This window comes from Ranitomeya variabilis, chromosome 5 (assembly GCF_051348905.1).
Source record: "Ranitomeya variabilis isolate aRanVar5 chromosome 5, aRanVar5.hap1, whole genome shotgun sequence".
NCBI classification, from domain to species: domain Eukaryota; kingdom Metazoa; phylum Chordata; class Amphibia; order Anura; family Dendrobatidae; genus Ranitomeya; species Ranitomeya variabilis.
The window spans coordinates 193,293,294-193,437,472 of NC_135236.1; the positions used below are offsets into that span (position 1 = coordinate 193,293,294).

General features: G+C 44.8%; 1 protein-coding gene across 7 annotated transcripts; it reads right to left on the minus strand.

Annotated features, from left to right (window-relative positions):
• Positions 1-26,960: 26,960 nt before the first annotated feature.
• LOC143775494 (CDC42 small effector protein 2-B) lies at positions 26,961-107,616 on the minus strand. Of its 7 annotated transcripts, none has more exons than XM_077263690.1 (6): positions 107,462-107,563; positions 83,419-83,502; positions 65,482-65,630; positions 65,006-65,104; positions 47,048-47,128; positions 26,961-27,342 (listed from the first exon to the last, which is right to left on the minus strand). In XM_077263690.1, exons 3-5 carry the CDS (start codon positions 65,533-65,535, stop codon positions 47,057-47,059), a joined length of 225 nt encoding a protein of 74 aa, XP_077119805.1. In that variant the 5' UTR covers positions 65,536-65,630; positions 83,419-83,502; positions 107,462-107,563; the 3' UTR covers positions 26,961-27,342; positions 47,048-47,056. The 7 variants fall into 7 exon arrangements, with proteins under 7 accessions (XP_077119805.1, XP_077119800.1, XP_077119799.1 ...); XM_077263685.1 differs by having other exon boundaries at positions 65,482-65,614; positions 107,462-107,525; XM_077263684.1 differs by having other exon boundaries at positions 47,052-47,128; positions 65,482-65,614; positions 107,462-107,523.
• Between the last annotated feature and the right edge of the window lie 36,563 nt (positions 107,617-144,179).

A 144,179-nucleotide genomic window follows, 5' to 3' on the forward strand; every position in this document is an offset into this window, starting at 1 on the left:
CAAATGGGGTCCCCCCCATGCCAAAATATATAGGTGAATTAGAAATGGTGACACACGCAAACGACATCTGCGTTAGTAATACCTGCACCATTATGGAATTAGTTGTAGGCTGGATTCACAAGAGTGAAGTACACGGTCTATATACAGACCACAACCTCCAGCCTTGTGGAGGGTATCCCAATCCGAACTCACACCCTCATGTGTCTATGGTAATACGCTCCTGTAAACCCAGCCTAACAGGGATGACCCCTTATAAATGGAAGTGTGCCCCTCTAAACCCTGGTGGGGAAAGTCACATCCTGACAAGTAATATTGCCAATTCTCCAACCATAAATTGTGCATTTCCAGAGCTGGCAAATGGGAGTTCAATACTAGAACACGTCAACTATGATTCCCATCCCGCCTCAAGGAAGTATGGCAGACAGGTGTGATAAGCCTATTAAAAGAACTACTGCCACACACATGGATGTGTAGTGCCCGTGTATGGACATGTCAGAGGTTTAGAAAGAAGAAAGCTTGATCCCTCTCAGCTTCTGGCAATGTTTTACCTCAGCTCACATTTGGGCCATAACATTGTAAAACAGGTAGACACATTTACCCACTGACCCTACTATTCATAAGGAACTGCTGTCTACACCTTAGTTGCCCACTGTATATAGTCAGTGTGGGGATGTGGGCTACAGAACAACACAGGGTGATGATACTGCTACCTGAACCCTTCAGCTGCCCCACAATATGCAGGGAGTAAAACCAGTACAAAGTATGGCAGCCTCCCTGCAGAGCTGTCCAGGGCCAGACTGGGACTAAAAAGCAGCCCTGAAACACAAACCCCACAAACTATAAAACTCCCCCCACACCCGATCAGTGGATTTTGCTTTATTGTGTTGTGCCCTTCAACAGTCCTCTTAAAGGCGTTAGTTGAAGAGCCACGTGTAAATGCCGCAGCAGTGCGCATGATCGACCACCTCTATAGAGCGCCTGTTCTCGAGATCATGGGGGTCCCAGCGGTCAGACTCCAGCGACTACAAAGCTCTCGGGAATGGGGATTACTTGGCATAATCCATTTAAATGGGTTTTCCAATATAAACCAATATTAACCCTCCCAAAGACCAATGTCGCCTCTCCAAGAACAGGACAGGAGCAGTGGTACTGTACAGTGTATATACACAGGACAGGAGAAGTGGTACTGTACAGTGTATATATACAGGACAGGAGAAGTGGTACTGTACAGTGTATATATACAGGACAGGAGCAGTGGTACTGTACAGTGTATATACACAGGACAGGAGAAGTGGTACTGTACAGTGTATATATACAGGACAGGAGGAGTGGTACTGTACAGTGTATATATACAGGACAGGAGAAGTGGTACTGTACAGTGTATATATACAGGACAGGAGCAGTGGTACTGTACAGTGTATATATACAGGACAGGAGGAGTGGTACTGTACAGTGTATATATACAGGACAGGAGAAGTGGTACTGTACAGTGTATATATACAGGACAGGAGAAGTGGTACTGTACAGTGTATATATACAGGACAGGAGAAGTGGTACTGTACAGTGTATATATACAGGACAGGAGGAGTGGTACTGTACAGTGTATATATACAGGACAGGAGAAGTGGTACTGTACAGTGTATATATACAGGACAGGAGCAGTGGTACTGTACAGTGTATATATACAGGACAGGAGGAGTGGTACTGTACAGTGTATATATACAGGACAGGAGAAGTGGTACTGTACAGTGTATATATACAGGACAGGAGAAGTGGTACTGTACAGTGTATATATACAGGACAGGAGAAGTGGTACTGTACAGTGTATATATACAGGACAGGAGCAGTGGTACTGTACAGTGTATATATACAGGACAGGAGAAGTGGTACTGTACAGTGTATATATACAGGACAGGAGCAGTGGTACTGTACAGTGTATATACACAGGACAGGAGAAGTGGTACTGTACAGTGTATATATACACGACAGGAGGAGTGGTACTGTACAGTGTATATATACAGGACAGGAGAAGTGGTACTGTACAGTGTATATATACAGGACAGGAGCAGTGGTACTATACAGTATATACACAGGACAGGAGCAGTGGTACTGTACAGTATATACACAGGACAGGAGGAGTGGTACTGTACAGTGTATATATACAGGACAGGAGAAGTGGTACTGTGATATATATATATATATATATATATATATATATATATATATATATATATATATATATATATATATATATATATACACACACACACCGTATATACACTCGAGTATAAGCCGAGATTTTCAGCCCAAATTTTTGGGCTGAAAGTGCCCTCTCGGCTTATACTCGAGTCATGATCGGTGGTGGGGTCGGCGGGTGAGCACTGTCATATACTTACCTGCTTCCGGGGCTCCTGGCGCTCTCCCTGCCCGTCCCATGGTCTCCGGGTGCCGCAGCCTCTTCCCCTGAGTGGTCACGTGGGACCGCTCATTAGAGAAATGAATAGGCTGCTCCACCTCCCATAGGGGTGGAGCCGCCTATTCATTTCTCTAATGAAGCGGTGCCGGTGACCGCTGATAGAGGAAGAGGCTGCGGCACCGAAGACAGGCAGGGGGAAGGAGCGGGACGCCGGGAGCAGGTAAGTATCGCATATTCACCTGTCCTCGTTCCACACGCCGGGAGTCGCGCCATCTTTCCGGCATCTCTCTGCACTGACTGTGCAGGTCAGAGGGCGCGATGACGCATATAGTGTGCGCGCCGCCCTCTGCCTGATCAGTCAGTGCGGAGAGACGCCAGGAAGATGGCGCCGAGGAGCTGCAAGCAAGACAGGTGAGTATGTGTTTTTTTTTTTTTATTGCAGCAGCAGCAGCACAGATTTATGTGGAGCATCTATGGGGCAATGGTGCAGAGCACTATATGGCAGAGCTATGGGGCAACGGTGCAGAGTACTATATGGCACAGCTATGGGGCAATGGTGCAGAGCATTATATATGGCACAGCTATGGGGCAACGGTGCAGAGCATTATATATGGCACAGCTTTATGTGGAGCATCTATGGGGCCATAATGAATGGTATGGAGTATCTATTTCTAATTTTGAAATTCACCGGTACCTGCTGCATTTTCCACCCTAGGCTTATACTCGAGTCAATAAGTTTTCCCAGTTTTTCGTGGCAAAATTAGGGGGGTCGGCTTATACTCGGGTCGGCTTATACTCGAGTATATACGGTAATTGTCTAAGGGTTTTTCCGTCTGTCTGTCTTTCTGTCTGTCTGTCCTGGAAATCCCGCGTCTGATTGGTCGAGGCCGCCAGGCCTCGACCAATCAGCGACGGGTACAGCATGGCGACGATGATGTCATAATGGAAATCCCGTGTCTCTGATTGGTCGAGGCCTCCACCAATCAGCGACGGGCACAGTATCGACGATGATGTCATAATGGTTGCCATGGCGACGATGATGTTATAAAGGTTGCCTCGACCAATCAGCGACGGACACAGTCTGCCGCTAATTCTGGAATCATCATTGTCCATATACTACGGGGATATGCATATTCTATTCTAGAATACCCGATGCATTAGAATCGGGCCACAGACCAATATATATATATATATATATATATATATATATATATATATATATATATATATATATATATATATATATATATATATATATATATATATATATATATATATATATATATATATATTGCACTTTAATAAAGCATTTTTACTTAAAGACATTAGGTTATCTTTTTTGGATTTATTTCTATATATATATATATACATATATACACACACACACACACATACACAGGACAGGAGGAGTGGTACTGTGCAGTGTATATATACACAGGACAGGAGGAGTGGTACTGTGCAGTGTATATATACACATGACAGGAGGAGTGGTACTGTGCAGTGTATATATACAGGACAGGAGGAGTGGTACTGTGCAGTGTATATATACACAGGACAGGAGTGTATATATACAGTGTATATATACAGATACTTAGATTTACAGATTTACACCACGCAGGCAATATATATATATCATAACTGAGCAGCACCAAATCTTTAAGGGGTTGTCTGCTACTAGGACAACCCCTAAATGTTTGGCCCTGATAAAATTATAAAGCCTACACTTGCCTCCCGTGCCAGCGTCCAGGATCAAGCAGCTCATCCTGGACTTCCTCTTCATGTTCAGTTTGTCTGAAGGCAGAGACAGTGACACCAGCGCTGATTGGCGCCGGGCATCACGTGTCACAACACATCACAGCCACTGTGGGAACGGCGCTGGCAAAGGAGGTGAGTATAGGCTTTAGTTTAAGAAGAGGTTGTCCTAGTGGGAGACAATCCCTTAAAGCAGTGTACGCTTTATTGGCCCATGTGGCAACATTTCAGTTCCATATCAGAGAAATGCTCTGTTATTGATCCGAAACATTGCCATATGGGCCAATAAAGAGTCCGCACTTTTTTCACGATTAATCAGAGTGGTGTGTGTCTGTGTATGTATGGGTATAATATACACACACACACATACATAGACACACACTCATACACTCACACACACATTACATAGGTGAAACTGCGACTATGGTATGTACATTATATAGGTTATACCACTGTAATATACTGCGTCCGCTGTGTATAGCCCATATAGGGCAGCTACAGAGAGTGTGTGTGTGTGTGTGTCTGTGTGTATATATGCATACACACACACTGCGGCTGGCCTATATGGGCTATACACAGCGGTCGCAGTATATTACAGTGGTATAACCTATATAACGTACATACCGTAGTCGCAGTTTCACCTATGTAATGTATATAGACTGCTGTACATACATTATATAGGTGATACTGCTACTGCGGTATATAATGGCAGTATCACTTTAATGTATATTGACTGTTGTATATACAGTATGACAGGTCAAACTGCAAATGCTGCATATACAATATATAGGTGATACTATGATTGCAGTGTATAGTTCCAGTATATATATACAGCAGTATCACTTATATAACGTATATACACATCAGCTGCAGTATCACCTATATAATGGATCGGATGCCGGCCGGGGATTGGTGAGGAGAGCGCTGTTCTCTTACACTGGTTCTGGCCAGCGTCAGACACAGTGAGGCTCGGGCGTCTGTGCACGCAGTGGCGGCCTTTTCAATCTTCTGCACAGGTCCAGGTGCGTGCGCTTTCCTGTTTTCCCTCACTGACAAAGGCCGCAGCTACATACGCAAGCACGAATGAGGGCTGCCATGGCCTTGGTCAGCGTGGGCACCGAGAGAGTGCGCACAAAGGCCTGTGCAGAGGATTTGAGGGGCGGGCGACCCATTTTGTAGCTCAGAGTGCTCCAGGCCCCAGGCCCTTGATAGTTGAATACTATGGGCACAGATACACAACATTATATACACTGGATGGATCAATCCTGCACCTGGCCCTGGACATACATGCACTGTATATATACAGGGCCATGTATACAGCATGTGATGTCCAGTCACCAGGTTCAGGCGTGATCACTCCAGTGCTGGATTCTGTAGACAGTCTCTGGTCACTATCAGTATAGGGAGATTTATTGCAGGAGACTGAACTTTCCTGGAGCCGATGACCTGGCACTGACAGGGTGACCCTGAAAGTTCAGACTCCTGCAATAAATCTGTGAGCATCAGCAGAGCGCCCGCTAATACTATAGAGGGACCGGCCCTGGACTTATCGGGAGGTGAGCAGCAGCGTCCATCTCCTCACCGCGCACAGAGCTGAAGCTCCCCCTGATGTCAGTCTGAGTCATCCACCAGATCCTCTCCTGCAGGTAGATGCAGCCATGTTCCCTCTTCAGGAGGCCGCACACAGGGAGCAGGAGGGGGCGTGTCAGCTCCACTGTGAGTGTGATGATGCAGCTGGCCGGACATAGAGAACAGCGCCGGCCACCAGCAGCCCGAATCGCTGCTAAGTGACCGGCCCGGGGGGCACACGCCCCTTTGCCACCCGGCCCAGCCCGCGCCTGAGGAAGGTATATACTAAACTCCCATGTAGGGAGGAGTGTAGTAGACTACGCCATTACAGATCTGAACCTGGCAGATGTCAGCGCCCTCATAGTCACCCCACAAACGCACCTGTCAGACCACAGCCAACTTCTTCTGTACATGAAATCTACAGAGAAACCATCCACTCAGAAGCCACAGCAGAGCGGCCTCTTCACCCGGCCTCCATCCTATAAATGGTCCAAAATGTCGGCACTAAAGTATAAAGAAGCTTCCAGCAGACCTGAAATATAGCGGATGCTGCACCACTTCTACAACCTCAAGTACAAGCCAAACCCAGAGGGAGTGAGCCAAGCCGCAAAGGACCTCAACAATATATTCTACGCAATGGCCAGACTGTCCGACCTTAAAAAAGTCGACTACAAGAGACCAAAAGAAACACAGGTCAATGGCTGGTTTGACAAAGAATGTAAAGCTGTACGGAAGACACTGAGAACAGCCTCCAACAAGAAACACAGAGACCCCAACCACCTGGGTCTGAGGGAAGCCTATGACTCCACACAAAGGCAGTACAAAACCCTCCTCAGGAGGAAGAAGCAGAGTTACATCTCTACCAAGCTTAACCAACTCCGAGACGCCCTCCAAGACAACTCCTTCTGGGAACTATGGAACCACATGGGCACCAAAGACAAGAAAAACAACACCCATATCCAAAATGGCAACCTCTGGCTCCAATACTTCAGAGACCTCTATAAAGACATTCCAAAGGAAGAGCTAAGCCAAGAACAGGAAAACATAATGGCGAAACTAAAAGCAATGGAGGAAAAAATCAAAAACCTCCAAAACCCGGTGGATACACCTATAACGCTACAGGAAGTAGCCGAGAGACTCTCCTCCATAAGATGTAGAAAAGCCAGTGGCCTGGATGGAATCCTACCAGAAATGCTGAAGTACAGCCCACCAGAAATACAGGCTGCAATGGTTAAACTCTTCAACATTGTGCTGAGTGCTGGCTACTTCCCTCGTACCTGGAACCAAGGCCTCATCACACCCATCCACAAGAGTGGGGACAGGTATGACCCAGCCAACTACAGAGGCATATGTGTCAGCAGCAACCTGGGAAAACTGTTCAACGGTATCCTGAACAAGAGGATCCTCACCTTCCTCACCGAGCACAACGTCCTCAGCAAGAGCCAAGCAGGGTTCATGCCGAACCACTGACCACATCTACACTTTGCACAGCCTCATTCAGAGACACGTCTACAATACAAAGAATGGGAAGATATACGCCTGCTTTGTGGACTTTAAAAAGGCCTTTGATTCAGTGTGGCACCCGGGCTTATTCCTGTAACTGCTGGAGAGCGGAATAGGAGGAAAGACCTATGATGCCATCAAAAGCTCCTACACCGAGAACCGCTGCAGCGTGAGTGTGAACGGCAGAAGAACGGCTTATTTCCAGCAGAACCGCGGGGTCAGACAAGGCTGCAGCCTAAGTCCAACACTCTTCAACATTTACATCAACGAGCTGGCTACCGTCCTGGAATCCTCCTCAGCACCAGGTCTCACCCTCCACGACACGCAGGTGAAATTCCTGCTGTATGCAGATGACCTGCTGCTGCTGTCACCAACCGAGAAAGGCCTCCAGGACAACCTGAAAATCCTAGAGAAATTCAGCTCCACCTGGGCTCTACCGGTCAACCTAAAGAAAACCAACACCATGGTGTTCCAGAGGAGAAAGAGAAAATCAGACCAGCACCCATCATTTGTCCTCAACAACTGCGACCTCACAGGAACGGACAAATATACCTACCTGGGCCTAGAGATTCACCGGTCAGGGAGCTTCAAACAAGCCATAGAGACCCTAAAAGACAAGGCCTGCAAAACCTTCTATGCCATCCAAAGGAAACTCTACCATCTGAAGCCAGCAGTGAGGGTCTGGCTAAAAATTTTCGACTCCATCATCGCCCCAATCCTCCTGTATGGCAGCGAAGTCTGGGGTCCTCACACCTACCCAGACTGGTCAAGGTGGGATACCAGTCCAACAGAAATATTCCACCTGGAATTCTGCAGGCACCTTCTCCAGGTCCACCGGAGCACCTCCAACAGTGCTTGTCGGGCCGAGCTGGGCAGATTCCCTCTACACCTAACAGTTCTAAAGAGGGCGCTGTCATTCCGGGCTCACCTGCATAGGAGCAATCCAAGCTCCCATCACCATAAAGCCCTGATACATGTAGGTGAAACAGAAAAACCAGAACCCTCGGAACAGCCCAGCCAAACCCAACCGGACCAGAACACCAATCACAACAACCTGACAAAAGCCGGAATCAGGAAGATGGCAGAAGAAGGCCAGGAGAGGTATGTCAGTGACTGGAAGAATGATATCAACAACTCACAGAAACTGATCATGTACCGGAGTCTACAGAGAGACTACAGACTGGCCCCATATCTGGAGAAACTCCCGGACCCCAGAGATCGCAAGATCCTGAGCCGATATAGACTCAGTGCCCACAGTCTGGCCATCGAATGTGGCCGACACAGGCAGAACTACAAGCCCAGGGAGGAAAGACTGTGCCAACACTGATCAGGAGGCCATAGAGGACGAAACCCACTTCCTGCTACACTGCTCCAAATACTCAGCAGTGAGGGACACTCACTTCAGGAGACTCTCACATCTCTTCCCGGACTTCACCACCATGAAGGAGGAAGAGAAGACATATATCCTGCTGGGAGAAGAAGAGATAGCAGTGGAGATAGCAGCGCAGTATGTGAGCGAATGTCATAGACTGCGAGAAAGAGAACTATGATGCCATGGACGATAGCCCCCACAATGGATCTGCCCCCATCCACCTTCCCTATGCCATGGACTATAGCCCCCACCCTGGATCTGCCCCCATCCTCCTCCCCTACAGCTCCTACCCAACATCCCCACAGTCCCTATCCCTATTGCCTTTATACACTTGCTTTGGCAAAACTGATGTGTATTTGGTCCTGCCAATAAAGCTTCTTTGAATTTTTATATATATGTGTGTGTGTGTGTGTGTGTGTGTGTGTGTGTGTGTGTGTGTGTGTGTGTGTGTATATATATATATATATCTCTATTATATATATATATATATATATATATATATATATATACATACACACACACACACATATATATATATGTATATACACATACAGTCATGGCCAAAAGTATTCACACCCCTGCAATTCTGTCAGATAATACTCAGTTTCTTTCTGAAAATGATTGCAAACACAAATTCCTTACTATTATCTTCATTTAATTTGTCTTAAATGAAAAAAACTATTAATGTGATGCCACCAATCAAAATAAATGTATTATTAGCAAGGTAGGGCTGTAGTTAGATAAAATAAAATATAACTTTTAATAAATACTTCTTTAAAAAGAGCCTATCAGACTCATAAAACCACATAAATGACAACGTACATATATATACTAGCTGATACCATCAGTGAGCTATACAAAAAGCTCCAACACAGCACGGTGATTGACACCAACACCTTATTCAAATAAAGACTAGCAAAATCCAAGAGGTATCTTCTCTTATATGCCCTCTATATAGTAAGCTTAGTCACCCAAACAAATCCAATCAAAGGGAATAAACATTGACTGCTATTAATAATAGGAACAGTCTCACCCAAGATGGAAGTTGCTTCACAGGATATTGTGGTCCGAAAATCCATGCATATAAGGTGGCACTCTGCGTACCCGTTCCAAACCTCACTCATATGGATTTCATCCCGCCAAATATTATTCCTCCCTCATTCCAAATTTCTCCCAACGCGTTTCTTGTGGCAATATCATCAGGGGAGAGGCCACTTCAAAAAGATCATAAAGTGTGTGTCGTCCGTCCGGCACACATAAGAGGGTCGGTTTCCCGGCGCACAGCTCATACCTTTATACCGCGCCACTAACATTGAATATGTGACGCACTTAGAGCTGCGTCCGGGTTCCAGTTTGCAAGCGATCACATGATCCTAAGTTAGAGGATCATGTCCGCGTGAAGCGCACAGTGACACGCAAGCGTCACTTCCGGTCACAAGGGGAGGAGAAAACTCCACCCCCAGGAGGCGTACCTAGCGTTGTATACATGGATATGGACACACAAAGTGTCTTTGAAAGAATAGGGAGAATTTTAACCCTTAAGGTACCTTAATCGCAGGTTTACAAACCTTACTCCCATGGGGGAAGAGAAAAATCAATATTTTGGATAAATATGTCCTACAACCTCCACATTATGGAAGGAGAACATTATGAGAAGCATTAGTGGTCACTAGTACTTAGGGTACCAGAAAATCTACCTGAGAGCGTTTATGTCCAAAGGAAAGAAACTATAAAAATCCTAGCAAAATCTTCTACCTTTTGTTATATGCTAAATGTACCATGTAGTACGGGCGCAGAGAAATCAAACCTAGGCACAGACTATTATTTTTATTTTTAATATCAAATATATCACCGGAATAAAAGGATGGATTAATTACATAATCACTCCTAGTTGTTGAATGACCATTGGAGACCCAGTGGAGCACAGGGGCCTATTTATCCCTAAAGGGGCCCTTGACCTCATTCCTACCTAACCTGTGGGGGTTGGCACCCTAAAAACGAGAGATGGCGCCCCCACTCCACGGCGGCTATCCCTATAAAGCCCTCATAATCCCTGGCTTTAAGATGAACTAACTAAGTGCCCGAAAAGGAACTACATAAACAGTATAGAAAAGACCAAAAGGGGGAGGTTATTGGGAAAGGACACAGAAGGACTACTGTCAATGCTTAAAGGGGAAATTATTATTTGAGAATATGCATTTATAGAAAACAAGCAAAGGTTAGGATCTCATTGAGGCCCCATGGTTGTTGTGTTTTAAGACGAAATATCCACTTCGTCTCGCATTGCAGTATCCTCCTGTCCCAATTTCCACCCCTCGCCGGTGCCACTACCTTATCAATCCCCATGAACCTCAGGCCCGATGCATCCCCGTTGTGTGCAATAGTGATGTGTCTAGCCAAAGGTGTATCTCTCTTTAGAGCAATGTCTCTCAGATGTTCACCCACTCGTCTTCTGAATTCTCGTATGGTCTTTCCAACATACTCCATGCCACAAGAGCAAGTTGCCTTATATACTATCCCTTTAGACCGACAATTAATGAAGTGGCGAATATTATATTCTCGTTTGGTGACATTGCTTTTAAAGGTCTGGCCTGTCTCCATCACGGGGCAACCCACACAACCACTACAACGGTAGCAGCCTTTAGACTTGTTAGTCAGCCATACTTCATTTTTTGGAGGGGAAAAATGGCTATGTACAATTCTGTCTCCTATTGATCTACCTTTTTGAAAGGTGATCAGGGGATGAGGTCCCACCAGGTCTCCAATGTCATCATCCATCCTTAAAGGGGAGACCAATAGTGTCTGGAATTGAAGGTATTGGTCATCATGTTGGGGTATATTTAGATAAGGTCTTGAAACCCTTTGTTCTAGCTCTCGACTCTTACACGAGGGATTCAACGGATCTCCTGCGTAAATTGGAGGATTTGACCCTTGACCCCCAATCCATACTATGTAGTATTGATGTGGAGGCCTTATATTCTTCCATTAATCATATGGATGGAATAGAAGCAGTGAAATACTACCTAAAAGGCAGGGGTCAACAATGCCTGGGTCACAATATGTTTGTTCTGGAATTACTCGAGTTTTGCCTGACCAAAAACATTTTTACATTCAATGGCAAGATCTTCCACCAGCTCAGGGGCACTGCGATGGGCAATTCTTGTGCGCCATCGTACGCTAATTTGCTCCTGGGCTGGTGGGAGGAGACAATTGTCTTCGGGGATCTATATGACGTTGAGTGCTCAAAAATAATGTTTTGGGCACGTTATATAGACGATGTCCTGTTAGTTTGGAATGGCGAAATTTCGGAGTTGAGAGATTTTGTAACCAAACTGAATATAAATCCCCTGGGTCTGAAATTCACCTTTGATTACCATAGGGAAAAACTTCCCTTTTTGGACATTTTGATCCAAAAGACCCCTGATGGTCATGTGGACACAAAGACATATTGTAAACCCACTTCCACAAATGCCCTCTTAAGGTGGGAGAGTCACCATCCCCATCCTTTGAAAAAAGGTATCCCCAAAGGGCAGTACATGAGGATCCGTCGCAACTGCTCTTCAGAGGTTGACTACCAGGAACAGATAACTGATCTTCGTCAGCGCTTTCAAAATAGGGGTTATCCTGATGGGGTTCTTCGGAAAGCTTATAGAGAAACGAGGGGTTTGAGTAGAACTGCCTTGTTAAATCCACCCCAACGAGAAGGGGAATCCGCTATGAGTCGGTTTATCACTACCTTCAATTCAGGAGCAGACCAAGTGAGATCAATCCTTGACAAACAATGGTCGATATTAAGGATGGATGATGACATTGGAGACCTGGTGGGACCTCATCCCCTGATCACCTTTCAAAAAGGTAGATCAATAGGAGACAGAATTGTACATAGCCATTTTTCCCCTCCAAAAAATGAAGTATGGCTGACTAACAAGTCTAAAGGCTGCTACCGTTGTAGTGGTTGTGTGGGTTGCCCCGTGATGGAGACAGGCCAGACCTTTAAAAGCAATGTCACCAAACGAGAATATAATATTCGCCACTTCATTAATTGTCGGTCTAAAGGGATAGTATATAAGGCAACTTGCTCTTGTGGCATGGAGTATGTTGGAAAGACCATACGAGAATTCAGAAGACGAGTGGGTGAACATCTGAGAGACATTGCTCTAAAGAGAGATACACCTTTGGCTAGACACATCACTATTGCACACAACGGGGATGCATCGGGCCTGAGGTTCATGGGGATTGATAAGGTAGTGGCACCGGCGAGGGGTGGAAATTGGGACAGGAGGATACTGCAATGCGAGACGAAGTGGATATTTCGTCTTAAAACACAACAACCATGGGGCCTCAATGAGATCCTAACCTTTGCTTGTTTTCTATAAATGCATATTCTCAAATAATAATTTCCCCTTTAAGCATTGACAGTAGTCCTTCTGTGTCCTTTCCCAATAACCTCCCCCTTTTGGTCTTTTCTATACTGTTTATGTAGTTCCTTTTCGGGCACTTAGTTAGTTCATCTTAAAGCCAGGGATTATGAGGGCTTTATAGGGATAGCCGCCGTGGAGTGGGGGCGCCATCTCTCGTTTTTAGGGTGCCAACCCCCACAGGTTAGGTAGGAATGAGGTCAAGGGCCCCTTTAGGGATAAATAGGCCCCTGTGCTCCACTGGGTCTCCAATGGTCATTCAACAACTAGGAGTGATTATGTAATTAATCCATCCTTTTATTCCGGTGATATATTTGATATTAAAAATAAAAATAATAGTCTGTGCCTAGGTTTGATTTCTCTGCGCCCGTACTACATGGTACATTTAGCATATAACAAAAGGTAGAAGATTTTGCTAGGATTTTTATAGTTTCTTTCCTTTGGACATAAACGCTCTCAGGTAGATTTTCTGGTACCCTAAGTACTAGTGACCACTAATGCTTCTCATAATGTTCTCCTTCCATAATGTGGAGGATGTAGGACATATTTATCCAAAATATTGATTTTTCTCTTCCCCCATGGGAGTAAGGTTTGTAAACCTGCGATTAAGGTACCTTAAGGGTTAAAATTCTCCCTATTCTTTCAAAGACACTTCGTGTGTCTATATCTATGTATACAACGCTAGGTACGCCTCCTGGGGGTGGAGTTTTCTCCTCCCCTTGTGACCGGAAGTGACGCTTGCGTGTCACTGTGCGCTTCACGCGGACATGATCCTCTAACTTACGATCATGTGATCGCTTGCAAACCGGAACCCGGACGCAGCTCTAAGTGCGTCACATATTCAATGTTAGTGGCGCGGTATAAAGGTATGAGCTGTGCGCCGGGAAACCGACCCTCTTATGTGTGCCGGACGGACGACACACACTTTATGATCTTTTTGAAGTGGCCTCTCCCCTGATGATATTGCCACAAGAAACGCGTTGGGAGAAATTTGGAATGAGGGAGGAATAATATTTGGCGGGATGAAATCCATATGAGTGAGGTTTGGAACGGGTACGCAGAGTGCCACCTTATATGCATGGATTTTCGGACCACAATATCCTGTGAAGCAACTTCCATCTTGGGTGAGACTGTTCCTATTATTAATAGCAGTCAATGTTTATTCCCTTTGATTGGATTTGTTTGGGTGACTAAGCTTACTATATAGAGGGCATATAAGAGAAGATACCTCTTGGATTTTGCTAGTCTTTATTTGAATAAGGTGTTGGTGTCAATCACCGTGCTGTGTTGGAGCTTTTTGTATAGCTCACTGATGGTATCAGCTAGTATATATATGTACGTTGTCATTTATGTGGTTTTATGAGTCTGATAGGCTCTTTTTAAAGAAGTATTTATTAAAAGTTATATTTTATTTTATCTAACTACAGCCCTACCTTGCTAATAATACATTTAAATGAAAAAAACACAAACAGAATTGTTCTAAAGCCAAATTGGATATAATTCCACACCAAACATAAAAAAGGGGGTGGACAAAAGTATTGGCACTGTTCGAAAAATCATGTGATGCTTCTCTAATTTGTGTAATTAACAGCACCTGTAACTTACCTGTGGCACCTAACAGGTGTTGGCAATAACTAAATCACACTTGCCGCCAGTTGACATGGATTAAAGTTGACTCAACCTCTGTCCTGTGTCCTTGTGTGTACCACATTGAGAATGGAGAAAAGAACTGTCTGAGGACTTGAGAAACCAAATTGTGAGGAAGCATGAGCAATCTCAAGGCTACAAGTCCATCTCCAAAGACCTGAATGTTCCTGTGTCTACCGTGTGCAGTGTCATCAAGAAGTTTAAAGCCCATGGCACTGTGGCTAACCTCCTTAGATGTGGACGGAAAAGAAAAATTGACAGATTTCAACACAAGATTGTGCGGATGTTGGATAAAGAACCTCGACTAACATCCAAACAAGTTCAAGCTGCCCTGTAGTCCGAGGGTATAACAGTGTCAACCCTTACTATCTGTCGGCGTCTGAATGAAAAGGGACTGCATGGTAGGAGACCCAGGAAGACCCCACTTCTCACCCCGAGACATAAAAAAGCCAGGCTGGAGTTTGCCAAAATTTACCTGAAAAAGCCTAAAATGTTTTGGAAGAATGTTCTCTGGTCAGATGGGACAAAAGTAGAGCTTTTTGGGCAAAGGCATCAACATAGAGTTTACAGGAGAAAAAAAGGAATTCAAAGAAAAGAACACGGTCCCTACAGTTAAACATGGCGGAGGTTCCCTGATGTTTTGGGTTGGCTTTGCTGCCTCTGGCACTGGACTGCTTGACCGTGTGCATAGCATTATGAAGTCTGAAGACTACCAACAAATTTTGCAGCATAATGTAGGGCCCAGTGTGAGAAAGCTTGGTCTCCCTCAGAGGTCATGGGTCTTCCAGCAGGACAATGACCCAAAACACACTTCAAAAAGCACTAGCACTAGAAAATGGTTTAAGAGAAAGCACTGGAGACTTCTAAGGTGGCCAGCAATGAGTCCAGACCTGAATCCCATAGAACACCTGTGGAGTGATCTAAAAATGGCAGTTTGGAGAAGGCACCCTTCAAATATCAGGGAGCTGGAGCAGTTTGCCAAAGAAGAATGGTCTAAAATTCCAGCAGAGCATTGTAAGAAACTCATTGATGGTTACCGGAAGCGGTTGGTCGCAGTTATTTTGGCTAAAGGTTGTGCAACAAATTATTAGGCTGAGGGTGCCAATACTTTTGTCATGCCCATTTTTGGAGTTTTGTGTGAAATGATCAATGTTTTGCTTTTTGCTTCATTCTCTTTTGTGTTTTTTAATTTAAGACAAATTAAATGATGATAATAACAAAGAATTTGTGTTTGCAATCTTTTTCAGGAGGAAACTGAGTACTATCTGACAGAATTGCAGGGGTGTGAATACTTTTGGCCATGAATATATATATATATATATATATATATATATATACACACACAGAGACATGTGGGTTCATTAAATCCTGCATACTTTAAGAAATGGAGTGCTGCCTGCTTTTTTGAATATATTGACTGGAGACGACCGGTGGACGGGTGGTCTGTGGGCATTGCACCCGAAGCTAAGTATAGGAGTTGTGCTGTTCCAATTTTTTGTATATATATATATATATATATATATACACACGCGCACAAAAAAAAAAAACTGGAACAGCACAATGCTCACCGGTGGGTGTCTGGCCTCCTGGATAGAATGGTCCACTCATATACCCAAAATGTATACCAAAATAGAAAAAAGAAGGCAGCACTCCAAATCCTTTTCAGGGTAAAAAAGTGTGTAGTTTATTCAAACCCACATCTCTGTGCGACGTTTCGGCTCACACTGAGCCTGGCTTGAGAAAGGCTCAGTGTGAGCCGAAACGTCGCACAGAGATGTTGGTTTGAATAAACTACACACTTTTTCACCCTGAAAAGGATTTGGAGTGCTGCCTTCTTTTGCTATATATATATTTTCTCTACTATATAGTTGTCTAAGGGTCACTTCCGTCTGTCTGTCTGTAACAACGGATATTCATTGGTCGCGGCCTCTGTCTGTCATGGAAATCCATGTCGCTGATTGGTCGTGGCAACATGCCCACGACCATTGCCACGACCTATCAGCGACGGGCGCAGTCCGACGGCAACATGGCCGCTCCTTCCTCCCCTCCACTCAGCGCTCACACAGGGTTAATGGCAGTGCTAATGGATCTCCATTAACGCTATCAACCCTGTGTGACCAACTTTTTACTATTGAGGCTGCCTATGCAGCTTCAATAGTAAAAAAAATCTAATGTTAAAAATGATAAAAAAAATAAGTCATCTTATACTCACCTTCCGGCACCTTTCCCGCTCCTCGCAACGCTCCGGTAACCGCTCTATGCATTGCAATCTCGCGAGACCGCTACGTCATCATCTCGCGAGACCGCAATGCACTCTTCAGACCGGAGCGCACGAGGAGCGTCGGTAACCACTTCCTGGATCCAGGGGCCAACGAAAGGTGAGTATATAACTATTTTTTATTTGAATTCTTTTTTTTTTTTTTTTTTACAGGGATATCATGCCCACATTGCTATGTGGGCTACGTGGGCTGCGCAATGTACAGCGTGGGCTGCGCAATGTACAGCGTGGGCTGCGCAATGTACAGCGTGGGCTGCGCAATATACTGCGTGGGCTGTGCTATACACTACGCATACATATTCTAGAATACCCGATGCGTTAGAATCGGGCCACCATCTAGTATAATATATATTATATATACACACACAGTGCTCAAAAAATTAAAGTGAGTTAATAGGGTTTGAGGTTGAGGTCAGCTTTGGATTGTTAGCTATAGGGTATGTGCACACGTCAGGATTTCTTGCAGAAATTTGCTGAAGAAAACCGGAAATTTTCTGCAAGAAATCCGCATTTTTTTTTTTGTGTGTTTTTTTTCCCGGTTTTTTTTTGCGTTTTTTTTAGCATTTTGCAAGCGAAATTAGCTTGCAGAATGCTAAAGTTTTCCAAGCGATCTGTAGCATCGCTTGGAAAACTGACAGGTTGGTCACACTTGTCAAACATAGTGTTTGACAAGTGTGACCAACTTTTTACTATAGATGCTGCCTATGCAGCATCTATAGTAAAAGATAGAATGTTTAAAAATAATAAAAAAAAAAAAAAAAATGGTTATACTCACCTGCAGACAGCTGATCTCCTCAGCGGCGTCCGTTCCTATAGATGGTGCGTGCAGGACCTTCGGTGACGTCACAGTCACATGAGCGGTCTCGCGACCAATCACAAGACCGCGACGTAATCGCAGGTCCTTCACACAGAACATCTATAGGAACGGAAGAGAGCATGCAGCGCTTAGAGGCGGCAACACTTCGGGGGCCATCAGAGGGTGAGTATATGACTATTTTTTATTTTAATTCTTTTTTTTACCAATTATATGGTGCCCAGTCCGTGGAGGAGAGTCTCCTCTCCTCCACCCTGGGTACCAACCGCACATAATCTGCTTACTTCCCGCATGGTGTGCACAGCCCCGTGCGGGAAGTAAGCAGATCAATGCACTCCTAGGTGTGCGGAATCCCCGCAATTCCGCATTTTTAATGAACATGTTGCTTTTTTTCCCGCGATGCGATTTTTTCACACAACAACAAACAACAACAAATCATGATATACTCACCTTCCGCCGCCTTTCCGACGCTCCGGTGACCGGTCCATGCAAGCGGCAGGTTCCGGTGCTAAGTTTGGTGTGCGACAAGGACCTGCCATGACGTCACGGTCATGTGACCGCGACGTCATCACAGGCCCTGCGCGCCTGCCATAAACAACTGCATGGAGCATTATATGGGGCATCTATGGGGCCATAACTGCATGGAGCATTATATGGGGCCATAACTGCATGGAGCATTATATGGGGCATCTATGGGGCCATAAACAACTGCTGTTTTGAACAGCTGACATGTGCCCGCAATAGCGGCGGTTGAAATCGCAATTCACCCGCCGCTATTAACCAGTTAAATGCCACTGTCAAAAGCTGACTGCGGCATTTAACCGGCGCTTCCGGCCGTGCGGGTGGAAATAATCGCATCGCCGACCCCGGTCACATGATCGGGGGTCGGCGATGCGTCAGGATGGTAACCATAGAGGTCCTTGAGACCTCTATGGATATTGATTCCGGCCTGCTGTGAGGACCCCCCTGTGGTCAGCGCTCATAGCAAGCCTGCATTTCAGCTGCATAGCAGCGATCTGATAATCGCTGCTATGTAGCAGAGCCGATTGAGTGGTGCCAGCTTCTAGCCTCCCATGGAGGCTATTGAAGCATGGCAAAAGTAAAAAAAAATGTTTAAAAAAAATAAAAAAAAAACAAAAAGTTTAAATCACCCCCCTTTCCAAAATAAAATAAAAAAATTAAAAAAATCAAACCTACACATATTTGGTATCGCCGCTTTCAGAATTGCTTGATCAAAAAAAAAAAAGCATTAACCTGATCGCTAAATGGCATAGCGAGAAAAAAATTTGAAACGCCAGAATTACGATTTTTTGGTTGCCACGACATTGCATTAAAATGTAATAACGGGTGATCAAAAGAACGTATCTGCACCAAAATGGTATCATTAAAAATGCCAGCTCGGCACGCAAAAAAAAAGCCCTCACCTGACCCCAGATCACGAAAAATGGAGACGCTACGGGTAACGGAAAATTGCACAATTTTGGAATTTTTTTTAACCACTTAAATAAAACGTAACCTAGTCATGTTTGGTGTCTATGAACTCGTAATGACCTGGAGAATCATAATATCAGGTCAGTTTTCGTAAACCTAGCAAAAAAGCCAAACAAAAAACAAGTGTGGGATTGCATTTTTTTTGCAATTTCACTGCACTTGGGAATTTTTTTCCCCATTTTCTAGTACACGACATGCTAAAACCAATGAGGTCGTTGAAAAGTGCAACTTGTCCCGCAAAAAACAAGCCCTCACATGGCCATATTGACGGAAAAATAAAGTTATGGCTCTGGGATGGAGGGGAGCGAAAAACGAGAACGCAAAAACGAAAAAGGGCAAGGTCGTGAAGGGGTTAATGCAATGTTTGCAAACATTTCTATATGAAAAATATGTATTTTCTTACAAATATATATTTACCACTAGGGGGAGCATTTTCCGTTTTAGACCTCAAGCAGCTATAGTAAGACTTAACAGGTTTAATGTTAGCAGCAAAATTGGGGCAGTAACTGCGGACATCACCATTTCCCACCCTTTTGGGTGGTCTAGTATCCCTGGGGCAGAATGAAGAGTAGCATCATAGGGCAGTGACAGTTCTATTACAGTAGATAGGAGATGAGATGGATCCTATGACCATGGGGTGCCGTATTATGACACAAAGTGTCGTGCTGCTACTGTGAAACCAAGATGTCAGCCCCAGTGCCTTCTTTAACCCCTTAGTGACGGAGCGAAATTTTTGAAATCTGACCAGTGTTACTTTATGTGGTAATAACTCTGGAACGCTTCAACAAATCCCAATGATTATGAGATTGTTTTTTCGTGACACATTATACTTTATGATAATGGTAAATTTAGGTCGGTATGTTTTGGGTTTATTTATAAAAAATAAGAAATTTGAGAAAAATGTTAAAAAATTAGCAATTTTCAAACTTTGAAAGATTATCCCTTTAATCCAGATAGTCATACCATAGAAAAACATTAATAAATAACATTTCCCACATGTCTGCTTTACATCAGCATCATTTATAAAATCTTCTTTTATATTGTTAGCATTTTAGGAGGTTTAAAAATGTAGCAGTAATTTATAATTTTTTCAAGGAAATTTACAAAATTTATTTTTTTTTAGGGACCTATCCATGTTTGAAGTGCCTTTAAGGGTCCCATATATTGGGAAACCCCCAAAAGTTATACTATTTTAAAAACAGCACCCCCTGACATATTGGAAACTGCTGTTAGGTAGTTTATTAACCCTTCAGGTGATTTTCAAGAATTAATGCAAAGTGGCATGACAGAAATGAAAATGTGTATTTTTACCACCTAAATGCCTCTAACTTCTGAACAGATTACTACAGCTGTCAGACTGTAAGGCCGCTATTTGGTCGTGAATTACCATGGCAAACATCAGGACCACCAAATCATGATCTGAGGGCACCAGTTTGGATAAAGAGGAAGCCCCCACACTCTGTTAACCATTTATAATGATGTAGTCACTATTGACAGCAGCATCTAAGGGGTTAAACAGAGTTGGACGGTGCAAACACTGATCGTGGCTGATGCAGAAAGTTGTCAGCTATAGTGTACAGCCGACAGCTGCTGGATTGTCACCTGTATAGGGATGCTATTCTCTTATATCGCATGTCAGATAAAAGACGTATCAGCGGTCATTAAGGGGTTAAAACCCTATAAAACAAAATGTTTCAAGTGCATTGAAAACTTGGTTATAACAGCATGTTATGCTACATTACATTAATAAATCAATGATCTACAAACACGGTACCTTCCCTTTAATATTGAGGGGTGCAGGTTGACCGTCATGATGTATATTTGTTTTAATTGTTTTTATGGTTTGTGGATTTGTGTGTCCTAACGTCCAAACAAAGCTATATATTTTATTATTGTTATCTTGATCTGAGTATTGAAACAGGTATGCACGCCCATTTGTGTATTGTCTTTTTTGCTTGTATTGTCAGCTGACATCAAGTCAGGTTAGTAATGGAGAGGAGTATATAAGACGCCCCATTACTAAACTCATAGTTATATTGTAAAAAAATACACAGCCAGAATAAAATCCTTTAATTGAAAGGACACAGACTCTTATTTTAACCACTTAATGATCAGAGGTATTTTTGTCTTTGCATTTATTTTTCGCTCCATTTCATCCCAGAGCCATAACGGTTTTATTAAATGGCTATACGAGGGTTTGTTTTTTGCAGGACGAGTTGTTCTTTTGAACACCACCATTGGTTTTAAAATACCGTCTACTGGAAAACGGGAACAAAATTCCAAGTGTGGTGAAATTGCAAAACAAGTGCAATCCCACAATTGTTGTTTGTTTGTTTTTTACCATGTTCACTAAATGATAAACTGAACGGCCATTATGATTCTCCAGGTTATTACAAGTTCATAGACACCAAACATGTCTAGGTTCTTTTTTATCTAAAGGTACCGTCACACTCAGCAACTTTGCAAAGAGAACGACAACAATCCGTGACGTTGCAGCGTCCTGGTTAGCGATCTCGTTGTGTCTGACACGCAGCAGCGATCTGGATCCCGCTGTGATATCGCTGGTCGGAGCTAGAAGTCCAGAACTTTATTTCGTCGCCAGGTTGGCGTGTATCGTCATGTTTGAGATCAAAAGCAACAACGCCAGCAACGAGCATAGGGGGCGTCGCAGCGTCTCCTTCTAGCCAGTCGGTACACTCCGGCTGTTTGACATGGAGCTAACAACCAGCGAGAACGAGAATTGAGTCGACGTTACGTCACTGGATCGCTCCTGCATCGTTCTGGAGTTGCTGTGTTTGATGTCTCTACAGCGACCTAAACAGCGACGCTCCAGCGATCTAGTTTAGGTCGGCTCGTTGTCTATATCGCCGCAGCGTCGCTGAGTGTGACGGTACCTTAAGTGGTGAAAAAACAAAAAATCCAAACTTTGTAAAAAAAAAAAAAAGAAAAAAGATTTTTTGCTATTTTTAGATACCCAAAGTGTCTCAATTTTTCGTGATCTCAGGTTGGATGAGGGCTTATTTTTTGCATGCCAAGTTGACGTTTTTAATGATACCATTTTGGTGCATTTACGATCTTTTGATCGCCCGTTATTGCATTTTAATGCAAAGTTGCAACGACCAAAAAAAAAAACAAAATGTAATTTTGGAGTTTTGACTTTCTAACCCCCCTATCCCGTTTAGCAATCAGGTTAATCCTTTTTTAATAGATCGGGCGATTCTGAACACGCCGATACCAAATATGTGTATGGTTGATTTTATTTTAATTTTATTTTTAATGGGGCGAAAGGGAGGTGATTTTAACTTTTTTTTAAAAACTTTTGTAATGCTTCAATAGTCTCCATAGGAGACTAGAAGCTACCACAACCCGATCGGCTCTGCGACAGAGGCGATGTTCAGATCGCCTCTATATAGCAGAATTGCTCACTTGCTATGAGCACCGACCACTGGGTGACACTTACAGCAATCCAGCACTGACAACCATAGAGGTCTCCAGGAGACCTCAGGTTGTCATGCCAACACACCGGTGACCCGCGACGACGTGACTCATGGCCGGAAGCACAATTTAAAGGGAACCTATCACCCCGTTTTTTAAAAATTAGATAAAAATAGTGTGAAATAGGGGCAGAGCTGGGCTTTACATTAGTGCCTTTTTGGTGCCTTTACACCCCCGTTAGGCTGCCGAAATACCTTTGTGAAGTGGCCGTTTTGTCCTGTCACTCAAGTTGGTCAGGTCGGATGGGCGTGGTCACAGTGCTGTTTCTTCCCCAGATCAGGCTCATCATTACATTGGTGGCGTAGTGGTGTGCGCATGTCCAAAGAGAAGATCCACTGCCCAGGAGATTCAAAACAGCGCGGTCTTCGCTATTCGCCGTTTACCGGTGGGCGCGGCCATCTTTCCTGTGGCCGCGCGTGCGCAGATGGAGCGCTCTGCTGCCCAGGGCTTCAGGAAAATGGCCACCGCGATCTCCATCTGCGCACGCGCGGAATCCCGCGGCCATTTTCCTGAAGCCCCGGGCAGCAGAGCGCTCCATCTGCGCACGCGCGGCCACAGGAAAGATGGCCGCGCCCACCGGTAAACGGCGAATAGCGAAGACCGCGCTGTTTCGAATCTCCTGGGCAGTGGATCTTCTCTTTGGACATGCGCACACCACTACGCCACCAACGTAATGATGAGCCTGATCTGGGGGAGAAACAGCGCTGTGACCACGCCCATCCGACCTGACCAACTTGAGTGACAGGACAAAACGGCCACTTCACAAAGGTATTTCGGCAGCCTAACGGGGGTGTAAATGCACCAAAAAGGCACTAATGTAAAGCCCAGCTCTGCCCCTATTTCACACTATTTTTATCTAATCTTTAAAAAACGGGGTGATAGGTTCCCTTTAAATGCTGCTGTTAGAGCTTGACAGCCGCATTTAACTGGTTTACAGCCACAGGTGGAAAGCAATTCCACAAGCGGGTATTGCAGGTACTTATCTGTTCAAAACAGCTGACGTCCCCGGAGAGATGTGGGCTCACCACCAGAGCCCACATCAAAGGGAAGGAGAACAACATTGGCTTATTATTACGCCCGATGTCGGTAAGGGGTTAAACAGTAAAATACGGATAACATATGCATGACATTCAGAGTACTATTCATTTTTTCAAGAGGCCACTGACCTGCATTGGCCAGTTTAACCCCCGGAGCTTTTTTTGTTTTTGTTTTTCGCTCCCCTTCTTTCTAGAGCCATAACTGTTTTATTTTTCCGTCAAAATGGCCATGTGAGGGCTTATTTTTTGCGGGACGAGTGGGACTTTTGAACGGCACCATTGGTTTTACCATGTTGTATAACAGAAAACAGGAAAAAAAAATTCCAAATGCAATGAAATTGCAAAAAAGTGCAATCCCACACTTGTTTGTTTGGCTTTTTTGCTAGGTTCACTAAATGCTAAAACTGACCTGATATTATGATTCTCCAGGTCATTACGAGTTCATAGACACCAAACATGTCTAGATTCTCTTTTATAAGTGGTAAAAAAAAACAAACAAAGTTTTCTTTAAAAGAATTGCGCAATATTCCGATACCCGTAGCGTCTCCATATTTTGTGATCTCTGGTTGGCTGAGGGCTTATTTTTTGCATGCCGAGCTGACGTTTTTAATTATACCCCTTTTGTGCAGATATGTTCTTTTGATCGCCCGTTATTGCATTTTAATGCAATGTCGCGGCGACCAAAAAAGCAATTTTGGGGTTTTGATTTTTTCTCGCTATGCCGTGTAGCAATCAGGTTAATCCTTTTTTTTTTTTTTAATTAATTTTATTGATAGATTGGGCAATTCTGAACGCGGCGATACCAAATATGTGTAGGTTTGATTTTGGTATTGTTTTATTTTGATTGGGGCGAAAGGGGGGTGATTTGAACTTAAATTTTATCTATATTTTTTATATTTTTAAACACTTAAAATTTTGGCATGCTTCAATAGACTCCATGGGAGGCTAGAAGCATCCACTACTCGATCGCCTCTGCTACATAGAGGTGATGTACAGATTACCTCTATGCAGCAGAATTACAGGCTTGCTATGAGCGCCGACCACAGGGTGGCGGGTCATAGCAATCTGCCTTTAACAACCATAGAGGTCTCGAGGAGACCTCTGGTTGAGATGGCAACGCACCAATGACTCCCGATCACGTGTACTTCCGGCCGCGTGGCCGGCAGCGCTTGTTAAATGCTGCTGTCAGCGTTTGACAGTGGCATTTAACTAGTTAATGGGCACGGGCAGATCGCAATTCTGCTCGCGCCCATTGCAGGTACATGTCAGCTGTTGAAAACAGCTGACGTAGCGTCTTTTAGGTGGGCTCACCGCCAGAGCCCACCTTGAAGCAGGGGGATATTGCCAGCTGAAGTACTATTCTGTCAGCTGGCAGAAAGCGGTTAATCCACAACATGGATCAGAGCAGGACAGTTTTTTTGTTTTTTTTTTTAAAGATAAATCGATCTGTGAAACCGGCATTAAGGTACCTTCACAGTAAGCGACGCTGCAGCGATATCGACAACGATGCCGATCGCTGCAGCGTCGCTTTTTCGTCGTTGTGTGGTCGCTGGAGAGCTGTCACACAGACAGCTCTCCAGCGACCAACTATGCCGAAGTCCCCCGGTAACCAGGGTAAACATCGGGTTACTAAGCGCAGGGCCGCGCTTAGTAACCCGATGTTTACCCTGTTTACCAGTGTAAAAGTAAAAAAAACAAACACTACATACTCACCTTCTGCTGTCTGTCACACGTCCCCTGGCGTCTGCTTCCTGCACTGACTGTGATTGCCGGCCGTAAGGCACAGCACAGCGGTGACGTCACCGCTGTGCTCTGCTTTTACTTTACGGCCGGCACTCACAGTCAGTGCAGGAAGCAGACGCCGGGGGACGTGTGACAGACAGCAGAAGGTGAGTGAGTATGTACTGTTTGTTTTTTTTACTTTTACACTGGTAACCAGGGTAAACATCGGGTTACTAAGCGCGGCCCTGCGCTTAGTAACCCGATGTTTACCCTGGTTACCAGTGTAAAACATTGCTGGCATCGTTGCTTTTGGTGTCAAACACGATGATACACGCCGATCTGAGGACCAAATAAAGTTCTGGACTTTCAGCAACGACCAGCGATATCACAGCGGGATCCAGATCGCTGCTGCGTGTCAAACACAACGATATCGCTATCCAGGACGCTGCAACGTCACGGATCACTATCGTTATCGTTGCAAAGTCGCTTAGTGTGAAGGTACCTTTAGACTGTACATCAACTGCACAAGTTCAAATTTCCTACAAATAGAACACCATGGACAATTAGAATAAAATACCTTTTATTTGCCAGTAATTGCATTAGCAGTCAATGTGAACTCTCAGTTAATGCACACACAGTGTACATATCAAAAATACAATTCAACTTTAGAGGGGTTAAACAAAGCCAAGTAAACACACACACATGCTACAGATAGTGGAAAAGGATAATGTTTGAAAAAAACAAAAAAAAAAATCACCCTTGCAAATGTGTCAACTTATTTCTGTTGAAAAATAGAATTCTGTGAAGAAAAAAAAAAAAGTGAATGTGGTTAGAGGAGTACTTAACCTAGTGCAAGTCACAGCTCCTGTTAAAGGGCTAGTTGCTGCATGATACAAATCGTTCAAATGGCAAAATACTAACAAAAATCAAGAAACTTTGCAATTTGCTTATTATACTCTACTCTCAATAACAGAGGGATTTATAATTTTACAGTTTACTGCTTGTTGCCTAAGATACCGGCCACCACTGAAGTTTACAAGCTTTTGTAAGTGCTGCTCTGAAGCTGGCTGGATCTCTGGATCACTATATTCCTCTGATGCAGCCAGGCAAAGCTGCCTCATTTAGCCGGGTCTGAAAATGCACAGTGCATCCCAGCAGCACAATAACTGTCAATCATCAGGATTGCACCCATTCCCGACAAGCAGGTAGTGGTGAATGATGTTGCAAAAACCTCTTTAAACAAGTCCTAAGGATTAGTTAGACCTGAAGACTTCTTTACAGTACCGTGCTATGGTCAAAAAAATTGAGGGTGCTGACCCATCAGAACTACCCGTACTGATCTTTCCAGTGCTATGTTTTGCTTCGAATAATAAATGACACATTTGGAGAAAAGGCAGTAGCGATACCATTTTGTGATAACAAAAACACTCCATCACGAGTAAAAAAAATATTTCAAAAGTATAGCTTTAATCACACACACACAAAAAAGTGTCCTTCTAGATTATATACCCAATATTATGACAAACATAAAACATCTACAACAGCAACACAGTATTACATAGGATTGGCAAGCCGTATAGAAGATAAAACATCATGGAGGAGCGATTACAAGCGACATTTATTTATAACCTCAGGTGCCAAAACAATTAAAAAGATCTAGAAATAAACTTGGTGGAACACTTCACATTTTCAGTACATTTCTCTACTAGAAGCCCAATGATTTCCATGATGACTTGATAAACAGTCTTCTCAGTCACTTATTTTTGAGATTAGTCTTCAGTGAAGATTTTTGTGCCACGTGCTGGACGCCCTTCTGATCAAGTCTGCCCTGAAATATATTAGACCACAAATTAGACACAGATCTCAGCAAGCTTCAGACTATGTAGGTCTGCTTTTTGATCAAGTTTCATTATTTGAGAAGTCCTGTAAGGCCGGGATCACACATGCGAGAAATACGGCCGAGTCTCACCTGGTAATACCTGGCACTCAGGAGCGGAGCGTGCGGCTCCATGTATTGCTATGCGGCCGCATGCTCCACTCCGGAGTGCAGGCGGCAGGGCCGGGTGTTAACATGCGAGACTCGGCCATATTTCTCGCATGTGTGATCCTGGTCTAAGGCAGTGATCCCTTATGGGAAGAAGAAGAAAAAAAAAATATTTTCATCCATAAAAGGTGTTCCACATGTCTGTTTTTCACATCCGTATGCCTGTTATTTACAGCCCCAATTTAAGACAAGCCTGTGAAGAACGAGACCTGGGGGGGTGGATACAGATATCACACTGCGCTCTCCAATCTGACACGGAGCTTACACAGTCACAGTTCTCTGGCGCCCCTTTACCATCAGGTGAGTCAGGGAACTGAACCTAGAGAGGCTTCCCTGTTATGTACAGGTTGTCGAGGCACTCTACAGTGAGGGAGGTATATATGTCACCAGTCCCAGGCTGGAAAATAATTATATATGTTAGATATAGGCCCAGTTAACAAGCTTATATCAGGTCAAAAACCAACCCCAGGTAGCGGATAAATGCTAGCTGGACTCACGAACGTGGGAAAAGTCGGGATTCAAGGTAAAAGCAGCCCCAAATTAATAGATATTTTAATTCCTGAAAGGCATACTAGATAATCCAAATATACAGAGTAATATACAGATATTACAGCCAGAGGTACATATAAAGGTAGGGTACAGGTATGGAATTGCAGTTAATGTATGTGTCCAGTTACCGCTCCTTATAGCATGTGGGCCCAGGGAAGCACAGTCTATACTCGAGTATAAGCCGAGAATTTCAGCCCATTTTTTTAGGCTGAAATTGCCCCTCTCGGCTTATACTCGAGTCATTCCCAGGGGGTTGGGAGGGGAGGGGGAGCAGCAGCTGTCTAATCATACTCCCCTGCTCCTGGCGCGGTCCCTGCACGTCCCTAGTTCTACGGGCGCTGACAGCTTCTTCCTGTATTGACCGGTCACATGGTACCGCTCATTACAGTAATGATTATGGACCCGACTCCACTCCCATAGGGGTGGAGCCGCATATTCATTACTGTAATGAGCGGTACCATGTGACTGCTCAATACAGGAAGAAGCTGTCAGCGCCCAGAGAACCAGGGACGTGCAGGGATCGCGCCAGGAGCAGGCGAGTATGACGGGACAGTGCGCAATATTCACCTGTCCCCCGTTCCACCATCGGCGCCGCTCCATCTTCCGTGTCCTCTGCAGTGACGCTCAGGTCAGAGGGCGCGATGACGCGATTAGTGTGCGTACCGCCCTCTGCCTGAACAGTCAGTGCAGAGAACTCGGCAGTGGAATGCGGACAAGTGACTATAGCAAGTGCCGGGGGCCTGAGCGACGAGCGGTGAGTATGTGATTTTTTAATCGCAGCAACAGCATATGGGGCATAATAGTCTATGGTGCATCTTATGGGGCCATAATCAGCATTTGTGGAGCATTATATGGGGCAAATTTCTCTATGGAGCATCTTATGGGGCCATGTGCAGTGTTGTATGGGGCAAATATTTCTATGGAGCATCTTATGGGGCCATGTGCAGCATTATATGGGGCAAATATCTCTATGGAGCATCTTATGGGGCCATAATCAGCATTTGTGCAGCATTATATGGGACAAATGTGTCTATGGAGCATCTTATGGGGCCATAATCAACATTTGTGCAGCATTATATGGGGCATATATTAATATGGAGCATCTTATGGGGCCCATCAAACTGTATGGGAGCATTATATGGGGCGTATTTTATATGTAGCATCTTATGGGGCCCATCATGAACTGTATGGAGCATTATATGGGGATCCGGATTCAATATGGATATTCAAAAACACTTAACCTTTTGATATCTCAATTAATTTTACTTTTATTGGTATCTTTTTATTTTTGACATTTACCGGTAGCTGCTGCATTTTCCACCCTAGGCTTATACTCGAGTCATTAAGTTTTCCCAGTTTTTTGTGGCAAAATTAGGGGTCTCGGCTTATACTCGAGTATATACGTTATATTTCTTTTGCAATTCAATTGGGCTTTCTTGGCAGGACTAAGTACATGTTAGCATTGCCAAAGTAAGTGACAAAAAACAGGTATGAGGATAGGGACACATCCAGGGTGGGGTACAGGGGTCCATGACATATCGGGCTCCTTAGCCTGTGGCAGGCACTGACATATTGCGCTGCTATGGCCGCTGCAGTTTCTTCTTCCACCAGTAGTATTAGCAGCTTCTGTTCTTCCTTCGTGGAATGTGAAGTCTGAAAATAGATCAGACCATCTCCTGAAGAGATAGTTCCTCACTGTGGAGTATTTGGGGTGCATCAGCAAAAAGTGGGCCTATCCCTCCAGAGTCTCTTGGGAGCACTGGCGGCAGTCTGCTCTCTCAGGGATTGCAGGATTCGATGAGTAGGCTGTGGGCGCTCAGTCAATACCGGCTCAGGATTTGTTGCTCTTTGAGGCTTGTTAGTTTATTTATATATGAGGCCAATTGGTAGTTCCTGTGTAGGTTCTTTTATACTGTCAGGATCTGTGATTTGTTCTTATCGTTCCTCCAGATGCCGAGATTTTCCTCTTTGCCTTTGTGTTCAGTCTTCCGTATTTCACTTTGTCAGGCAATACAGGTTGGTGGGCTTGGTCAGGCTGGTTATGGGCAATTTGTGCTGGTGGGCTTCGTTCTCCTGGAGCAGCAAGGCTTTGTGATGGTAGGAGCTTGGACCACTACTTTGTATGTGAACCTTGAATGATAGTGCCTTCTTTTAGATCACAAGGTGTAGTGGAAATATGCCCAGCCCTGCTTAGCAGGAGCTGTTTAAAGAGCTCTGATGGACTTGGAGGAGGTGTTTGCAGAACTCTAGCTGGAATATTTCTGTTGGTCCATCGTCCCTCTTTGACCAGTTTGGGTATGAGACTAGACCACAGATTTCGCTGCCGTACAGAAGAAAGATTGGGGCAATGATGACAATTTTTTTTTTTGCCAGACACTTACAGGTGCCTTGAGATGGTACAGATGTCTTATGATGGTATAGAAGGCTTTGCAAACCATGTCTTTCGGGAATTCTATGGCTTGCTTAAAGTTCCTCGATTGGCTGCGTTCTAGGCTCAGTTAGGTGTATTTGTTGGTTTCTATAAGTAGACAGTTGTCTATTATGAATGGGGGGGCAGCTGGTTTCTGCTGTCTTTTTTTGGAACACCATATCCATATTCGTTTTCTTCCACTTGATTGTCAGTGCCAATGTGGCGCTGACAATATGTAGGGTTTTCAGATGATCTTTGAGGCCTTTCTCAGTTGGAGAGTACAGCATGAGATCATCAGCATACAGCAGGAATTTCACCTCGGTCTCATGGAAGGCGAGTCTTGGTTCTGAAAAGGACTCTAGAGCTATCGCCAGCTCTGTCTCGCTCCTCGGCTCTGTTAGAAATAAGCCATCCTTTTATTTACCCTCACACTGTAGCTGTTCTCAGTGTAGGAGCCTCAGAAGACATGTGCTTTGCCTTCTCTTCTGCTCCACAACAGTTTTAGGAGTAGTCCTAGGTGCCACACAGAGTTGAAAGCGTTCTTGAAGTCCACAAAGCTGGCATAGATCTTCCCATGCTTTGTAATGCGCATGTGCTTCTTGATGAGGCTGTTCAGGGTGTAGATGTGATCTGTGACCTGCTTGACTTTTGCGGAGGATGTTGTGTTGGGTGAGGAAGGGGAGGATCCACTTACTCATAGCCAGCCTGCAGCACAATACTGAATAGTTTTGCCATCACAGATTGGATTTCTGGAGAGCTGTATTTTAGCATAGCTGGTAGGATCCCATCTGGACGTCTGGCCTTTTTACAATTTATCAGTGTGATCCTGTGATTTCTGGCAATGTAACTGGTGTATCCAGAGGGTTTTGGAAATCTTTGACTTTCCTCCATATCCTTCAGATTGCTCACAAGCTCTTTTTGTTGGGATGTTTTTGTAAAAGTGTAAGGGGGTGTCGCATTCCTACCCCCTTTAAATGTGTTAATTGGTTATGCTGCTATGTACATATTTACCATTTTGTGTATTGTAGTATAGAGTAAGTGTAGGACCTGTTATCAGACACTAGATTGGGCACTACATTGGACATAGTCATGTAGGAGGGGCTGTCTGTGTCAAGTAAGGTGTCTTCCCATTTTGTTGTCAGTAGGGGCCTAGTGCCCATGCTGGGCAGACAGCTCCGCAACATTCAAGCCAGAGTCCGGATGGACAGAGTACTGCTGAGGCAGCAACGTTTCCACAGTTCAGAACAAGAGTTCAAGAAGTCATCCTTAACTAGTACAGAGACACAGGTTGCTCACCATGTGGCAGATCATTGCTTGGGCTGATGCCTTTCGTACCAGTGCGAAACGGATGGAACACCACTCAGGTGTATTGAGCTCGCACAGGGAGGACGCTGCGTTATCGCAAGAGGCTGTATGTCCCCGTAATGTACTGCAGGACGTATTAAAAAGCGTAGGGAGATCAGAGAACATGTACTGCTTGAAACCTAATGCTGATTATGTAACTGAAAAAAATGTGCAGCGACAAACCAAGAGTAAAATTCATCGTTTTAAGTTTGAAAGGGACTGTCTTATTGTACTACGGAAGTAGCGGAACTTCAGCCAGTCTGATGGGACCCAGATGGTGCAGTAGCTGAAGCGAAATGTATGATGCAGAAGGGACATTGTTAGCATGTAATTGGAAGCCATGGCACGTGTAACCAGTTAACCACAGCCATGACTATGGCTCTGTGTCTGCATTTTACTAAAGGTCCTTGACGTACTGGAACAAGATGTTGCTGCTTTTACGGTTGGGTCCTATGTGCTTCCATAGTTCCCAAAAGCTGTTGTCTTCAAATGCATCTTGGAGTTGGAGGAGTTTGATGGAAATATGGTTTTGCTTTTTATCTCTGAGGATGGATTTTTTATTTCATTGTATGGTGTTGTAGGCTAATCTCAGAGTGAGGTTGTTTGGGGGTCTGTTTTTTTTAATTTGAGGTCATTCTTAGGGCCTTACTTATGGTTTTACATACCTTGTCAAACCAGTTGTTGGGATTTTGTTTATTCGGCCTCTTGTAGCTCCACCTTTCTGCCATGGCATAAAGTTATGTCGTTAAGGTCTTATACCTCTAGGTGCACTCCTTTGGGTTAAGTTCATACACGTTATTATGGAAGCGCTGGAGTTTCTCCTTGGTCTCTGGTCTTGTATATTTTGTGGCTGACACCTTGGACCATTTGATTGATGGAGGTAAGCAAAAGAGGTCAGTCTACTGCAGAGTTTTTGAGGGCAATTTGTTTGTGGATTTATGAGCAGTTGGTTGTGGTCTGACATGTGTTTGTGGGATGACTTTAGAAGGCATCAATGTTTGTAGGGTCCATATCTGTGATGGCATAGTCTATCATGCTGCTTCTCACGTGGGAGTTTAAGGTGTGTCTTTCCAATGAGTCTTCTTTCGTCCGACCTTTGAGAATGTGAAGTTCAAGGAGTCAGCATAGGTTCAACAGTGTTCTGTCACTTTTATAGACTATGCCGTCATGGCTGCTCCTCTGCGTGTAAACTTGGTTGTCACAATCGGTATCTGATTACATACATACATACATACATACAACGGAAAGTATTCAGACCCCTTTAAATTTTTTCACTCTGTTTCATCACAGCCATTTGGTAAATTAAAAAAAAAAAATTCTCATTAATGTACACGCTGCACCCCATCTTGACTGAAAAATACAGAAATGTAGACATTTTTGGAAATTTATTAAAGAGGAAAAACAAATATCACGTGATCATAAGTATTCAGACCCTTTGCTCAGACACTCATATTTAAGTCACATGCTGCCCATTTCCTTGTGACCCTCCTTGAGATGGTTCTTCTCCTTCATTGGGAGTTTTTAATTAAACTGATAGGTGTGCCTTTCCAAGCCAAGTCCTGTCTATATAAGACCTCACAGCTCACAGTGCATGTCATACCAAATGAGAATTATGAGGTCAAAAGGAATTGGCCAAGGACCTCAGAGAATTGTGGCAAGGCACAGATCTGGTCAAGGTTACATAAGAATTTCTACAGTACTCAAGATTCCTAAGAGCACAGTGGCCTCCCCATAATCCTTAAACAGAAGACGTTTGGGACCACCAGAAGTCTTCCTAGGCCTGGCTGTCCAGTCACACTGAGCAATCGTGGGAGAAGAGCCTTGGTAAGAGGTAAAGAAGAACCCCAAGATCACTGTGGCTGAGCTTCAGAGATGCATTAGGGAGATGGGAGAAAGTTCCACAAAGTCAACTATCACTGTACCCCTCCACCAGTTTTGTGCCTTTATGGCAGAGTGGCCCGACAGAAGCATCTCCTCAGTGCAAGACATGTGAAAGCCCGCTAGAGTTTGCTAAAAAAAAAAAACAAAAAAAACCACACACATGAAGGACTCCGGGACTATGAGACATAAGATTCTCTGGTCTGATGAAACCAAGATAGACCTTTATGGTGATAATTCTAGGCGGTATATATGGAGAAAATCAGACACTGCTCATCACCTGCCCAATGCAAACCCAACAGTGAAACATGGTGGTGGCAGCATCATGCTATGGGGGTGTTTTTCAACTGCAGGGACAGGACGACTGCAGTTGAAAAACACCCATGAATGTGGCCAAGTACAGAGATATCCTGGATGAAAACCTCTTCCAGAGTGCTCTGGACCTCAGACTTGGCCGAAGGTTCACCTTCCAACAAGACAATGACCCTAAGCACACAGCTAAAACAACAAAAGGTTTAGCTTCAGAACAACTCTGACCATTATTTACTGGCCCAGCCAGAGACCTAACCTAAACCTAATTGAGCGTCTCTGGAGAGACCTGAAGATGGCTGTCCATCAACATTCACCATCCAACCCGACGAAACTGAAGATGATATATAGAGGTTTCTGTCAGTTGTCAGATAGGAAGGGAAAGAGACTATTCCTGCATGGAGGTCTCTGTAGGAGGAGAACATTGTCCAGATTCACACTCTAGGGTTTCAAAGCGGTTTGGGTTTAAGTATGAAGACCCTGGAGGACATTTGTATGCTGCACAAAAGGTAGATGTTGGCCCAAGATGTGAGGATGGAGCGGCTTAGTCTTACACATATGTGGCAGTCTCCTCTCTTTCACTGCTCTGTTATGTTCATGAAGCTCCTCTTTGTACTGGACTAATATTCCGTCTGAGCTTCGATCCGTTTTGGCATATTTGTTCATCATGGCAGAGACAGAGTTCCTTGTATACGGTGGGGACAAGGAATTCATTATCAGCTTTAGTCCATGTTTCCAGGAGGATCTGAATATCAATGTTTTTCAGTCTTTGATTTAAGTCTGGGTCATTTGTCTTACATCTACAGGCTGAAGTGTTCAGGCCCTGAATTTTCCAGCTACTGATGATTAGAGGTGACATTGTGTGGCTATGTAGCTTGTAATGAGCTGCACTGCATAGGACAACTTGGATTGCAGACTGGTTAACAGGTTATAAGCAATTGGTTCAGGGGCATGATTTTTTTTTTGCTGAGAGCGCTAAGCTTGATTTTCATCTCCTCTATGCCACTGATCTGCTTTACTCTGTGTGTGGTGGGTGGTGTCTTTCACGATTGTCTCTCATGGCCTAAATTTGGGTACAGGTCGCAGTTTGCTGAGCATATTCAGTTTTAGGTCCATTTGTTGGTGGTGCTCTTTCTACAAGTTTTTGGTTCATGCGAGTTCTATTTCTTGGGACGCTGTTGAGAACTTTGTCTTTGAGTTCTTTGGCAAGAAGGCCAATTCGTTGGTTGCTGGGATGTTTATTATCATACAGGTGTTGGAGGTTTATGGCAGGATTTTGTACCAAAGTGATGTCTGGCATCAAGGGGATTTTGGCTGCTAGCTCTTTTGATGTCTTGGGTGATGTGTTTAGAGATATCTTTCCTTGGCAGCACGAATGAAAGGATGATCTTACAGCCGGGGGACATCTGTTGTATAAAACAATTGTTCTGCTACTTGCTGGTCCTGGAGGTTGTTGGTGCCTGTATGTCTAATTATGTTTTTTGGGTCGGTGAAATATGCATTATTGATTACGGCTGTTCCTTGTTCTATAGTTGAGCAGCAGATTTTTGAACTCCTTTTTCCTGGGAAGTGTCGCCTTGTGTTGAGGTATTCTCCTCTGGAGTCTATAATCAGGACGTGGCGATTGGCTGGTCCGATGTGGTCTTTTGCTTGCGTTCAGCTTGCTGCTCTGTCATGTTGTAATGTAATGTCGTTCTATTGATTAAAGCCCAGAAAGGGCTAAACGTTATGGATTTGCTTTGATTGCAATAAACAGTTACTATTTGTGAGTGCCGGGATCCTTTGCTTTCCATTTATACTTCCTCCATGAGCACCACACTGAAACACAGAGTTTTGACCACTTCTTGCATTTTCCCTTGCTGTCATTCTAGACTTTGTGTTTTTATGAGGTTTAGCTCTAGCCCTCCCTGTATTTCTGGGTTATTTTCTGCTTTGCTCTTGATATTTATGCGATTATTTAAGTTAGTGGTGTTCTGGCTGTTGGCTCTCATTTTGTCTGCACCTCTCTTCACCTCTCTTCTTCCCTGGGTCCTCCTCTTGGGTTAGGGGTGCTGTCTGGCTTTGGTCTGGTTGAGCCAGATGTAAACAAACAGTGCAGGAAATTAAATTCAGGAGGAACGAAAGGTAGAAACAAAATATACAGGGATGTTATATATTACAATACAGCACAGATTAGGTAAAAAAATAATTTTGAGTTTGGGGTCAGACAACCTCTTTAACCCTTTTCCAACATCGGGCTTAATAGTATGCCGGTGTCGGACTACCTCCCTTTGATGTGGGCTCCGGGGGTGAGCCCACAGCTTTCCCAGGACTTGTCAGTGTAAGGCTGCCGTCACACTAGTAGTATTTGGTCAGTATTTTACATCAGTATTTGTAAACCAAAACCATGAGTGGGTGATAAATACAGAAGTGGTGACGTGTCTCCATTATACTTTTCCTCTATTTGTTCCACTCCTGGTTTTGGCTACAAATACTGATGTAAAATACTGACCAAATACTGCTAGTGTGACGGCAGCCTAAGGTACTAGCAGGAACGCGGGATGCGGTGACAAGCAGGAGGCAGAGCAAGAGTTAACAATATGAGATATATAGATAGATCTATATATATATATATATATATATATATATATATATATATATATATATATATAGATCTATATATCTATATCGAGATCGAGAGTTAGATAGATATATCTATCTATATATATGGAGCGCCCCCATGGGGCCATGGGGTACTCTGTACTGGGTCCTTCGGTTCACAGGGGGATGTCACGGTGGCTGACCCGGTCCATGGCCCTGGCACGTCCGTGTTAAAGGGAAAGGTCTTTAAAGGGGAAATGTTCGTGACGCCACCTGTGGTATTCGGTCAGGGTGACCGACGCTGCTTTAAGGGGTCCGCTGCGGTGATATTTTGGCAGCTAGATGGTATACCTTCCCACAGGTGAAGTGTATCCCCAGGGCTTCCCTGTGTAGATGGTGGATGGTGAGAGGCACAGAGAAGAACGAGGACACAAGGTTGCAGTCTCTTTACCTTTACTGAGGGCTTCAGAATCCACAGTCCAAAGCACCAGATCACAGGGCAAACAGAGTCCGGCCAGTTTGGAGGCAAGTCCAAAGACCCTTTGTCCAGGCAGAAATCAGTAGCCTTCCTCTGGCGCCGTGGTGTTGTAGTCCCTTACTGCTAAGCTTCTCATAAGGTCCTCACAGATATTGTAAATGTTATGTCTCTCTCTCTGTCCCCCGGATAGGATAGGACAAACCCATATGACCGGTGGCTTGAGGCGGTTTATAGGGACTCTATCATGCCCCAGCCTTTAAGGGGTGCCACCTTGCCTCCTGGGTGTAGGGCAGACAGGTAATGTGAAATTAGCTGTCCTGCCGGTCTCTGGAGCAAGGCATAAAGGGTCGTTGCTCCCTCGGTGTTCCGGCTACCGGGATCCTGCGCCTCAGAAGGAGGCAACCTGTGTAGGGCTGATCCGCTTCTGGTATCCACTCCTTTGCTATGACTTCTTTCACCCTCTCTGCAATACAGTTCTCCTTCTGTGTCTCTTTGTAGGAGCTGCAGCTCTCAGGGCATGCACAGCTCTGTGTCCTTCTTCCTCCATCTCTGACAGGATCCCACCCCTGTCAGGGACCAACTACCTGAGCAGAGCTCAGCCAGCAACTAACTCCCTACAGGCAACCAGTTTTACCAATGTGGGGAGTGACCTAATAAATAGGAGCAGAGCTCCCCCTGGTGGCCTGGAGTGTGAAAGGTGTTGCATGTTTGTGATACCTGGATGCAGTTATCCTTCTTTGCCTCCAAACGCAATATCACTCTCCCCTAGAGGAAAATGACATTACTGCAACGACCAGGACTAAATTATATATATATATATATTTGGAACAGCATCCAAAGCTCTCCCGACCAGCAATCCAATGGTATCCAATTATATAATCAAAAAAAGGAAAGCAGCACATTATTATTACCTCAATAAAGTCCACTATTTTTTTTTTCAGGTTTTTTTGTGCTGCTTTCCTTTTTTTGATAGATGTGTATATATATATATATATATATATATATATACACACACACACACACATACATATACACACACACACACACACTTCCAAAAAAGCAGGCAGCACTCCATTTTCTTAAAGATAATATGTAGGATTTATATATATATATGCAAAAAATTGGAACAGCACAACTTCTTTACTTATCTTCGGGTGCATGTGGGTTCATTAAAATCCTACATATTATCTTTAAGAAAATGGAGTGCTGCCTGCTTTTTTGGAAGTGTGTGTGTGTGTATATGTATGTGTGTGTGTGTGTATATGTATGTGTGTGTGTGTGTATATGTATGTGTGTGTGTGTGTGTATATGTATGTGTGTGTATATATATATATATATATATATATATATATATATATATATATATATATATATATATATATATATATATATATATATATATATATATATATATATATATATATATATATACACTCCATGCAGGGAGTAAGGGTGTAAATAGACAGGCCCACAATTTGTATACGGCAATAAAGTGACTACAATAGGTCAAATAACGGGTTAAATTATCAGTCTCTGGTTCCTGGGCGATGGTGACTGGAAAATCCCATGATGGCACTATAGGTAGCGCGAGAAGTCTCTGAGCTAGTCCTGGAAAAAAGTGAAGCACTGTTTTTGTACGGTGACGAAGTATCCTGGTCTTACTACACGTGGTCTTGTGGTCCTGGAACGAGGTACTGAACGGGGAAAGATCTGCTGCACAGCTGAGGATGTACAAAGTCCCGGAGTGGAGCCCGCAGTCTCACTGCTGCGAACCGCATGCAACACCGGATCAGCGTTGCAAAGAGTCAGCAGATGTAAGATGCACCAAACGGTTAGTGCTGCAGGGGTCGGAGATTAACGGTGAGTTGGTCTCAGGAGATGCACAGTCTGTATGCGTGGAAATGGAATGCTGCAATGTGAGCCTATCAATTGGCGTCGGCCAGCGGAGAGGGAGTCAACCTTCCCCTGTAGCACACGCCTAAAGCTCCGTTCCTGCGCGCTCAGTCTCTTTTATATCGCACCCAGGTGCAAAGGTCTACTCTGATCAGAAAGTGCTTCCCGCGGCAACAATGGTGACAGTCCCGACAGTTCAGGCCTGGACACGCAAGAGAGACCACTATTCTGGTCCATCTTCCTACATCAGCTCAGCTGTTCTGAACACCTGACATATGCCCGCAATAGCCACAGGTGAAATCGCAATCCACCCGTGGCTATTAACCAGTTAAATGTCGCTGTCAAACGCTAACAGCAGCATTTAACAAGCGCTTCCGACAATCGGGCCGGATATACGCCCATAAGTGACCCGCGTCATGTGATCGCGGGTCACCGGTGTGTTGGCATGACGACCGGAGGTCTCCTGGAGATCTCTATGGTTGTCCGTGCCGGATTGCTGTGAGCGCCACCCAGTGATTGGCACTCATAACAAGTGAGCAATTCTGCTATATACAGGCAATCTGATCATCGCCTCTATGTAGCAGAGCCGATCGGGTTATGGCAGCTTCTAGTCTCCCATATAGACTATCGAAGCATGCCAAAAGTAAAAAAAAAAAAAGTATAGTAAGTGTATGTATGTATGTATGTATGTATGTATACACACACACACACACACACACACACACACACACACACACACAAACACACTGAAGAGCCCGGCGTTGCCTGGGCATAGTAAATATCTGTGGTTAGTTATAGCACCTCACTTCTCTTATTTTCCCATCACGCCTCATTTTCCCCATCACATCTTTCATTTTCCCCCTTACACCTCATTTTCTCCCTCACTCCTCTCATTCCCCCCTACCACTTGTCATTTCGACCACATCTGTCATTTTCCGATCACTCCACTATTTTCCCTCACTCCTCTCATTTTGCACTCACACCTTTTCATTTTCACCTCACGCCCCTCATTTTCACCTCACACCTCTCATTTTCCCCTCAGTATAAACATGTTTGTCATCTCCCTTATATATAGTATACACCTGTATGTCATCTCCTGTATATAGTATATACCTGTATGTCATCTCCCCTGTAAATAGTATATACCTGCTGTATGTCATCTCCTCCTGTATATAGTATATACCTGTATGTCATCTCTTCTGTATATACGATATACCTGTATGTCATCTCCTCCTATATATAGTATATACCTGCTGTATGTCATCTCCTCTATATATCTATGCGTCATCTCCTCTTTTATATAGTATATACCTGTGTGTCATCTCCCCTGTATATAGTATGTACCTGTAAGTCATCTCCTGTATATAGTATATACCTGTGTGTCATCTGCTCCTGTATATAGTATATACCTGTGTGTCATCTGCTCCTGTATATAGTATATACCTGTGTGTCATCTCCTCCTGTATATAGTATATACCTGTGTGTCATCTCCTCCTGTATATAGTATATACCTGTGTGTCATCTCCTCCTGTATATAGTATATACCTGTGTGTCATCTCCTCCTGTATTAGACCTCGTTCACACGTTATTTGCTCAGTATTTTTAAGCTAAATTGGCAGCCTTATAAATCCCCAGCCAACAGGAAGCCCTCCCCCTGGCAGTATATATTAGCTCACACATACACATAATAGACAGGTCATGTGACTGACAGCTGCCGTATTTCCAATATGGTACATTTGTTGCTCTTGTAGTTTGCTTATTAATCAGATTTTTTTTTTGAAGGATAATACCAGACTTGTGTGTGTTTTAGGGCGAGTTTCATGTGTCACGTTGTGTGTGTTGAGTTGCATGGGGCTACATGCATGTAGAGACTTATTGTGAGATGAGTTGTGTGGCGACATGCGTGTAGCAACTTTTTGTGTGTCGAGTTGCATGTGACAGGTTAGTGTAGCAAGTTGTGTGCAGCAAGTTTTGCGCGTGGCGAGTTTTGTGTGTTGTGCGTTTTGAGTATGTGCAAGTTTTGTGTGAGGCAACTTTTGCATGTGTTGCAACTTTTGTGCATGTGTCAATTTTTCTGCGTGTGCAAGTTTTGCATGTGGTGAGTTTTCCATGAGGTGAGTTTTGCACGTGTGACGAGTTTTGCGTGAGCCTAGTTTTGCATGTGGCGAGTTTTGAGCGGCGACTTTTGTGTTTCGACTTTTATGTGGTGAGGTTGGTGTATGTGTGGTGAAATGTGTGCTGAGGGTGATATACACTCACCGGCCACTTTATTAGGTACACCATGCTAGTAACGGGTTGGACCCCCTTTTGCCTTCAGAACTGCCTCAATTCTTCGTGGCATAGATTCAACAAGGTGCTGGAAGCATTCCTCAGAGATTTTGGTCCATATTGACATGATGGCATCACACAGTTGCCGCAGATTTGTCGGCTGCACATCCCAAAGATGCTCCATACAAGGCAGGATGGATCCATGCTTTCATGTTGTTTACGCCAAATTCTGACCCTACCATCCGAATGTCGCAGCAGAAATCGAGACTCATCAGACCAAGCAACGTTTTTCCAATCTTCTACTGTCCAATTTCGATGAGCTTGTACAAATTGTAGCCTCAGTTTCCTGTTCTTAGCTGAAAGGAGTGGTACCCGGTGTGGTCTTCTGCTGCTGTAGCCCATCTGCCTCAAAGTTCGACGCACTGTGCGTTCAGAGATGCTCTTAGGCCTACCTTGGTTGTAACGGGTGGCGATTTGAGTCACTGTTGCCTTTCTATCAGCTCGAACCAGTCTGCCCATTCTCCTCTGACCTCTGGCATCAACAAGGCATTTCCGCCCACAGAACTGCCGCTCACTGGATTTTTTTTCTTTTTCGGACCATTCTCTGTAAACCCTAGAGATGGTTGTGCGTGAAAATCCCAGTAGATCAGCAGTTTCTGAAATACTCAGACCAGCCCTTCTGGCACCAACAACCATGCCACGTTCAAAGGCACTCAAATCACCTTTCTTCCCCATACTGATGCTCGGTTTGAACTGCAGGAGATTGTCTTGACCATGTCTACATGCCTAAATGCACTGAGTTGCCGCCATGTGATTGGCTGATTAGAAATTAAGTGTTAACAAGAAGTTGGACAGGTGTACCTAATAAAGTGGCCGGTGAGTGTATGTGTTCAAGCATGTGGTAGTGTGTGGCGCATTGTGTGTGTGTGTGTTTTCATATCCCCGTGTGTAGTGAGTATCCCATGTCGGGGCCCCACCTTAGCAACTGTACGGTATATACTCTTTGGCGCCATCGCTCTCACTCTTTAAGTCCCCCTTATTCACATCTGGCAGCTGTCAATTTGCCTCCCAACACTTTTCCTTTCACTTTTTCCCCATTATGTAGATAGGGGCAAAATTGTTTGATGAATTGGAATGCGCGGGGTTAAAATTTCACCTCACAACATAGCCTATAACGCTCTCAGGATCCAGACATGTGACTGTGCAAAATTTTGTGGCTGTAGCTGCGACGGTGCAGATGCCAATCCCGGACATACACACACACATACAGCTTTATATATTAGACTAGCTGAAGAGCCCGGCGTTGCCTGGGCATAGTAAATATCTGTGGTTAGTTATAGCACCTCACTTCTCTTATTTTCCCATCACGCCTCTCATTTTCCCCATCACATCTTTCATTTTCCCCCTTACACCTCATTTTTCCCCTCACTCCTCTCATTCCCCCCTACCACTTGTCATTTCGACCACATCTGTCATTTTCCGATCACTCCACTATTTTCCCTCACTCCTCTCATTTTGCACTCACACCTTTTCATTTTCACCTCACGCCCCTCATTTTCACCTCACACCTCTCACTTTCCCCTCAGTATAAACATGTTTGTCATCTCCCTTATATATCGTATACACCTGTATGTCATCTCTTGTATATAGTATATACCTGTATGTCATCTCCCCTGTAAATAGTATATACCTGCTGTATGTCATCTCCTCCTGTATATTGTATATACCTATGTGTCATCTCCTCCTGTATATAGTATATACCTGCTATGTCATCTCTATATACCTATGTGTCATCTCTTTTATATAGTATATACCTGTATGTCATCTCCTGTATATAGTATATACCTGTGTGTCATCTCCTCCTGTATATAGTATATACCTGTGTGTCATCTCCTCCTGTAAATAGTATATACCTGTGTCATCTCCTCCTGTAAATAGTATATACCTGTGTCATCTCCCCTGTATATAGTATATACCTGTGTCATCTCCCCTGTATATAGTATATACCTGTGTGTCATCTCCTCCTGTATATAGTATATACCTGTGTGTCATCTCCTCCTGTATATAGTATATATCTGTGTGTCATCTCCCCTGTATATAGTATGTACCTGTATGTCATCTCCTCCTGTATATAGTATATATCTGTGTGTCATCTCCTCCTGTATTAGTCTGCGTTCACACGTTATTTGGTCAGTATTTTTACCTCAGTATTTGTAAGCTAAATTGGCAGCCTGATAAATCCCCAGCCAACAGGAAGCCCTCCCCCTGGCAGTATATATTAGCTCACACATACACATAATAGACAGGTCATGTGACTGACAGCTGCCATATTTCCTATATGGTACATTTGTTGCTCTTGTAGTTTGTCTGCTTATTAATCAGATTTTTATTTTTGAAGGATAATACCAGACTTGTGTGTGTTTAAGGGCGAGTTTCATGTGTCAAGTTGTGTGTGTTGAGTTGTGTGTGGCGACATGCACGTAGCGACTTTTGTGAGATGAGTTGTGTGGTGACATGCGTGTAGCAACTTTTTGTATGTCGAATTGCATGTGACAGGTTAGTGTAGCAAGTTGTGTGCAGCAAGTTTTACGCGTGGCGAGTTTTAGGTGTGGTGCGTTTTGAGTATGTGCAAGTTTTGTGTCAGGCAACTTTTGCATGTGTTGCAACTTTTGTGCATGTGGCAATTTTTCCGCGTGTGCAAGTTTTGCAGGTGTGGCGAGTTTTGCGTGAGCCTAGTTTTGCATGTGGCAAGTTTTGCTTGTGACGAGTTTTGCGCGTGGCGAGTTTTGAGCGGTGACTTTTGTGTTTCGACTTTTATGTGGCGAGGTTGGTGTGTGTGGTGAAATGTGTGCTGAGGGTGATATGTGTTCAAGCACGTGGTAGTGTGTGGCGCATTTTGTGTGTGTGTGTTCATATCCCCGTGTGTGGTGAATATCCCATGTCGGGGCCCCACCTTAGCAACTGTATGGTATATACTCTTTGGCGCCATCGCTGTCATTCTTTAAGTTTAAGTATGTTCACATCTGGCAGCTGTCAATTTGCCTTAACACTTTTCCTTTCACTTTTTCCCCCATTATGTAGATAGGGGCAAAATTGTTTTGTGAATTGGAACGCACGGGGTTAAAATTTCGCCTCACAACATAGCCTATGACGCTCTAGGGGGCCAGACGTGTTAAGGTGCAAAATTTTGTGGCTGTAACTGCGACGGTGCAGATGCCAATCCCGGAAATACACATTCAGATATAGATAATATAAGTTTGAATCACCCCACTTTCGCCCCTTTAAAAATAAAATAAACAAAAAAAAAAAAAAGCACACATTTGGTATCGCCGCGTTCAGAATCGACCAATCAATACAAAAAAAAAAAAAATGATTAACCGGATTGCTAAACAGCGTAGCGAGAAAAAAAAAGTAAAAACGCCAGAATTACATCTTTTAGGTTGCCGCAACATTGCATTAAAATGCAATAGCGGGCGATCAAAAGATCGTATCGGCACCAAAATGGTATCATTAAAAACGATAGCTTGGCACGCAACGATATGTTTGGTGTCTATGAACTCGTAATGACTTGGAGAATCATAATGGCAGGTCAGTTTTAGCATTTAGTGACCAGAGTAAAAAAAAAAAAAAGCCAAACAAAAAGCAAGTGTGGGATTGCACTTTTTTTGCAATTTCACGGCACTTGGAATTTTTTACCTGTTTTCTAGTACAGGACTTGGTGAAACCAATAGTGTTGTTCAAAAGTACAACTCATCCTGCTAAAAACAAGCCCTCACATGGCCGTATTGACGGAAAAAAAAAAAAAAAAAAAAAGTTATGGCTCTGAGAAGAAGGGGAGCAAAAAACGAAAATGCAAAACCAAAAAAAGCTCCGGGGGTTAAGGGGTTAAAATGACTTCACCCATTCCACATTATTAAAGATTACTATACATCTATTCATCTACAAAATGGCCTCTGCAGGGGTACAGAGCGCACTGGAACATCTGAACGTTGGCAGCCTCTGCCATTCAATTTGTGTGGGATGAACCAGCACTTCTATAACCTGCAGGCTGAGCATGGTTCATACTTTCCACAGTGCTAGCTAAATCTCTGCAGAGGCAGTTTTGGAGCTGAACATGGGACATCCATCTGGGATAAAATGGTCAGTGGCAGGAGAAAAGACGATAATAGCTATGGTGACTATAGAGTAAAAATGCAGTCAATTATAAAGGGGTGAAGGGTGTTTTTTTTTTTTTATTAAAAATGAAAAATAAAAGCTGAACGTGTCTTAAAAGGAATTAGTCAGCAGTTTTTCAATGCTATCAGGCAGCAGCATGATGTAGTGGTAGAGCCTGATTCCAGTGATACATCACTTAAGTCACAGTTCTCTTTCCTGCAATTTAGCAAAGCACAGATATTAAGCTGTTTATATCCTGCCCACACCACTGATTCCATTTAGTAAATTTTGTGCATTTTGGACCTGACCTAAGGAAATTGGAATCCAGAGTGGCCAAGATTGCAAAAAGTTGTGCAAATATACGAGCAAAGTTTATCTAAATAAATATAGTTTGCAGGTCCCTGGTCCAGAGGCCACGAACAACAGCACCAGAACACCACAAAACTCCTAATAAACAGCATTCCTGGCAGGACCTGCAATGACGTCGCGGGCACATGACCGCGATGACGTCGCGGTCATGTGACCGCAACGTCATCGAAGGTCCTGCACACACACCATCTATAGGAATGGAAGCCGCTGAGGAGATCGGCTGTCTGCAGAAGGTGAGTATAACCATTTTTTTTTATTTTTTTTAAATTATTTTTAACATTCTATCTTTTACTATTGGTGCGGCATAGGCTGCATCAATAGTAAAAAGTTGGTCACACTTGTCAAACACTATGTTTGACAACTGTGACCAACCTGTCAATCAGTTTTCCAAGCGATACTACAGATCGCTTGGAAAACGCTAGCATTCTGCAAGCTAATTATGCTTGCAAAACGCTAGTTTTCTGCGGGAATATGCATGCCAATTCCGCATGCGATATACCCGCGGCAGGAGTTGCAGAATTGCCGCGGAAATTTCCGTGGCAATTCTGCAACGTGTGCACTTAGCATTAGAAATCAATTATTCTTGTGTATTTAAAACACTCACTCACTGTATGTATATCATACACACACGCAGTGTGCACCATAAATTGTGACTTTATTTTATGTTATTTATTTGTTTGTATGTTTTGTTTTTTTTTTTTTAACAGCACAAACGTTATGCTTTTGGTTTATTATATTCTTCCTTATACAGGGAATGGTCCGCGGCGGAACAGGTGAATACCACGGAGGGCACTTGTGCGGGACCGGGCCACACAGTCCCCTGACTTCAGCAGTTTTGTTTAGTTGGTCCAGGGATTATTTTATTGTGTTTTGGAGCAACACATATTTCAGTGAAAGCAACTTATATACAACTTGCTGTAAGCCAATGACCTAGGATTGGCCTGGAGAAGCAGCTACCGTGTTTCCCCGATAGTAAGACACCGCCGATAGTAAAGACGTAGTGGGACTTTTGAGTGGGAAAAGAAAGTAAGACGCTGTCTTACTATTGGGGAAACACGGTAGTCATAGACTAGTCTGATCAGTATAGAAAGTCACCTTCAACCCACCCCAGCTGATTGGCAGTCCTTGCACTGCCGACATCTTCACAGTTTGCCTTCCTCTACGCTGGGCTATTCGTGACACAGAGGAACATTTGCCATGATTAAACTTCACAGAATACATAAACAAATCTGTATATACAATAGAAGAATACGTACTTACAAATGCTAAAGGGCCACATCTGAAATCTCTTGAGAATAGCCACCTTTTGATTTCATCTGATCCTGAAATGATCCAGCCTAAAGGAAAAACATCCCGAACATTATATACCATAAAACAGTCTAACTGTTTAATTAGGTCTTCTGTATACGGATATGTTATGAATCTGGATCACATGGACCCTGGATTCACTGACAATACATTTTGATGAGGACATTCTGATTAAATACAGCAGTGACACATTCAAATAAAAATAAACAAAGGTAAATCAAACTACGGTAGATCCATTCTGCATTGTACATGTTTGGTGCCTCATGCAATTACCTCTAATAATTTAATGCTGACAAATTGCTTGGATATTTTCATAACCTCTATGTAGACTTGAATGGAGAAAGCCACTCCACTGTGCGGCCACACTCCTCTCTAGCCTGGATGCGACATCAGGTGCCTCCAATCTTACAATAGGTGGAAACCCCAATGATCAGATAATTTTGGACCTTCTGTGGGGAAATATGGCAAATTGCTTGGACAAACCACAATCTTAAGACTGCTCTATAGTTCCCAGCCACACAATATGCCAAGCAGGGCAAAAAAAGGACCATTTAAGTGAATGGGGTTGTAGTGGAGTCGCCTGTGCAGCACATGGATGGGGGCACTGGGGTGCAATTACACAATGTAAAAAAATAAACTTTAAAAAACCCTTCATTCTGAGGATTGAAGCCCCCACTCATCAGAAAGTAAGTACATATTGATAGAATATTTTACACAGCAGAAGTCTTGTCTACACTTTGGGCACCACACTGCATCATAGCCCCTTTCACTAAACTGGGATGTATTGTCACAGAATAATGTTTAAAGGGCTATTGCCATCTTCAGAAATGGTAAATGTTGGATAGTGATCGTAAATTCAAGAAGTTTACAGCTTAATAAAAAGTGTTAAGATGTTTTTCAGATAGTAACATTTTTCTTCGCCGTGTTTGACAGCAAAAGCGACGATACCAGCGATATTTTACACTGGTAACCAGGGTAAACATCGGGTTACTAAGCGCAGGGCCGCGCTTAGTAACCCGATGTTTACCCTGGTTACCAGCGTAAAAGTTAAAAAAACAAACAGTACATACTCACCTGCGCGTCCCCCAGCCTCTGCTTCCTGACACTAAAGCGCCGGCCCTAAACTGAAAGTGAAAGCAACAGCGGTGACGTCACCGCTCTGCTGTTAGGGCCGGAGCTCAGTCAGCGTCAGGATGCAGAGGCTGGGGGACGCGCAGGTGAGCATGTACTGTTTGTTTTTTTAACTTTTACGCTGGTAACCAGGGTAAACATCGGGTTACTAAGCGCGGCCCTGCGCTTAGCAACCCGATGTTTACCCTGGTTACCCGGGGACCTCGGCATCGCTGGTCGCTGGAGAGCGGTCTGTGTGACAGCTCTCCAGCGACCACACAGCGACGCTGCAGCGATCGGCATTGCTGTCGCTATCGCTGCAGCGTCGCTTAGTGTGACGGTACCTTTTTCTTTACACCTTGTTGCCTTAGAGACCACTGCCACTAGACAACAGAACATGCGCAGTGCTTAAAGTACCTTGCTTACAACTTGTGAAAGCTCAATAGAAGCGTTTAAGGCTATGTGCACACGCTGAAGACTGGTGTGCGGGTTTTTCCGCACTGATTTTGATAAATCCGCAGGGCAAAAACACTGCGTATTTCCTGCGGATTAATCGCGGTTTTACTGCTGATTTTCCACAGTTTTTGTGCGGATTCTACTGCGGTTTTACACCTGCGGTTTTTTAATATGGAGCAGGTGTAAAACCGCTGCGGATTCCGCACAAAGAATTGACATGCTGCGGAAAATAAACCGCTGCGTTTCCGCGCGTTTTTTTCCGCAGCATGTGCACTGTGGTTTTTATTTTCCATAGGTTAACATGGTACTGTACACCGCATGGAAAACTGCTGCGCATCCGCAGCGTCAAAAACGCTGCGGATCCGCAGTAAAAACCGCAACGTGTGCACATACCCTAATGCTGGCGAGGATCCCTGGAGCACGCCGTTACCTCCGACCCAGGCCAGGCTAGACAGCAATTGTGGTGGTATGGTCAGCAATGAGCTGTAAACAAAAGTGTTAATTACTCAAGTACCTCTGGAAGCTTTAAATGGAGTCTGTCAGCACAGAATGACTGTTCAAACCAAGAACAGGTGCTAAATGCACCCTTGGTGTGGCCAAAAATTGAAGTGCACCTTCCCACATACTTGTTTTATTTCTATAGCTAAAGAAAAGGGGAGAAGAATGGAAAACAATTAGGGGAGAAGAATGGAAAACAAGTAGGTGGGAAGGTGCACTTAATTATTTGGCCCCACCAAGTGTGCCCCAACAGCCTGTACTTGAAAAGTCATTCTGTGCAGACAGACTCACTTTCAAGTTTTGCAGCTGTCCTTGATCTATTAAAGGGAATCGATCAGCAGGTTCTTGTAATTTAAACTGAGAGCAGCATAATGTGAGGGTAGACAGCCCGATTCCAGTTGTGTCACTTATTAGGCTGTGTCCTGAAGTTTCAATCACTGTTTTATCAGCAGGAGAACATCACTGCTTGACTACATGTATAGCGCAAGCCAGTCAGACTAATCTGTGTAACCCTGCCCAGTGTACACACTGTGGATGTGGTTATATAAATCCTAAAAGCCATCATTTGCAGAGCCACTCATGTGCCTAACCAGTGGAAACCCCCATCAAGAGACCAGTTATTTGAATTTACACCCCTTTGGGTATTCATTTATGGGTGTAGTAACAATTATTATGCTTTGGGTATTTCAAACAAAAAACAAGCAGTGGAAGTTGCAGAATGAAGACTGCAAATATGCCATTGTAGTGTCCAATACACAGTGCCTAGCTTAAACTTCTGGAGCCAAGCACCCGTAAATTAAATTGGCTCTCCTCCCTACTTTAAATACCAAACATGTGAAATCCAACTGTGGTTTAGGCATATTGTGGGGCTCAAAAGGAAATGGGGCATTTGGCTTTAGGAGAACAGATGTAGCTATATTTCTTTTGGTGGGAACAATGTCGCTTTTCCAGAGCCTTTGTACTACCAGTAACTTGGACACTCCCTATATTTCTAACATATGATGGATCCAAATGGGGACTTGTTTTTTTCCTGAGTTGAAGCTTTTTTTTTGGGGGGGTAGCGTTTTGGAGTAGCATTTCGGAGTTGAGAACACTTTGGATCAGTTCTAGTGATGAGCAAACATACTCTGTAAAGGTGTTGTAAGAGAATGCTCGTGTGCTGAGTATATTCGGCATGCTTGCGTTCATGCTGTATGTCTCACGGCTGTTCGACAGCTGCAACACATACAGAGATTGCCTAGCAGGCAGGCAATCTCTGCATGGGTTGAGGCTGTCTAACAGCCGTGAGACATGCAAATGCTGAGACTCGAACACATTATTCGACCATGCCAAAGACACTTAGCACATGAGCATGCTCAGATAACACCTTATCCGAGCATGTTTGCTTATCACTAATCAGTTCACATTTATTATGTGCTCTATGCTGAGCACCTATATCAGGGTTTCCATCTAAATCTACAAAATACGTTATTTAGATGAAACACCCAAGGGATCCATTCACTATAATGAAGTAGCAAAGTTACTCTGGACTATCTGGCCACTGCTCAGTAGTGTCTGGCTTTTCAGAGGTGCACAAAATGGTGGCCAGCCGCGCTTTTGTGAATGACTATAAAAGAAGGACAATGCCAAATCATAGGCCAGACGGCATCCATAGTATCTCCATCTGCCTCATTATAGGGAATCTTGCCTCAGAGATTACATCTGAATCACATATTTCAGAGATTTACACCGAAACCGCGGTGTAAGCGCCCAGTGTAGAGTGAAGAATAAATGTAAGCCGAGCCTTACAGCGATCTTTGGGAGGCAGAATGAACAACAGAAGGTGAACAATTGGTTTTATTTTTTACGCTGTTCCTCATGCAGTATAAGTGATTCGAAGACTATTCTTTGTGTCGTGGCGATTACAGCGATACCATATTCATATAGCTTTTTTAGGTTTGGCGGCCATCACACACTAAAAAATGTTTTTGTTTTTTTTACAAAATAGTTTATGCATAACCATATTTTGAGAGCTAAATTTTTTCTGTATTTCTGCGGAGTCATGTGAGAGCTTGTTTTTTGTGGGAAGAGTAGATGCTTTTATTGGTACCATTTTCATGCATTCAATTTTTTTTATCACTTTCTATTCTGATTTTGGGAGGCAGAATGAACAAAAAGCAGCAGTTCAGGAATTTTATATTGGATTTTTTTATGCCGTTCCACACATAGTAAAATTGATAAGGCTACGTTCACATTTGCGGTCAGCGCCGCAGCGTCGGGCGCCGCAGCGGCGCCGCATGCGTCATGCGCCCCTATACTTAACATGGGGGCGCATGGACATGCGTTGTGCTGCGTTTTGCGCCGCATGGCCGCAAGCGTTGGACGCAAGAAACGCATCAAGTTGCATTTTTTTTGCGTCCAACTTTCGGCCAAAAACGACGCATGCGGCGCAAAACGCAGCGTTTTAGCGTGCGTTTTGCCGCGGTTTTGTTTGCGTTGTGCGCTGCGGCGCCGACGCTGCGGCGCACAACGCAAATGTGAACGTAGCCTAAGTCAGCTTTATTCTTCGGGGAAGTACGATTACAGCGATACCACACTTAGATAATTGTATTATGTTTCGCCGCTTTTACACAAAAACTTATAGAAAAAAAATTGTTTTTGCATCCCTATATTCTAGGAGCCATAGCTTTTTTTTTTCTTTCATTTCTCCACTGATGGAGCTGTTTGGCGGCTTGTTTTTTTGCAGGACAGTATGATATTTTCAGCGATGCCTTATTTATCTTTTTGATCGCGTTTCATTTCACTATTTGTTTGGCAGTTTGATGAAAAAGCATAGGTTTTTGCCACGTTTATTTTTTCACAGTGATCACTGAATGGGTTAAAAAGTGTGACAGTTTTATAGATTTGGTATTTCCACGTCCAGAATGACCCAATGTGTATCTTTTTTTTGAAGCCACAAAATAAACCAGTTTTGGTTTTTTTTTTAAACTTTTTGGGCTTACTTTAAAGGGACTCTGTCACCTGAATTTGGAGGGAACAATTGTCAGCCATAGGGGCGGGGTTTTCGGGTGTTTGATTCACCCTTTCCTTACCCGCTGGCTGCATGCTGGCTGCAATATTGGATTGAAGTTCATTCTCTGTCCTCCATAGTACACGCCTGCGTAAGGCAAGATTGCCTTGTGCAGGCATGTACTCCGGAGGACAGAGAATGAACTTCAATCCAATATTGCAGCCAGCATGTAGCCAGCGGGTAAGGAAAGGGTGAATCAAACACCCGAAAACCCCGCCCCTATGGATGAAAATTGTTCCCTCCAAATTCAGGTGACAGAGTCCCTTTAACAGGCATGCCGAGCTGGCTAACCCAGAGATCATCATTAGAGTTGAGCAAATTTTTCAAAATTTTGATAGGATTATGATCGGCGCTGAAAATTGTTTTTGCAATATTCACCGAGTACTGCCGAACGTCATTGGAGTCAATGGGAGGAGAAATGAACTAATATGTTCGGAACCGATCATCAAACATAAACTCGGCACGAATAGGGTACCAATATGTCAAATTCACATTCGGCGACCAATTCCGAACATATTCACTCAACTCTAGTCATCATGTAACCTCAGGTTGCCATGACAACAATCAGCAGCCCACGATTACATTGAGAGAGTGTCAATTGTGTGGGACAGGGAGCTCCCTCCCCCAGCATCCTAAATGCTTCGATTGCAACTGATCAAAGGTCGTGAAGGGGTTAACAATGGGTGACTGGGATCACTCCCTCCTACCTTTCTCTACATTTTTGACTTCTGCAAAGGTTATACACAGCACAGAACATGCAGATCTCTGCACCAGAATTCTTTAATAATGCAGGTGTAAACATGTTGCCCATGTTCCACCTTGAGGAAACAAGTTTAATGTTATGTAATTTAATGTGAACTGTGATGTGCATTAAACATGATAGTAATGTTGATAATGTGTGTAGTTAGACAATAGGGATAGTGAGTTAATGTTTGGGACTAGCCCACAGTGAGAGGGGCTAAGTTGATGGGAAAGTGACTGTTTCCAGTTAGAATGTTAACTAGGGCCTGGAATGCATAGAAAAATGACCTAAGGTCCACTGTGAGCAGTGACGCATTCTGGGGTGTCCCTAAAGTGAGGAGGCGGCTGAGAAAAAAAGGGATATCATGATCCGGAGCAAATGATTCTTCAGGAGACTGGTCCTGAGAGAGAGGATGCTTAGTAGTAAAGCCCAGAGTTTATAACTCTTGAAGGTAATGGGCCTGGACAGGACTGAGCATGTGAGATGAACTGATTGGAACTGATGCGAACTCTGCTTCAGGAAAATGGCCGCCGCGATCTCCATCTGCGCACGCGCGGCATCCCGCGGCCATTTTCCTGAAGCCCCGGGCAGCAGAGCGCTCGATCTGCGCACGCGCGGCCACAGGAAGATGGCCGCCCCCACCGATCACCAGGGGAATAGCGCAGATCGCGCTATTTTCCCTCCCCTGTGCAGTGGATTCTGGACTTGGGCATGCGCACACCACTACGCCACCAACGGAAAACTAAGCAAGATCTGGGGGAAGACACCACGCCCATCTGACCAGACCAGCCTGATTGACAGGCGAAAACGACTACTTTGGTAACGTATTTCGGCAGCATAGGTGGGGAATCGGGGTCCACAAAATACACTATTGTAATGCACAGCTCAGGCCCTATTTAACAGTATTTTTATCTCATACGGAAAAAACGGGGTGACAGGTTCCCTTTAAGTAAAAAACTCTTCCTAAACAAGTAGCATCAGTCTGGGTTGTGGTGAAGTAGTGAGAAACCGTGAATACAGAGGACAAAAAGAGGCAAAAAAGAAAATAGAGAAAAAGAGGAAGGAAACAGTGTGGAAAATGCTTAGAGTTGTAAAGGAAACGTTCATAAGACTGTACCTGCTATCTTTTGTATATATTAAAAACACAAAAATTGAGCTTGGATTAAATTGGTATACAAGCAACACATAAAAGCATGTTCACATTGGCCATAAAGCACACAAAACCTACAAGAAGCAAAATGAGCAAAAACCTTGCTGTAACTAAATAAGTAAAAAGCAGAAGTGCATTTAAATTACACAGGGTTTTAAGAAATACTGTTTTTGATCAAAAATAGCATAAAAGCCACCCCACCGCCGACAAGGTGCCCCTGATCGGGACGGAACCTATGCTGTCTAATATTAAAAACCTTACCATGTGTCAGAGTTGACCTCAGTGTGTGAATAGATTGGGACCCGGTAATTTTCTATGCCCTTATTCACAATTCTGTCAAGAATTGTCTCCTCACCCGGGACACCCCCACTTACCACACTTATCAGAATACACGTACCATTAATACCCAGCAGCTTGTGGACAATCTCCACACATCTTTAACCCCCATCTCCTCCCTCTCCTGTCCAGACTTAGCATTGTCACACTTCAATAATACACTGAAGAATGCCCTAGATGAAGCAGCACCTTCTACACGCAGAAAGACCCGACACAGACAATGGCAGCCCTGGCACATTATGCAAACACGCTTTCTTCAGCGTTGCTCAAGGTGTGCAGAGCGGCAGTGGAGAAAATCTCTCTTAGCAGAAGACTTCATCCACTATAAGTTCATGCTCCAAACCTATATCTCTGCCCTTTATCTGGACAAACAATCCTACTTCACCACCCTCATCACCTCACTATCAAACAACCCAAAACGACTTTTTGAAACCTTTAACTCCCTCCTGAAACCTAAAGTACAGGCCCCCATCACCAACCTCAGCGGTGAGGATCTGGCCACTTATTTCTTAGAAAAAAAATCAACCACATCCATCAGGATATCTCAGCGCAATCTCCTCAGTGCCTGGATCCCCTTCCCTGCCGCACCTTAAGCTCACTAGACATCTTTGAGCCTGTTTCAGAAGAAGAAGTTTCCAAGCTCCTCGCTTCTGCTCGGCCTACAACCTGCAACAGTGACCCCATTCCTTCACATATCCTGCAGTCTCTCTCACCAGTGGTCAGCACTCACCTGACTAAAATATTTAACCTCTCTCTTTCTTCAGGTATCTTTCCCTCCTCATTAAAACATGCCATCATAACCCCTTTACTTAAAAAGCCATCCCTGGACCAGTACTGCACTGCTAACTACAGACCTGTCTCTAACCTTTCCTTCATCTCTAAACTCCTGGAACGCTTGGTCCACTCCCATCTGATCCGCTATCTCTCGGATAACTCTCTTCTTGACCCCTTACAATCTGGTTTCCGCTCTTTACACTCCACTGAAACTTCCCTCACTAAAGTCTCTAATGATCTAATAACAGCTAAATCCAAAGGTCATTGCTCTCTGCTGATTTTCCTGGATCTTTCTGCCGCATTTGACACTGTGGATCACCAGCTCCTCCTCACTATGCTCCGCTCTATAGGCCTCAAGGACACAGCCCTCTCCTGGTTCTCCTCCTACCTCTCTGACCGCTCCTTCACGGTATATTTTGCCGGCTCCTCTTTCTCTCCACATCCCCTTACTATCGGGGTTCCTCAGGGCTCAGTCCTAGGCCCCCTCCTCTTCTCTCTTTACACGGCCCCTATTGGACAAACAATCAGCAGATTTGGGTTCCAGTATCATCTCTATGCTGATGACACCCAATTATACACTTCTTCCCCCCTACCCTAATTCAAAATACCAAGGATTGTCTGTCTGCTGTCTCTAACATCATGTCCTCCCTCTACCTGAAACAATCTCTCCAAAACGGAACTTCTTGTGTTTCTCCCTTCTACTAACCTCACTCTACCAAACATCGAAATTACCCTGGAGGGTTCAACCATAACTCCCAAGCAGCATGCCCGCTGTCTTGGGGTCATATTCGACACCAAACTTTCTTTTACTTCCTATATCCGATCACGCACTCGCTCTTGTCACCTGCATCTTAAAAACATCTCCAGAATCCAACCTTTTCTCACCATTGAAATTGCTAAAACTCTTACTGTCGCTCTTATTCATTCTCGTCTGGACTACTGCAACTCTCTTCTGATCGGTCTCCCTCTTACCAAACTTTCTCCTCTCCAATCCATCTTAAATGCGGCAGCCAGAGTCATATTTCTGTCCATCCGCTTCACCGATGCTTCCATCTTGTGCCAGTCATTAGACTGGCTACCCATTCGCTACAGGGTCCAGTATAAACTCATCTCTCTCACCCACAAAGCTCTCCACAGTTCTGCACCGCCTTATATCTCCTCTCTCATCTCTGTCTATCGCCCTACACGTGCCCTCCGTTCTACAAACGACCTAAGACTAACATCCCCTGTAATCCGAACCTCACACCTCCGTCTCCAAGACTTCTCTCGTGCTGCGCCAGCTCTCTGGAATGCACTTCCCCAGACGATCAGACTGATACCTAGCCCCGACCTATTCAAGAGCGCTTTGAAAACCCATCTCTTCAAACAAGCCTACCACATCACCTACTCAGTAAACTAACTTTGCCCTGTTCCCTCCTTTCAAATATTACTCTGAATCTGCACCCTACTATTCATCTGTCTCCACACCCTCCATGCACATGGTAACTGCACTTGTTACTTGACTATTGCACTTAAACACACGGGTTGATGACCGGATCATGCAGCTTTGTATGAAAATCCCTATGTATTATAATTGCCAGACCTGAAATAACAAGCACTTTTCACCTATTGTGTCCCCCCATTTCCTTGTAGATTGTAAGCTTGCGAGCAGGGACCTCACTCCTAATGTCACTGTTTAAATTGTCTTAACTCGTACCGAATTTATTGTTTGTACATGTCCCCGCTTAATTGTAAAGTGCTGCGGAATATGTTGGCGCTATATAAATAAAAAATGTATGTATGTATGTATGTATGTATGTATGTATGTATGTATGTATGTATGTATGTATGTATGTATGTATGTATGTATGTATGCATGCATGTATGTATGCATGTATGTATGTATATATATATATATACACATACATATACACACATACATATACACACACACTGCCTGGAAGAGAATGCTGCCTCCAGAGACTATTTTACATGAAGTGGCAGTTACCGGTATGAGACAAGTGACCAACATAGAACAGGAGAAATTAACTGTCTTCTTGCAAATAAATTTTTTGCTTCTCATTGAGATCTGCTGTACTGTAACAATTAGCCATCACACCACACTGGTAACCATTACCCATCACACTGGTAACTCCTCTTCATGTAAAACAAGCTGTGGAGGCAGAGTTATCTTCTAGGCAGCGTCCTCCCCAGAGCCTGGAAGAGGTCATTTATATAAAGAGATAAAAAAATATTTATCAACAACAAGACATCTGATATGAGACATACAGGTATCATTCTCATGAGCAGTCTATAACCTGTATGCCCATATTAATAGTATACATAAGTCAAATGTGGTGACAGATTCCCTTTAAAGGGAACCGGTCACCTGAATTGTGGACAGTAACCTACAGACAGTGTCAAGTTGGTGCCATTGTACTGATTAAAATGATACCTTGGTTGATGAAATCCATGGCAACACAAGCCTCATTCATACATAAATAAATACACGACAAAGCTTACATAGTGGAAAATAAGGCCGTGATGTTTATTTTGGGTAACTCATAAAATGTCATAACAAACAAACCCAAATAAATAATCCAGTAATTAACCAATATTCCATAAACCACCAAACCATCCACCCAGAGACTGGGCGATTTTCCCACAACATAAACATCACGACAAAATACATCTTTAAGGGAGGGAGGGTGGGGTCTTCTTTTCTTCACACGGTACCTCACAATGGTTGAAACCTGCCTGTACTTGGCCATAAATATCCCGGCGACCGCAAGGCAACGCACTGACAGCCAATTGTCAGCCGTTAAAAGACCGCCAAGACAGCTGATTGGGGCCGGATTTACCCAATAAAATATTAAATATAAATACCAAAAATACCCTTTTGGATAGCAACCAAAATTAGCCAATCAGCTCTAGAGGCCGTGTGGCCATGTGACCCCCACTATATTCCCTACGTAAAGTAGGGGGGGGGCTTCCATGGCAACACAAGCCTCATTCATACATAAATAAATACACGACAAAGCTTACATAGTGGAAAATAAGGCCGTGATGTTTATTTTGGGGAACTCATAAAATGTCATAACAAACAAACCCAAATAAGTAATCCAGTAATTAACCAATATTCCATAAACCACCAAACCATCCACCCAGAGACTGGGCGATTTTCCCACGAGCCTCGACTCAGAGACGAGGCCCCCCCACACCGCACAGCCATTTTTCCACTATGCTCTGCATATCAAGATTAAAGATGTCAACACCAATGTTAGATAAGTGAACTGAATCTTGCCGAAAAAGTCCAGGTAAAAAACCTTCAAGCTCAAGGTGCCTGTAAGAAAAACCATTAATTAAAGGAAAAAATTTCTCCATGCCTCTATTCACCCTCTTGCGAATTTTATCCATAAAGCTGGAATCAGGGGATTGCCATAACAACCTAGGTATGATCTCGGAAAATACGAAACCCGGAAGCGGAAAGGATTGCCTAAGATTAACCATATCAGTTCTCATTTTAGCGAGCAAATCCAGAGTTCTGGATTTTCCGAGATCATTACCGCCTATGTGAAAGATTACTAAATCAGGAAAAGGAAACAAAGCAATACAGTGCTGAAACTCAAAATTTAAATTATACCAACTTAGTCCACGGACACCATGCCAGAAAATTTGGACCAATGATGGGTCGAAGGACAAATTCTCCGTATAAAACCTTTGTGAAGCTCGTCTCTGTGCCCAGAAAATAAAAGAATGACCGATTATCCAAACTACTACCGGACCTGAAATAAATCAAAAATTAGTAATCATATAAATTGTGACGTACATAAAGCTTAACACCTCCCTGATTCCCATCTCCCAATTTTCTTAATTTGCGAATCACAGAGGCCAGCCCTAGAAGCTTCAGTCGCAGCACCAATCCGAAACGAGTGAGAGGAGACTCGGAGATGACCTTTGCCAATGGCTTTTAGACATTTTTTCAAAATAAAGTTAAATTGGAAGACTGTAGCAGGTGAACCGTCTTTATGAATAAACAACGGTCCCTCAGCAATTGCTCTGGCATGTAACCAACGCCCTATTTGAAAAACAGGGCAAATGAAAGGATCAGGAAAAGAGACAATCTTGATAGTTGTCCCTCTAGCTAGCTGATCCGTCTTAGATTTCCTAATGAATAGTGTGAAAAAAACATCAAATAACCTTAAGTCGGACAACCTAAGACCAGACGGATGAGATTTATTGGCAGAAACCAATTCGCCTATTCTAAAAGCCCCAAAAAACGCCAAACAAAATGCTGTGTGGAACAATAATGTTTCTTCAAAATTTAAACAAACTTGGCTTAGGGCCGAGCATAACTCTTTAAGCAGAGGTAAAGAAATAGGCCGTCTGGTGTCGGGTTGAAAAGTGCATTTCCTAAGGCCCTTTAAGAACTGTTTAACTGGAAAAAATGAGGTTAATGGCAATTCCCCGAAAAGCTTGAGAAAAAATGACACACCCGCTAAATATTTAGACACTGCAGAGTAGGATAAACCTTGAAAAACTAAAGCCTCAGAAAATTTTAAGCCAGCTACGGCGTCAGCCATTCTAGGGTTAAAAGAATGCAAATTACAAACATTCAGCCAACTGAAACATGCGGCCGAGTAGCTGGCCCATGATCTAACAGACAATGATTCTTTAATAAAATGCGGGATCAAACCGAGATCACATCCCAGATTAAAAGAGGGCAAGGAGTTTCTTCCATATCCGCCTCTGGAACCTGCGAACGAAAAGACGACCAATGATGTGCACATAGGGCATCAGTTGCTGAATGAAATTTACTTCTGCCAGAGCTTGCCTTAAGCCAAATGTTCTGCCTAAGGCAGGCCAGAACCAGATGTCTCAAAATGCTCGCTGCCCATTTGTTTCTGGATGACAAGGTGTTGATAGAGAAAATCACACCAGGGTCAAGAGAAAGGATGACAATTCTGGAGTTCTGGAAAAGGTGACCCCAAACAGAGATACCTAAAAAAATGGAAAAGAGCTCCAAAACCAACAGGTTGTTAGTAACACCAGAAGAGACCCAAGCGAGGGGCCAATCCTGAGTTATCCAATGTGATAAAAATAAAATGCCGCAGCCCGTGCAGGCCTGAACAGAGAACACAAATGGCAGAGAATCTGCAGAAGTGAAGGGCGTCTGCCAGCAAGATATACCGTTGTACTCAGAAAGGAATGACAGCCAGACCCTGGCGTCATCCTTTAAAGCAGAAACGACACGTACATGGGAATTAGGAGTAGAAATGCCTCTTGTGGCGTCATAAAGCCGACGTGAAAATGCTCTGCCAATTGGAATGATTCTGATGGCAAAATTTAGAAGGCCCAATAAAGACTGCAACTCTTTAAGGGTAGATTTTGGTTTTGAAATAAATTTAAATAGAGCAGAACGCAGTTTGGTGATTTTTTCATCAGGGAGTCTACATTCCATAGCAGAGGAGTCTAGAATTATGCCTAAAAATTCAATTGTTGTAGAAGGCAAAACGGTCTTTTCTTGAGCAAGAGGCACGCCAAAATGTCTACACAGATCAACAAACGAATTCAACGTCTCCAGACATTCAGGGGAAGAAGAGGGGCCTACAAACAGGAAGTCGTCCAAATAATGCAAAATGCCCGCCCCAGGAGAATTTGTTTCCAAAACCCAATGCAAAAAAGAAGAAAAACTTTCAAAGTAAAAAAAAGATAACGAAAAACCCATTGGAAGACATTTATCAAAGAAAAAACAATCGTGGAAATGAAAGCCCAATGAGGAAAAACCGTCAGGATGAACGGGAAGAAGACGGAAGGCAGATTTAATGTCAGCCTTTGCCAATAAGGCATCCTGACCAAAATGCCGCAAAATGTCAACAGCTTTGTCAAAAGAAGAGTACGATACGGAACAGGCTGAACTGTCAACCTCATCATTCAGAGAGGAACCCGCAGGAAAGGACAAATGATGAATAAGACGAAAAGAACCAGGATCTCTTTTCGGCACAACACCTAATGGAGAAATTCTAAAATTGACAAATGGTGGGGAGGAAAAAGGACCAGCTACCCTCCCGAGATCCAACTCACTCCTAATTTTATCTACTACCACCTCAGGATAAAGAGCGACCGAATGTAAATTCTCAACAATTTGGCATCCAGTCCCTCTGAAAGGGGGAACGAAAAAACCAAACGAAAAACCGTTAAAAAGCAGGCTACTGCTCATTCGGTCTGGGTATTGATTTAACCATGAAACCATATTTTCCACTTTCACTGGTGTCCGTGCTCTTTCCATTAGACTCCTTTGACACGGATGTAGCTGACTGCTTTTTAAAGCATTTGAAAGCGGGGTGCGTGTTCCCACAAAAGGAACACTCATGGCGAAAGCGGCAATTGGAGCTCCATTTACAAGAAGATTCATTGAAGGCAAAACAGAAGCCTTTCTTAGTAACGGGAGCAGAAGAGGATCTGGATGAAAAATGTCTCTGAGGGAGCATTAAATTTAACCATAAACCCACGTCCTTACTACCCCAGTGGACCTCAGGATGAACCGCTAGCTTTTGGCGGAAGGCCTCATCGTAATGAAGCCAAGCAACTCCGCCGAAATTGCGATAAGCTTCCAAAATAATGTCTATGTGTTGGAACAATTTGCTACACAGATGTGGTGACTTCTCACCAAGGACAGCCGAGTAAATAGCAAATGCCTGTAACCAATTGTTGAAAGATTTAAAAGCACGTTTGGAATCCTCTGAATCAGGCTTGTCATCTTTTTTGTCTATCTTACTCGGCTGTTCTCTAGGAAGTAAAGAAAACAGGTCCACGTAATGGTAGTTCCAAATAAGTTCCTTGGTGGAGGAACTCAAATGGAATCCTAACGGAGATAATTCGCACGTTAAAGCTTCTTTAAAAACATTCTTAGGGACAGATGCAGACAGATCTATAGGAGGGGTGGGATGGGAACCAGAAGTAAGAGCGCCGCTTAAGGCCTCAGAAAGTACATTCTGAAAAATGCGCTTTAAATCACAATTAAATAAAGATAAATGAGGATCAACAATCTCACCCCTTCCAGTGCTTCGGTTTTCAGATGGCGTCTCAGTTGCGCAGCCTGCGCTCGAGCTCTCCATGTTAGGCGAGCGCACCTGCGTGGATGAGGCAGGCAGGAACTCCGGGTCCTGAGCGTGTGCTGGCATAATCCTGGAAGTAGATGGTAAGGCAAAGCCCGCAGCCGCTGAGTGAGGAGAGCCGGTATTTGAAACTGGCGCTCTCACCGACAGACTCTTCCGGCCGCGACTGTTTCCGGTTGTTCCGGCGCCGCTTGATGACGTGGGCGGCGTCTTCTCGCGACGTCGCCGGGTATCACGCGATGGGCTCCGGGACCTTCTTGATGGAGGGAGGCGGGACTTCCTGCTGCTCTCCAGCGAAGGATGGCTGAGTGCGGGAGATGCCGGTGACGGTGAATAAGTGGTCCTGGGCTTCCTTTTTCTGGCGCTGCCGCGGTGGCTCGGCGGAGACAACGGAGGTAAAGGCAGGGGCTGCAGAGCTGGGATCCGGCTGATGGGAGACGCCTTCCGGAGCCGAAGTAGCAGGCTTTGAGGTGAGACAAGACATAAGCCATGCAGCACCGTCATCTTCAGCTGCTCTCGCAAGGACCTGCTGCAGTAGGTTCTCCATTGAAATGTGGGGTCTTCTTTTCTTCACACGGTACCTCACAATGGTTGAAACCTGCCTGTACCTGGCCATAAATATCCCGGCGACCGCAAGGCAACGCACTGACAGCCAATTGTCAGCCGTTAAAAGACCGCCAAGACAGCTGATTGGGGCCGGATTTACCCAATAAAATATTAAATATAAATACCAAAAATACCCTTTTGGATAGCAACCAAAATTAGCCAATCAGCTCTAGAGGCCGTGTGGCCATGTGACCCCCCCTATATTCCCTACGTAAAGTAGGGGGGGGGGGCTTCCATTTTGTGGTTGTTTTTAAATCCTAATTTTCAGTTTTGAGTTAATGATATGCCTGTGCTCTGGGCAGGCCTGGAAGGGGAGGGGGCGTTTGGTGCTTTGATTAGGTATTCAAAAAACCCTTCTGCAGGCAGGGGCCAGCCATGGGACCTGCTCTGCAGAATTGTATGTGTAATGTCCCATTAATAAATGTGGTTGATGTTATTCAGATAGGAAAAAAATAAAATTTAAAATGACGCCCGTGAAGTAGCAGCTATCTGTGTATAAAGGTGATTCAATAGCTGCTACTGCACAAGCGGCGCCATCTTGCTAGAGAAGAAAAAAAAAATCCTCCTCCAAGATAATGCCGCCTGCGCAGCGCAGTGATGTGTTTTTTTTTTCCTATCTGAACAACATCTACCACATTTGTTATTGGTACATTAAACATGTGATTATGCTGCATCGCAGGTGCCTCGGCTGGCACCTGCCTGAAGGGTTTTTTTTTTCTTCATTATGTACAGATATTCCTTATACATACTAGGGACAGGTCAGTGAAGAATCAGTGACCTGTCAGCAGTCTGCATCATTAATAGCTGATCAGAGAATCACATGAAGACTCCCCCACAGACCCGGCCTGGATCACAAGCATACGATTAACTCAAAACTGAAAATAAAGATTAAACAACCACAAGACGGATTTCATCAACCAAGGTATCATTTTTATCAGTATAATGGCGCTGACCTGACTGTGTGTAAGTTACTGTGCACAATCCTGCTGATAGGTTTCCTTTAAATTATTATGTTAGCCGAAGAGGAAGAATGGTCTCTTAGGTGTGGCCTCACTAGGCCTCGTTGAGGATCTTTGGGCTAGTGAATAGAAAAATATCTGCCATCACACGCAAGGATTAAAAAAAAAAAAAAGTAAAAATGATCGTATCTATATAATGGAGTGTAGTGGCAGAATATGGATTCCACACATACCAATATAATAAGCCGTTTCCCCTGACTAAAGATCCTACACTTGCAACCTATCCATATTCTAAAATGCATGACTATTAACACATTTCATGTATCACAAGCAGGTCAGGTATTAGACAAAGTGGCAAAAGTTTAAAGCAGGGCCCTAAATGCGGACATAGTGCATCATCCACGTTGCATTTACATGCATCGAGTTCAGGTCGTTTAACGAGCATGATAAACAAAAGCCGAACAACTTCAATTTTGTTGATCGGCCTCCTTACAAGCCACTAGTAGATCAGTCTGTCCCTGTACAGAATCGTATTAGCAGCTTATATGCAGTTTACACTGACGGTGTGCTGCTGAGAACAATGAATCTTGTTCTGCCATAAACATCCCAATCACCCGATGAATGAGTAGCATTTTGCTCATACATTGTGCGATTGCCGACAGGTTTACACCAATGAACTTTTGTCTGTGCATTCGGGATTTATAAATGGATGCTAGATACACATACGTAGACACTGAGCACTTACATATAGACATTAAGCAAGCACATACATACAAACATGTGTATACACAGATCAGTCCATCTCCTGTTCAGTTCACACCACATTTCAGTGATGTCACCAAAGGTCCTGAAGCAGACTCCACATTGGAAGCTACTCTCTCAAGGCCATCAGTTTAGCTCCTGCTGCAGACGCTAGGGCCTCCCCAGGGGTGCAGGAGCTCTGGACAATTGCCCAGGTTGCTACCCCCAATGCCAATCCCGATCACATATGCAACAACTAATTTCTTTTATTCATTTTATCAATAGTATTCACAAGTTTAGCAATAATTTCCCCTCCCTCCAAAGAAAAAAGAACACAAAAATCATTCCCTTGTGCAGAGCACTTATTGAGCATTTGTATTTTACTTACCATTGCAAACCCTGCATTGGAATTTCCTGATCCTACATGAGCAGTATGTACAAAATTCATCGGTTCACCAATCATGCTTCTATCAATCCTCCTGCGCCTCTGGAAAAATGATAGAAAACAAGCATCTGTCATTGGGACATAGATTTTATCATTTGTTCACAGTGAAGTGACATTTCCTGCCGCCCATTCCCTTTACTACTGTTTTATGATACCAGCTCCATTAAAGTCTTGTACATGAATCGCAAAAGCAAAGCACATGGGAAGAGTTGATCTTTAGACCTAACACAAAGTAGATACACATCAAAAATATAAAAAAGTCACAGCATGGTGTCACCAAGAACAGCAAAGGACATCAGAACCGATGTCTCATGGTTTAAATATTGTAATCACTTAAGCGAACATTCTTTAAATAAAGCACAGTTTTACAAAATCTGACCCTAGAATTCACCCGAAGAAAAGTGAAATTTTAAACCTACCGGCTGCGGCTGCTCTCCAATGCAGCAACTGAAGCAGAACAGAAATTCAGTCATTGTTCGCAGGGGTTAATGGAAGTCGTTTGCTCTCAAGAGAGGTTTTTCTTCCTGCCAGTGTGATGCTATAACCACAAACCTATCCGGAAGAGACACTCCGGAAAGTAAATCAATGATACTTGTCAATACATTACCAACGCATAGACTAAATGTCATCTGTACAATATTGTAATAAAAGAAAAAGCTCGGATGTTCAATTCTCCCCACTCTGCAACTTATCAAGGTAAGGGGTGTAAAACCAGAACAGCTAATAAAACTCACAAATGTGCGTGAAAACGCCTTTGAAAGGTCTCCGGACGGGAGGGATTTAAAAAAAATAAAAAATAATAATAAAAAGTAGCATCTTGTCAGGAGACAGTTTTCAGGACTTTGTAACTGCAGATCACATAACAGCCTCCTAGAGCCTGAAATGGCGGTGTATAATAAAAACTAGCCCAGAATCATTAAGACAGGTGTTTACTGAGGGGCGTGCAGCCATAAGCAGCAAATTGGGAGGAGCTGTCTGAAAGAGGCTTGAAAACAACAAACGTTTTTGCTCAATTCTGGGTTGCGCAAAAAGTGTTGACTTTTTAAGACAGTTTTCTGGCGTAAACATTTTGATGATTCTGCCCCACTGTGTTTTAGGGTATTAGCAAAAAATTTGCAAATCTTGCTACAGATTTCTCCACAGACTCAGGGGCAGGTCAAATGGGACTGAACATCAAAGTAGGCACTGTGCCCGGCGTGGAGTCACAGCTAGCAGCGGTGAAATAGAGCTGAAGCATCATGTGTTTCATTTAGTTTATTTTACACTTTTCAGGGTTTTCAAATTTTTAGATATACTGATAACTCATCAAAATCCATCAAAAACAGGCTTTAACCCCTTCCCGACCCATGACGCCACGTAGGCGTCATGAAAACCCGTGCCAATCCGACCCATGACACCTATGTGGTGTCATGGAATGATCGCGTCCCTGCAGATCGGGTGAAAGGGTTAACTCCCATTTCACCCGATCTGCAGGGACAGGGGGAGTGGTGCTTTAGACCAGGGGGGGTGGCTTCACCCCCTCGTGGCTACGATCGCTCTGATTGGCTGTTGAAAGTGCAACAGCCAATCAGAGCGATTTGTAATATTTCACTATGAAAAGTGGTGAAATATTACAATCCAGCCATGGCCGATGCTGCAATATCATCGGCCATGGCTGGAAAACCTGATCTGCCCCCCCCTCCCCACACCCACCGATCTAGTCCCCAGTCCTCCGTTATGTGGTCCGGTCCCCTCCGTCCGCCTGCCCGCTCCCCCGTCCTCCTGTCCGCTCCCTCCTTGCTCGGATCCACCCCCCTATGCTCCGATCCACCCCCCCCCACCCATTCATACTTACCGATCCTCCCGGTGTCCGTACGTCTCCTCGCTGGGCGCCGCCATCTTCCAAAATGGCGGGCGCATGAGCAGTGTGCCCGCCGAATCTGCCAGCCGGCAGATTCGTTCCATGTACATTTTGATCACTGTGATAAAACCTCACAGTGATCAAAATAAAAAAAATAGTAAATGACCCCCCCCCCCCCTTTATCACCCCCATAGGTAGGGACAATAATAAAAAAAGAATTTTTTTTTTTCTTTTTCCACTAGGGTTAGGGTTAGAACTAGGGTTAGAACTAGGGTTAGAACTAGGGTTAGAACTAGGGTTAGAACTAGGGTTAGAACTAGGGTTAGAACTAGGGTTAGAACTAGGGTTAGGGGTAGGGTTAGGGCATGTGCACACAGTGCGGATTTGGCCGCGGATCCGCAGCGGATTGGCAGCGGATCCGCAGCGGATTGGCTGCTGCGAATTCGTAGCAGTTTTCTATCAGGTTTACAGTACCATGTACACCTATGGAAAACCAAATCCGCTGTGCCCATGGTGCGGAAAATTCAGTGCGGAAACGCTGCGTTGTATTTTCCGCAGCATGTCAATTCTTTGTGCGGTTTCCGTAGCGTTTTACACCGGTTCCTCAATAGGAATCCGCAGGTGAAATTCGCACAAAAAAACACTGGAAATCCGCTGTAAATCTGCAGGTAAAACGCAGTGCCTTTTACCTGCAGATTTTTCAAAAATCGTGCGGAAAAATCTCACACGAATCCGCAACGTGGGCACATAGCCTTAGGGTTAGGGTTGGAATTAAAGTTAGGGTTGGAAATAGGGTTAAGATTAGGCTTGTGGTCAGGGTTACGGATAGGGTTAGGAGTGTGTTGGGGTTACAGTTGTGGTTAGGGTTGGGATTAGGGTTAGGGTTGGGATTAGGGTTGCGGATGTGTTGGGGTTAGGGTTAGGGGTGTGTTGGGGTTAGTGTTGAAGTTAGAATTGAGGGGTTTCCACTGTTTGGGCACATCAGGGGTCTCCAAACGCAACATGGCACCACCATTGATTCCAGCCAATCTTGCTTTCAAAAAGTCAAATGGTGCTCCCTTCCAAGCCCCGACGTGCGCCCAAACAGTGGTTTACCCCCACATATGGGGTACCAGCATACTCACAACAAACTGGGCAACAAATATTGGGGTCCAATTTCTCCTGTTACCCTTGTGAAAATAAAAAATTGCTTGCTAAAACATCTTTTTTGAGGAAAGAAAAATGATTTTTTATTTTCACGGCTCTGCGTTGTAAACTTGTGAAGCACTTGGGGGTTGAACGTGCTCACCACACATCTAGATAAGTTCCTTGGGGGGTCTAGTTTCCAAAATGGGGTCACTTGTGGGGGGTTTCTACTGTTTAGGCACATCAGGGGCTCTGCAAACGTAACATGATGCCCGCAGACCATTCCATCAAAGTCTGCATTCCAAATCGTCACTACTTCCCTTCTGAGCCCCGGCATGTGCCCAAACAGTGGTTTACCCCCACATATGGGGTATCAGCGTACTCAGGAGAAACTGGACAACAACTTTTGGGGTCCAATTTCTCCTGTTACCCTTGGGAAAATAAAAAATTGTGGGCTAAAAAATCATTTTTGAGAAAAGAAAAATTATTTTTTATTTTCATGGCTCTGCGTTATAAACTTCTGTGAAGCACTTGGGGGTTCAAAGTGCTCACTATGAATCTAGATTAGTTCCTTGGGAGGTCTAGTTTCCAAAATGGGGTCACTTGTGCGGGAGCTCCAATGTTTAGGCACACAGGGGCTCTCCAAACGCGACATGGTGTCCGCTAATGATTGAAGCTAATTTTCTATTCAAAAAGCCAAATGGCGTGCCTTCCCTTCCGAGCCCTGCCGTGCACCCAAACAGTGGTTTACCCCCACATATGGGGTATCATCGTACTCAGGACAAACTGGACAACAACATTTGGGGACCAATTTCTCCTATTACCCTTGGGAAAATAAAAAAATTGTTGCGAAAAGATCATTTTTGAGGAAAGAAAAATAATTTTTTATTTTCATGGCTCTGCGTTATAAACTTCTGTGAAGCACCTGGGGGTTTTAAGTGCTCACTATGAATCTAGATTAGTTCCTTGGGGGGTCTAGTTTCCAAAATGGGGTCACTTGTAGGGGAGCTCCAATGTTTAGGCACACAGGGGCTCTCCAAACGCGACATGGTGTCTGCTAACGATTGGAGCTAATTTTCCATTCAAAAAGTCAAATGGCGCGCCTTCCCTTCCGAGCCTTGCCGTGCACCCAAACAGTGGTTTACCCCCACATATGAGGTATCGGCGTACTCAGGAGAAATTGCCCAACAAATTTAAGGATCCATTTTATCCTGTTGCCCATGTGAAAATGAAAAAATTGAGGCTAAAATAAATTTTGTGTGAAAGAAAAGTACTTTTTCAATTTTACGGATCAATTTGTGAAGCACCTGAGGGTTTAAAGTGCTCACTATGCTTCTAGATAAGTTCCTTGGGGGGTCTAGTTTCCAAAATGGGGTCACTTGTGGGGGTGCTCCAATGTTTAGGCAAACGGGGGCTCTCCAAACGCGACATGGTGTCCGCTAAAGATTGGAGCCAATTTTTCATTCAAAAAGTCAAATGGCGCTCCTTCCCTTCCGAGCCCTGCCGTGCGCCCAAACAGTGGTTTACCCCCACATATGAGGTATCAGCATACTCAGTACAAATTGGACAACAACGTTCGTGGTCCAGTTTCTCCTTTTACCCTTGGGAAAATAAAAAAATTGTTGCGAAAAGATCATTTTTGTGACTAAAAAGTTAAATGTTCATTTTTTACTTCCATGTTGCTTCTGCTGCTGTGAAACACCTGAAGGGTTAATAAACTTCTTGAATGTGGTTTTGAGCACCTTGAGGGGTGCAGTTTTTAGAATGGTGTCACTTTTGGGTATTTTCAGCCATATAGAACCCTCAAACTGACTTCAAATGTGAGGTGGTCCCTAAAAAAAATGGTTTTGTAAATTTTGTTGTAAAAATGAAAAATCACTGGTCAAATTTTAACCCTTATAACTTCCTAGCAAAAAAAAAATTTGTTTCCAAAATTATGCTGATGTAAAGTAGACATGTGGGAAATGTTATTTATTAACTATTTTGTGTCACATAACTCTCTGGTTTAACAGAATAAAAATTCAAAATGTGAAAATTGCGAAATTTTCAAAATTTTCGCCAAATTTCCGTTTTTTTTTCACAAAAACTCAGAAATTATCGACCTAAATTTACCACTAACCTGAAGCCCAATATGTCACAAAAAACAATCTCAGAATCGCTAGGATCCGTTGAAGCGTTCCTGAGTTATTACCTCATAAAGGGACACTGGTCAGAATTGCAAAAAACGGCAAGGTCATTAAGGCCAAAATAGGCTGGGTCATGAAGGGGTTAAAAGCTGAATTTTCACACATTTTCCCCACTACTGTAAAATGCTGCAGATTTTTTATCCAAAAATCTGTTTCCAAATCCACAGCAATTATGGTAAGCGGAAACACAGCCCAAGAGTGAATTTTCAAGATGCAGATTTTGTTGCAGAAACTTCTACAACTGTCTCATTTATCTGTAACAAACCCAATTCACATGAATCAAGCCAATAATCAATTGTGAAAATTTCTGTAACAAAATCTACAGGGCGCAAATTCACACTAAATGTAACTGGCTGCACGCGGGTGAACCACTGATCACAGCAGTGGCCAAGTGTCAGACAAATTTGTTTCACAATCACGCAGCCTTTGGTTCTCTGTGGATGGGCCGAGTGCTGGCAGTGCGGTCACGATACCATGTCTCCAAACTAGCGATGAGCGAATATACTCATTACTTGAGATTTCCCGAGCATGCTTGGGGGTCCTCAGAGTATTTTTTAGTGCTCGGAGATTAAGGCTATGTGCACACGTAGATGGAACCTCTGCGGATTTTTACGCACCTGTTTTTAGAAATTCGCAGGTAAAAAGCACTTCGTTTTACCTGCGGATTTACTGCGGATTTTATGTGGTTTTGTGCGGATTGCACCTGTGGATTCCTATTGAGGAGCAGGTGTAAACCGCTGCAGAATCCGCACAAAGAATTGACATGCTGCGGAATAAACAACGCTACGTTTCCGCATGATTTTTTCCGCAGCATGCGCACTGCTGATTTTGTTTTCCATAGGTTTACATGGTACTATAAACTCATGGAAAACTGCTGCGAATCTGCAGCGTCAAATCCGCTGGAGATCTACAGCAAAATCCGCAACGTGTGCACAAACCCTTAGTTTTCATCGCCGCAGCTGAATGATTTACATCTCTTAGCCAGCTTGATTACATGTGGGGATTCCCTAGCAACCAGGCAACCCCCACATGTACTTATGCTGGTTAACAGATGTAAATCATTCAGCTGCGGTGATGAAAACTAAATCTCCGAGCACTAAAAAATACTCGGAGGACACCTGAGTGTGCTCGGGAAATCTCGGGTAACGAGTATATTCACTCATCACTAGTCCAAACCTAAGAGTTTAATTTTTCACTTAAAAATGCATGGTAATCGGTCATGCACTGGGCCACTGGTAGACACAGAAAAAAGGGCCTCTGTGCAAGAATATTATATGGGCCCTTTGCCGTTCAATAGCTCATCATAATGCAGAATTTCCACATGTTTTAAATGTAATAATGGGCCCCATTACCCCTTGGGTCATCTGTCCAAGTTGCACCAATGATATGCCCGCCCCTATGCAAGGCATATATTGTACGGCTGATATACACCCTTCATTCAGACAGGCATATTTCATAGTCAATATACAAATTGCAATTCTTCGACACCCGAATTTACAACCTCAGAGGCACATACAAGGCCGTAACTGGCTCAGGACACCCAAAATTAGTCCTGCCATTGTAGTCCGTATAGGAGCTGTGAAATATGCCCATTGAACATTGCCTCAAAAGGTGTTTTAAAGGAAATTGCAATTTTATTTTCGTATCAGGTATAGATAAGGGTTGTTTAGAAAGAAAGCTAAATTGATCGCAAGTATTCCAATAATTGCTACTCCGCCATATTTAGCGGATTCTATCATATATAATGACTGGTTAATTTCTGTATATTGTTCCATGTTTAAAGAGGTGGCGAAGCAGCGGTCCATAATGTAAAGGTTTTGGATAAACCGAGTAAGACTGGGTACACACTATGCTCGTGGCCACTGTCGGGCGCATACGCTTAATAGGAATGCACACGACACTGGCCAGTGTCAGGATGGAGGTTGAAGCATCCGTCCACTATAAAGACTCAATGTAAAGAAAAATATACTGCACGCTGCGAGATTCTTTGCAGTAGCCCAAAGTAAAGTCTACAATACTTTCCTATAGAGTTAAACAAAAAGGTATGTGAGCACATACCTGCAAAAAGGAGGCCGAAAACACACTTTAGGCCTCCATCTGATGAATGAGGTCCTATGGGAATGTTACAGCTCTGGCTGTATATTGTAGGCTACCTTCACAGACGCAATGTGAGAATAAGTTTAATTGCTCACGTTGGCAAGATGTGTTTATAACAGGCACAACTCTGGTCGAAAAATGCCGTTTCTTGTGTCAGTTATGCACAATAGCAACACCTATATTTTTGGAGGCTATGCATTTCTGTACCAAACAGGTGCCTAATATTTGTATTATTATTTTATATTTCAATAGGACCAACATATTCAGCAGCACTTCACAATTCAGAGCGGACTTGTGCAGACAATACAAACCATTCCAGAGTAACACATAATGCAACAAATACCAAGAGGAGTGAGGGCCGTGCTCACAAGCTTACAAACTATGAGGAAATTGGGGGGACAAACCATAAAGCGCTTGTCATGTGTGGTTCAGATACCTATATAATAAATAGTGGCTTCACCAGGCCATATAATTATCGAGGTGCAGCTACATATATGTCTGACCCTCTTGTGAGAAGACAGTTATAGAGGTGGCTGACAGCACTCACTCATTCGGGCGCTCGTTCCATATCCAGGGAACCCTCCTGGGTAAAGCATCAGTATTCTCACAGAAGAACAGCGCTCCACCGGGTGTAATAATCCAAAGAAATCTTTATTTAGCCATATAGCATCAACAGCAACGTTTCGACCATATGCTGGTCTTTTTCAAGCATACAAACATGGCGGCAGGGGGGTCTTAAATAGTGTGGACACCACGCAGGGAGCCAATCACTACCAAGTACCTCCCTCATTACATCCTAGTACAGGATTTTGCTAAAAAACATTACAAAATTAGACATCAGACATTTATGTGCATCTAGGCTCAATATTACAATATCATTATCATTTCCATAATCTTATTAATCATTATAAAAACATATACTAACGCTTTGTTTTCACCTCTCTTCCATGGGTATATTATTGTATCTCTGTTACTATAGTAATGAATAACCAATACCTTTCCATTTCCTGGTTCTCCATATAGCCAATCGGTGCTCAAATCATCATTTAGCCAATCTAGTTGGTCCTTATATTAAAGCTATATAGCATACCCCAATCAGAATGTTTCTTATTGCTTAGCTACTCCCGCGTCATCTCTGGCCTTCACTGTCATCAACATCACAAGGCAGGCATTAGGAGCAGTGAAGCGCAAGCGCATCAGCGCCACCCTGGGATCGCATCTCGTCACGTGATCCGATTAGAGATACGCCCAGAGGTGACGCGGACCCGCGTCGCACAGCAACTGCATACATCAATACACGGCCCGGGAAATGTGCGTACTAGTGACGCGTCTCCTAGGAAACCCTCGCAAACGTCAGATCGGGCCGTGGAGCAGGGGCGCAGGCGTACCGCGTCACTGCCGTGTCTCGTCATGTATCCTCAGAGACACGCCCAGCCGCGACGCACATCTGCGTCTCCCAGCAACCACTCCCAGTGTCCGACGAGCAAGCCGGTTACCCAGGAAACCTATACAGACAAAAGGGCTCTATCTGGGAGGCCTAAATAGGCATATAGCTGCATTTTCACTAGATGATAAATCAAATAAATTCCCATACGATCTAGGGAGTAAAGGAAAGGAACATCCCTCATTATTCATCATAATTTCGATATAACCCAAGGTAATGCGTATTTTTAAACATATGTTGGTACATATACATAACACCATACAAAAAGTATACACCAAAACCTACATATATAAACCCATGTGAAAAAAAGCAAACAAACAAAAGAATAGGCCAACCACACAGGGGCAGTCGGGATTCAGGTGGGATATCATAACCAAAAGTAACCAACTTTCGATATCCACAAACAATCCTTGTTTTAATATATCAAAATATTCCATATTTTAATATCTTCATCCATATCCATCCTCCGACTGTCCCATGTGTGGCTGATCTAAAAAATAAAAATAATCAATAAAAATGTCAGAAATATAAAAACAATAAAAACACATGACGACTGCAGATATATCATCCGGGGGGAATTAGTTCAATGGGTACACAACTGAAGATTGAAATCTATATTTAAACCCCCTGGTTGTAGTGAACCCAGGGTATAGATCCATTTCATTTCTTTTGTCTTTAACATCTGTAGTCTATCCCCTCCCCTTCTTAGAACAGGAACACTGTCTATGACCCTAAATCTAAGTTGATTTACTGAATGTTTTTCTCTATAAAGTGTTTCGGCACCGGTAGTTCTGTAAGACCTGTTCTAATTGTGCTTTTATGTTTGGTGATACGGGCCTTCACCTCCATAGTGGTCTCCCCTACATATGTGAGACCACATGGGCAGGTGATCATGTAGATGACATAATTTGATGTACAGGTATATCTTTCTTTTAGGAAAAACTTCTTCCCTGTATGGGGGTGACAAAAGAATTCTCCTCTCAACATGTTATTACAACAAGCGCAACCAAGGCACGGGAAATTCCCGAATCTTGGTGCGCTTAGTGTTCTTTGTCCTGTTACTTTAGAAGTACCGAAATCGGACTTCACCAGTTTATCACCTAGATTTTTACCCCTCCTGTATGACATCATAGGAAATGATTTAAAGCCCGCCACTTGAGGTAACCCCTGTTGTAGGAGGGTCCAATGTTTCTTTATAGCACCACTAATTCGGTTACTTATTGAACTATATGTAGAGACGAAAGGGATGCGATCACAAACATTCCTTGTGGAGGTTTTCTTACGGACACTTTCTCTTGAAGAATTTAGGACCTTAACTTTGTAGGCTTCAACTCCTTTTTTAGGGTAACCTCTTGCTATGAACTTAGAGCACATGTCTTCCAGACGTAGGTCCACTAGCTTTTCATCTGACACAATTCGCCGTACCCTTAATAGCTGACTCCACGGGAGCGAATCAACCATCTTTCTTGGATGGTTACTATCAAAGGACAGTAAGGCTACGTTCACATTAGCGTTTGGCTAATGTGCGTCGGGTTTGCGTCGGCGACGCAGCGGCGACGCATGCGTCATGCGCCCCCTATACTTAACATGGGGGACGCATGCGTTTTTTGGTGTTGCGTTGTGCCACACATGCGTCTTTTTTGCCGCAAGCGTCGGACCAAAAAAACGCAGCAAGTTGCATTTTTCTTGCGTCCGATTTTCGGCAAAAAACGACGCATGCGTCGCAAAACGCAGCGTTTTTGCGTGCGTTTTGCCGCGTTTTTGTGTGCGTTGTGCGTTGCGTCGCCGACGCAGCGGCGCACAACGCTAGTGTGAACTTAGCCTAAGCTATTCCTATCAGTATTCTTGATAAAAATGTCCGTTTACAGTCTACCTCCTTCTTTGTAAACCAAGGTGTCTAAAAATTGAATCTGAGCATTCGACTGCACTAATGTAAATTGTAGTTCTGAATAAATTTCATTAAGACTAGTATGAAACTCTTCTAATCCTGTACTAGGATGTAATGAGGGAGGTACTTGGTAGTGATTGGCTCCCTGCGTGGTGTCCACACTATTTAAGACCCCCCTGCCGCCATGTTTGTATGCTTGAAAAAGACCAGCATATGGTCGAAACGTTGCTGTTGATGCTATATGGCTAAATAAAGATTTCTTTGGATTATTACACCCGGTGGAGCGCTGTTCTTCTGTGAGAATACTGATGCTTTACCCAGGAGGGTTCCCTGGATATGGAACGAGCGCCCGAATGAGTGAGTGCTGTCAGCCACCTCTATAACTCTGTCTGCTGAATTGGACCCAGACTGACGTGCACCTGAACCACCATGATGGAAGGTACTACTAATACAGAGATGGGTGACTCTGATATGGCCATAACTTTTTCTTATACTAATGACGATGCAACACGAATATTGTCTGACTCTAATGCCGACACCACGTTTCTAAGTAAACCAACTGTTGATATGCTAAGGAGGAAGTGGGATAATGAGAAAAGGAAGCTGATTTCATTTGAGCTCCATGCCATAACCTTATCTGAATACTATAAGGTAAAGAGGATCCCACGGGGGTTGCGACCACATTTGAGGCCAACCCTGTTCCCAAAAAATACACAATTCTGCACAAAATTTGAAGCAATCTCTAATAAGTTCGCATTTGATATTATGCTGTTAAATGTCGAATTTCTGAATAAGGAGATGGACATGACTAGGAAAAACATTGCCGATTGGGAAGATCAATTAATGAAACAACTGACAACTCAAGAATGGAGCCCCCTTAAAGCCAAAACGGAAGAGAACCTGATTAAATTCAGATCCGATATAGAGACCACTAAAAGAACAAAGTGGTTCAGAGATTTGGAGGACTACAAAAGTGGTCGAGTATTCGCCTGGCAGTTAAGATCGAACCAATTTTCTAAGAATAACAAAGGAATGAATATGACATCAAGAAAAAGGAAGAGGCCACAGGTACGAAAACACTCGAATTTTGGTTTCACTACGGCCGAGTCTGACTCTACGGATGAGTCGACTGCAGGAGGTAGCAGAGGAGCGCATTTTTTAGAACCAGCCGGGATGGACAAAACCACCCCAGGAAACGTAATCGGAGAGGGGGTCGTAAACACAGAAAACAAAGGTCATCCCAGAGAACAGAGACAAGGGAAGACAATGGCATTGAGAACGAGGAATACGAAGAATCATTAACAGAAGATCATGAACTGGTGGTAAATATTTCTTCTATTACCTTATCAGAGATTGAATTGAAAGTTATATCAAAAGGTTTATCTTTTTGTCAATCCAGTCATCCGGACTGGTTTGGAATTGAAATTGACTTACAGGCTTTTTTTTAGAAGGTTGAGATTATCATCATATTTCTCAGATATATCTATGAACACTATTGTAGATAAATCGACACAAGGTTTTTCACTGAAAGAACTAGGCCTATATAATAAGAGCATGTTTCAACCGCCTGTTAAAAATCACTTTATTGAATCTTATATTGAGCTGGTACAGAAGGAAATTAGTCAATTAAAAAAGACATAGACCTGCTACATATCAAAATATGACTGTAAGCGAAAGAAAGGCCGTTAATGATTTGGCTAATAACACTGCAATAGTTATCAAAAGGGCCGATAAAGGCGGAGCAGTGGTTATTATGGACAGTCACAAATATAAAGCGGAAATACTCAGACAGTTGAGTGATCACCTCGTTTATGAAAGATTGTCATGTAATCCTACCCTGCGGTTCCAGAAGGAATTACAGCTTGTGATCAGTGATTCCTTGGCCACGGGACTCATTGATCACAAGCTGTCTGAATTTTTGACTGTGGAAGCACCGGTTATACCTGTGCTGTATGTGTTACCAAAGATCCACAAAGACCTGTTTAACCCCCCGGGGAGACCAATAGTCTCAGGGAGAGGTTCTCTATTCAGTAAAACTGCTATTTTTCTGGACAAAGTGCTACGTCCTTTTGCTGTGGCAGCACAGTCCTTTGTGAGAGATACTAGCGATTTTCTGGATAAAATCGAAGGACTGACAGTATCTGATGCATCCATCTTAGCATCATTCGATGTGACATCGTTGTATACGTCAATCGAACACGATAAAGGTCTTGAGGCTGTTCAGTGTGCGCTACCGAGCTCTGACGTGGCCCCAGAGTGTGCACAGCTTGTCCTCACACTGTTGGAGCTCATCCTCAGGAGGAATTTTTTCCTGTTTGGGGATGAGTATTTCCTTCAGTTGAGAGGTACCGCCATGGGGTCCAATGTGGCCCCCACGTATGCCAACATCTACATGGCGGTATTTGAGGACAGGTTTGTGTACCATTCCATCCTCTGGCGCCACGTCAGAGCTTGGTGGCACTACATTGATGATATTTTTGTAATTTGGGAGGGTAGTGTGTCGGAGTTAGAAGAGTTTCATACTAGTCTTAATGAAATTTATTCAGAACTACAATTTACATTAGTGCAGTCGAATGCTCAGATTCAATTTTTAGACACCTTGGTTTACAAAGAAGGAGGTAGACTGAAAACGGACATTTTTATCAAGAATACTGATAGGAATAGCTTACTGTCCTTTGATAGTAACCATCCAAGAAAGATGGTTGATTCGCTCCCGTGGAGTCAGCTATTAAGGGTACGGCGAATTGTGTCAGATGAAAAGCTAGTGGACCTACGTCTGGAAGACATGTGCTCTAAGTTCATAGCAAGAGGTTACCCTAAAAAAGGAGTTGAAGCCTACAAAGTTAAGGTCCTAAATTCTTCAAGAGAAAGTGTCCGTAAGAAAACCTCCACAAGGAATGTTTGTGATCGCATCCCTTTCGTCTCTACATATAGTTCAATAAGTAACCGAATTAGTGGTGCTATAAAGAAACATTGGACCCTCCTACAACAGGGGTTACCTCAAGTGGCGGGCTTTAAATCATTTCCTATGATGTCATACAGGAGGGGTAAAAATCTAGGTGATAAACTGGTGAAGTCCGATTTCGGTACTTCTAAAGTAACAGGACAAAGAACACTAAGCGCACCAAGATTCGGGAATTTCCCGTGCCTTGGTTGCGCTTGTTGTAATAACATGTTGAGAGGAGAATTCTTTTGTCACCCCCATACAGGGAAGAAGTTTTTCCTAAAAGAAAGATATACCTGTACATCAAATTATGTCATCTACATGATCACCTGCCCATGTGGTCTCACATATGTAGGGGAGACCACTATGGAGGTGAAGGCCCGTATCACCAAACATAAAAGCACAATTAGAACAGGTCTTACAGAACTACCGGTGCCGAAACACTTTATAGAGAAAAACATTCAGTAAATCAACTTAGATTTAGGGTCATAGACAGTGTTCCTGTTCTAAGAAGGGGAGGGGATAGACTACAGATGTTAAAGACAAAAGAAATGAAATGGATCTATACCCTGGGTTCACTACAACCAGGGGGTTTAAATATAGATTTCAATCTTCAGTTGTGTACCCATTGAACTAATTCCCCCCGGATGATATATCTGCAGTCGTCATGTGTTTTTATTGTTTTTATATTTCTGACATTTTTATTGATTATTTTTATTTTTTAGATCAGCCACACATGGGACAGTCGGAGGATGGATATGGATGAAGATATTAAAATATGGAATATTTTGATATATTAAAACAAGGATTGTTTGTGGATATCGAAAGTTGGTTACTTTTGGTTATGATATCCCACCTGAATCCCGACTGCCCCTGTGTGGTTGGCCTATTCTTTTGTTTGTTTGCTTTTTTTCACATGGGTTTATATATGTAGGTTTTGGTGTATACTTTTTGTATGGTGTTATGTATATGTACCAACATATGTTTAAAAATACGCATTACCTTGGGTTATATCGAAATTATGATGAATAATGAGGGATGTTCCTTTCCTTTACTCCCTAGATCGTATGGGAATTTATTTGATTTATCATCTAGTGAAAATGCAGCTATATGCCTATTTAGGCCTCCCAGATAGAGCCCTTTTGTCTGTATAGGTTTCCTGGGTAACCGGCTTGCTCGTCGGACACTGGGAGTGGTTGCTGGGAGACGCAGATGTGCGTCGCGGCTGGGCGTGTCTCTGAGGATACATGACGAGACACGGCAGTGACGCGGTACGCCTGCGCCCCTGCTCCACGGCCCGATCTGACGTTTGCGAGGGTTTCCTAGGAGACGCGTCACTAGTACGCACATTTCCCGGGCCGTGTATTGATGTATGCAGTTGCTGTGCGACGCGGGTCCGCGTCACCTCTGGGCGTATCTCTAATCGGATCACGTGACGAGATGCGATCCCAGGGTGGCGCTGATGCGCTTGCGCTTCACTGCTCCTAATGCCTGCCTTGTGATGTTGATGACAGTGAAGGCCAGAGATGACGCGGGAGTAGCTAAGCAATAAGAAACATTCTGATTGGGGTATGCTATATAGCTTTAATATAAGGACCAACTAGATTGGCTAAATGATGATTTGAGCACCGATTGGCTATATGGAGAACCAGGAAATGGAAAGGTATTGGTTATTCATTACTATAGTAACAGAGATACAATAATATACCCATGGAAGAGAGGTGAAAACAAAGCGTTAGTATATGTTTTTATAATGATTAATAAGATTATGGAAATGATAATGATATTGTAATATTGAGCCTAGATGCACATAAATGTCTGATGTCTAATTTTGTAATGTTTTTTAGCAAAATCCTGTACTAGGATGTAATGAGGGAGGTACTTGGTAGTGATTGGCTCCCTGCGTGGTGTCCACACTATTTAAGACCCCCCTGCCGCCATGTTTGTATGCTTGAAAAAGACCAGCATATGGTCGAAACGTTGCTGTTGATGCTATATGGCTAAATAAAGATTTCTTTGGATTATTACACCCGGTGGAGCGCTGTTCCTCTTGTGAGAAGGTCACTGGTAAGATACTGGATGGAAGATGTGTGTCAGGATGTTAGCCTCAGTGATATGAAACACGGGTATTACATACCTGGTAATGTGTTTTTTCATGAGACATGACGGCACCACGAGAGAGGGGATCCGCCCATCAAGGACAGGAAACCTTCAAGATAAAAGGGACGTCTCCTCTCTCCACACCAGTTGTTTTACAGAGTACGAGAGGAACTCCACCGGTTAGTGTACCCATAAATAATACATCCTATACGGTTCTATTCACCGATACCCCAGGGAGTGTATAATACAAATAATGCTAATAATGCACCCAACTAATGACGTGATCAAAAGGGTGGGAATATAAGGGTGCCGTCATGTCTCATGAAAAAACACATTACCAGGTATGTAATACCCATATTTTTCCATCACACATGACGGCACCATGAGAGAGTTACAGAGATTTGTATTCTCTTTAGGGAGGGATCACTGCTTGTAACACTCTTCTCCCAAATGTGAGATCAGAGGTAGCAGATAGGTCTAGCCTATAATGTTTAAAAAATGTAGATGGAGAGGACCAAGTGGCCGCCTTACAGATTTGGTCGATGGTAGCATCTGCTCTCTCCGCCCACGACGTCGCCATGGCCCTCGTGGAGTGGGCTTTCAGACCCTGTGGAACAACCCTGCCTGCACTACTATACGCTAGAATAATGGCTTCTCTCACCCATCTAGCGATAGTTTGTTTTGAGGCTTTAAGGCCCTTCCTTGACCCCTGGAACGAAACATATAAAGCCCTCTGTTTCCTCCAGGATTTTGTCACCTCTAAATACTGTAGGATACATCTCCTAACGTCTAGGCAATGGAGTCTCTCCTCTTTCATGTTACTAGGATTGGGACAGAAAGAGGGTAGGGTTATATCCTGAGCCCTATGAAATCTCGATACCACTTTGGGGAGATATGCCGGATCTAATTTTAATACAACCCTATCGTCCATAATTTGTGTGTAAGGGGGGGGTCAGCTGACAACGCGTGTAAATCCCCAACCCTACGGGCCGATGTAAGTGCCACTAACAAAGCTGTCTTAATGTTAGTACTTTATCTGATGTTGTATTTAACGGCTCAAAGGGGCTTTCTGTCAAAGCTGTCAACACTAAATTTAGATCCCATGGTGGAGGAGTAGGGGATGGAACAGAGTCAGCTCTAATACAGGCTCGGATAAACCTCACCACCCACCTATTGCTTGCCAGGTCACAGTTGAATAAGGCTGCTAAGGCTGAAATGTGTACTTTGAGGGTACTAACAGCTAACCCCAGGTCTAAGCCCTTTTGCAGGAACTCCAGTATTGCCACTATCGGGACCTCCCCTTCCCGTATTGGCCCTGAGCTGGACAGGAATTTCTTCCATATTCTCCCATACATCTTGGTCGTTACTGGTTTTCGGCTACTAAGCAAGGTGGGTATTAAACCAGCTGAGAATCCTTCTTTCTCTAACAATGACCATTCAAATGCCAGGCTGTCAAATGTAGCCCGGAATTCTGCGAGTGGTTGAAGGGACCCAGTGTTAGAAGGTCCTGGTCTTCCGGGAGAACCCACGGGTCCGTCACTGACATCACTCAGCCAGTAAAACCATGGTCTTTTCGGCCAGAAGGGAGCTATCACAATTACCCTGGCCTTGTCCTCCCTGATCTTCTTCAGAACTGCTGGATTTAGACATATCGGTGGGAAGGCATACAAGAGTCCTGACGTTCATTCTATGCTGAAGGCGTCTACTGCCAACGGCCTGTCTGCTGGGTTCAGGGAGCAGGACTTTTGAACTTTTTTGTTGGCTTTTAAGGCAAAGAGGTCTACACTGGGTCTTCCCCACATGTGCACTATCCGTTGAAAAAATGGACTTTTTTAGGGACCATTCCCCTTGCCTCAAGTGGTTCCTGCTTAAAAAGTCTGCCTTTATATTGTCCACACCTTGAATATGCAGGGCCGATAATGAAAGGAAATGCCTTTCGGCTAGAGTCAGGAGTCTTCTGGTTATGTGCATCAGTGACCGAGAACGGGTGCCCCCCTAGTAGTTCACATATGCGACCGCTGTTCGGTTGTCCGATAGGACTCTCACATGATGCCCTGTCAAGTGTGGAAGTAATCTCTGTAGCGCCTTTTCTATTGCTAGGAGTTCCCACTCGTTTGAGGATAGATTTTTCTCCTCTTGAGCCCAGGGATCTTGGACCCATAGTGTGTGAGTGAGCTCCCCACCCCCATGGACTGGCGTCCATTTTGATTACTTTGGAGGCTGTGTATGTCCAGGGAACTCCTCTCGGAGATGACTATCTGTAACCACCATCTGTGTGATTGGAGTACAGAGAGTGGGAGAATGAGCTTCTGCGCTAGCTGCCCCTGAAGTTCCAGGTCGTTCTGCAGCACACACCATTGCAGTTCTCTTGCATGGAACTGGGCCCATTTTACTGCCGGTATGCAGGAGGTTAGGGACCCCAATATTGACATGGCTCTTCTTAAAGTCATCTCTGGTTTTGTTAATGTTGTCATAATCATTTGTTTGATTTTTTCCTCTTTTTCTTCTGGGAGGCGACACTGCTGCGCAGGGCCGGACTGGGACTAAAATTCAGCCCTGGCATTTGAAGTTACACAGGCCCACTTGTCACACGGTGACTGTATAATATCTTTGTACACTTGTAGGCAGGGCCGGTTTTAGGCAAAGTGGGGCCCTAGGCAAAGTTTAAAATGGGGCCCCAAATGCTAACATATTGCACATCACACAAAAGCATTTCGGTTGTATTTACTTACATGCGCTGATCTCAGGCCGCTAAATGAGTTTGATCGACCATACTGAAGTTGTTCAACGCATGTTTCCCGGCCTCTTTCCACCGTCTGAGACAGAATGATGGGACAGAACGATCACTAACAGATCACCATACAGTATCATGTTATCAGCAGCACATCTACAGTTTAATGAACCCTTAAAAAATTTCCTTCAGACCAGATTATATTAAATAAAATATATTTTTTATTAAAAATAAATTGCAATCACAAAAAACATCACCAAAACGTATGGAAATTTTTATTATTATTAAAATTGTATAATCTACAACAGATATTTATTTATTAAGAATATAAAACAACTATAGATAATATGTATCTCCTCCAATCGAGGTTTACTTAGGGATAGATAAAAAAATATATATATAAAAATCCCGTATGTGCAAGACAGGGCAAGTCCAAACTGATCAGTATAATAAACAAAAATATATATAATGCAGCAAATAATAATTTAATAATATAATATGTGATAAAAATCAGTCAAATAAATTTGTGAATAATATGTGTGTATATCCATATATACACACACACCTATTGTGTGCAGCAAAATAAATCAATTCATAATAAAGTGCAATACAAAATAAATTGCATACAAAACAACCAGTGTGTCCACAAAAGTTGTGAGCCAAAAACAAAAAACAAATAATTATATATTACCCAGTAAAAGCGCTGCCAAATGTGCCAAAATATATTATGAATACTGACCAGTTAGGAGTACCACTGCCCTGCACACACCACTCCAACGCCGTTTCGCTCACTGCTTCATCAGGGACTCCTGATGCACTTTATTATGAATTGATTTATTTTTCACAAATTTATTTGACTGATTTTTATCACATTATATTATTAAATTATTATTTGCTGCATTATATATATTTTTATGTTTATTATACTGATCAGTTTGGACTTGCCCTGTCTTGCACATACGGGATTTTTATATATATATTTTTTTATCTATCCCTAAGTAAACCTCGATTGGAGGAGATACATATTATCTATAGTTGTATGTTTTATATTCTTAATAAATAAATATCTGTTGTAGATTATACAATTTTAATAATAAAAATTTCCATACGTTTTGGTGATGTTTTTTGTGATTGCAATTTATTTTTAATAAAAAATATATTTTATTTATTATAATCTGGTCTGAAGGAAATTTTTTAAGGGTTCATTTCTATAGTGTTTTTCCTCAGTTTATAAAAATTATTATCTCTGGTGTTTCTTTCTATATAGGTTGTTACATCTACAGTTTAGGCTGGCGATGTGCTGCTGAGAACAATGATTTTTGTTCCGGCAAAAACAATCTGAATATGCAGCATTTTACTTGTTTAGTAAAATATTCCCCATAGTCCTCCATATATTATAATGTGCACCATAGTCATCCATATATTAAAATAGACTGCTCAGTCCTCCACAGAGCATAATACACTCCTCATAGTGCTCCATATAGTATAATGCACCGCCATAGTCATCCATGTAGTATAACGTATTCCCCATAGTCCTCGATACAGTATAATGCAGCCCACATACAGTATAATGCAGCCACCACCCTACAGAGTATAACGTAACCCCCCATAGAATTTAATGTAGCCCCAAATAGAATAGAATACAGCCCACCTCCCCATAGAATATAAGGCAGCCCCATCAGAGAATGATGCAATCATCCCTCATAAAATCTAATACAGCCCCCCATAGTATAAGACAGCCCCCCATAAAATATAACATGCCCCCTATAGTATATAGAGCACAGCCCAGCCCGCACAGGGGTATATAGAGCACAGCCCAGCCCGCACAGGGGTATATAGAGCACAGCCAAGCCCACACAGGGGTATATAGAGCCCAGCCAAGCCCACACAGGGGTATATAGAGCCCAGCCAAGCCCACACAGGGGTATATAGAGCCCAGCCAAGCCCACACAGGGGTATATAGAGCCCAGCCAAGCCCACACAGGGGTATATAGAGCCCAGCCAAGCCCACACAGGGGTATATAGAGCCCAGCCAAGCCCACACAGGGGTATATAGAGCCCAGCCAAGCCCACACAGGGGTATATAGAGCCCAGCCAAGCCCACACAGGGGTATATAGAGCCCAGCCAAGCCCACACAGGGGTATATAGAGCCCAGCCAAGCCCACACAGGGGTATATAGAGCCCAGCCAAGCCCACACAGGGGTATATAGAGCCCAGCCAAGCCCACACAGGGGTATATAGAGCCCAGCCAAGCCCACACAGGGGTATATAGAGCCCAGCCAAGCCCACACAGGGGTATATAGAGCCCAGCCAAGCCCACACAGGGGTATATAGAGCCCAGCCAAGCCCACACAGGGGTATATAGAGCCCAGCCCACACAGGGGTATATAGAGCCCAGCCCACACAGGGGTATATACAGCCCAGCCCACACAGGGGTATATACAGCCCAGCCCACACAGGGGTATATACAGCCCAGCCCACACAGGGGTATATACAGCCCAGCCCACACAGGGGTATATACAGCCCAGCCCACACAGGGGTATATACAGCAGAGCCCACACAGTATACAGCAGAGCCCACAGGGGTATATACAGCAGAGCCCACAGGGGTATATACAGCAGAGCCCACACAGTATACAGCAGAGCCCACAGGGGTATATACAGCAGAGCCCACAGGGGTATATACAGCAGAGCCCACACAGTATACAGCAGAGCCCACACAGTATACAGCAGAGCCCACACAGGGGTGTATACAGCAGAGCCTGTTGTGAAATTGGATTTTGGGCTCCCCCGGTGGCCACTGGTGGAATTGAACTTGTGTGCATCATCCCCTCTGTTCACCTGTTCCCATCAGGATGTGGGAGTCGCTATTTAACCTTGCTCCTCTGTCACTTCCATGCCGGTCAACATTGTAATCAGAAGCCTTTCTGTGCATGTTCCTGCTACCAGACAACTTCCAGCTAAGTCGGACTTTTGTCCTTGTTTGTTTTTTGCATTTTGTTCCAGTTCACAGCTGCAGTTTCGTTTCTGTGTCTGGAAAGCTTTTGTGATCTGAAATTGCCACTCTGATGTTATGAGTTAATACTAGAGTCTTAAAGTAATTTCAGGATGGTGTATTGATAGGGTTTTCAGCTGACCATGAAAGTACCCTTTCTGTCTTCCTGCTATCTAGTAAGCGGACCTCGATTTTGCTAAACCTATTTTCATACTACGTTTGTCATTTTCATCTTAAATCACCGCCAATATATGTGGGGGCCTCTGTCTGCCTTTCGGGGAAATTTCTCTAGAGGTGAGCCAGGACTATATTTTCCTCTGCCAGGATTAGTTAGTCCTCCGGCCGGCGCTGGGCGTCTAGGGATAAAACGCAGGCTACGCTACCCGGCTACTGTTAGTTGTGCGGCAGGTTTAGTTCATGGTCAGTTTAAGTTTCCATCCTTCCAAGAGCTAGTTCCTATGTATGCTGGGCTATGTTCTCTTGCCATTGAGAACCATAACAGTTTGACCGGCCCACAAAGGGTTAAATTAATTGGCAGAGAAAGGAGAGAAAAAAGAAGTCTGCTGAAAAATTTTTTTTTTTTTTTTTTTTTCCTTCAGTTCTGAGTGTGCTTTCAATTGAATCACTTGCAAGTCTGCCTATATTGCAGCCTTCCTCTCTCTCTCTCCTTCTAATCCTGGAATGGCTCTGTGTTCACCTGTTTAAAATGGATATTCAGAGTTTAGCTGCAGGTTTGAATAATCTCACCACGAAAGTTCAAAATTTACAAGATTTTGTTGTTCATGTTCCTATATCTGAACCTAGAATTCCTTTGCCTGAATTTTTCTCGGGGAATAGATCTTGCTTTCAAAATTTCAAAAATAATTGCAAGTTGTTTTTGTCCCTGAAATCTCGCTCTGCTGGAGATCCTGCTCAGCAGGTCAGGATTGTGATTTCCTTGCTCCGGGGCGACCCTCAAGATTGGGCTTTTGCATTGGCTCCAGGGGATCCTGCGTTGCTCAATGTGGATGCGTTTTTTCTGGCCTTGGGGTTGCTTTATGAGGAACCTCATTTAGAGCTTCAGGCGGAAAAAGCCTTGATGTCCCTATCTCAGGGGCAAGATGAAGTTGAAATATACTGCCAGAAATTCCGTAAATGGTCTGTGCTTACTCAGTGGAATGAGTGCGCCCTGGCGGCGAATTTCAGAGAGGGTCTCTCTGATGCCGTTAAGGATGTTATGGTGGGGTTCCCTGTGCCTGCGGGTCTGAATGAGTCCATGACAATGGCTATCCAGATCGATAGACGTCTGCGGGAGCGCAAACCTGTGCACCATTTGGCGGTGTCTACTGAGAAGACGCCAGAGAATATGCAATGTGATAGAATTCTGTCCAGAAGCGAACGGCAGAATTTTAGACGAAAAAATGGGTTGTGCTTTTATTGTGGTGATTCAACTCATGTTATATCAGCATGCTCTAAGCGTACTAAGAAGCTTGATAAGTCAGTTTCAATTGGCACTTTTCAGTCTAAGTTTATTCTATCTGTGACCCTGATTTGTTCTTTATCATCTATTACCGCGGATGCCTATGTCGACTCTGGCGCCGCTTTGAGTCTTATGGATTGGTCCTTTGCCAAACGCTGTGGGTATGATTTAGAGCCTCTTGAAACTCCTATACCTCTGAAGGGGATTGACTCCACCCCATTGGCTAGTAATAAACCACAATACTGGACACAAGTAACTATGCGAATTAATCCGGATCATCAGGAGATTATTCGCTTTCTTGTGCTGTATAATCTACATGATGTGTTGGTGCTTGGATTGCCATGGCTGCAATCTCATAACCCAGTCCTCGACTGGAACGCTATGTCTGTGTTAAGCTGGGGATGTAAGGGGATGCATGGGGACGTACCTTTGGTTTCCATTTCGTCATCTATTCCCTCTGAGATTCCTGAATTCTTGTCTGACTATCGTGACGTTTTTGAAGAACCTAAGCTTGGTTCATTACCTCCGCACCGGGAGTGCGATTGTGCCATAGATTTGATTCCGGGTAGTAAATACCCTAAGGGTCGTTTATTTAATCTGTCTGTGCCTGAACATGCTGCTATGCGAGAATATATAAAGGAGTCCTTGGAAAAGGGACATATTCGTCCTTCGTCATCTCCCTTAGGAGCCGGTTTTTTCTTTGTGTCTAAGAAAGATGGCTCTTTGAGGCCGTGTATTGATTATCGGCTTTTGAATAAAATCACGGTTAAATATCAATATCCGTTGCCACTGCTGACTGATTTGTTTGCTCGCATAAAGGGGGCCAAGTGGTTCTCTAAGATAGATCTCCGTGGGGCGTATAATTTGGTGCGAATTAAGCAGGGGGATGAGTGGAAAACCGCATTTAATACGCCCGAGGGCCACTTTGAGTATTTGGTGATGCCTTTTGGCCTTTCAAATGCCCCTTCAGTCTTTCAGTCCTTTATGCATGACATTTTCCGTGATTATTTGGATAAATTTATGATCGTGTATCTGGATGATATTCTGATTTTTTCGGATGACTGGGACTCTCATGTCCAGCAGGTCAGGAGGGTTTTTCAGGTTTTGCGGTCTAATTCCTTGTGTGTGAAGGGTTCTAAGTGCGTTTTTGGGGTTCAAAAGATTTCCTTCTTGGGATACATTTTTTCCCCCTCTTCCATCGAGATGGATCCTGTCAAGGTTCGGGCTATTTGTGATTGGACGCAACCCTCTTCTCTTAAGAGTCTTCAGAAATTTTTGGGCTTTGCTAACTTTTATCGTCGATTTATTGCTGGTTTTTCTGATGTTGTTAAACCATTGACTGATTTGACTAAGAAGGGTGCTGATGTTGCTGATTGGTCCCCTGCTGCTGTGGAGGCCTTTCGGGAGCTTAAGCGCCGCTTTTCTTCCGCCCCTGTGTTGCGTCAGCCTGATGTTGCTCTTCCTTTTCAGGTTGAGGTCGACGCTTCTGAAATCGGAGCTGGGGCGGTTTTGTCGCAAAGAAGTTCCGACTGCTCCGTGATGAAACCTTGTGCTTTTTTTTTCTCGTAAGTTTTCGCCCGCCGAGCGGAATTATGATATTGGGAATCGGGAGCTTTTGGCCATGAAGTGGGCTTTTGAGGAGTGGCGTCATTGGCTTGAGGGGGCTAGACATCAGGTGGTGGTATTGACCGACCACAAAAATTTAATTTATCTTGAGTCCGCTAGACGCCTGAATCCTAGACAGGCGCGCTGGTCGTTGTTTTTCTCTCGGTTTAATTTTGTGGTGTCATACCTACCGGGTTCTAAGAATGTTAAGGCGGATGCCCTTTCTAGGAGTTTTGAGCCTGACTCCCCTGGTAATTCTGAACCTACAGGTATCCTTAAGGATGGAGTGATATTGTCTGCCGTTTCTCCAGACCTGCGGCGGGCCTTGCAGGATTTTCAGGCGGATAGACCTGATCGTTGCCCACCTGGTAGACTGTTTGTTCCTGATGATTGGACCAGTAAAGTCATTTCTGAGGTTCATTCTTCTGCGTTGGCAGGTCATCCTGGAATCTTTGGTACCAGGGATTTGGTGGCAAGGTCCTTCTGGTGGCCTTCCCTGTCACGAGATGTACGAGGCTTTGTGCAGTCTTGTGACGTTTGTGCTCGGGCCAAGCCTTGTTGTTCTCGGGCTAGTGGATTGTTGTTGCCCTTGCCTGTCCCGAAGAGGCCTTGGACGCACATCTCGATGGATTTTGTTTCGGATCTTCCTGTTTCTCAGAAGATGTCTGTCATCTGGGTGGTGTGTGACCGTTTCTCTAAGATGGTCCATTTGGTTCCCCTGCCTAAGTTGCCTTCTTCTTCCGAGTTGGTTCCTCTGTTTTTTCAAAATGTGGTTCGTTTGCATGGTATTCCGGAGAATATCGTTTCTGACAGAGGAACCCAATTCGTGTCTAGATTTTGGCGGGCATTCTGTGCTAGGATGGGCATAGATTTGTCTTTCTCGTCTGCTTTCCATCCTCAGACTAATGGCCAGACCGAGCGGACGAATCAGACTTTGGAGACATATTTGAGGTGTTTTGTGTCTGCAGATCAGGATGATTGGGTTGCTTTTTTGCCTTTAGCGGAGTTTGCCCTCAATAATCGGGCCAGCTCTGCCACCTTGGTGTCTCCTTTTTTCTGTAATTCGGGGTTTCATCCTCGATTTTCCTCCGGTCAGGTGGAATCTTCGGATTGTCCTGGAGTGGATGCTGTGGTGGAGAGGTTGCATCAGATTTGGGGGCAGGTGGTGGACAATTTGAAGTTGTCCCAGGAGAAGACTCAGCTTTTTGCCAACCGCCGGCGTCGGGTTGGTCCTCGGCTTTGTGTCGGGGACTTGGTGTGGTTGTCTTCTCGTTTTGTCCCTATGAGGGTTTCTTCTCCTAAGTTTAAGCCTCGGTTCATCGGCCCGTACAAGATATTGGAGATTCTTAACCCTGTGTCCTTCCGTTTGGACCTCCCTGCATCTTTTTCTATTCATAATGTTTTTCATCGGTCATTGTTGCGCAGGTATGAGGTACCGGTTGTGCCTTCCGTTGAGCCTCCTGCTCCGGTGTTGGTTGAGGGCGAGTTGGAGTACGTTGTGGAAAAAATCTTGGACTCCCGTGTTTCCAGACGGAAACTCCAGTATCTGGTCAAATGGAAGGGATACGGTCAGGAGGATAATTCTTGGGTGACTGCCTCTGATGTTCATGCCTCCGATCTGGTCCGTGCCTTTCATAGGGCTCATCCTGATCGCCCTGGTGGTTCTGGTGAGGGTTCGGTGCCCCCTCCTTGAGGGGGGGGTACTGTTGTGAAATTGGATTTTGGGCTCCCCCGGTGGCCACTGGTGGAATTGAACTTGTGTGCATCATCCCCTCTGTTCACCTGTTCCCATCAGGATGTGGGAGTCGCTATTTAACCTTGCTCCTCTGTCACTTCCATGCCGGTCAACATTGTAATCAGAAGCCTTTCTGTGCATGTTCCTGCTACCAGACAACTTCCAGCTAAGTCGGACTTTTGTCCTTGTTTGTTTTTTGCATTTTGTTCCAGTTCACAGCTGCAGTTTCGTTTCTGTGTCTGGAAAGCTCTTGTGATCTGAAATTGCCACTGATGTTATGAGTTAATACTAGAGTCTTAAAGTAATTTCAGGATGGTGTATTGATAGGGTTTTCAGCTGACCATGAAAGTACCCTTTCTGTCTTCCTGCTATCTAGTAAGCGGACCTCGATTTTGCTAAACCTATTTTCATACTACGTTTGTCATTTTCATCTTAAATCACCGCCAATATATGTGGGGGCCTCTGTCTGCCTTTCGGGGAAATTTCTCTAGAGGTGAGCCAGGACTATATTTTCCTCTGCCAGGATTAGTTAGTCCTCCGGCCGGCGCTGGGCGTCTAGGGATAAAACGCAGGCTACGCTACCCGGCTACTGTTAGTTGTGCGGCAGGTTTAGTTCATGGTCAGTTTAAGTTTCCATCCTTCCAAGAGCTAGTTCCTATGTATGCTGGGCTATGTTCTCTTGCCATTGAGAACCATAACAAGAGCCCAAACAGGGGTGTATACAGCAGAGCCCACACAGGGGTGTATACAGCAGAGCCCACACAGGGGTGTATACAGCAGAGCCCACACAGGGGTGTATACAGCAGAGCCCACACAGGGGTGTATACAGCAGAGCCCACACAGGGGTGTATACAGCAGAGCCCACACAGGGGTGTATACAGCAGGGCCCACATCTCGTCACCCCCCCCCCCCCCTCCCCCGATAATGGCCCCACAGACCAGTTAAAAAACAAAACAAAAAACGCTCTCCTCACCTTTCCTTTTGCCCGCGCTGCGCGCTGCTCCTGGCTCCTGTCTCGGCGGCTGCAGTCTGCCCGGGACACAGCAGGTGCGCGATGATATGACGTCATCGCGCACCCGCAGTGTCAGAGGCAGAGCGGGGAATGATGGGAGAGGGAGCGTCAGCGGACGCTCTCTCCTCCATCATTGCATTGAACTATACCGGCGTCATAGACGCCGGTATAGTTAAAGGCGGCAGCACTGGCGGGGGGGGGGGGAGGGGGAGGAACAGTGCAGTGGCCCACTACTGGCACCGGCCCTTCTGGCATTTGCCAGAAGTGCCCGATGGCCAGTCCGGGCCTGCTCCTGCGCCACGGAGTCTACCATTATCCCCAGGAAATTCTGGACCATTGCTGGCTCTAGTTTGGACTTCTTGAGGTTCAGTTGCCATCCTAGTGTCTGTAGAGTGTCCATCACTATTCTGACCTGCTCCTGACAGTGAGGCTGTGTGCACACGTAGCATATTTTTCGCATTTTTTTCACGGTTTTTCGCTATAAAAACGCATGGCAAACCGCGAAAAAAAACGCTAACATTAAGCATCCTATGTAATAGAATGCATTCCGCATTTTTTGTGCACATGCTGCATTTTTTTCCTGAGCGGAATCGCATTCCAGAAAAAAACGCAGCATGTTCATTAAAATTGTGGAATCGCGGCGATTCTGCACCCATAGGAGTGCACTGATCTGCTTACTTCCCGCACGGGGCTGTGCATACCATGCGGGAAGCAAGCAGATCATGTGCGGTTGGTACCCAGGGTGGAGGAGAGGAGACTCTCCTCCACGGACTGGGCACCATGTATTTGGTAAAAAAAAAAAGAATTAAAATAAAAAATAGTGATATACTCACCTTCGATGTCCCCCGCAGTGTTCCCGCCTCACCGCTGCATGCTGCCACTTCGGTTCCTATAGCTGCTGTGCGGTGAAGGACCTGCGATGACGTCGCAGTCTTGTGATTGGTCGCGAGACCGCTCATGTGACCGCTCGCGACCAATCACAAGCCGTGATGTCATCGCAGGCCCTTCACCGCACTCCAGCTATAGGAACGGACGCCGCTGAGGTCTGCAGGTGAGTATAAACATTTTTATTATTTTATACATTCGATCTTTTACTATAGATGCTGCATAGGCTGCATCTATAGTAAAAAGTTGGTCACACTTGTCAAACACTGTTTGACAAGTGTGACCAACCTGTCAATTTTCCAAGCGATGCTACAGATCGCTTGGAAAACTCTAGCATTCTGCAAGCTAATTATGCTTGCAAAACGCTAGTTTTCTGCGGGTATATGCATGCTAATTCTGCATGCGATATACCCGCGGCAGGAGGCGCAGAATTGCCGCAGAAATTTCCGCGGTAATTCTGCAACGTGTGAACTCAGCCTGAGAAAAGTTTTTCCCCACTATCAGGAAGTCGTCTAAGTAGGGTATTATCAGAGTGTCTTTTTCTCTGAGATGTGCTGTGACCTCTGCAATCAGCTTTGTAAATATCCGTGGGGCTGCTGCTATCCCAAAGGGCAGAGCCCTGTACTGAAAGTGACAACTGGGACCCCATCTGGACTGCCACTCTGAGAAACTGACGATCTTGTTGTCTGATTGGGACGTGATAAGCGTCCTTGAGGTCTAGGACGGACATGTAACACTGAGGATATAGGAGCTTCACTGCTGATTTTATTGTTTCCATTTTGAAAGATGGAATTATTAGATATTTGTTGAGGCCCTTTAGATTTATTATTGTCCTCCAAGAATTGTCCGGCTTCTTATGAGAAAAAGGGGGGAGTAAAACCCTTTCATCCTTTCCTCTATTGGAACTTCTTCCAAGACGTGTTTGTCTAGGGAGAGATAATATTTCTCCTTCCAGACTGTCTTGTTTCTCTTGAGAGGACTGTACTGGGGTTTGCATGCATCTTCTTGGAGGCCAGTGGTGGAATTTTAGTTTTAGGCCTGATCCTATAATCTGACGGATCCATACGCTGGATGAGATCCTCTCCCAGGCTGGAAGGAAGTGAGAGAGCCTCCCTCCCACCTGAGAAGGACAGTCACTGGGAGGGTTTCTTGGTGTCCCTGGGGACTTGCCAAAATAGAAGCCTTTTCCTCCCCTGGTTGATTCTGCTATTACTGGTCGCTTCAGTAGTCAGGTGCATGTGCACACCTGTCATGATTTGATTACCTGGCTGATCGTGCCTGCACCATTTTCGGTGCTCATAGATGGAATCAATCACCTGGTTGATCCTGCATCTGCTGGCCGCTAGCGCAATGCCTGCGCTGTATAATTATGCCAGAGTGCGCACCCGGCAACCACTTCCGGTGCGCGCTATCAGATCCAACATTCACCTGGTTGATCCTGCCCCGAGTGCTGCCGCCGGGTCCTGCGCGTGCACACGGCTATTATTTCCGGTGCACGCTCCTTCAGCGCCTATGCGCGCTTTACTTCCAGGCGCGCACCTGGCCTTTGCTTCCGGTGCGCGCGGAAGATTCTGGCTCCTCTGCCCGCATCAAACGTTCCGAGTTATGCCGCCGGGTATTGTGTGCACGCACGTATCTCCATTTCCGGGTACCTAGCGCCGGCTGGAGCTTCCGGGAGTGTCCACGCCACAGATGTTCAGGAAGGCAGCACCAGCACTTACCCTCAGCGTCCAGATGCTCTCTCAGTGCTCCGGACACTGCTCCATACCGCTCTGTGCAGCTTCAGGTACTGCCAGGGAGGAGGGGGAAGGGGGGAGACCTGCTCTTAATGCTCGACAGGGAGGACCCCAACCTCCGAGGAGCTTACCCAGCCCGGGCACCGATGTACCTTACGGGCTGCATGGCCACCTTTGGTCAACAGGGGGGGGCACCAGGTAGTGACCCCCAAGGACAGCAGGTTTTTCAATCAACAGGGGGGAAACCCCATCTGCAGCCCCCGAGGATAATTTTTACCCGGGCATTGCCTCACGGGTTGTGGCCATGCTTTGCTCAGGGGGGGCATGGAATACATGACCCCCGAGGCGACTACCAGTACCTGGTGACAGGTGCAGCAGACCAGCGCCTGCCCAAATCCACCCGACCCAGGCATCCTCTTCTGTCTTCATCAGAAGTCTTCCATCTTGAGGGTTCCCCGTCAAGGACAGGAAACCAACTGATGTGGAGAGAGGAGCCGCCCCTTTTATCTTGAAGGTTTCCTGTCCTTGATGGGCGGATCCCCTCTCTCGTGGTGCCGTCATGTATGTTGGAAAAAAAATGATCCAGCATACCAAGTGCTGAAAGGGGTTAACTGGTGATAAGGGCTGAGTTTTTGTGAACAGCTGACTAGTGGGTGGGAGTCTGTTCACCTTACTTCCACCCCAGGGTGTGGTCCAGAAGATAAATGTGGAGTCTTTAGACTGTGTTCCCTGTATCTGGATAGGAGATCTCCAGAGCTGTGCTTGTGTTAAAGAGAACTGAACCTTGTTTTTGTTCCCCTGAATGGGTGGATACTCACATCCACACAGACAGTCCTGTACGCAGTGGCGGATTACAATGAGGTCAATCTGGGCGGTAGCCCTGGGCCCAGTGGTGTGAGGGGCCCTGGGCTACCGCTGAGATTGACCTCGGCCACCATCAGGGCATTACTGTCCTGACTGGCGTATGGGGCACAGTGGGCAGAGGGGGCCCGGTCTCATCTGCTCACCAGGCCCCTGCGCTGCGGCAGTTTAAGGCTATGTGCACACGTAGGAAAAGAAGTGCAGAATTGTCTGCATAAAATCCGCATCTCCTGGCAGAATCCGCAGCCGCGGTTTTTATGCGGAAATGATGTAGATTTTCAGCAGTTTTTACCACTGTGGATTTTTAACATGGAGGGGGGCAGAAATGCTCCAGATCCGCACAAAAGAAGTGACATGCACTTCTTTGAAATCCGCAGCAATTCCGCACTGATTTTTCCGCACAGCTTTTTTTTTTTTTTTTTTTTTTATACCCCATTGAATAAAATTATACTGTACATCACAGTGCGTATCTGCAGCGTTTCTGCATAGAAAAATCCGCTGCGAATACGCAGCAAATCCGCATCGTGTGCACATACCCCCAACACTATTGAGATGAGGGCCCGTGCGCACACGTCAATAGTTAACAGCCGCCAATCGTGATAGTCAGGCGCCGGCGAGTGCGCTCTTCAGCTGCGTGGAGGGAGCTTCGCCGCAGGAGCGCGGCAAGGTGAGAAGAACTTTTTATTTTAATTTTATTTTTTTTAATTGAGAGCAGTGATCCGGGGGGCCCGGGGCAGAAACACGGGACACAGATGGGGGCAGAAACGTTGGACACAGATGGGGGCAGAAAGGGATCATGGGGCAGGAAGGGATCATGGGGCAGGAAGGGATCATGGGGCAGGAAGGGATCATGGGGCAGGAAGGGATCATGGGGCAGGAAGGGATCATGGGGCAGGATGGGATCATGGGGCAGGATGGGATCATGGGGCAGGATGGGATCATGGGGCAGGATGAATACGATGGAGACAGATGGGGAAGGATGGGGAGATCATATGGGGCAGAATGGATACTCATTAGGGCAGGATGGAAGAACATATGGCTGAAGCCAGGATTGAGACACACAGGGGCCAGGGATGGGAAATATTATTACCATAGGGACTAATTTAGGGATATTACTGCAGTGATGTATTTTTTATTTTTTGAATATACGGTTTTAAAATGAGGGGGCAGGCCTGTTACTGTGTAGAGTGACACTATGTTGCCTCTTTTTCTTCATGTGGTGTAATGTAGAAGTTGGGAAAAATTAAGTAATGTGTTCTGCAAGCAGAGCTCGAGATAACTTATTTCCTGCAGAGATGAGCCCTGGCTGGAAGAAGTGATGGCGGTCTGCTGGATGAAAGATGAAGGACTTCACCTAGAGACGTCACTGGTGAGTCAGTGTGTTACCTATACATTACACTGTGTGGAGAATTATTAGGCAAGTATTTTAGAGGATTATTTTTATTATTGATCAACAACTACATTCTCAATCAACCTAAAAGACTCAAATATCAAAGCTTAATATTTTTGGAAGTTGGAGTGGGTTTTTCTAAGATTTGACTATCTTAGGAGGATATCTGTTTTTTTTCAGGCAACTATTACTGTGCAGAATTATTAGGCAACTTAATAAAAAAACAAATATATTCCCATCTCACTTGTTTATTTTCACCAGGTAAACCAATATCACTGCACAAAATTTAGAAATAATCATTTCTGACATGCAAAAACAAAAACCCCCAAAATTAGTGACCAATACAGCCACCTTTCTTTATGATGACACTCAACAGCCTTCCATCCATAGATTCTGTCAGTTGCTTGATCTGTTTACGATCTACATTGCGTGGAGCAGCCCACCACAGCCTCCCAGACACTGTTCCGAGAGGTGGACTGTTTTCCCTCCCTGTAGATCTCACATTTTATGAGGGACCACAGGTTCTCTATGGGGTTTAGATCAGGTGAACAAGGGGGCCATGTCATTACTTTTTCTTCTTTGAGACCTTTACTGGCCAGCCACGCTGTGGAGTAGTTGGAGGCATGTGATGGAGCATTGTCTTGCATGAAAATCATGTTTTTCTTAAACGATACCAACTTCTTCCTGTACCACTGCTTGAAGATGTTGTCTTCCAGAAACTGGTAGTAGGTCTGGGAGTTGAGCTTCACTCCATCCTCAACCCGAAAAGGTCCCAAAAGATCATCTTTGATGATACCAGCCCATACCAGTACCCTACTTCCACCTTGCTGGCGTCGGAGTGGAGCTCTCTGCCCTTTACTGATTCAGCCTCTGGCCCATCCATCTGGCCCATCAAGTGTCACTCATTTCATCAGTCCATAAAACCTTTGAAAAGTCAGTCTTAAGATATTTCTTGGCCCAGTCTTGACCTTTTATCTTATGTTTCTTGTTCAAAGGTGGACACCTTGTGCTTTTTGTTACTCCAGTAACGTTGCAGCTCTGAGATATGACAAAACAGGTGGCAAATGGCATCTTGGCAGCTTCACGCTTGATTTTCCTCATTTCATGGACAGTTATTTTGCGCCTTTTTGCCGTACATGCTTCTTGCGACCCTTTTGGCTATTTGCCATGAAACGTTTGATTGTTCGGTGATCACGCTTCAAAATTTTGGCAATTTCAAGACTGCTGCATCCCTCTGCAAGACATTTCACAATTTTTAGCTTTTCCGAGCCCGTCAAATCTGTCTTCTGACCCATTTTGCCAAAGGAAAGGAAGTTGCCTAATAATTAAGCACACCATATATAGGGTTTTGATGTCATTAGACAACACCCCTCATTATAGAGATGCACAACACCTGATTTACTTAATTGGTAGTTGGCTCTCAAGCCTGAACAGCTTGGAGTAGGACTTCATTTCAATTCAACTTGCCTAATAATGCTGCACACAGTATATACAGAGCTCCTGTGTATAATGTCACCAGTGATCACTGTATAACCTCTACACAGACACTGCATACTAAGTACAGATCTCCTGTGTATAATGGCACTTATGGTGATAGTATTGTGTTTTTTGTTTTTTTTTATTACTGATCAGTATTTCAGTATTAGGTCATTATGTGGTGGTAATATGTGGTCTGGACATGGTGTTGTGGTATTTGTTCCTTGTATGTGCTATTTGGTCACTATGTGGTGGTAATATGTGGTCTGGTCATGGTGCGGTGGTATTTGTTCTTTGTATGTGATATTATTCAGTCACTGGTGGTAATATGTGGTCTGGTCATGGTGTTGTATTTGTTCCTTGTATGTGATAGTATTGGTCATTTTAAAAATGGAAGAATAAAAAAAAAAATACCTTAATTGTATTGCATATTTTAACAAATATTTAATAGGGAACAATAGAGTAGGGCCCGGCCAAAAGTGTCTACCATGTTATGGTGGCGGCTTGAAAAAATCTTTAGGCCAAAACAAAAGCTGCCGGTTACATGTGTGATCTGGTGATGGGAACTGTTAATGTGTGATTGGTGGGAAGTGGAGTTTCACTCAGCAACTATTTTTCTGGAATAATCTGGTTCAGGTACTGTATATGATGACCCCGTTGCATGACCCTGTCACATGACTGGGGGGGCCCACAGAGTCTGAACAGCCCGGGGCCCATGGCTAACCCTTAATCCACCCCTGCCAGAACATAATTTTGTTTTTCCCATTATGCCAGAAGGGCAGTGTTTGTTTACCTAATTTTGGACTGGTTTATGCAGTACGTTTGTAATAAACCAGTGGAAAACAAACGGAAATTGTTCCTGTGACTACCTCTTTAAGTCTATGTGCACACGATGCGGATTTGCTGCGGATCTGCAGCAGATTTTTCAGCGCAGAAACGCTGCAGATCCGCACTGTGATGTACAGTACAATGTAAATCAATTGAAAAAAAAAAAAGCTGTGCACATGGTGCGGAAAAATCAGTGCGGAATTGCTGCGGATTTCAAAGAAGTGCATGTCACTTCTTTTGTGCGGATCTGCAACATTTCTGTACCCCTCCATAATAGAAATCTGCAGTGGCAAATTCCGCAGAACATCCGCAACAATTCCGCACAAAAACCGCGGCAAATCCGCAGCTGCGGATTCTGCCAGGAGATGCGGATTTTGTGCAGAAAATTCTGCCCCACTTTTCCTACGTGTGCACATAGCCTAAGCAGCCGAGTGAGTCGATCTACCACACTCTTTAATTACATGGTCTCATGAAGTCATGAAGTTATTTGCTATGTGATAAAGTGCGTATCATGATCATACACCTACCTACAAAAACAGTCATCTTTTCCAGCAGTGACAGGAGGTCTCTTGCTCCCCCCCCCCCCATTTAAAGGGGTTGTCGGGCCTTAGGCTACAGGTCTGCAGTAACTACATACTTGTGAATCCTCACAGCATGCACGCTATGATCATTTGGCGACTAGATGTGCTCGGTCTCGCTCAATACAAGTGTCTTTAGTGAAGCCAGGCATGTCTTTTTGGAATGTGGCCTAAAGTATGTAAATTGCAAGCTTGCGATCACATGACCACCCGATCCCAGTCCCAGAGAATCCATACAGCATGTAATGCGTGCGCTGTGAGGATTCACGAGTCTGCAGTTACAGAGTGACTGCAGACTTGTAGCCTAAGGCCGGACAACCCATTCAACTGCATTTTTCTGTGTTTTCCAGCTTCCACTTATGATGATTATATTCTACTGTATTCGCAACTGTGTATGGCGTATGTTCAGTTTGATAACCATTGTAAACCCAAAACAGAAAAACAAAATGAACAGCAATCACACTGCTTTGTAGCTGTAGTGCATGAATTCAGCTTAGCTTAGGAAAATGAGGAGTGACATCTTGATATCAAATTTTAATGGAATTCGGTCCCCTGAATATACAACAAAGCCAGAATGACTTAGTGACAGTCATCACATCTACAAATATAAAACAGGAAATGCATTGCATTTTGCCATCTCATTTGCAACATCAGCTCTCTACAAAAAGGCATAGAAACCGAACGTTCACACCAGGATATAATCATTGCTCAAATGTCACTTTGACTGTATGGAAGTCAGTCTGTCTAACTGGAGCAACTGAGGCCTAGTGAATCAATTAGCTGTTTAAAGGGAACCTGTCATGTTACATATTTTTTCAGAAACATCAGATGCGTTAATGTTGTTTTTAGTCACCAGACCATCTGTTTAGCAGAGGACACCAACATAGTAGTAATGACTCACAAATTCATCACGTTCTTCTCTGGTAAACAGATGTTCTGACAGAGCTCCGTGACCAAAAAACATTAACATTTCTGAATTTTCCTTAAAAAAAAAAAAACAAACAAAAAACAAAAAAAACAAACCACATCTTGCAAAAACAACAAGGTTACTTATCGGTTGCCAGTTTTTCCAGAACCCATGACAGCACCCCGGAGAGATTTATGGAGAAACTAAACACCTAAGGCCGGCGTCACACTGGCGAGTTTTACGGACGTAAGAGCGCAGAAACTACGTCCGTAAAACTCGCATAACATACGGCACAATTATTCTCAATGGGGCTGCTCCTATTAGCCGTATATTACGGTTCAGTATTATACGGCTTTCTACGGCCGTACAAAATCGCAGCATGCTGCGTTTGTCAGCGTACTGCGCAAAAAAATCGCCAATGAAAGTCTATGGGGGCGAGAAAAATACGGATTCCACACGGACCAGCAGTGTGACTTGCGAGAAATACGCAGCGGTGTTAGTGAAAAGTCGGTAATTCAATTGCCGGCTTTTCATTTCTCCTGCACAAACCCGACAGGATATGAGACATGGTTTACATACAGTAAACCATCTCATATCCCCCTTTTTTTGCATATTCCACACTACTAATGTTAGTAGTGTGTATGTGCAAAATTTCAGCGCTGTAGCTGCTAAAATAAAGGGTTAAATGGCGGAAAAAATTGGCGTGGGCTCCCGCGCAATTTTCTCCGCCAGAGCGGTAAAGCCAGTGACTGAGGGCAGATATTAATAGCCAGGAGAGGGTCCATGGTTATTGGCCCCCCCGTGGCTAAAAACATCTGCCCCCAGCCACCCCAGAAAAGGCACATCTGGAAGATGCGCCTATTCTGGCACTTGGCCACTCTCTTCCCACTCCCTGTAGCGGTGGGATATGGGGTAATGAAGGGTTAATGCCACCTTGCTATTGGAAGGTGACATTAAGCCAGATTAATGATGGAGAGGCGTCAATTATGTCACCTATCCATTATTAATCCAATTGTAGGAAAGGGTTAAAAAACACACACACACATGATTGAAAAGTATTTTAATGAAATAAACACAGCGGTTGTTGTAATAATTTATTGTTCTCTCAAATCCATTTGCAGTCCCTCGCTTGGCAACATAATAAACGCACAAGATACATACCTTCTGATGTACTGTCAGGTCCAACGATGTAATCCATCTGAAGGGGTTAACTAATATTACAGGCAGGAGCCCTGCTATAATGCAGCTGTGCTCCGTGCTTGTAATTCCCCTGCGAATGAATGAAATGTAGGTCATTGACCTACATTTCCTTCAGTCGCGGTGATGCGCCCCCTGGTGGATGTCCTCATATGACCTGGAGCGTGGGAAAAAGTTCCCAGGCTGCAGTTCATGAGAACATCCACCAGAGGGCGCCTCACCGCGACTGAAGGAAATGTAGGTCAATGACCTACATTTCATTCATTCGCAGGGGAATTACAAGCACGGAGCACAGCTGCATTATAGCAGGGCTCCTGCCTGTAATATTAGTTAACCCCTTCAGATGGATTACATCGTTGGACCTGACAGTACATCAGAAGGTATGTATCTTGTGCGTTTATTATGTTGCCAAGCGAGGGACTGCAAATGGATTTGAGAGAACAATAAATTATTACAACAACCGCTGTGTTTATTTCATTAAAATACTTTTCAATCATGTGTGTGTGTGTGTGTGTGTTTTTTAACCCTTTCCTACAATTGGATTAATAATGGATAGGTGTCATAATTGACGCCTCTCCATCATTAATCTGGCTTAATGTCACCTTCCAATAGCAAGGTGGCATTAACCCTTCATTACCCCATATCCCACCGCTACAGGGAGTGGGAAGAGAGTGGCCAAGTGCCAGAATAGGCGCATCTTCCAGATGTGCCTTTTCTGGGGTGGCTGGGGGCAGATGTTTTTAGCCACGGGGGGGCCAATAACCATGGACCCTCTCCTGGCTATTAATATCTGCCCTCAGTCACTGGCTTTACCACTCTGGCGGAGAAAATTGCGCGGGAGCCCACGCCAATTTTTTCCGCCATTTAACCCTTTATTTTAGCAGCTACAGCGCTGAAATTTTGCACATACACACTACTAACATTAGTAGTGTGGAATATGCAAAAAAAAGGGGATATGAGATGGTTTACTGTATGTAAACCATGTCTCATATCCTGTCGGGTTTAGGCAGGAGAAATTAAAAGCCGGCAATTTAATTACCGGCTGTTCACAGATATCGCGCTGATTGAAATCTAAATACAGAATATATATATATGTGTCACAATGACATATATATATATATATATACTGTATATATGTTTTCCCGAACATTTGAGCACATAAATCCATTAGATGTCGGTTTTGCAAGCCTGCGCGAAAATCTCGCAGTACGGATGCCATACGGATTACATACGGAGGATGCCATGCGCAAAATACACTGAAACACCCTGACTACGGATCACTATTTTGGGAACATTTCTCCGTATTACGGCCGTAGTACGGACGTATAATACGTGGCGTATTGTCTTACGCCAAGTGTGACGCCGGCCTTAGGGTGGAACCACTGCTTGCAGCACCCTTCTACCAAAAGGTTAAGTCAGCAGAGGATAGATCCAGTGTGTAGAGCTTAAAGATAGTAGAGGACGAAGACCAGGTAGCAGCCTTACAAATCTGATCAATTGATACCTCCACTTTCTCTGCCCAGGAGGTCGCCACGGCTCTGGTGGTTTGGAGCGCTGATGTAATCAGGACTAAGAGCATCGCTAACAGAGTGGGATACACTAATCGCTTCCTTGATCCACCTTGCAATGGTACTTTTTGATAACCCATACCCCTTTCTGCTACTTTGAAAGGCTACAAATAAGGACTGGGTTTTCTTCTACTGACTAGTTATAGACATGCACTCTAAGGCTGGTTTCACATGTGTGTTCGGGGGCTTTGCGGAGGGCTGCGTACTTCCCCTGTTAAGCTCCGCCTAGTTCCGCATACTTCTGCATGCGTCCCGCTTACCCATCTTTAACACTGGGTACGCAGGACATGGATGTGTTGTTTTGACGTGCCCACTGACCGCACAGGAACGCAACAAGTTGCGTTCCCGTGCAGTCGGCAGGCACATTAAAACGCCGCATCCGCACGCATCCAATGCATGTCCCTGTGTACCCAATGTTAAAGATTGGTACGCAGGAAAAAGAAAAAGTTCACAACCCTACGCAGGGCTGCCGAACACAAATGTGAACTTAGAAGAACACTGTTAGGCCAACATCCAGACTGAAATTTGTCCTCCCCTGAATTCCTAAGGTATTACAAAAAAGGGCAGGATAAATTTCTTGACTCCTGTTAAATTTTAAGGCTACTTTGGGAAGGTAGGCCAGATCAGGTCTTAAAAATAACCTTATCCTCATATACTTGCTGTGGGGAGCTGGCCACTTACAAAAGACTATAGGACAAATGGACGTAGAGCTGAGTACACAGCTCTAAGGGATGCAGACTTTCTAGCACGGAGCACCGGTTATATAGATATTACTGTGTTTTATTAGAGATTTACTCGCTGTGTTTTATTAGATATTTGCTTGCTTGTCGGTTCATCCTCAAGAATTAATATTTCCATTCGGTGACAGCAGAGTAAGATGTGCTGGATGGATCTTAGGTATACCTAAAGGTACCTTCACACTAAGCGACTTTGCAGCGAGAACAACGACGATCCGTGACGTTGCAGCGTCCTGGATAGCGATCTCGTGTTTGACACGCAGCAGCGATCTGGATCCCGCTGTGACATCGCTGGTCGGAGCTAGAAGTCCAGAACTTTATTTTGTCGCTTGATCACAAGCTGTCATCACTGGATCGGCATGTGTGACACCGATACAGCGATGTGTTCACTTGTAACCAGGGTAAACATCGGGTTACTAAGTGCAGGGCCGCGCTTAGTAACCCGATATTTACCCTGGTTACCATTGTAAAAGTTAAAAAAAAACCAAAAAAAAAAAACCAGTACATACTCACCTTCTAATGTCTGTCACGTCCCCCGGCATCCACAGGGTTACGCGCTGCTGCTCAGAGCTTCCTGCACTGACTGTCAGTGCCGGCCGTAAAGCAGAGCACAGCGGTGACGTCACCGCTGTGCTCTGCTACTGCCGGCGCTCACAGTCAGTGCAGGAAGCTCTGAGCAGCAGCGCGTAACCCTGTGGACGCCAGGGGACGTGACAGACATTAGAAGGTGAGTATGTACTGGGGTTTTTTTTTTTACTTTTACAATGGTAACCAGGGTAAATATCGGGTTACTAAGCGCGGCCCTGCACTTAGTAACCCGATGTTTACCCTGGTTACCCGGGTGCTGCAGGGGGACTTCGGCATCGTTGAAGACAGTTTCAACGATGCCGAAGTCGTTCCCCTGATCGTTGGTCACTGGAGAGAGCTGTCTGTGTGACAGCTCCCCAGCGACCTAAACAGCGACGCTGCAGCGATCGGCTCGTTGTCTATATCCCTGCAGCGTCTCTGAGTGTGACGGTACCTTTACCATAGTCTTTCACAGTTGCTAAACACTGATAAAACACAAAGGGTTAAAAGCGTAATGAAGCACCAGCTAAGTACATGTGTAATCTAATCACTGGAGCTCCTAAATCCACATAAAGACAAAGACATGAGTAGAAGACTACAGGGAGGGATTTTAAAGTAGTTGCACCACACCAGCACTTAAAAAAAAAAAAAAAATACACACACCACACTGGAGTGGTGGCTAAGGGTACCGTCACACAGTGGCATTTTTATCGCTACGACGGCACGATTCGTGACGTTGTAGCGATATCGTTACGATCTCGCAGTGTCTGACACGCTACTGCGATCAGGCACCCAGCTGAGAATCGTACGTCGTAGCACATCGTTTAAAACTTTCTTTCGTCGCTGGATCTCCCGCTGTCATCGCTGGATCGTTGTGTGTGACAGCGATCCAGCGATGCGTTCGCTGGTAACCAGGGTAAACATCGGGTAACTAAGCGCAGGGCCGCGCTTAGTAACCCGATGTTTACCGTGGTTACCAGCGTAAAAGTAAAAAAAAAAAAAAACCCGTACATACTCACCATCTGATGCCCGTCAGGTCCCTTGCCGTCTGCTTTCCGCTCTTACTGTCTGCCGGCCGGAAAGTGAGAGCAGATCACAGCGGTGACGTCGCCGCTGCGCTCTGCTCTCACTGTACGGCCGGATCTCAGTCAGAGCAGGAAGCAGACGGCGAGGGACCTGACGGACATCAGATGGTGAGTATGTACGGTTTGGTTTTTTTTACTTTTACGCTGGTAACCACGGTAAACATCAGGTTACTAAGCGCGGCCCTGCGCTTAGTTACCCGATGTTTACCCTGGTTACCCGGGGACTTCGGCATCGCTCCAGCGCCGTGATTGCAACGTGTGACCGCAGTCTACGACGCTGGAGCGATAATTATACGACGCTGCGACGTCACGAATCGTGCCGTCGTAGCGATGTAAATGGTACTGTGTGAGGGTACCCTAAGGGTATGTTTCCACAGGGCGTAATCCCAGTGCTTTGGATGCAGCTGATACCCCTCTCCGCCCAAAGCGCCACCCCCTTTTGTGCGCGTGGTGATTCCGCCTGTGTTCATTGAGCAGAATCACCACATCGTATTCATAGACTGAGCGTCTCCGCAAGATAAATAGGCATGCTGCCGTCGGATACACGGCCCCGCACGTATAGTGGAAATGGGATTTCATAAAATCCCCTCCACTATGCTGTAACATCTGTACGCAGCATCCAATCCGCAGCAAGTCCTGATGTAATACGCCCCGTGGAAACATAGCCTTAAAAGTTTATTTTGTTGCTTTTTTATTTTAAGGTTGATTCACTTGGACAATTCCATTTGTTTAAATAATGAACCCAATTGGCCAGTCACTGCAGCGCTGGTTCCTCCAGGAGACCCTGGCCATTAGTTGGGGGTCTCGCACACCTGGGACGATCTAGGAGCCATACGTGCCAACAGTTCATACAGGGATCTCCCGTATACACTCCTATATGATGGGCACTTGAATAATCCACCGTCACTAATTTTATGTGTATAGAAATTAGGACACTAACACAAAGCAGAGGCCACAAAATACAATGAGCTCTGACGCCACACTAGCCGGGCTCGGGGTGCATGATGACCTCCGGCCCGCCGGCGCCCTCCTGTGACTGGGCAGCAGCACTCCATCACTGCGCTCCACATCTACAAATTTAGGACAATGTTTGCTCAAACAGAAGCTGCAGCCCTGAAAGCAGCCAGGCTGATGCCCCAATGTGATCAGAGCCTTACCTGGAAAGCCAGGGTCACGCATCACATGCCCCTCTCAGACACATAGCACTGGAAGCACTACAACAACCAGCTGTCATAAAATGACACTTCATACCAGACAGTTAGGAGTTAAAGAGTATGCTGCACACCACTATGAAAACTTCATGAAGATGCTGAAATGAGGGAACAATCCCGACCTCACTATCTGCCTCCAGCAAGTGCCCAGACCACCACATTCTCCCCCCGCCGCCCTGTCACCGAGAGACCCGGCCACCTCCGGTACTCACACAGCACTGGCAGCTCCCCAGCCCTCACTGCAGCACTGCCGGAGTGTCTGCGCAATCTCCATAGCCACGCCCCCGGGGCGGGGCCGGCACTGCTGATTACTGGCAGGTGCGATTCCAGGTCCGGTGATAAACGAGTCTGTACAAGGCGCAGATGCTGCGTGTTATTACCGCGGTGATCGACGTTTATGTGCAAACTCTGACCAGTGCACGCAGCTATATACACACAGACACAGGTATTAACATGCGGGTGAGTGCTGCTGGTTCAGGAACTTCTATTAATTTCTATGTGCGTTGCAGAAAAAAAGGTAATTGGCTTCAGCCGTTTAAGGCTACTTTCACACTAGCGTCGGGAACAATCCGTCGCTGTGCGTCGGGCCGACGTTCCCGACGCTAGCGTGGTCTCCGCCGCACAACGGGGGCAGCGGATGCATTTTTCCTACGCATCCGCTGCCCCATTGTGAGGTGCGGGGAAGTGTGGGGAGGTGGGGGCGGAGTTACATGTAACGTTTTTTTCTCCCGACGGTCCGCTACCACACGCCCAAGCGTCGCAAAACGGACGCAACGTTTGGCAATGCGTCGCAAATGCGTCGCTAAGGCCTCTTTCACACTTCAGTTGTTTGGCGTCAGTCTAAATCCGCCATTTTCCTCAAAAAACGGATCCGTTTTTTTTCCCATAGACTTGCATTAGCGACGGATTGTGACGGATGGTCGTCCGCTCCATCCGTCATGCGACGGATCCGTCAAAATTTAGCGGACGTCATCTAGACATTGACTGTCATTGCAACGTTTTTTGTCTCCGTTGAAATGACGGATCGCGACGGATCCGTCGCGTCCGTCATTCCATAGAATGGCCACCTATGGGCGACGGATCCGTCGCGACCGTTATTTCGACGGATCCGTCGCCCCAATCCGTTTTTTCAATTTTTTTCAATTGCGCATGCTCCAAAAAGTATATACAACCCCCGAGTAACGGATCCGTCAAAAAAACGGATCCGTTACATCCGTTTTTTCAACAATTGTGACAGATCCGTCGATCCGTCACTTTGTCGGAAGTGACTGACGCCAAACGACTGAAGTGTGAAAGAAGCCTAATGTTAGTCTATGACGAAAAAACGTATCCAGCAAGAACTTTTGCTGGATGCGTATTTTCGGCAAAACGACGCATTTGCGACGTATTGCAGTTAACGCTAGTGTGAAAGTAGCCTAAGTCGCTCCAGCTGGAACTATCTGCCCGAGGGACAAGCTCCACTATCACTCACAGCAATCAATCCCCATTAGGCCACGGTCACACATTCAGTATTTGGTCAGTATTTTACCTCAGTATCTGTAAGCCAAAACCAGGAGTGGAACAATCAGAGGAAAAGTATAATAGAAACATATGCACCACTTCTGCATTTATCACCCACTCCTGGGTTTGGCTTAGGCTACTTTCACACTAGCGTTAACTGCAAACCGTCTCAAAACGTCTTTTTTCAGAAAAAACGCATCCTGCAAAAGTGTTTGCAGGATGCGTTTTTTCCCCATAGACTTGTATTGGCGACGTATTGCGACGGATTGGCATACGTCGTGTACGTCGTACGACAGATGCGTCGAAATTTGGCGACACGTCGTCTGCAAAAAACGTTGATTGTAACGTTTTTTGTCTCCGCCTAAAAAACGTGTCGCGACGCATCCTGCGGCATGCGTCGTTGGCTACAATGGAAGCCTATGATCGATGGATGCGTCGGGACACGTCGTACGACGCAATGCAGCGCTGCAATACGTTTTTTTACACTGAGCATGCTCAGAAGCTGGATTTTGTTGCCAATTGGCCAGACACCCCCAAATCTATATAAACCTGGCCTGGGCTATGATATCCTATGCTATAGGATCCTATCCTATCCTAGGATCCTATCATATCCTATCCTATCCTATCCTATCACTATGATATCCAGGCGATTCGTCTCAAATATTACGTCATACCAAACTCGCAATCCTCACAAGAACACCTTCCATCGCTGCCACAAAACTAAAACCCACAAAGATGGGCTGTAAAAACAGTAACTATATAGTTTTCCATATTTTCCAGTAGCCAATCAAATTTGGGAGCCTCCCATTTTAAAAACGGATCCGTCGTAAAAACGGATGCAACGGATGCTAAAAACGTATGCAACGTATGCAACGCATCCAGTATTTCGACGGAAACGTTTAGCGGATTTGCGACTGATCCATCGAAATGCTGTATGCGTTGCACACGTTTTTCACTTTTTTGACGCATCCGTTTTTTCGGCAAAAAAGACGTTTTGAGACGGTTTGCAGTTAACGCTAGTGTGAAAGTAGCCTTAGGCTGCTTTCACACATCAGGCTTTTTGTTTCAGGCTAAATCCGGCAAATTTGCTAAAAAACGGATCTGGTGTGAAAAACTGATCCGGTGTGAAAAACGGATGCATCGTATCCGTTTTTTAGGCGGATCCAGCATGAAGAGAAGAGAGGAGGGGAGGGGAGAGAGAAGAGGAGAGAGAAGAGGAGAGAGAGAAGAGAAGAGATCATAGCTTCTGGGCATGCCCAATGTGTAAAAACGGATTCGGTAGCCGGAATCATTCATTCACACATCCGTTTGAAGCGTTTATTGACGGAAACGTCCCTTCAGGCTTTTTCGCCGGACAGAAAAAAGGTTGCAGGAGACGTTTTTTGTGTCCGGCAAAAAAGCCTGAAAGGACGGATCCAGCACAAAACGGATGAAACGCATGTCCTTCAGGCACAATCCGGCGCTAATACAACTCTATGGGAAAAAAACGGATCCGGCGTGTAAAAAAAACGGATCCGTTTTTTGCCGGATTGTGCCTGAAACAAAAAACCTGATGTGTGAAAGTAGCCTTACAGATACTGAGGTAAAATACTGACCATGTGAACATGGCTTACAGTCTTTCGGACTGGTCAAATGCTGGGTTTTTCTGATCAAACCTCTGTAAAAAAGTGTGTTTTTGATCTTGGTAAATAATTAAACATGGCCAATGCGAAGGATAACGCACTGAAGGCCTTTGTGTGATGTCCATTTTTCACTGACTTTCCTATGAGAAGCATCAGGGGTTTTTGTACATGAGGTAAATTGATGTCCGGCTGCAGTCCCACCCCGGGGGACATGTCCTAGTGCAGAAGCAGCGCTCATGACACCTGAGGAAAAGGGCAATTTTACACATATAAAAAAATTGTCACAGTGGTGTGAATGAAGCCAAACGCTCCCAGCAAATCGCACTCTGACCCCATTTACAGCGCAAACTGGTGACCTCAGGAGCCCCTGCACTTGCCGCTAGGCAGACACACCGAGACACTACAGTAGTAGTGTTTACAGACACTACAGACCACAGTTTTAGTACAGCAGTCTGAACTCAGCTTTACCCACAGTTTTTGGCTATGTTCACACCACCATATTTTCGGTCTGAGTGTTGACATTACACAAACAGTAATTGGACAATGTTATTCAGTAAGGCTGTTCAGATAAAGGGAACCTGTCAGATATGTGTAGATACACAGGTACTAGCGTTCTGAAACCTTACAGCTGCTGCACTTGGAGTCCCGCTGCCAATTAATTTAATTCCTTCCGGCAGCATTCGGTTTCCAGTCACTGGTGGCATCGGCGTCAGGTTCAGTCACTGGTGGCATCAGTGTGGGTTCAGTCACTGGTGGCATCGGTGTGGGTTCAGTCACTGACAGGCAGCCCTAATGCTGAGCTGCTGTCAGTCAGTGCCGTGGGTCACGTCATATTATTATTATTTATTCCATGGCGCTTTACATGTGAGGAGGGGTATACATAATAAAAACAAGTACAATAATCTTAAACAATACAAGTCACAGCTGGTACAGGAGGGGAGAGGACCCTGCCCACGAGGCCTCACACTCTACAAGGGATGGGTGAGAATACAGTAGGTGAGGGTAGAGCTGGTCGTGCAGCGGTTTGGTCGATCGGTCGTTACTGCAGGCTGTAGCCTTGTCGGAAGAGGTGGGTCTTCACATTCTTTTTGAGGGTTTCGATGGTAGGTGAGAGTCTGATGTGTTGTGGTAGAGAGTTCCAGAGTAGGGGATATGCGCGAGAGAAATCTTGTATACGATTGTGGGAAGAGGAGATAAGAGGGGAGTAGAGAAGGAGATCTTGTGAGGATCGGAGGTTGCGTGCAGGAAAGTACCGGGAGACGAGGTCACAGATGTATGGAGGAGACAGGTTGTGGATGGCTTTGTATGTCATGGTTAGGGTGTTGTACTGGAATCTCTGGGCAATGTGGAGCCAGTGCAGGGATTGACAGGGGAGAGGCCGGGGAATAGCGGGGGGACAGGTGGATTAGTCGGGCAGCAGAGTTTAGATTGGAAGGGTGCGAGAGTATTAGGCTAGGGTCACATTGCGTTTATGGCTGAGCGCTAACGGACAGCATTGCACGGGCAAATTAACGCCGTGCAACGCGTCCGTTAGCGCCCCCATTGCCCGCAATGTTAAAGCGCATTCCTAGCGCGTGTCATTTTCGGCACGCGCTAGCGATGTGGCGGTCTTTTGTAGTGCGCCTCGGAAGCTGCTTGCAGCGTCCGCGGCGCGCCCGAGGCCTGTTCCCCGCTCTCGCAGTTCGGGGATCTGCGCTAGCGGGGACGTTTAACGCGACCCCAAAAAAGACATTGCGTTAGGGCAACCCGTTTAGCGCTAGCGGATTGCGCTAACGCAGTGTGACCCTAGCCTTAGAGGGGAGGCCACAGAGCAGGAGGTTGCAGTAGTCAAGGCGAGAGATGATGAGGGCATGGACTAGGGTTTTTGCAGATTCTTGGTTGAGGAATGTACGGATCTGTGAAATACTTTTGAGTTGAAGTCGGCAAGAAGTGGAAAGGGCTTGGATATGTGGTTTGAAGGAAAGATCAGTGTCAAGGATTACCCCAATGCAGCGAGCTTATGGGACAGGGGGGAGTGGGCAGCCGTTTCTTGTAATGGATAGGTTCGATGGAGGAAAGATGATGAATTCTGTTATGTCCATGTTAAGTTTCAGAAATCTAGCGGAGAAGAAGGATGAAATAGTGGACAGACATTGAGGGATTCTGGTTAGTTGGGAGGTGATATCTGGTCTAGAGATGTAGATCTGTGTGTCATCAGCATATTGTACCAGTTCATATAATGATTGTCAATGGGGTCAAGTCAATGATTGGATTTTGGTCGCAAGTTGTTCCCATACACTTCATAGTGACTTGTGCACAACTTGCAACTCACGCAACATATTTCCAAGGTGCTCTTGCATTTGAAAGCATAGGCAATATCATTTTTATATAAAAGTGGAAAAACATATTTCTCTTGGATATTGGCCAGAAGTACTATATGTAATACGGCCATTTTTCTGGTATTCTCTGTTTCTTACATATACCATTATAAAGGGTGTTATCCTAGCTCTGCACATACCGTGGACTGTTAATGGCATTTAGCAGTGTGAGCTGATGTGACTGTAGCAATACCCAGCCACTTGGACATTGTACATGGCACCCAGAGATCACATGATTAGTCATGTAACTGCTGGTCATAATACAGGAAGAATTACAACCACTTCCTAGATAATATCCTTAGTGCTCATTTAGTTCTGTGTTTGTACTGTAGCCAGTAGCGTAGCTACCGGGGGGAGCAAAGGGTGCGGGTGCTCTGAGGGGGCCCACCCGGAGCTACGCTACTGTAACTGTATCGGCGCGCTGCGCGCGCCAATACAGTTAGTTTCTGTGGCAGAGCAAGGAGAATCGATCTCCCTGCTCTGCTGCTATGGGGCCCCTGAGCAGGCGGGGGGGGGGGGGCCGGTGCCAGCAGTGGGCCCCCTGCCGTCATCGGAAAATCAGCTGTTCCGACATCTAGCCGATACAGCTGATCGCATTGATGGGATAAGGAGCGCTGCGCTCCTTCTCCCATCATCCCCCTGTCAGTGCCGGCGTCTGACGTCGCCGACAGACAGCGGGCGCGATGACGTCTCTGCTCGGTGCCCGCTGTCAGGAGATCAACGGGAGCAGCGCAGGAACCAGGAAGAAGAGAGGTATTTATTTATTTTTTAATGGGTGATGCTGCCTTATTACAGGGTCTGCCTATGGGGGGGGCTGCCTTATTACAGGGTCTGACTATAGGGGTGCTGCTTTATTACAGGGTCTGCCTATAGGGGTGCTGCCTTATTACAGGGTCTGACTAGGGGTGCTGCCTCATTACAGGGTCTGACTATGGGGGTGCTGCCTTATTACAGGGTCTGCCTATAGGAGGGCTGCCTTATTACAGGGTCTGCCTATAGGGGTGCTGCCTTATTACAAGGTCTGCCTATAGGGGTGCTGCTTAATTACAGGGTCTATGAGGGTGCTACTGGAGCGCCCCCCCAGACGCAGGACAGCGGGGTACCAGGTCTGTCGGTTCAGAGGATGTCACGGTGGCCCGACCCGGTCCGTGGTCCTGCTAAGGGGCGCCCATAAAAGGTGTAGGTGGTGGTGTAGATCACAGTAAATAACGAGGACACAGGGATGCAGTCGCTTTACCTCTTTACTGAAGGCTTCAGCATCTGCAATCCAGAGCACTGCTAATAGGGCTGGCTGAGACCGGCCGGTCCGTAGGCACATCCAGAGTTCCCTTTGAAGGTGGAAATCAGTAGCCTACCTACTAGCGCCTGGGTGTTGTAGTACTTCCCTGCTGAGCACCACGGGATAGTCCTCACAACTGCCGTGTATGTTTCTGTTCTTTCTCTCCGTCCCCCAGATGATATGGATAGGACGCACCCGTATGACGGGGTAGGCCTGGAGCTATTTTATAGGGACCCTAGAGACGCCCCTCTCCCACAATTGCCTCCGTTGTCTTCATTAGGTGATTAAGGTGAGGCAGCCAACCTAGAGTTAACTGCCCTGCCGTTGGTTTGAAGTAATGCGTAGAGCCCAATACTTCCTCGGCGTTCCGGCCACCGGCTACGCACCTCAGTAGGATTTGCCGATCTCGGGGCACAACTCCTACTGGTTCTATCGCTTTTGTGCTGTGATCTCGTTTCTCACTTCTCCACAATACACTTCGCTTTGTGTCCTTTCTTAAGATGCCGCCGCAATGAAGTGCAGGCGCGGCTCCGTAACGATCTGTCCTGTTCGCTAGGCCACTGCCAGGATCCCTCACCTGACAGAGGCCCCCCTGGATCTTCCCAAGCAACGCTCTTCTTTCACTAGATGTTACCTGGGCAAAACCCAGTCAGCTTCTCTCTAACTTCCTATCCAACCCCCAGTTTTACCAGAGTGTGAGGAGTGGCCTAATACATAGAACCCTTTGCTCCCTCTGGTGGCCAGAGTGCGAAGTGTAATGTGTGACTGTGATACCTGGTCAGGTGAACTCCTTAAGTGCCATCAGACGTACCATCACTCCCCTTAGCGGCGGAGCGACAGTACTGCAACGACCAGGACTCTGGGGCGCTGCACTACCTTATTACAGGGTCTGCCTATAGGGGTGCTGCCTCTTTACAGGGTCTGCCTATAGGGGTACTGCCTTATTACAGGGTCTGCCTATAGGGGTGCTGCCTTATTACAGGGTCTGACTATGGGGGGGCTGCCTTATTATAGGGTCTGACTATGGGGGCTGCCTGTAGGGGTACTGCCTTATTACAGGGTCTGCCTATAGGGGTACTGCCTTATTACAGGGTTTGCCTATAGGGGTGCTGCCTTATTACAGGGTCTGACTATGGGGGGGCTGCCTTATTATAGGGTCTGACTATGGGGGCTGCCTGTAGGGGTACTGCCTTATTACAGGGTCTGACTATAGGGGTGCTTCCTCATTACAGGTTCTGACTATGGGGGTGCTGCCTTATTACAGGGTCTGCCTATAGGGGTGCTGCCTTATTACAGGGTCTGACTATGGGGGCTGCCTTATTACAGGGTCTGACTATGGAGGCTGCCTTATTACAGGGTCTGAATAAGGGGGCTGCCTTATTACAGGGTCTGACTATGGGGGGTGCCTCATTACAGGGTCTGACTATAGGGGTGCTGCCTCATTAGAGGGTCTGACTATGGGGGCTGCCTTATTACAGGGTCTGACTATGGGGGCTGCCTTATTACAGGGTCTGACTATGGGGGTGCTGCCTTATTACAGGGTCCCCCCTATAGGGGTGCTGCCTCATTACAGGGTCTGATAATGGGGGTGCTGCCTTATTACAGGGTCTGACTATGGGGTGCTGCCTTATTACAGGGGCTGCCTTTTTACAGGGTCTGACTATGGGGGTGCTGCCTTATTACAGGGTCTGACTATGGGGGTGCTGCCTTATTACAGGGTCTGACTATGGGGGTGCTGCCTTATTACAGGGTCTGACTATGGGGGTTGCCTTATTACAGGGTCTGACTATGGGGGTGCTGCCTCATTACAGAGTCTGGCTATGAGGGTGCTGCCTTATTACAGGGTCTGCCTATAGGGGTGCTGCCTTATTACAGGGTCTGACTATGGGGTGCTGCCTTATTGCAGGGTCTGCCTATATGGGGGTGCTGCCTTATTACAGTGTCTGCTTATATGGGGGTGCAGCGCCCCAGAGTCCTGGTCGTTGCAGTACTGTGGCTCCGCCGCTAAGGGGGGCTATGGTACGTCTGATGGCACTGAAGGAGTACATCTGACCAGGTATCACAGACACCAATACATTTCACAGTCGGGCCTCCAGGGGGAGCTAAGGGTACTATTCATTAGGCCACTCCTCACATACTGGTAAAACTGGGGGTCAGGCAGGAAGTTAGGGAGAAAGCTGACTGGGTTGGGACCAGGCAACACCTTGTGGCAGAGGGTGTTGTGGGGAAGATTCGGTAGGGTCCCTGTCAGGTTTGGAACCCTGACAGAGGCCTGGCAACGAGAAAGAACGTCACGGGACCGTGCCTGCTCAGCATAGCGGCGGTGCCCTAAGAAAGGATCAGAAGCGAGATATATTGTGCTGAGTGAGAAACGAGATCAAAGCAAGAAGGAGAATCCCAGTAGGAGTCGTGCTGTAAGATCGAGGCAACATCCTACTGAGGCGCACAGCCGGCGGCCAGAACGCCGAGGAAGTATTTCTGTATATAGCTTCAGGCAATACTTCAAACCAACGGCAGGACAGTCAGTCATAGGCGGGCTGTCTCACCTAAATCACCTAATAAGACATAGGGGGCAACCTGTGGAGAGGGGCGACTCTAGGGTCCCGGAAGAGCTCCGAGCCTACCCGTCATACGGGTGCGTCCCAACCATAACACCGGGAGGGACGGAGGATTAGCAGAACATCATCTAATCGAGTTGTGAGGGAACACGAGAAACAGACACAACAGTTGTGGGGACTATCCCGTAAGCACAGCAGGGGAGGACCACAACACATAGCGCTAGCAGGAAGGCACAGATTTCCACCTGCAAAGAGAACTCTGGAGGTGCCATTGGAGCGGCCGGACTTGCGCAGCCTGGTGAACCGTATTCCGGACTGAGGACCCAGAGACCTTCAGTAAAGAGGTAAAGAGACTGCAACCTGGTGTCCTCGTTATTTACTGCACCGCACCACTACCACCATCCACATCTATTATTTGGGCGCCCCTCGGCAGGGTCACGGACCGGGCCTAGCCACCGTGACAACCCCAGAGCAGAGACTCAGAGGCCCGGTACCGGGTACCCCTCGGCCCTGCGGCGGTGGGGGCGCTATAGGGGTGCTGCCTTATTACAGTGTCTGCCTATGGGGGCTGCCGTATGCTATAGTCTGCCTATGGGGAGTGCATTATACTATATTGTGGACTATTTGGTGCATTATGCTACTGTATATGGAGGCTATCTAGGGGGCCATCATACAGTATGGAGATTACAGTGTGGGGGTCATTATACATTGTTGGAGCCATCAGTTTGGGGGCTACTAAGGGGTCAGGATATTGTATAAGAGAGCATCATGCTGTGTCAAGGGGAGCTGTACAGGGGGAGACTTGGGACTTTATTAAATGTAAAGTGGGCACTTATTGTTATAGGGAAACTCAGGTTACTGTGGCTATCAAAGGGGCACACAGGGCAATATTACTTTCTAGGGGCAAAATATGGGCACTGTTTTCTAGGGCACTTGCACCCGGCATTACTATATTATAGAGGGGTGCTTTAGAATTTAGAGGGCACAGAGAACCACACAGCAGGTGCAGTAATAGGGACACATACGGCAGCAGCGGCTCAGTATTGGGGTATCAGGTGCAGTAATAGGGTCACATACGGCAGCAACGGCTCAGTATTGGGGTATCAGGTGCAGTAATAGGGACACATACGGCAGCAGCGGCTCAGTATTGGGGTATCAGGTGCAGTAATAGGGTCATATACGGCAGCAACGGCTCAGTATTGGGGTATCAGGTGCAGTAATAGGGACACATACGGCAGCAGCAGCTCAGTATTGGGCTATCAGGTACAGTAATAGGGACACATACAGTAGCAATGGCTCAGTATTGGGGTATCAGGTGCAGTAATAGGGACACATATGGCAGCAGCAGCTCAGTATTGGGGTATAAGCAGGATGAGGAGTTTGTGCAGGTTGGGAATAGATGGTGATGGGGCTGGAATATGAGAAGTTAAATTTGTCTTTGTTGTATTCTCTGCAGGTGAGTCGTTGCTGGAAGAAGTTGTCATGTCGGTCTGGGCCAGATGGGCAAAGTGAACGATTCCATCAGAAAGGACGTCAGCGGTAAGAGATTATCTGTAACTGTGCTGTGATCTCTTATATGTTCTGTAGGACTGGTATCTACCACTGACCATATGGCGCTAATATCCATATTGGTCTTTATATGAAGATTATTTTCAGTAATAGAGCGGTCATCTGCTGAGGTTCCCCTCCACTATTAGGGCGCGTCACTGAGTTGTAATGACGGTTACCTGGTTAGGGACCCACTCAGAAGCTTCGCCCCCCCCCCAACCAAAACCCTAGATACGCCACTGACTGTAGCTATAAAAACAGACACCCTTCCTGCAACTAAATGTTCATCTACTTCTGAATTTGTTACTTACATTTCTGCTTCTTTCATCAGACTGTGCTGCACCTTTGTTGTGGGCGGCGCTCAACGACAGTGCAGCAGTTATGGTGGTTGTTCTGTGACTGCTGGTGCCATCCAAAGAGCTTGGGAGTTATTCCTATTTAACATACAAGGTGGGACTCATACTATTTAATCTCTTGACTCTCCATTAGTTGCCAGTGCTAAGCTCAGACAGACTGGATTCATATCCCTGAAATTACTGCCTGGGTTTATAGTTTGATCCATGTTCCTTTACTTCATCCCTTATATGTTTGGGGCATTAAGAATTTGCTCTGGGCAATACCTTCCAGCAGTAGTGTAGCTACCGGGGTGTGCAGAGGCTGAGGCAGCCCTGCGCTCAGAGGGGTCCGCCTAGAGATACACTACCCTTAACTGTATTGACGTGCACTTAAGCCCCAAAGTAGAGCAGGGAGACACGATCACCCCGCACTACCACTCTCTCTTTTCTGTAGACCGCCGGTGATGTCATCAAACCGTGCTGGGTTTCTGACATTTTGTATGTGCTATGAAAGAAAGTTGCACAGCCCGAGCCTTGCTGATGGAATTGTCAGGATCCTGGATTAGGTGAGTATATGATTTAAAAAAAAAAATAATTTAAAACCGCTGGGGGAGCATTATAAACAATGGGGGACCCTGAAACAGTGGGGGCCCTCATACAGTATAGAGACTTCTGTGGGGGCCCTTAAAAGGTGTGGGTGCCATTATACAGTTTGGGGGTTAATGTGGGGGCCATTATACAGTGACAGGGTTTATGTGGGGGTCATTAAACTGTGTTTTGGAGAAGCAACAACACTATACTATGCATTGAGAAGGTGTGGGGTATCATACTGTGTATAGCGGCGTTGTGGGATCACCATACTGTGCACTGTACATTGGGGGACTCAGTGGACATTATTAAATGTTAAGTGGGCTCTTAAGAAGCCTTATTGTCAAAGTATTGTGTGTTGTGAACTCTGTTTCCGGGCTCCCTCCTGTGGTCATGAGTGGTACTGTGTGAGTTCTCTCTTTGGGCTCCTCCTGGTGGCTCTTTTTGTTATTTTGCAGGTTTCTGGCAGGATCAGCTGTCTCGTCATCTGCTAGTTAGGTTTCCTATTTAATCCACCTGGTCCTTCATTCCTTGCCTGTTGCCGTTGTATTCAGTGCTATTCTGATTGCTCCTGTCTACATCCGTTATCAGTCTCTCCAAGAGAAGCTAAGTTCTGTTTGCTTATTTTTGCTCATCTGTGTTCAAGATGTTTCCTAGTATATGATGAGTTTTTGTCCAGCTTGCTAATATGTGATTTCCCTGCTTGCTGGTGCTCTGGGGTGCTGAGTTGCTCCCCCCACATCGTTAGTTGGTGTGGGGGTTCTCGCATTCTCTGCGTGGATATTTTTGCATAGGGTTTTTTACTGACCGCACAGATCCCTTGCTATTTTCTGCTATCTAGCGTTAGCGGGCCTCATTTGCTTAACCTGTTTCATCTCTGCGTTTGTCTTTTCCTCTTAACTCACCGTTATTATTTGTGGGGGGCATCTATATCTCTGGGGGATTTCTCTGAGGCAAGTGAGGTCTTTACTTTCTCTTTAGGGGTAGTCAGTTTCTCAGGCCGTGAAGAGACGTCTAGGATTTCAGGAAACGTTCCACGGCTGCCTATAGTGTGTGCGGTTAGGATCAGGTTTGCGGTTAGTCCAGTTACCACATCCCCAGAGCTCGTCCTATTATTTTCTACTTGGCTGGTTAGATTTGTGATCCTAAGCCACTAGGATCATAACAATTGTGGCTGTTAGAGGGGAAAAATATGGAGACTGTTTTCTAGGGCATTTGCACAGGGCATCAATATTTTCTAGGAAGCAATTTTATCCTCCAGAAGGCACAAATGAGGCATTATTGCTATGTAGCAGGCAAAGTGGTAGGCATTATTATGTGGGGCATTAAGATCACTGTTATAGTGCCACACCGCAGGTGCAGTAGTAGCGACGCATATGGCAGCAGCGGCTCAGTATTGGGGTATCAGGTGCAGTAGTAGCGACGCATATGGCAGCAGCGGCTCAGTATTGGGGTATCAGCTGCAGTAGTAGCGACGCATATGGCAGCAGCGGCTCAGTATTGGGGTATCAGCTGCAGTAGTAGCGACGCATATGGCAGCAGCGGCTCAGTATTGGGGTATCAGGTGCAGTAGTAGCGACGCATATGGCAGCAGCAACTCAGTATTGGGGTATCAGTAGGATGAAGAGTTTGTGCAGGTTGGGGATAGATGAGGATGGGGCTGGAAATGTGAGAAGTCACATGTGTCTTTGTTGTAATCTATGCAGACAAGTCTTGGCTGGAGAAGTTGTCTTGTTGGCATAGGCCAGATGGAAAAGATGTGAAAATGAACTTCTCCATCAAAGAGAACGTCAGTTATAAGTTACTATATATAACTGTAATGTAATCACTTGTAAGTTCTTCAGGACTGATATCTACCACTATATGTCGCCATATGGCGTTAATACCAATGTGCTACCATAGTTGTAATCTGGGTTACTGGATAGGGGTCCGCTCAGGCCTCCCTGCCCCCGAGTTGAACCCCCAACTACGGCTCTGCCTCATACGAGTAGTATTGATGCGGCTTCCCAACTATCCTTTTCTGACTGTTCCCATCATTAGCCAGTTCACTAGGGCCCTATTCAGACCCACCTGTCTACCTCGCACGGAGCCTTTGTGACAGTATCACTGGCTCAGACTATGGATAGAATTCCAACCGTGTTCAATGCAGAGTCTGGTGCAGTTGGTTTAGGATCTTGTAACGTAGATCAAACACAATGAAAACACTTGGGCTCAAGACACTGTGGTGATATTGTACACTAGAGCCCCGGGTGTCAAATGTATGTCTTTATCCGTGAATTTGTCTAAATCCATATATATGTGCATATAAAGGTGTGGCCTGCCTTTCCTTGAGCTGGGCATTATATTGATGTGGTCTCCCATGGTTGCATGTCCACTAACTAGGCCCAGTCCTTCTCAGCCCTTATCCAAATGCATGTCACTTGACAAACGATAAGGTTTTTAATATTAGAGTTAGGACCATCTCAATTACAGTCACTGTGGAGTGGTGGGATGGCTTTTGCATTTTTTGATAAAAAAAAAACATGTTACCTAAGTACCGTATATTATTTTCATGCAGTATGCTATTTATTTACTGCAGGGTATTTAATCATTATGTTTCTGTCTTTTTTTTTATTTTTTTATGTTTAGTGGCCAGTGTGAATGTGTGCTTGCACATGCACACCAGTTTATATCCCAGTTCATACCTTTTGTTTTGTTTTTTTTTTCACTAAATCCATGCCCAGTGGCTTACCTGAATTATTAAGAAATGTTGCTGATGTTTTTTTCTGTGTGAATATAAAAAATTACCCCCACACAAAGAGTGATTGCCCCATTAATTTGGTAGTAAATTGTTGTCCATTGTTAAATACATAGGCACAGATTCATCAAGACTGGCAAATTACAGGCTCACGCTACGCCAGTCTTGACAGAGTACATAAATGGTGCCAAATTAATTCAGAGGCACGGGTCACTTAGTAGAGGAGCCAAATGAATTAACTAATGCTGGAGTAGCATTTCTGGTGTAGAAAATGTCATCAGATTTGAATTGGGTGCGTGGCCATGCCCCATGCTCCTTTCCAGCTCTACACATGTTGTGATTTGTCAAACATTTTATGGGACATACTAAAAAGAATGAAGAAAAGGAATAAATAAAAAGAATGAACATAATAACTTATAGCTCCAAAGAGATGGAGAGGTGTTATAGATTTCTTATGCATCTTGGATATGAACTGAACATGAAATATTTGTAGACAATTAGGAAATCAACACATATCCCATATAAACCGGTGTATACTATATTCCCTGAGCCTGATAGGTGGGGAATGAACATGAAATATATGTAGATAATAGAAGAATGAACACATATCCCATATAAACAGCTGTATATTATATTCCCTGAGCCTGATAGGTGGGGAATGAACATGAAATATATGTAGAGAATAGGAGAATGAACACATATCCCATATAAACAGGTATATACTGTCAAGGTGAAAATGTATTTTCTTATATACCTTTGTATTTTTATATAAATCTTTATACTCTTTTTGTACTGTTATACTCTTATACTGTGAAACAATAAGTTTTCCCCTGCTAATGCAAATGTAATTGTATTTAAAGATGGCCGCCAGAGCTTAGTTTCGTTTTAGGTTTTAGTGTCCGAAGCCTAAGATTCATTTCCTCAGAAACGAAACTAAAGGAATGAGCAGAAGAGGAGGAATTCACCAGGAGACGTTCGACGAATCAGAGAGACTAAGCACTAGATGTATGCTGCTTAAACCCCACCCATTGCATTCCCTTTTTAGTATGTATTGGAAAATAAAGCACAGTTGCTGCTCAGCTCCTCACTGAGGTGAGCGCAAGAGCATCAGCAAAGATTGAATCAAAAAAAAAATAAAAATAAAAAAAAATCCAGAAGGCAATGACAGAGACTGGTAAACCATGGACAGAATGCCTTCCTCTAGCTTTGTTTTCAGTAAGATATACCCCAAACAGGAAGACAGGACTGTCACCGTATGAGATTCTGTTTGGCAGGGGCCCCAATCTTGGATGTTTCTTTCCACAACAGTTGTAGCCCAAGTACCAGGACTTGACTAGCTATGTGCAGGCCTTACATGGACACCTTGCCAAAGTGCATTTAACTGTCTTCAGTTCTCTTCCAGACCCAGACAAGGTTCCTGGACACCATCCCTTTGTGCCAGGAGACCTGGTGTATGTGAAAAAGTTTGTGCGTAGAGATTGTCTCCAGCCGAGATTTGAAGGACTTCACACGGTGATCCTGGTCACCCCCACTGCAGTAAAACTTGAAGGAAAGAGCACCCGGATCCACGACTCATATTGTAAAAGAGACCGAACCAGTGTTTAGTCACAGAAGTGACTGAAGGGAAATGTTGCTGTTGTTTTTGATCCTGGAACTGAGGGCCATCCTCGCCCCTACCTCTTCGGCCCCTATTGTAAATAAGAATTCTGGTCCCACTATTCTCTGGGTAAATCTGACAGCCCCGGCGAATATCTGACGATTTGATTTCTGTGATGTAGTCAAGTGTCCCGAGACTGAATGGATGGTAGAGGGAATCATCCAGTTTTATATATGTGTTACCAGAAATGACAACAATAATTGTTATTATTAGACAGATGCTGCTTGGAATACGGGAGACGATTGGGGATATAAACCTAGTGAAGCCATGTTCCCAAGGATGGGACGGGTAGGAGTTTTCGTGAGAGAATGCATCTAACAGCCCTTCTGCAACCACCTAGGGGCTGTAAATGGGGTAAAAGTTGTCACCCCCTCCTCCTGAATCTTGAAAGCCCCCAATCTGCTGATCTGCAGACGTTTGTACTGGGAAGATATTATAATTATGTATTTAGTAGTGGATACCATGGGAATTTAGGCCCAGGTGAGCGTTTGCAAAATGTAGTTAATGAAGTGATCCCCATTCCAGCTCTCAGTTGGCGAGAGGTTTTCTCCATAGAAACACAAACAGCCCCAAGGAAAAACCTATGGTTAGAATGGGTGAGATACAATGTAAGAGTCCAGAATATCTCTGTAGGATGTATTGCTTGTGCTGCTGCGAATACACACCTATACACACATGCATTGCTTTTTCCTGATGACACCACTGCCTGTGTCATGAATCTGTTGAAAGGTTTGAAGTCCACTGATTGCCCAGATTACGTCCCACTGATTCATAAGGAACCTAAACTAAAGGTCCCAGGAGAAAGTAACCGTATTAGCTGACAATTACACCTGCTATAATTCCCACGACACCACAGGTACACCAGTAGGGATCTTCAAGACAAGTTTCTGCTAAGAGAACAGTTCTCTAGATACTGATTTGCTAATTAAACATACACAATATATGTACACCAAAGATACCTGATGAACCTACCAGAAAGAGGAGAAGTTTTGATCAGCTGCACCTGAGTTGTGAAGAAGATCCACTAGTATATATTGATGCCATTGGAGTGCCAAGGGGGGTGCCTGACCAGTTTAAAGCCCAGAACCAGATTTATGCCGGCTTTGCCTCTATAATCCCACAGGTGCAGATTAATAAAAATGTTGAATGGATCAAATATATATATATTACAGTGAACAAAGATTTGTCAATTATAGCTGTGATGCCTTTCAGGATATAGTTGAGGACTTGGGCCCTAACACTTGTATGACCCGTGCTGCAACCCGACCTAAGAGAATTACACTGAATCCTGTCCAGACAAGATCACATGCAGTGATATAAGAAGCTGACACAGGATTGTGGTTGGCGGATAGTGGGGACATTAACTTTTGGAAGTAGGCTGACAGTAATCCTTTTGGGAAGGAGCTGTAGACCAGCATGTCATGTCACTCCCCACCACCAGAGAACCAACCACATCAGGTTGGGTAAGACAGATACAGGAGTATTATCCCTGGAGGCCCTCTGACTAGCTAGCTACGCAAAAACAATTGGCTGACCCTGAGAACCAACCTTTCTCATTTTACAGACGAATAATGACAATATGATGGACGTATAAGTGCACCTAGGCAGGCCTAGGTAGTTAGTGAGCACAAAAACAGGTGACGTGCTAGGACGCAAATTAAGACTTTTTGCAGATGTGGCAAAAGGAGAGAGTGTAGAGCTATACTTTGGACGGTTACAGCTGAAATGGGAAGACATGGAATACAGTCCCATAAACCCACTTGATGTCAGAGTATTGGTAAATACATTCATTGACGGTATGACCAAAGACTTACGAGACGAAATATAGACAGCCAGACCTGAATGGCGAAATGTAGATCCGAAAGACCTGAAGGTTTCTAAAGAAGTTGAACGAATTAGGACAATAAGACGACGTGTCATGTATGCTGGAGCAGACACATCTTTCTTCTCCAGTTGGTTAGGTGGGATCAAGGGATTCCTTCAATAAGTTTGTTTGGTACTAATTGCCCTCCTTATAGTTGAATCGATAATTTTCTGTTGTGTTATTCTTTGTACAAAAAGGTTATTGCCAAAGTAACTCCGACTGGCACCGTCCTCAATCAAGAAGAAGACCCACCAGAGTACAATGGTACTGATCCAGGGGAGATCCCGAAGTATATTCCTCTCAAGAGAATAGACGAAACCCCCCATTCTCAGATGATGCCAAGAGATTTAGTTTAGGGACAGTGGGAGAACTCCATGTGAGGTTAGTGAAGGGTTCAGCTGCCTGGAGGCCTCTCGCTAGGGGAGAGTTTCTGAGGTGTCTGGATGAAGAAATCCACCTCCCCTTTCCCCATCACATGGACAGTCTCGAAGGATCCTTCTTTAAGGGAAAAACTTAGTGTTTAGGGGGGATTGTCAAGGTGAAAATGTATTTTCTTATATACCTTTGTATTTTTATATAAATCTTTATACTCTTTTTGTACTGTTATACTCTTATACTGTGAAACAATAAGTTTTCCCCTGCTAATGCAAATGTAATTGTATTTAAAGATGGCCGCCAGAGCTTAGTTTCGTTTTAGGTTTTAGTGTCCGAAGCCTAAGATTCATTTCCTCAGAAACGAAACTAAAGGAATGAGCAGAAGAGGAGGAATTCACCAGGAGATGTTCGACGAATCAGAGAGACTAAGCACTAGATGTATGCTGCTTAAACCCCACCCATTGCATTCCCTTTTTAGTATGTATTGGAAAATAAAGCACAGTTGCTGCTCAGCTCCTCACTGAGGTGAGCGCAAGAGCATCAGCAAAGATTGAATCAGCTACGTGTCTGAATCATTTCTTTTTCCGGTACCAGAAGTTCTGCGCTCACATTACAATTTGGAATGACTGGTGAATGAGGATTAATTGTCGTTTTACGGCCCCGACAATACTATATTCCCTGAGCCTGATAGGTGGGGAATGAACATGAAATATATGTAGAGAATAGGAGAATGAACACATATCCCATATAAACAGGTGTATATTATATTCCCTGAGCCTGATAGGTGGGGAATGAACATGAAATATATGTAGATAATAGAGGAATGAACACATATTCCATATAAACAGGTGTATATTATATTCCCTGAGCCTGATAGGTGGGGAATGAACATGAAATATATGTAGATAATAGAGGAATGAACACATATCCCATATAAACAGGTGTATATTATATTCCCTGAGCCTGATAGGTGGCGAATGAAGATGAAATATATGTAGATAATAGGAGAATGAACACATATCCCATATAAACAGGTGTATATTATATTCCCTGTGCCTGATAGGTGGGGAATGAACATGAAATATATGTAGATAATAGAGGAATGAACACATATCCCATATAAACAGGTGTATATTATATTCCCTGAGCCTGATAGGTGGGGAATGAACATGAAATATATGTAGATAATAGGAGAATGAACACATATCCCATATAAACAGGTGGATATTATATTCCCTGAGCCTTAGGTGGGGAATGAACATGAAATATATGTAGATAATAGGAGAATGAACACATATCCCATATAAACAGGTGTATATTATATTCCCTGTGCCTGATAGGTGGGGAATGAAGATGAACTATATGTAGATAATAGGAGAATGAACACATATCCCTTATAAACAGGTGTATATTATATTCCCTGAGCCTGATAGGTGGGGAATGAAGATGAAATATATGTAGAGAATAGGAGAATGAACACATATCCCTTATAAACAGGTGTATACTATATTCCCTGAGCCTGATAGGTGGGGAATGAACATGAAATATATGTAGAGAATAGGAGAATGAACACATATCCCATATAAACAGGTGTATATTATATTCCCTGAGCCTGATAGGTGGGGAATGAACATGAAATATATGTAGAGAATAGAGGAATGAACACATGTCCCATATAAACAGGTGTATATTATATTCCCTGAGCCTGATAGGTGGGGAATGAAAATGAAATAGTCCATGCAAAGACAGGAAAAAAAATGCACTTACCCGTGTTCGGTGGTCACAACTTTATTAGGACATGTTACAAAAAATGCAGGGAAGGGTGTGAAAAAACGTGGACGACTGCCGTTTCGTGCCTCGGCACTTCAACGGGGACCCACAAACCACAGTACTAGTACGGCGGCACGATCGCGCAGTCTCGCGGTTAACACCGCGGCAATCGCGTGTGGGTGTCAGCTGTATGTGACAGCTGACATCCCGCAGCAATGCCCATGATTGGCGCTAACGCAGATTGTGGGCATTTAACCCCTCTGATGCCGCTGTCAGTAGTGACACACAGAGAACAATCGCGCAGAGAGGGGGTTCCCTGCGCTCTTCCATAACAACGTGATGCAATCCATGGAGACCTTGGATGCAAAATGGCCGCGGGGCTCCTTCCTGGTTCTTCACTGAGGTGGCTTGCCGGCGCCTGCTGAGAGCAGACGCCGGAAAGCCTCCTGCAGTGCCTGTCAGATCGCTGATCTGACACAGTGCTATGCAAAGTGTCAGATCAGTGATATGACTTTATATATTAATGTCCCAACCTGGGACAATGTTATAAAGTTATAAAAAAAATTTTAATGTATACAAAAAAAAATCCCCAAATAAAGAATAAATAAATAAATAAATAAATGTTTTCCAAAAAATCCATTTATTTATGTAAATAAAAAAAACAATTAAGTTCACATATTTAGTATCGACGCATCCGTAATGACCCGCTCTATAAAACTATCCCACTAGTCACCTTCAGTGAGCACCGTAAAAAGAATAAATAAAAAACAAGGCAGAAAACAATGCTTTATCATCATACTGGCGAAAAAAAAGTAAAAAACGCGATCAAAAAGACGGATACAAATAAACATGGTACCGCTGAAAATGTCATCTTGTCCCGCCAAAAAAAGGCACCATACAATATCATCAGCAGAAAAATAAAAAAGTTCAGTTCTCAGGATAAAGCAATGCATCTAAAGTTAGGTTTAGGGCTAAAGTTGCAGTTGCAGTTAGGGTTTGTATTATGTTTACGGTTGGGGTTAGGGTTAGGGATGTGTCAGGGTTAGGGGTGTGGTTAGGATTATGTTAGGTTTTGGATTAGGGCTGGGATTAGGGTTAGGGGTGTGTTAGGGTTAGGGGTGTGATCATTGTTATGGTTAGGGTTGGGATTAGAGTTAGGGGTGTGTTCGGGTTAGGGGTATAGTTAGAGTTATGGTTGGGATTAGGGTTAGGGGTGTGTTGGAGTTAGTGTTGGAGTTAGAATTGGGGAGTTTCCACTGTTTTGGCACATCAGGGGATCTCCAAATGCGGCACGGCGTCTAATCTCAATTCCAGCCAATTCTGCATTGAAAAAGTAAAACGGCGCACCTTCCCTTCCAAACTCTGCCGTGCTCCCAAACAGTGTATCACCCCACATATTGGGTATCAGCGTACTCAGGACAAATTGGACAACAACTTTTGCTGTCCAATTTCTCCTGTTACTCTTGTGAAAATAAAAATTTGGGGGCTATAAAATCATTTTCGTGAAAAAAAAATATGTTTTATTTTCACGGCTCTGTGTTGTAAACTTTAGTGAAACACTTGGGGGTTCAAAGTACTCACAACACATCTAGATAAGTTCTTTGGGGGTCTAATCTCCAAAGTAATTTCACTTGTGGTTTTTTTACTGTTTAGGCACATCAGGGGCTCTGCAAACAGAGCATGACGCCCGCAGACCATTCCATCAAAGTCTGCATTCCAAAACATCACTACTTCCCTTCCAAGCCCCGATGTGTGCCCAAACAGTATTTTTCTCCCACATATGGGGTATCAGCATACTCAGGATACATTGGACAACAACTTTTAGGGTTCAATGTCACCTATTACCCTTGGAAAAATACAAAATTGGGGGCTAAATATCATTTTGGTGGAAACTTTTTTTTTATTATTTTCAGGGCGTTATAAACTTTAGTGAAACACTTGGGGGTTAAAATTTCTCAGAACACATCTAGATAAATTTCTAGTAGGTTATAGTTTCCAATATGGGGTCACTTGTGGGGGGTTTCTACTGGTACATCAGGGTTCTGCAAACACAACGTGACTCCCTCAGACCATTCAATCAAAGTCTGCATTCCAAAACAGCACTCCTTCCCTTCCAAGCTCTGCCATGCACCCAAACGGTGGTTCCCCCCCCCCCACATATGGGGTATCGGCATACTCAGAACAAATTGCACAACAACTTTTGGGTTCCAATGTTGCCTGTTACCCTTGGAAAAATACAAAATTGGGGGCTAAAAAATCATTTTTGTGAAAAAAAAAAAGATTTTTTTTATTTCACAGCTATATGTTATAAACTTTAGTGAAACACTTGGGGGTTCAAAGTTCTCACAACACATCTAGGTAAGCTCCTTGCGTAGTTTAGTTTCCAATATGGGGTCACTTGTGGGGGTTTCTACTGTTTAGGTACATTAGGTGCTCTGCAAACGCAACGTGATGCCCGCAGACCATTCCATTAAAGGCTGCATTCGAAAATGGCGCTCCTTCCCTTCCGAGCTCTGCCGTGCGCCCAAACAGTGGTTCCCAACCACACATGGGGTATCAGCGTATTCAGTACAAATTGCACAACAACTTTTGGGGTCCAATTTCACCTTTTACCCTTTGGAAAGTAAAAAAATTTGGGGCAAAAAAAATCATTTTTGTGAAAAAAAAATATGATTTTTTATCTTTACGGCTCTACATTATAAACTTCTGTGAAGCACTTGGGAGTTCAAAGTGCTCAACACACATCTAGATAAGTTCCTTAGGGGGTCTACTTAGCAAAATGGTGTCACTTGCAGGGGGTTTCCACTGTTTAGGCACATCAGGGGCTCAAAAGACGACATGGTGTCCGATCTCAATTCCAGCAAATTTTGCATTGAAAAGTCAAATGGCACTCCTTCCCTTCCAAGCTCTGCCATGCACCCAAACAGTGGTTTACAAAACTTTTAAACATGTAACTTTTAACTATTTGCAGTCATATTCTTCTTATTCACTTTGGCTGTCTCCAAGGCAATATTTGGCATTGGTTGCTTACTGGACTAGGAACAGCTTGAGTTAATGTTACGCCTGCTGTCAAGTAAGCATCATGTGTTTGATCCTCATATACAGTCATGTCCTGCAATAAGAGTTTGCATATCCTGGGTACGCGTAATGATTGGTGAGGTTGCCACTGCTGTTTCAGTGGTGGTTATTGTTGTAAGGATTCAGAGAAGAACTCGAGAGTGGACCCTCTGGGTCGTGACTCTAGAGCCCCCGAGGACGAGCGGACCAGATGGAATCACCCCCTATACAGGGAGCGTTAGGAGCAGGCCCAAGGGGGAAGGAGACACACAACAGCTGGAGCAAAAGGGACGGCTACTAAAACAAAAGAAGAGGAAAGTAGGCAGACTGGAGGGAACTGGAACAAGAATGGAAGAATATATGTATCTGGAGATTTAGGAGCGGGACACGTAAAACACAGAAGCTGTAAAAGAAACAAAGAGAAAGGACTAGAGAACTGGGCTACAAACAGGAGGGGCTGAGAAATGGAAAACTAGCGTAGGACTGTGAAAGGGCAGGTATGGTAGGGTCACGGGTAAGACAAGGCTGGAAAAGAGGGCAGACACAGCAGAGACACAGAGTGGGCAAGACTGGAACACGGAGAAGGCATGGCGGACACACTGGGCTGACAAGGCAGGAACGCAGGGCAGGCACGGAGGAGACACAGGGCTGACAAGGCAAGAATGCAGGACAGGCACGGCGGAGACACAGGGCAGACAAGGCAGGAATGAAGGGCTGGCACGGCGAAGACACAGGGCAGACAAGGAGCAGAGAAAGGTACTGAAACCAGGGAGCCTAGGACATACAGTACAGACCAAAAGTTTGGACACACCTTCTCATTTAAAGATTTTTCTGTATTTTCATGACTATGAAAATTGTACATTCACACTGAAGGCATCAAAACTATGAATTAACACATGTGGAATTATATACTTAACAAAAAAGTGTGAAACAACTGAAATTATGTCTTATATTCTAGGTTCTTCAAAGTAGCCACCTTTTGCTTTGATGACTGCACATGCCCATGAATCCCAGCCCCGCAGTGTGAATAAATCAGAAGACACTGCGAGGTGGGATCTCGGCCAGCGCGGCCCCACAGGCGCAGTCAGACTGACAACAAATGATGTCAGAAGACGGGCATTGCTAACTGTGCATGGCCAAGGTTTAACATAACAGCACAGGCTCCGGGACAGATTCAAACAACACTGAGGAGGCGGCTCATGGCATCAAGGGGGTAGGAATGACGGCTGTGTTGCGTCTCATTACGAAGGAAAGTCCCACCTCAGAGAAGGTTTAACGGTATGAGGGGACACATTTTATAAGTGTTAAGTTCAGCGGGTGCAAGGAGCATAACTAAAAGAGCCACCTTTTCCTTGTGCAGCATTACTGCTGCACAAGGTGGCTCTTTCAGTAACCAACGCCTGGGGGGGCAGGTTCCCTTAAATTTCTGTTGTAGTGTCAGCGTGGAGGTAGCAGAACACATTGCCGGATGCACAGCTGGGAATCAGCTGACGTTACTAAACCCAAGAACACTGGGTCATGTGTTGACTGTGCAGACAGCACTTCTGGGCAGCAACTGGCGGTGTTGGAGCCCAGGGATTGCAGTTCAGATGGTAGAAACATGAACACAACAGGAGTCCTGGATACTGTAGCCAACCAATTATTTAATCTGGAAGAGGAGTGGCAAATTCCTGCGAGATCCAGGCCTTGTTCATTTTCAGAAAAGTAAGCCGTTCAATGTTATCAGAGGATAGTCGCATGCGACGGTCTGTTAGTACACCACCTGCGGCACTAAAGACGCGTTCCGATAATACACTAGCAGCAGGGCAAGCCAGCACCTCCAATGCATACAAGGGGGAAGAGCCGTCTGGGAGTACACTGAGAGGGCAAGACATGTAGTCTGTCACCATCTGACAGAAACGTTGCCTCCTGCTGACTGGAGCCATCTGTGATGGTGTAGACATTTGTGGCGGGCACACAAAACTGTGCCACAGTTGGGCCATACTGGTCTTGCCTTGTGCTGAGGCGCTGCTTCTGCTCCCTCTTTGTGCAGAGCTTCCTCCACTGCCTCGACGCACTGAGCTGCTTTGTAAAGCACTAGCAGCACTGCTCCCATTTGGACTGGAGAAGATGATGGAATTCACCAGTGTGTCTTGGTTCTCCCGCAGTTTACGCTCCCGGTTCAACGGTGTTATGAGGCTTTGTAATTTGTCCCGGTAGCGAGAATCTAGGAGGGTGTACACCCAATAATCAGCTGTGTTGAGAATGTGGACGATGCGCCGGTCGTTTCTCAGGCACTGCAGCATGAAATCAGAAATCAACCATGTGCTGCAGACTGCCAACTGGCCAAGAAATGCTGTCCCCTGCTTGAGGCGTGATCTCTGCCTGCTCACCATCACCCCACCCTTGCTCTACACACTGACTACTAGAGAATTGTGTAACTTCCTCCTCTGGACGGATGTCTTCCTCCTCCAGTGACTCCTCATCCTCCTCAAAAAGTGTCCCCTACCTAGGCCTTTGTGAGGAACCACGTTGCGCTGACTGTCCAGAAGCAGATGGAATTGGTGACTCCTCATCCTCCACCTCTTTCACAACATCATCCCTTAGTGCTTGCAGTGTTCTTTCAAGCAGGCAGATAAGGGGGACAGTCATGCTGACTAGTGCATCATCTGCACTCGCCATCCGCGTGGAATCATCGAAGGCACGCAAAACCTGGCTGACGTCCTTCATAGTGGCCCACTCAGTGGTTGTGAAGTAGTTGTGCGACTTCTTTGCGCCTGATGCAGCTGGTACTCCATTACTGCTGGCTGCTGCTCACACAACCGCTCCAACATATGTAACGTGGAATTCTACCTGGTGGGTAGGTCACATATGATGCGATGTTCCGGAAGGCGGAATCGATGCTGGAGAGCTGCAATGCGCGATCTTGCCATGCTGGAACGCCGCAAGTGAGCACCCTTTAGGCAGACCTTGTGTAGCAGTGCATCAAGATCCGGATAGTCCCTCAAAAAACTCTGCACGACCAAGTTGAGCACATGTGCCAGACATGGGATATGAGTGAGTTTGCCTAGGGCCAGAGCTGCCACCAGATTTCGGCCATTGTCACACACTACCATGCCTGGCTGGAGATTCGCTGGCACAAACCACACGTTGCTCTCCTGCTTGATGGCATTCCAGAGCTCCTGCGCTGTGTGGCTTCGATTCCCCAAAGAAATTAATTTCAATATGGCCTGTTGACATTTGGACACGGCTGTGCTCATATCGGTCGTAACAGGTAAGCGTTCACGGGTCCATGTGGAGGTGGACTGTGACGGCTCCTGCAGCGCTGATTCTGAGGAACTGGAGTATGAGGAGGAGTCAATGTGTACAGACTGGATTCCTGCAATTCTTGGAGTTGGCAGAACATGTACAGCACCACTCTCACGATCTGTACCCGGCTCCACAACATTTACCCAATGGGCAGTGAGGGAAAGGTATCGTCCCTGTCCATGGTGACTGGTCCAAGCATCGGTGGTGAGGTGGACCTTGCTACTGATGGCGTTTAGTAGCACATGTTTAATGTTTCCCTCCACATGCTTTTGCAGGGCAGAGACGGCTTGCCTGCTGAAATAAAAGCGGCTGGGCACGTTGTATTGTGGGTCTGCCAATGCCATCAAGTTACGGAAGCTGTCAGTCTCCACCAGTCTGAATGACAGCATTTCAAGGGACAGTAGTTTTGCAATGCCAGCATTCAGAGCCTGTGCTCGGGGGGGTTTGCCAAGAATGGCCGCCTTTTCTCCCATGCCTGTGCTACCGATGGCTGCAGACTGGGCTGGGAGTGAGAGGATGACTGGGAACATGGTGCTGTGGGTGGAATTACACTGTGTGTCTGGACAACAGTGCCAGAGGTTCTTCCATGGCGATCCTGTGAGGAAGCTGAACCAGCTGTGTGTGAGCTGGAGGAAGAGGCAACAACACGAGCTGAAGAGGTGGTAGGTGCCGCTGTAGGTTGGCCTAGGTTTTCAGTGTGGTTTTGTAACTCCACTGCGTGCTTGGTCTGCACATGTTTCCACATATTTGTGGTATTGAGGTTGCTGACACTTTTCCCTCTTTTGACTTTCTGATGACACACCTTGCATTTGACAAAGCAAATGTCATCTGCAACTGTGTCAAAAAAGTACCAGGCAATGCAAGTCTGGGGAGCGCCCGTTTTGGCTTTTGGAAGAGGCATGCTCCCAACGGGTTCCGAAGTGGAGGCTACAGGCACCGAAGTCTTCCCCCTCCCTTTCCCTCTTTGGGCTGTTCGGGGAATCTCTTCCTCAGAGCTGCTCCCTACACCTTCCTGTACCTCATGCCATGATGGGTCAAGGACCTCATCATCTACACTACCCTCTTCCACCAGCTGCTTCTCCTGGGTAGTCTCGGCAGCACAGTACATACCGGAAAGTGGCACCTGAGTCTCATCATCAGATGTGTACTGAGGTGTGCTGACCAGAGGCACTGGCCCACCCGTCTCTTCAGAGTCAGAGAGAAAAAGCTGTTGGGCATCACTGCATACAGCCTCTTCTTCCATTTCTTTAATGCTGCTTGGTTGGCCCCCTCTTTCCAAGACAAGAGATTCAGAGAACAGAAGTAGAGTTGGCTCCTGTCCTGGGCTCTCTGACTGCCTGGGCAATTTGGCAGGTGGTGAAGATACAGATGGGTGCTCTCCAGTGCTCTGTGCCTGAGAGGATTGTCATGATCTCTGCAGGCAGAGATCATAGCAAGCCTATAGAGGGACAAGCTCTCGGAAGATGGAACTATACTGACCATGAACTAAGCCTGCCGCGCAACTAGAAATAGCCAGGTAGCATTTCCTATTTAACGCTAGATGCCCAGCTCTGGCCTAAGACCTAAATAGCTAGCAGAGGGAAATATAAGACCTGGCTCACCTCTAGAGAAATATTCCAAAGAAGACAGTAGCCCCCCACATATAATGACGGTGAGTTCAGATGAAACAACAAACGCAGCAGGAAAATAGTCTTAGCAAATTTGAGGTCCGCTTACTAGATAGCAGAAGACAGATAGTATACTTTCATGGTCAGCAGAAAAACACTAACAAAACACCATCCAGAGATTACCTTAAACTCTGGCATTAACTCATAACGCCAGAGTAGCAATCCCTGATCAACGAGAGCTTTCCAGACACAGTAACAAAACTTCAGCTGTGAACTGGAACAAATAGGCAAAACAAAACATGGACAAAAGTCCAACTTATCTAGTAGTAGTCTAGAAGCAGGAACAAGCACTGAGAGGCATCAGATAACATTGTTGACCGGCAAGAAACCACCAGAGAAATGAGCTTAAATAGCGACACCCACTACTGATGGAATCAGGTGAAACAGGAAAGAGGATGACAAGTCCAATTCCACAAGCGGCCACCGGGGGAGCCCAGAATCCAAATTCACAACAGTACCCCCCCCTCAAGGAGGGGGCACCGAACCCTCACCAGATCCACCAGGGCGACCAGGATGAGCCCTATGGAAGGCACGAACAAGATCAGAAGCATGAACATCAGATGCATTGACCCAAGAATTATCCTCCTGGCCGTAACCCTTCCAGTTGACCAGATACTGGAGTTTCCGTCTGGAAACACGAGAGTCCAAAATTTTCTCCACAACGTACTCCAACTCACCCTCAACCAACACCGGAGCAGGAGGCTCAACTGAAGGTACAACAGGTACCTCATACCTGCGCAATAACGACCGATGAAAAACGTTATGAATGGAAAAGGACGCAGGGAGGTCCAAACGGAAAGAAACAGGATTAAGAATCTCCAATATTCTATAAGGGCCGATGAACCGAGGTTTAAACTTAGGAGAAGAGACCCTCATAGGGACAAAACGAGAAGACAACCACACTAAATCTCCAACACAAAGCCGAGAACCAACACGACGATGACGGTTGGCAAAACGCTGAGTCTTCTCCTGGGACAACTTCAAATTGTCCATAACCTGCCCCCAAATGTGATGCAATCTCTCTACCACCGCATCCACTCCAGGACAATCCGAGGATTCCACCTGACCGGAGGAAAATCGAGGGTGAAACCCCGAATTACAGAAAAACGGGGACACCAAGGTGGAAGAACTGGCCCGATTATTGAGGGCGAACTCTGCCAATGGCAAAAAAGCAACCCAATCATCCTGGTCAGCAGAGACAAAACACCTCAGATATGTCTCAAGGGTCTGATTAGTCCGCTCGGTCTGGCCATTAGTCTGAGGGTGAAAAGCAGACGAAAAAGACAAATCTATGCCCATCCTAGCACAGAATGCCCGCCAAAATCTAGACACAAATTGGGTACCTCTGTCAGAAACAATATTCTCAGGAATACCGTGCAATCGGACAACATTCTGAAAAAACAGAGGAACCAACTCAGAAGAAGAAGGCAACTTGGGCAGAGGAACCAAATGGACCATTTTAGAGAAACGGTCACAGACCACCCAGATGACAGACATCTTCTGGGAAACAGGCAGATCTGAAATAAAATCCATCGAGATGTGTGTCCAAGGCCTCTTAGGAATAGGCAAGGGCAACAGCAGTCCGCTAGCCCGAGAACTACAAGACTTGGCCCGAGCACAAACGTCACATGACTGCACAAAGACTCGCACATCTCGTGACAGAGAAGGCCACCAGAAGGATCTTGCCACCAAATCCCTGGTACCAAAAATTCCGGGATGACCTGCCAATGCAGAAGAATGTACCTCAGAGATGACTCTGCTGGTCCAATCATCCGGAACAAACAGTCTATCAGGCGGACAACGATCCGGTCTATCCGCCTGAAACTCTTGCAAGGACCGCCGCAGATCAGGAGAAACGGCCGACAAAATTACTCCCTCCCTAAGGATACCTGTGGGTTCAGAATTACCAGGAGAGTCCGGGTCAAAACTCCTAGAAAGGGCATCTGCCTTAACATTCTTAGAACCCGGTAGGTATGACACCACAAAATTAAAGCGAGAAAAAAATAAAGACCAGCGCGCCTGTCTAGGATTCAGGCGTCTGGCAGTCTCAAGATAAATCAAATTTTTGTGGTCAGTCAATACCACCACCTGATGTCTAGCCCCCTCGAGCCAATGGCGCCACTCCTCAAACGCCCACTTCATGGCCAAAAGCTCCCGATTCCCAACATCATAATTCCGCTCTGCGGGCGAAAATTTGCGAGAAAAGAAGGCACAAGGCCTAATGACGGAGCAGTCGGAACCTTTCTGCGACAACACTGCCCCAGCTCCGATCTCCGAAGCGTCAACCTCAACCTGAAAAGGCAGATTCACATCAGGCTGACGCAACACAGGGGCAGAGGCAAAACGGCGCTTAAGCTCCTGAAAGGCCTCTACAGCATGAGGGGACCAATTAGCAACATCAGCGCCTTGTCTGGTCAAATCAGTCAGTGGTTTAACGACATCCGAAAAACCAGCAATAAATCGGCGGTAAAAGTTGGCAAAGCCCAAAAATCTCTGAAGACCCTTAAGAGAGGAGGGCTGAGTCCAGTCACAAATAGCTTGCACCTTGACGGGATCCATCTCAATGGAAGAGGGAGAAAAAATATACCCCAAAAAGGAAATTTTCTGGACCCCAAAAACGCACTTAGACCCCTTCACACATAAAGAATTAGACCGCAGAACCTGAAAAACTCTCCTGACCTGCTGGACATGAGAGTCCCAGTCATCAGAAAAAATCAGAATATCATCCAGATATATTATCATAAATTTATCCAGAAAATCGCGGAAAATATCATGCATAAAAGACTGGAAAACTGAAGGGGCATTAGAAAGACCAAAAGGCATGACCAAATACTCAAAGTGGCCCTCGGGCGTATTAAATGCGGTCTTCCACTCATCCCCCTGCCTGATCCGCACCAAATTATACGCCCCACGAAGATCAATTTTAGAGAACCACTTAGCACCCTCTATACGAGCAAACAAATCAGTAAGCAATGGCAATGGGTATTGATACTTAACAGTGATCTTATTCAGAAGCCGATAATCAATACATGGTCTCAAAGAGCCGTCTTTTTTTGAGACAAAGAAAAACCCAGCTCCCAAGGGAGAAGAGGATGGACGAATATGTCCCTTTTCCAAAGACTCCTTTATATATTCCCGCATAGCAGCATGTTCCGGCACAGACAAATTAAACAAACGACCCTTTGGATATTTACAACCCGGTATCAAATCTATGGCACAATCGCACTCACGGTGCGGAGGTAACGACCCAAGCTTGGGTTCGTCAAAGACGTCTTGATAATCAGAGAGGAACTCAGGGACTTCAGAGGGAATGGACGACGAAATAGAAACCAAAGGTACGTCCCCATGAATACCCTTACATCCCCAGCTCAACACAGACATTGCTCTCCAGTCCAAGACTGGGTTGTGAGACTGCAACCATGGCAATCCCAGTACCAAATCGTCATGTAAATTATACAGCACCAGGAAACGAATAATCTCCTGGTGATCCGGATTGATACGCATGGTTACTTGTGTCCAGTATTGTGGTTTATTATTAGCCAATGGGGTGGAGTCAATCCCCTTCAGAGGAATAAGAGTCTCCAAAGGCTCTAAATCAAAACCACAACGATTGGCAAAGGACCAATCCATAAGACTCAGAGCGGCGCCAGAGTCAACATAGGCGTCCGTGGCAATGGATGACAAAGAGCAAATCAGGGTTACAGACAAAATAAACTTAGACTGAATGGTGCTAATGGAAACAGACTTATCAAGCTTCTTTGTACGCCTAGAGCATGCTGATATAACATGAGTAGAATCCCCACAATAGAAACACAATCCATTCTTCCGTCTAAAATTCTGTCGCTCGCTCCTGGACAGAATTCTATCACACTGCATACTTTCTGGCGTCTTTTCCATAGACACCGCCAGATGGTGCACCGGTTTGCGCTCCCGCAGACGCCTATCAATCTGAATAGCCATTGTCATGGACTCATTCAGACCTGCAGGCAAAGGGAACCCCACCATAACATCCTTAACGGCATCAGAGAGACCTTCTCTGAAAGTTGCCGCCAAGGCGCACTCATTCCACTGAGTAAGCACAGACCATTTACGGAATTTTTGGCAGAAAACTTCAGCTTCGTCTTGCCCCTGAGATAGTGCCATCAAAGTTTTTTCTGCCTGAAGTTCCAAATGAGGTTCCTCATAAAGCAAGCCCAAGGCCAGAAAAAACGCATCCACATCGCGTAACGCAGGATCCCCTGCTGGCAATGAGAAGGCCCAATCTTGAGGGTCACCCCTGAGCAAGGAAATCACAATCCTAACCTGCTGAGCAGGGTCTCCAGCTGAACGAGACTTCAGGGACAAATAAAGCTTACAATTATTTCGGAAATTCTGGAAGCTAGCTCTATTCCCTGTGAAGAACTCCGGCAAAGGAATTCTCGGCTCAGATACCGGAGCATGTACCACAAAATCTTGTAAATTTTGTACTTTTGTGATGAGATTATTCAAACCCGCAGTTACACTCTGGAGATCCATTATTGTCAGGTGCACACAGAGCATACAGAGATTAGGAGGAGAGAGAGAGAAAAGACTGCAGCAAGGCAGACTGGAGGAAAAAAAAAAAAAAAAAAAAAAAATTTCAGCAGACTTCTTATAACTCTCCTTTCTCAACCTGGGTCTTTAACACTTTACTGGCCGGTCAAACTGTCATGATCTCTGCAGGCAGAGATCATAGCAAGCCTATAGAGGGACAAGCTCTCGGAAGATGGAACTATACTGACCATGAACTAAGCCTGCCGCGCAACTAGAAATAGCCAGGTAGCATTTCCTATTTAACGCTAGATGCCCAGCTCTGGCCTAAGACCTAAATAGCTAGCAGAGGGAAATATAAGACCTGGCTCACCTCTAGAGAAATATTCCAAAGAAGACAGTAGCCCCCCACATATAATGACGGTGAGTTCAGATGAAACAACAAACGCAGCAGGAAAATAGTCTTAGCAAATTTGAGGTCCGCTTACTAGATAGCAGAAGACAGATAGTATACTTTCATGGTCAGCAGAAAAACACTAACAAAACACCATCCAGAGATTACCTTAAACTCTGGCATTAACTCATAACGCCAGAGTAGCAATCCCTGATCAACGAGAGCTTTCCAGACACAGTAACAAAACTTCAGCTGTGAACTGGAACAAATAGGCAAAACAAAACATGGACAAAAGTCCAACTTATCTAGTAGTAGTCTAGAAGCAGGAACAAGCACTGAGAGGCATCAGATAACATTGTTGACCGGCAAGAAACCACCAGAGAAATGAGCTTAAATAGCGACACCCACTACTGATGGAATCAGGTGAAACAGGAAAGAGGATGACAAGTCCAATTCCACAAGCGGCCACCGGGGGAGCCCAGAATCCAAATTCACAACAGAGGATGTGGCACTAATTGAAATCGATGCGTTAGTTCCCATCCATCCGACAACGGCTTCAATTTGTTCGTCCCGCAGCAGCGGGGCACGGCGAGCTCCGACAAAGCTGCGCATGAAGGACTGTTCCCTGCTAAAACTGGGGGATGATGACGAGTCACCAGTGCCCGCTGCAGGCACAGAATCCCCACATCCTCTCCCTGCTCCACCTCCACGCCCATGCCCATGTGCCTTACTCCCTGCCTTCTTCATCTTTGTAGACTGATAAAGATAGGCAGAAAAGTATTAAGGGCCTAGGGCTCATTTCCACATGCAAGGCACACGTCCGTGTCTTGCATGTGGAAACCAAGCTGTGGAGCCGGCACTCCAGAGCGGAGCGTGCGGCCGCATAGGAACACATGGAGCTGCACAGCTCCGCTCCAGAGTGCCGGCGCCAGAGCTTGGTTTCCACATGCGAGACACGGACGTGTTTCTCGCATGTGGAAATGAGCCCTTAGTGTGCTTATTCCTGAACAGCTGCTAACAGGTAACAGGAACACTAATTTTATCAAGTGTGGCCTAGACTTTAATATGAGCTAATGTGGCCTACACAACTCTAAAGTGGAGTGTTTGGTGAACTTTATTAACTGTTTGTTTTTTCCGCAGAACAGACTACAGAGTGAGCTGCACTCACACAGAGACCGTGCAGACAGCCGTTAATGGCGCTGCAAGGTCAAAAAAAGCTCCTCTATGTAATCCTATATAGTGTTTTTCCACAATCTAGCAGGATACGGATGGAAAGCCACTAATAGGATGAATTTTAAAAAATGTGCAGCACGCTGCACTATTTGAAAAACGGACCATGGAACGGTATGAAGCAGTGACGCACCCTGAGCTGACTACAACTGGCTGTGGCGGCAGAACAGACTACAGAGTGAGCTGCACTCACAAGGAGACCATGCAGTCAGCCATAAACGGCGCTGCAAGGCCAAAAAAAACTCCTCTATGTAATCCTATATAGTGTTTTTCCACAATCTAGCAGGATACGGATCGAAAGCCACTAATAGGATAAATTTGAAAAAATGTGCAGCAGGCTGCACTATTTGAAAAACGGACAATGGAACGGTATGAGGCAGTAACGCACCCTGAGCTGACTACAACCAGCGGCTGCAGACCAGACTGCAGAGTGAGCTGCACTCACACGGAGACCGTGCAGACAGCCGTAAACGGCCCTGCAGGACAAACAAAAGGTTCTCACACAGCGGTTGCTATATTAGCCTGTTCATTCCTGTTCATTTCCTGTTTATTCCCCACCTATCAGGCACAGGGAATATAATATACACCTGTTTATATGGGATATGTTTTCATTCCTCTATTATCTACATATATTCCATGTTCATTCCCCACCTATCAGGCTCAGGGAATATAATATACACCTGTTTATATGGGATATGTGTTCATTGCTCGATTATCTACATATATTCCATGTTCATTCCCCTCCTATCAGGCTCAGGGAATATAGTATACACCTGTATATATGGGATATGTGTTCATTCCTCTATTATCTACATATATTTCATGTTCATTCCCCACCTATCAGGCTCAGGGAATATAATATACACCTGTTTATATGGGATATGTGTTCATTCTCCTATTATCTACATATATTTCATCTTCATTCCCCACCTATCAGGCACAGGGAATATAATATACACCTGTTTATATGGGATATGTGTTCATTCTCCTGTTATCTACATATATTCCATGTTCATTCCCCACCTATAAAGCTCAGGGAATATAATATACACCTGTTTATATGGGATATGTGTTCATTTCTCTATTATCTACATATATTTCATGTTCATTCCCCACCTATCAGGCCCAGGGAATATAATATACACCTGTTTATATGGGATATGTGTTCATTCCTCTATTATCTACATATATTTCATCTTCATTCCCCACCTATCAGGCTCAGGAAATATAATATACACCTGTTTATATGGGATATGTGTTCATTCTCCTATTATCTACATATATTTCATCTTCATTCCCCACCTATCAGGCTCAGGGAATATAATATACACCTGTTTATATGGGATATGTGTTCATTCCTCTATTATCTACATATATTTCATGTTCATTCCCCACCTATCAGGCTCAGGGAATATAATATACACCTGTTTATATGGGATATGTGTTCATTCCTCTATTATCTACATATATTTCATCTTCATTCCCCACCTATCAGGCTCAGGGAAGATAATATACACCTGTTTATATGGGATATGTGTTCATTCCTCTATTATCTACATATATTTCATGTTCATTCCCCAGGTATCAGGCTCAGGGAATATAATATACACCTGTTTATATGGGATCTCTGTTCATTCTCCTATTCTCTACATATATTTCATGTTCATTCTCCACCTATCAGGCTCAGGGAATATAGTATATACCTGTTTATATGGGATGTGTTCATTCTCTTATTCTCTACATATATTTCATGTTCATTCCCCACCTATCAGGCTCAGGGAATATAATATACACCTGTTTATATGGGATATGTGTTAATTCCTCTATTATCTACATATATTTCATGTTCATTCCCCACCTATCAGGCTCAGGGAATATAGTATACACCTGTTTATATGGGATATGTGTTCATTCTCCTATTATCTACATATATTCCATGTTCATTCCCCACCTATCAGGCTCAGGGAATATAGTATACACCTGTTTATATGGGATATGTGTTCATTCTCCTATTATCTACATATATTTCATGTTCATTCCCCACCTATCAGGCACAGGGAATATAGTATACACCTGTTTATTTGGGATATGTGTTCATTCCTCTATTCTCTACATATATTTCATGTTCATTCCCCTCCTATCAGGCACAAAGAATATAGTATACACCTGTTTATATGGGATATGTGTTCATTCCTCTATTCTCTAGATATATTTCATGTTCATTCCCCTCCTATCAGGCACAGGGAATATAGTATACACCTGTTTATATGGGATATGTGTTCATTCCTCTATTATCTACACATATTTCATGTTCATTCCCCACCTATCAGGCTCAGGGAATATAATATACACCTGTGTATATGGGATATGTGTTCATTCCTCTATTCTCTACATATATTCCATGTTCATTCCCCTCCTATCAGGCATAGGGTATATAGTATACACCTGTTTATATGGGATATGTGATCATTCCCCTATTTTCTCCATATATTCCATGTTCATTCCCCACCTATCAAGCACAGGGAATATAATATACACCTGTTTATATGGGATATGTGTTCATTCCTCTATTCTCTACATATATTCCATGTTCAT

Bases quoted from the DNA above. Each gene is read 5' to 3' on its own strand.
- LOC143775494 (XM_077263686.1), bottom strand. From the start codon at position 65,535: ATGACTGAATTTCTGTTCTGCTTCAGTTGCTGCATTGGAGAGCAGCCG. The intron at 65,105-65,481 runs GTAGGTTTAAAA...TCATTTTTCCAG, and splicing joins TTGGAGAGCAGCCGCAGCCG to AGGCGCAGGAGGATTGATAG. The intron at 47,129-65,005 runs GTAAGTAAAATA...TTTTTCCTTTAG, and splicing joins CCAATGCAGGGTTTGCAATG to GCTGGATCATTTCAGGATCA.